The following is a 142,510-nucleotide window of genomic DNA, read 5'->3' as shown; positions in this document are numbered from 1 at the left end:
GAATATCAGTTTAACAAAAACTCCCACTGTGCCGAATCTAAGAGAAAATAATAATACATGGAAAATTACATTTCCTAAAGAAAATGTGTGTACTTGCTAGCTTGTCTTAAAGTAATCATGGTTGTAAAATAAGTTACAGGATTGGTAGTCACTGTAGTAGTAATGGTAGTGACTGGTTATAATTGGAAAAAGAAAGTCGATGGAAAGATTAATTGATGAATATGATAGGAAAGGATAGCCTGAACATATGAAAGTTGGTTCGGTCTCTCTAGCTTGAACGGTTCAAGAGTTAATATTATTTTTGGTGGGTTATTATATGCTCATTTATACTAATTTAAATTGTTTTAGTTTAGAACGTTTAGAAAAATTTAAAATAATTAGAAAAAGTATGTAAGAAATCTAGTGGTCTTGCCTTCAGCAAGCACATTAATTATAATGGATTGGATTTATATTAAGCCTTTTGACCGATTGCTGCACTCAAAGAGCTTTTCTAAAGAAAGGTTGACATTTTGGATGCTTTTAATGAAAACATCAGTAGTTAACGACACAAGCATGGATATACATGGTTCATTGTTGCAAAGGTTCCTTGTTTGACAAAGTGTTAATTGAATTGTATGAAAACATTATAACAATTGATCTTGCTTACCTAGTTGTTGATGTCACTGAAGTCAAAAGGGTAGGAAGTGGTGTGGTGTTGGTAGTTGTTGTTGGGGCAACAGTGGTGGTCAGGAGACCTAGAATAGAAATGGAAATACATTTTAGAGGGATTATAAACTTGTAATATGTCATATAACATTGATATATAAGTGTTTTCGAGATTGAGTATTATACACGTTACATGGTGTTTGATAACACACTGTCATAAATAAACATAGAAATGACAACCGTATGGTAACAAAAGCAGCATACCTGAGACTTTTAAGACTTCCTGTAGAAAACCACTAGGGTGGTTGACATCTTCCTCTTTGTATACATACGTCACGTTTGCCGTGATTTCAGTGCCATCAACACTGTGGACGTAAAAATGGGTTTTGTGCGAGAGTTAAACATGTTCCCTTCATCCTGTTTAGCTGTACAAGCAGCAGCTAAATGAAATCTGCAGAAATTCTAAAGAGTGCAGTTGAGAAAGATGGTTTGGTTCAAGGTTATGACGTTGTACTTACATGAGGTTGGCATTGGGAAATTTAAACTGTTTGCCATCTGGTTCACTGAGAACCTTTGGAGCTAAAAGGGGACAAAACATCAAGTTGTTAATTACTATCATGACCTGAACATGACCATGGATGTATCTTATGTGTAGAAGTACAGTATCTTACTAGTCTGTTAATTGAATCCTGTATCTGGGTTTTGGTCTCATTGGTGAGTGTGAGTCTATTACTTAGAGACTCCTGCGTTACATTGGTTATTTTGAAACCAAGGTCGATGGCAAATGAAGTATCTGTAAGTTCTGTGAGCACACAAAAAAATGGTCACTATAGCAACAGATCAAATGAAGTGCTACAATTTAGGAGTATCAACAACATTAAAAAACATTCAAGAAGTATTTAGATAGCAAGAGCAGTTGAATGTTTACTTATTAAGAGATTATTTTATAGAGTGGAAAAAATGTCTTCATGAAGCCTAATTTGTTGAACTCACTGATATAAGTTGCATTCTGGAAGGTGGTTTGAGTGGTCGTGAATTGAGGAGACAATTGCTTCTTGACGGCACCAAGGACATCATCCTCAGTGGGGACTGGTGTTTTGACCTTGAATATCAGTTTAACAAAAACTCCCACTGTGCCGAATCTAAGAGAAAATAATAATACATGGAAAATTACATTTCCTAAAGAAAATGTGTGTACTTGCTAGCTTGTCTTAAAGTAATCATGGTTGTAAAATAAGTTACAGGATTGGTAGTCACTGTAGTAGTAATGGTAGTGACTGGTTATAATTGGAAAAAGAAAGTTGATGGAAAGATTAATTGATGGATATGATAGGAAAGGATAGCCTGAACATATGAAAGTTGGTTCGGTCTCTCTAGCTTGAACCCTTCAAGAGTTAATATTATTTTTGGTGGGTTATTATATGCTAATTTATACTAATTTAAATTGTTTTAGTTTAGAACGTTTAGAAAATGTTAAAATAATTAGAAAAAGTATGTAAGAAATCTAGTGGTCTCGCCTTCAGCAAGCACATTAATTATAATGGATTGGATTTATATTAAGCCTTTTGACCGATTGCTGCACTCAAAGAGCTTTTCTAAAGAAAGGTTGACATTTTGGATGCTTTTAATGAAAACATCAGTAGTTAACGACACAAGCATGGATATACATGGTTCATTGTTGCAAAGGTTCCTTGTTTGACAAAGTGTTAATTGAATTGTATGAAAACATTATAACAATTGATCTTGCTTACCTAGTTGTTGATGTCACTGAAGTCAAAAGGGTAGGAAGTGGTGTGGTGTTGGTAGTTGTTGTTGGGGCAACAGTGGTGGTCAGGAGACCTAGAATAGAAATGGAAATACATTTTAGAGGGATTATAAACTTGTAATATGTCATATAACATTGATATATAAGTGTTTTCGAGATTGAGTATTATACACGTTACATGGTGTTTGATAACACACTGTCATAAATAAACATAGAAATGACAACCGTATGGTAACAAAAGCAGCATACCTGAGACTTTTAAGACTTCCTGTAGAAAACCACTAGGGTGGTTGACATCTTCCTCTTTGTATACATACGTCACGTTTGCCGTGATTTCAGTGCCATCAACACTGTGGACGTAAAAATGGGTTTTGTGCGAGAGTTAAACATGTTCCCTTCATCCTGTTTAACTGTACAAGCAGCAGCTAAATGAAATCTGCAGAAATTCTAAAGAGTGCAGTTGAGAAAGATGGTTTGGTTCAAGGTTATGACGTTGTACTTACATGAGGTTGGCATTGGGAAATTTAAACTGTTTGCCATCTGGTTCACTGAGAACCTTTTGGAGCTAAAAGGGGACAAAACATCAAGTTGTTAATTACTATCATGACCTGAACATGACCATGGATGTATCTTATGTGTAGAAGTACAGTATCTTACTAGTCTGTTAATTGAATCCTGTATCTGGGTTTTGGTCTCATTGGTGAGTGTGAGTCTATTACTTAGAGACTCCTGCGTTACATTGGTTATTTTGAAACCAAGGTCGATGGCAAATGAAGTATCTGTAAGTTCTGTGAGCACACAAAAAAATGGTCACTATAGCAACAGATCAAATGAAGTGCTACAATTTAGGAGTATCAACAACATTAAAAAACATTCAAGAAGTATTTAGATAGCAAGAGCAGTTGAATGTTTACTTATTAAGAGATTATTTTATAGAGTGGAAAAAATGTCTTCATGAAGCCTAATTTGTTGAACTCACTGATATAAGTTGCATTCTGGAAGGTGGTTTGAGTGGTCGTGAATTGAGGAGACAATTGATTCTTGACGGCACCAAGGACATCATCCTCAGTGGGGACTGGTGTTTTGACCTTGAATATCAGTTTAACAAAAACTCCCACTGTGCCGAATCTAAGAGAAAATAATAATACATGGAAAATTACATTTCCTAAAGAAAATGTGTGTACTTGCTAGCTTGTCTTAAAGTAATCATGGTTGTAAAATAAGTTACAGGATTGGTAGTCACTGTAGTAGTAATGGTAGTGACTGGTTATAATTGGAAAAAGAAAGTCGATGGAAAGATTAATTGATGAATATGATAGGAAAGGATAGCCTGAACATATGAAAGTTGGTTCGGTCTCTCTAGCTTGAACGGTTCAAGAGTTAATATTATTTTTGGTGGGTTATTATATGCTCATTTATACTAATTTAAATTGTTTTAGTTTAGAACGTTTAGAAAAATTTAAAATAATTAGAAAAAGTATGTAAGAAATCTAGTGGTCTTGCCTTCAGCAAGCACATTAATTATAATGGATTGGATTTATATTAAGCCTTTTGACCGATTGCTGCACTCAAAGAGCTTTTCTAAAGAAAGGTTGACATTTTGGATGCTTTTAATGAAAACATCAGTAGTTAACGACACAAGCATGGATATACATGGTTCATTGTTGCAAAGGTTCCTTGTTTGACAAAGTGTTAATTGAATTGTATGAAAACATTATAACAATTGATCTTGCTTACCTAGTTGTTGATGTCACTGAAGTCAAAAGGGTAGGAAGTGGTGTGGTGTTGGTAGTTGTTGTTGGGGCAACAGTGGTGGTCAGGAGACCTAGAATAGAAATGGAAATACATTTTAGAGGGATTATAAACTTGTAATATGTCATATAACATTGATATATAAGTGTTTTCGAGATTGAGTATTATACACGTTACATGGTGTTTGATAACACACTGTCATAAATAAACATAGAAATGACAACCGTATGGTAACAAAAGCAGCATACCTGAGACTTTTAAGACTTCCTGTAGAAAACCACTAGGGTGGTTGACATCTTCCTCTTTGTATACATACGTCACGTTTGCCGTGATTTCAGTGCCATCAACACTGTGGACGTAAAAATGGGTTTTGTGTGAGAGTTAAACATGTTCCCTTCATCCTGTTTAGCTGTACAAGCAGCAGCTAAATGAAATCTGCAGAAATTCTAAAGAGTGCAGTTGAGAAAGATGGTTTGGTTCAAGGTTATGACGTTGTACTTACATGAGGTTGGCATTGGGAAATTTAAACTGTTTGCCATCTGGTTCACTGAGAACCTTTTGGAGCTAAAAGGGGACAAAACATCAAGTTGTTAATTACTATCATGACCTGAACATGACCATGGATGTATCTTATGTGTAGAAGTACAGTATCTTACTAGTCTGTTAATTGAATCCTGTATCTGGGTTTTGGTCTCATTGGTGAGTGTGAGTCTATTACTTAGAGACTCCTGCGTTACATTGGTTATTTTGAAACCAAGGTCGATGGCAAATGAAGTATCTGTAAGTTCTGTGAGCACACAAAAAAATGGTCACTATAGCAACAGATCAAATGAAGTGCTACAATTTAGGAGTATCAACAACATTAAAAAACATTCAAGAAGTATTTAGATAGCAAGAGCAGTTGAATGTTTACTTATTAAGAGATTATTTTATAGAGTGGAAAAAATGTCTTCATGAAGCCTAATTTGTTGAACTCACTGATATAAGTTGCATTCTGGAAGGTGGTTTGAGTGGTCGTGAATTGAGGAGACAATTGCTTCTTGACGGCACCAAGGACATCATCCTCAGTGGGGACTGGTGTTTTGACCTTGAATATCAGTTTAACAAAAACTCCCACTGTGCCGAATCTAAGAGAAAATAATAATACATGGAAAATTACATTTCCTAAAGAAAATGTGTGTACTTGCTAGCTTGTCTTAAAGTAATCATGGTTGTAAAATAAGTTACAGGATTGGTAGTCACTGTAGTAGTAATGGTAGTGACTGGTTATAATTGGAAAAAGAAAGTTGATGGAAAGATTAATTGATGGATATGATAGGAAAGGATAGCCTGAACATATGAAAGTTGGTTCGGTCTCTCTAGCTTGAACCCTTCAAGAGTTAATATTATTTTTGGTGGGTTATTATATGCTAATTTATACTAATTTAAATTGTTTTAGTTTAGAACGTTTAGAAAATGTTAAAATAATTAGAAAAAGTATGTAAGAAATCTAGTGGTCTGCCTTCAGCAAGCACATTAATTATAATGGATTGGATTTATATTAAGCCTTTTGACCGATTGCTGCACTCAAAGAGCTTTTCTAAAGAAAGGTTGACATTTTGGATGCTTTTAATGAAAACATCAGTAGTTAACGACACAAGCATGGATATACATGGTTCATTGTTGCAAAGGTTCCTTGTTTGACAAAGTGTTAATTGAATTGTTGAAAACATTATAATAAATTGATCTTGCTTACCTAGTTGTTGATGTCACTGAAGTCAAAAGGGTAGGAAGTGGTGTGGTGTTGGTAGTTGTTGTTGGGGCAACAGTGGTGGTCAGGAGACCTAGAATAGAAATGGAAATACATTTTAGAGGGATTATAAACTTGTAATATGTCATATAACATTGATATATAAGTGTTTTCGAGATTGAGTATTATACACGTTACATGGTGTTTGATAACACACTGTCATAAATAAACATAGAAATGACAACCGTATGGTAACAAAAGCAGCATACCTGAGACTTTTAAGACTTCCTGTAGAAAACCACTAGGGTGGTTGACATCTTCCTCTTTGTATACATACGTCACGTTTGCCGTGATTTCAGTGCCATCAACACTGTGGACGTAAAAATGGGTTTTGTGTGAGAGTTAAACATGTTCCCTTCATCCTGTTTAACTGTACAAGCAGCAGCTAAATGAAATCTGCAGAAATTCTAAAGAGTGCAGTTGAGAAAGATGGTTTGGTTCAAGGTTATGACGTTGTACTTACATGAGGTTGGCATTGGGAAATTTAAACTGTTTGCCATCTGGTTCACTGAGAACCTTTTGGAGCTAAAAGGGGACAAAACATCAAGTTGTTAATTACTATCATGACCTGAACATGACCATGGATGTATCTTATGTGTAGAAGTACAGTATCTTACTAGTCTGTTAATTGAATCCTGTATCTGGGTTTTGGTCTCATTGGTGAGTGTGAGTCTATTACTTAGAGACTCCTGCGTTACATTGGTTATTTTGAAACCAAGGTCGATGGCAAATGAAGTATCTGTAAGTTCTGTGAGCACACAAAAAAATGGTCACTATAGCAACAGATCAAATGAAGTGCTACAATTTAGGAGTATCAACAACATTAAAAAACATTCAAGAAGTATTTAGATAGCAAGAGCAGTTGAATGTTTACTTATTAAGAGATTATTTTATAGAGTGGAAAAAAATGTCTTCATGAAGCCTAATTTGTTGAACTCACTGATATAAGTTGCATTCTGGAAGGTGGTTTGAGTGGTCGTGAATTGAGGAGACAATTGATTCTTGACGGCACCAAGGACATCATCCTCAGTGGGGACTGGTGTTTTGACCTTGAATATCAGTTTAACAAAAACTCCCACTGTGCCGAATCTAAGAGAAAATAATAATACATGGAAAATTACATTTCCTAAAGAAAATGTGTGTACTTGCTAGCTTGTCTTAAAGTAATCATGGTTGTAAAATAAGTTACAGGATTGGTAGTCACTGTAGTAGTAATGGTAGTGACTGGTTATAATTGGAAAAAGAAAGTCGATGGAAAGATTAATTGATGAATATGATAGGAAAGGATAGCCTGAACATATGAAAGTTGGTTCGGTCTCTCTAGCTTGAACGGTTCAAGAGTTAATATTATTTTTGGTGGGTTATTATATGCTCATTTATACTAATTTAAATTGTTTTAGTTTAGAACGTTTAGAAAAATTTAAAATAATTAGAAAAAGTATGTAAGAAATCTAGTGGTCTTGCCTTCAGCAAGCACATTAATTATAATGGATTGGATTTATATTAAGCCTTTTGACCGATTGCTGCACTCAAAGAGCTTTTCTAAAGAAAGGTTGACATTTTGGATGCTTTTAATGAAAACATCAGTAGTTAACGACACAAGCATGGATATACATGGTTCATTGTTGCAAAGGTTCCTTGTTTGACAAAGTGTTAATTGAATTGTATGAAAACATTATAACAATTGATCTTGCTTACCTAGTTGTTGATGTCACTGAAGTCAAAAGGGTAGGAAGTGGTGTGGTGTTGGTAGTTGTTGTTGGGGCAACAGTGGTGGTCAGGAGACCTAGAATAGAAATGGAAATACATTTTAGAGGGATTATAAACTTGTAATATGTCATATAACATTGATATATAAGTGTTTTCGAGATTGAGTATTATACACGTTACATGGTGTTTGATAACACACTGTCATAAATAAACATAGAAATGACAACCGTATGGTAACAAAAGCAGCATACCTGAGACTTTTAAGACTTCCTGTAGAAAACCACTAGGGTGGTTGACATCTTCCTCTTTGTATACATACGTCACGTTTGCCGTGATTTCAGTGCCATCAACACTGTGGACGTAAAAATGGGTTTTGTGCGAGAGTTAAACATGTTCCCTTCATCCTGTTTAGCTGTACAAGCAGCAGCTAAATGAAATCTGCAGAAATTCTAAAGAGTGCAGTTGAGAAAGATGGTTTGGTTCAAGGTTATGACGTTGTACTTACATGAGGTTGGCATTGGGAAATTTAAACTGTTTGCCATCTGGTTCACTGAGAACCTTTTGGAGCTAAAAGGGGACAAAACATCAAGTTGTTAATTACTATCATGACCTGAACATGACCATGGATGTATCTTATGTGTAGAAGTACAGTATCTTACTAGTCTGTTAATTGAATCCTGTATCTGGGTTTTGGTCTCATTGGTGAGTGTGAGTCTATTACTTAGAGACTCCTGCGTTACATTGGTTATTTTGAAACCAAGGTCGATGGCAAATGAAGTATCTGTAAGTTCTGTGAGCACACAAAAAAATGGTCACTATAGCAACAGATCAAATGAAGTGCTACAATTTAGGAGTATCAACAACATTAAAAAACATTCAAGAAGTATTTAGATAGCAAGAGCAGTTGAATGTTTACTTATTAAGAGATTATTTTATAGAGTGGAAAAAATGTCTTCATGAAGCCTAATTTGTTGAACTCACTGATATAAGTTGCATTCTGGAAGGTGGTTTGAGTGGTCGTGAATTGAGGAGACAATTGCTTCTTGACGGCACCAAGGACATCATCCTCAGTGGGGACTGGTGTTTTGACCTTGAATATCAGTTTAACAAAAACTCCCACTGTGCCGAATCTAAGAGAAAATAATAATACATGGAAAATTACATTTCCTAAAGAAAATGTGTGTACTTGCTAGCTTGTCTTAAAGTAATCATGGTTGTAAAATAAGTTACAGGATTGGTAGTCACTGTAGTAGTAATGGTAGTGACTGGTTATAATTGGAAAAAGAAAGTTGATGGAAAGATTAATTGATGGATATGATAGGAAAGGATAGCCTGAACATATGAAAGTTGGTTCGGTCTCTCTAGCTTGAACCCTTCAAGAGTTAATATTATTTTTGGTGGGTTATTATATGCTAATTTATACTAATTTAAATTGTTTTAGTTTAGAACGTTTAGAAAATGTTAAAATAATTAGAAAAAGTATGTAAGAAATCTAGTGGTCTCGCCTTCAGCAAGCACATTAATTATAATGGATTGGATTTATATTAAGCCTTTTGACCGATTGCTGCACTCAAAGAGCTTTTCTAAAGAAAGGTTGACATTTTGGATGCTTTTAATGAAAACATCAGTAGTTAACGACACAAGCATGGATATACATGGTTCATTGTTGCAAAGGTTCCTTGTTTGACAAAGCGTTACTTGAATTGTATGAAAATATTATAATAAATTATCTTGCTTACCTAGTTGTTGATGTTACTGAAGTCAAAAGGGTAGGAAGTGGTGTGGTGTTGGTAGTTGTTGTTGGGGCAACAGTGGTGGTCAGGAGACCTGGAATAGAAATGGAAATACATTTTAGAGGGATTATGAACTTGTAATATGTCATATAACATTGATATATAAGTGTTTTCGAGATTGAGTATTATACACGTTACATGGTGTTTGATAACTCACTGTCATAAATAAACATAGAAATGACAACCGTATGGTAACAAAAGCAGCATACCTGAGACTTTTAAGACTTCCTGTAGAAAACCACTAGGGTGGTTGACATCTTCCTCTTTGTATACATACGTCACGTTTGCCATGATTTCAGTGCCATCAACACTGTGGACGTAAAAATGGGTTTCGTGCGAGAGTTAAACATGTTCCCTTCATCCTGTTTAGCTGTACAAGCAGCAGCTAAATGAAATCTGCAGAAATTCTAAAGAGTGCAGTTGAGAAAGATGGGTTGGTTCAAGGTTATGACGTTGTACTTACATGAGGTTGGCATTGGGAAATTTAAACTGTTTGCCATCTGGTTCACTGAGAACCTTTTGGAGCTAAAAGGGGACAAAATATCAAGTTGTTAATTACTATCATGACCTGAACATGACCATGGATGTATCTTATGTGTAGAAGTACAGTATCTTACTAGTCTGTTAATTGAATCCTGTATCTGGGTTTTGGTCTCATTGGTGAGTGTGAGTCTATTACTTAGAGACTCCTGCGTTACATTGGTTATTTTGAAACCAAGGTCGATGGCAAATGAAGTATCTGTAAGTTCTGTGAGCACACAAAAAAATGGTCACTATAGCAACAGATCAAATGAAGTGCTACAATTTAGGAGTATCAACAACATTAAAAAACATTCAAGAAGTATTTAGATAGCAAGAGCAGTTGAATGTTTACTTATTAAGAGATTATTTTATAGAGTGGAAAAAATGTCTTCATGAAGCCTAATTTGTTGAACTCACTGATATAAGTTGCATTCTGGAAGGTGGTTTGAGTGGTCGTGAATTGAGGAGACAATTGATTCTTGACGGCACCAAGGACATCATCCTCAGTGGGGACTGGTGTTTTGACCTTGAATATCAGTTTAACAAAAACTCCCACTGTGCCGAATCTAAGAGAAAATAATAATACATGGAAAATTACATTTCCTAAAGAAAATGTGTGTACTTGCTAGCTTGTCTTAAAGTAATCATGGTTGTAAAATAAGTTACAGGATTGGTAGTCACTGTAGTAGTAATGGTAGTGACTGGTTATAATTGGAAAAAGAAAGTCGATGGAAAGATTAATTGATGAATATGATAGGAAAGGATAGCCTGAACATATGAAAGTTGGTTCGGTCTCTCTAGCTTGAACGGTTCAAGAGTTAATATTATTTTTGGTGGGTTATTATATGCTCATTTATACTAATTTAAATTGTTTTAGTTTAGAACGTTTAGAAAAATTTAAAATAATTAGAAAAAGTATGTAAGAAATCTAGTGGTCTTGCCTTCAGCAAGCACATTAATTATAATGGATTGGATTTATATTAAGCCTTTTGACCGATTGCTGCACTCAAAGAGCTTTTCTAAAGAAAGGTTGACATTTTGGATGCTTTTAATGAAAACATCAGTAGTTAACGACACAAGCATGGATATACATGGTTCATTGTTGCAAAGGTTCCTTGTTTGACAAAGTGTTAATTGAATTGTATGAAAACATTATAACAATTGATCTTGCTTACCTAGTTGTTGATGTCACTGAAGTCAAAAGGGTAGGAAGTGGTGTGGTGTTGGTAGTTGTTGTTGGGGCAACAGTGGTGGTCAGGAGACCTAGAATAGAAATGGAAATACATTTTAGAGGGATTATAAACTTGTAATATGTCATATAACATTGATATATAAGTGTTTTCGAGATTGAGTATTATACACGTTACATGGTGTTTGATAACACACTGTCATAAATAAACATAGAAATGACAACCGTATGGTAACAAAAGCAGCATACCTGAGACTTTTAAGACTTCCTGTAGAAAACCACTAGGGTGGTTGACATCTTCCTCTTTGTATACATACGTCACGTTTGCCGTGATTTCAGTGCCATCAACACTGTGGACGTAAAAATGGGTTTTGTGCGAGAGTTAAACATGTTCCCTTCATCCTGTTTAGCTGTACAAGCAGCAGCTAAATGAAATCTGCAGAAATTCTAAAGAGTGCAGTTGAGAAAGATGGTTTGGTTCAAGGTTATGACGTTGTACTTACATGAGGTTGGCATTGGGAAATTTAAACTGTTTGCCATCTGGTTCACTGAGAACCTTTGGAGCTAAAAGGGGACAAAACATCAAGTTGTTAATTACTATCATGACCTGAACATGACCATGGATGTATCTTATGTGTAGAAGTACAGTATCTTACTAGTCTGTTAATTGAATCCTGTATCTGGGTTTTGGTCTCATTGGTGAGTGTGAGTCTATTACTTAGAGACTCCTGCGTTACATTGGTTATTTTGAAACCAAGGTCGATGGCAAATGAAGTATCTGTAAGTTCTGTGAGCACACAAAAAAATGGTCACTATAGCAACAGATCAAATGAAGTGCTACAATTTAGGAGTATCAACAACATTAAAAAACATTCAAGAAGTATTTAGATAGCAAGAGCAGTTGAATGTTTACTTATTAAGAGATTATTTTATAGAGTGGAAAAAATGTCTTCATGAAGCCTAATTTGTTGAACTCACTGATATAAGTTGCATTCTGGAAGGTGGTTTGAGTGGTCGTGAATTGAGGAGACAATTGCTTCTTGACGGCACCAAGGACATCATCCTCAGTGGGGACTGGTGTTTTGACCTTGAATATCAGTTTAACAAAAACTCCCACTGTGCCGAATCTAAGAGAAAATAATAATACATGGAAAATTACATTTCCTAAAGAAAATGTGTGTACTTGCTAGCTTGTCTTAAAGTAATCATGGTTGTAAAATAAGTTACAGGATTGGTAGTCACTGTAGTAGTAATGGTAGTGACTGGTTATAATTGGAAAAAGAAAGTTGATGGAAAGATTAATTGATGGATATGATAGGAAAGGATAGCCTGAACATATGAAAGTTGGTTCGGTCTCTCTAGCTTGAACCCTTCAAGAGTTAATATTATTTTTGGTGGGTTATTATATGCTAATTTATACTAATTTAAATTGTTTTAGTTTAGAACGTTTAGAAAATGTTAAAATAATTAGAAAAAGTATGTAAGAAATCTAGTGGTCTCGCCTTCAGCAAGCACATTAATTATAATGGATTGGATTTATATTAAGCCTTTTGACCGATTGCTGCACTCAAAGAGCTTTTCTAAAGAAAGGTTGACATTTTGGATGCTTTTAATGAAAACATCAGTAGTTAACGACACAAGCATGGATATACATGGTTCATTGTTGCAAAGGTTCCTTTTTGACAAAGCGTTACTTGAATTGTATGAAAATATTATAATAAATTATCTTGCTTACCTAGTTGTTGATGTTACTGAAGTCAAAAGGGTAGGAAGTGGTGTGGTGTTGGTAGTTGTTGTTGGGGCAACAGTGGTGGTCAGGAGACCTGGAATAGAAATGGAAATACATTTTAGAGGGATTATGAACTTGTAATATGTCATATAACATTGATATATAAGTGTTTTCGAGATTGAGTATTATACACGTTACATGGTGTTTGATAACTCACTGTCATAAATAAACATAGAAATGACAACCGTATGGTAACAAAAGCAGCATACCTGAGACTTTTAAGACTTCCTGTAGAAAACCACTAGGGTGGTTGACATCTTCCTCTTTGTATACATACGTCACGTTTGCCATGATTTCAGTGCCATCAACACTGTGGACGTAAAAATGGGTTTCGTGCGAGAGTTAAACATGTTCCCTTCATCCTGTTTAGCTGTACAAGCAGCAGCTAAATGAAATCTGCAGAAATTCTAAAGAGTGCAGTTGAGAAAGATGGGTTGGTTCAAGGTTATGACGTTGTACTTACATGAGGTTGGCATTGGGAAATTTAAACTGTTTGCCATCTGGTTCACTGAGAACCTTTTGGAGCTAAAAGGGGACAAAATATCAAGTTGTTAATTACTATCATGACCTGAACATGACCATGGATGTATCTTATGTGTAGAAGTACAGTATCTTACTAGTCTGTTAATTGAATCCTGTATCTGGGTTTTGGTCTCATTGGTGAGTGTGAGTCTATTACTTAGAGACTCCTGCGTTACATTGGTTATTTTGAAACCAAGGTCGATGGCAAATGAAGTATCTGTAAGTTCTGTGAGCACACAAAAAAATGGTCACTATAGCAACAGATCAAATGAAGTGCTACAATTTAGGAGTATCAACAACATTAAAAAACATTCAAGAAGTATTTAGATAGCAAGAGCAGTTGAATGTTTACTTATTAAGAGATTATTTTATAGAGTGGAAAAAAATGTCTTCATGAAGCCTAATTTGTTGAACTCACTGATATAAGTTGCATTCTGGAAGGTGGTTTGAGTGGTCGTGAATTGAGGAGACAATTGATTCTTGACGGCACCAAGGACATCATCCTCAGTGGGGACTGGTGTTTTGACCTTGAATATCAGTTTAACAAAAACTCCCACTGTGCCGAATCTAAGAGAAAATAATAATACATGGAAAATTATATTTCCTAAAGAAAATGTGTGTACTTGCTAGCTTGTCTTAAAGTAATCATGGTTGTAAAATAAGTTACAGGATTGGTAGTCACTGTAGTAGTAATGGTAGTGACTGGTTATAATTGGAAAAAGAAAGTCGATGGAAAGATTAATTGATGAATATGATAGGAAAGGATAGCCTGAACATATGAAAGTTGGTTCGGTCTCTCTAGCTTGAACGGTTCAAGAGTTAATATTATTTTTGGTGGGTTATTATATGCTCATTTATACTAATTTAAATTGTTTTAGTTTAGAACGTTTAGAAAAATTTAAAATAATTAGAAAAAGTATGTAAGAAATCTAGTGGTCTTGCCTTCAGCAAGCACATTAATTATAATGGATTGGATTTATATTAAGCCTTTTGACCGATTGCTGCACTCAAAGAGCTTTTCTAAAGAAAGGTTGACATTTTGGATGCTTTTAATGAAAACATCAGTAGTTAACGACACAAGCATGGATATACATGGTTCATTGTTGCAAAGGTTCCTTGTTTGACAAAGTGTTAATTGAATTGTATGAAAACATTATAACAATTGATCTTGCTTACCTAGTTGTTGATGTCACTGAAGTCAAAAGGGTAGGAAGTGGTGTGGTGTTGGTAGTTGTTGTTGGGGCAACAGTGGTGGTCAGGAGACCTAGAATAGAGATGGAAATACATTTTAGAGGGATTATAAACTTGTAATATGTCATATAACATTGATATATAAGTGTTTTCGAGATTGAGTATTATACACGTTACATGGTGTTTGATAACACACTGTCATAAATAAACATAGAAATGACAACCGTATGGTAACAAAAGCAGCATACCTGAGACTTTTAAGACTTCCTGTAGAAAACCACTAGGGTGGTTGACATCTTCCTCTTTGTATACATACGTCACGTTTGCCGTGATTTCAGTGCCATCAACACTGTGGACGTAAAAATGGGTTTTGTGCGAGAGTTAAACATGTTCCCTTCATCCTGTTTAGCTGTACAAGCAGCAGCTAAATGAAATCTGCAGAAATTCTAAAGAGTGCAGTTGAGAAAGATGGTTTGGTTCAAGGTTATGACGTTGTACTTACATGAGGTTGGCATTGGGAAATTTAAACTGTTTGCCATCTGGTTCACTGAGAACCTTTTGGAGCTAAAAGGGGACAAAACATCAAGTTGTTAATTACTATCATGACCTGAACATGACCATGGATGTATCTTATGTGTAGAAGTACAGTATCTTACTAGTCTGTTAATTGAATCCTGTATCTGGGTTTTGGTCTCATTGGTGAGTGTGAGTCTATTACTTAGAGACTCCTGCGTTACATTGGTTATTTTGAAACCAAGGTCGATGGCAAATGAAGTATCTGTAAGTTCTGTGAGCACACAAAAAAATGGTCACTATAGCAACAGATCAAATGAAGTGCTACAATTTAGGAGTATCAACAACATTAAAAAACATTCAAGAAGTATTTAGATAGCAAGAGCAGTTGAATGTTTACTTATTAAGAGATTATTTTATAGAGTGGAAAAAATGTCTTCATGAAGCCTAATTTGTTGAACTCACTGATATAAGTTGCATTCTGGAAGGTGGTTTGAGTGGTCGTGAATTGAGGAGACAATTGCTTCTTGACGGCACCAAGGACATCATCCTCAGTGGGGACTGGTGTTTTGACCTTGAATATCAGTTTAACAAAAACTCCCACTGTGCCGAATCTAAGAGAAAATAATAATACATGGAAAATTACATTTCCTAAAGAAAATGTGTGTACTTGCTAGCTTGTCTTAAAGTAATCATGGTTGTAAAATAAGTTACAGGATTGGTAGTCACTGTAGTAGTAATGGTAGTGACTGGTTATAATTGGAAAAAGAAAGTTGATGGAAAGATTAATTGATGGATATGATAGGAAAGGATAGCCTGAACATATGAAAGTTGGTTCGGTCTCTCTAGCTTGAACCCTTCAAGAGTTAATATTATTTTTGGTGGGTTATTATATGCTAATTTATACTAATTTAAATTGTTTTAGTTTAGAACGTTTAGAAAATGTTAAAATAATTAGAAAAAGTATGTAAGAAATCTAGTGGTCTCGCCTTCAGCAAGCACATTAATTATAATGGATTGGATTTATATTAAGCCTTTTGACCGATTGCTGCACTCAAAGAGCTTTTCTAAAGAAAGGTTGACATTTTGGATGCTTTTAATGAAAACATCAGTAGTTAACGACACAAGCATGGATATACATGGTTCATTGTTGCAAAGGTTCCTTTTTGACAAAGCGTTACTTGAATTGTATGAAAATATTATAATAAATTATCTTGCTTACCTAGTTGTTGATGTTACTGAAGTCAAAAGGGTAGGAAGTGGTGTGGTGTTGGTAGTTGTTGTTGGGGCAACAGTGGTGGTCAGGAGACCTGGAATAGAAATGGAAATACATTTTAGAGGGATTATGAACTTGTAATATGTCATATAACATTGATATATAAGTGTTTTCGAGATTGAGTATTATACACGTTACATGGTGTTTGATAACTCACTGTCATAAATAAACATAGAAATGACAACCGTATGGTAACAAAAGCAGCATACCTGAGACTTTTAAGACTTCCTGTAGAAAACCACTAGGGTGGTTGACATCTTCCTCTTTGTATACATACGTCACGTTTGCCATGATTTCAGTGCCATCAACACTGTGGACGTAAAAATGGGTTTCGTGCGAGAGTTAAACATGTTCCCTTCATCCTGTTTAGCTGTACAAGCAGCAGCTAAATGAAATCTGCAGAAATTCTAAAGAGTGCAGTTGAGAAAGATGGGTTGGTTCAAGGTTATGACGTTGTACTTACATGAGGTTGGCATTGGGAAATTTAAACTGTTTGCCATCTGGTTCACTGAGAACCTTTTGGAGCTAAAAGGGGACAAAATATCAAGTTGTTAATTACTATCATGACCTGAACATGACCATGGATGTATCTTATGTGTAGAAGTACAGTATCTTACTAGTCTGTTAATTGAATCCTGTATCTGGGTTTTGGTCTCATTGGTGAGTGTGAGTCTATTACTTAGAGACTCCTGCGTTACATTGGTTATTTTGAAACCAAGGTCGATGGCAAATGAAGTATCTGTAAGTTCTGTGAGCACACAAAAAAATGGTCACTATAGCAACAGATCAAATGAAGTGCTACAATTTAGGAGTATCAACAACATTAAAAAACATTCAAGAAGTATTTAGATAGCAAGAGCAGTTGAATGTTTACTTATTAAGAGATTATTTTATAGAGTGGAAAAAATGTCTTCATGAAGCCTAATTTGTTGAACTCACTGATATAAGTTGCATTCTGGAAGGTGGTTTGAGTGGTCGTGAATTGAGGAGACAATTGATTCTTGACGGCACCAAGGACATCATCCTCAGTGGGGACTGGTGTTTTGACCTTGAATATCAGTTTAACAAAAACTCCCACTGTGCCGAATCTAAGAGAAAATAATAATACATGGAAAATTATATTTCCTAAAGAAAATGTGTGTACTTGCTAGCTTGTCTTAAAGTAATCATGGTTGTAAAATAAGTTACAGGATTGGTAGTCACTGTAGTAGTAATGGTAGTGACTGGTTATAATTGGAAAAAGAAAGTCGATGGAAAGATTAATTGATGAATATGATAGGAAAGGATAGCCTGAACATATGAAAGTTGGTTCGGTCTCTCTAGCTTGAACGGTTCAAGAGTTAATATTATTTTTGGTGGGTTATTATATGCTCATTTATACTAATTTAAATTGTTTTAGTTTAGAACGTTTAGAAAAATTTAAAATAATTAGAAAAAGTATGTAAGAAATCTAGTGGTCTTGCCTTCAGCAAGCACATTAATTATAATGGATTGGATTTATATTAAGCCTTTTGACCGATTGCTGCACTCAAAGAGCTTTTCTAAAGAAAGGTTGACATTTTGGATGCTTTTAATGAAAACATCAGTAGTTAACGACACAAGCATGGATATACATGGTTCATTGTTGCAAAGGTTCCTTGTTTGACAAAGTGTTAATTGAATTGTATGAAAACATTATAACAATTGATCTTGCTTACCTAGTTGTTGATGTCACTGAAGTCAAAAGGGTAGGAAGTGGTGTGGTGTTGGTAGTTGTTGTTGGGGCAACAGTGGTGGTCAGGAGACCTAGAATAGAGATGGAAATACATTTTAGAGGGATTATAAACTTGTAATATGTCATATAACATTGATATATAAGTGTTTTCGAGATTGAGTATTATACACGTTACATGGTGTTTGATAACACACTGTCATAAATAAACATAGAAATGACAACCGTATGGTAACAAAAGCAGCATACCTGAGACTTTTAAGACTTCCTGTAGAAAACCACTAGGGTGGTTGACATCTTCCTCTTTGTATACATACGTCACGTTTGCCGTGATTTCAGTGCCATCAACACTGTGGACGTAAAAATGGGTTTTGTGCGAGAGTTAAACATGTTCCCTTCATCCTGTTTAGCTGTACAAGCAGCAGCTAAATGAAATCTGCAGAAATTCTAAAGAGTGCAGTTGAGAAAGATGGTTTGGTTCAAGGTTATGACGTTGTACTTACATGAGGTTGGCATTGGGAAATTTAAACTGTTTGCCATCTGGTTCACTGAGAACCTTTTGGAGCTAAAAGGGGACAAAACATCAAGTTGTTAATTACTATCATGACCTGAACATGACCATGGATGTATCTTATGTGTAGAAGTACAGTATCTTACTAGTCTGTTAATTGAATCCTGTATCTGGGTTTTGGTCTCATTGGTGAGTGTGAGTCTATTACTTAGAGACTCCTGCGTTACATTGGTTATTTTGAAACCAAGGTCGATGGCAAATGAAGTATCTGTAAGTTCTGTGAGCACACAAAAAATGGTCACTATAGCAACAGATCAAATGAAGTGCTACAATTTAGGAGTATCAACAACATTAAAAAACATTCAAGAAGTATTTAGATAGCAAGAGCAGTTGAATGTTTACTTATTAAGAGATTATTTTATAGAGTGGAAAAAATGTCTTCATGAAGCCTAATTTGTTGAACTCACTGATATAAGTTGCATTCTGGAAGGTGGTTTGAGTGGTCGTGAATTGAGGAGACAATTGCTTCTTGACGGCACCAAGGACATCATCCTCAGTGGGGACTGGTGTTTTGACCTTGAATATCAGTTTAACAAAAACTCCCACTGTGCCGAATCTAAGAGAAAATAATAATACATGGAAAATTACATTTCCTAAAGAAAATGTGTGTACTTGCTAGCTTGTCTTAAAGTAATCATGGTTGTAAAATAAGTTACAGGATTGGTAGTCACTGTAGTAGTAATGGTAGTGACTGGTTATAATTGGAAAAAGAAAGTTGATGGAAAGATTAATTGATGGATATGATAGGAAAGGATAGCCTGAACATATGAAAGTTGGTTCGGTCTCTCTAGCTTGAACCCTTCAAGAGTTAATATTATTTTTGGTGGGTTATTATATGCTAATTTATACTAATTTAAATTGTTTTAGTTTAGAACGTTTAGAAAATGTTAAAATAATTAGAAAAAGTATGTAAGAAATCTAGTGGTCTCGCCTTCAGCAAGCACATTAATTATAATGGATTGGATTTATATTAAGCCTTTTGACCGATTGCTGCACTCAAAGAGCTTTTCTAAAGAAAGGTTGACATTTTGGATGCTTTTAATGAAAACATCAGTAGTTAACGACACAAGCATGGATATACATGGTTCATTGTTGCAAAGGTTCCTTTTTTGACAAAGCGTTACTTGAATTGTATGAAAATATTATAATAAATTATCTTGCTTACCTAGTTGTTGATGTTACTGAAGTCAAAAGGGTAGGAAGTGGTGTGGTGTTGGTAGTTGTTGTTGGGGCAACAGTGGTGGTCAGGAGACCTGGAATAGAAATGGAAATACATTTTAGAGGGATTATGAACTTGTAATATGTCATATAACATTGATATATAAGTGTTTTCGAGATTGAGTATTATACACGTTACATGGTGTTTGATAACTCACTGTCATAAATAAACATAGAAATGACAACCGTATGGTAACAAAAGCAGCATACCTGAGACTTTTAAGACTTCCTGTAGAAAACCACTAGGGTGGTTGACATCTTCCTCTTTGTATACATACGTCACGTTTGCCATGATTTCAGTGCCATCAACACTGTGGACGTAAAAATGGGTTTCGTGCGAGAGTTAAACATGTTCCCTTCATCCTGTTTAGCTGTACAAGCAGCAGCTAAATGAAATCTGCAGAAATTCTAAAGAGTGCAGTTGAGAAAGATGGGTTGGTTCAAGGTTATGACGTTGTACTTACATGAGGTTGGCATTGGGAAATTTAAACTGTTTGCCATCTGGTTCACTGAGAACCTTTTGGAGCTAAAAGGGGACAAAATATCAAGTTGTTAATTACTATCATGACCTGAACATGACCATGGATGTATCTTATGTGTAGAAGTACAGTATCTTACTAGTCTGTTAATTGAATCCTGTATCTGGGTTTTGGTCTCATTGGTGAGTGTGAGTCTATTACTTAGAGACTCCTGCGTTACATTGGTTATTTTGAAACCAAGGTCGATGGCAAATGAAGTATCTGTAAGTTCTGTGAGCACACAAAAAAATGGTCACTATAGCAACAGATCAAATGAAGTGCTACAATTTAGGAGTATCAACAACATTAAAAAACATTCAAGAAGTATTTAGATAGCAAGAGCAGTTGAATGTTTACTTATTAAGAGATTATTTTATAGAGTGGAAAAAATGTCTTCATGAAGCCTAATTTGTTGAACTCACTGATATAAGTTGCATTCTGGAAGGTGGTTTGAGTGGTCGTGAATTGAGGAGACAATTGATTCTTGACGGCACCAAGGACATCATCCTCAGTGGGGACTGGTGTTTTGACCTTGAATATCAGTTTAACAAAAACTCCCACTGTGCCGAATCTAAGAGAAAATAATAATACATGGAAAATTATATTTCCTAAAGAAAATGTGTGTACTTGCTAGCTTGTCTTAAAGTAATCATGGTTGTAAAATAAGTTACAGGATTGGTAGTCACTGTAGTAGTAATGGTAGTGACTGGTTATAATTGGAAAAAGAAAGTCGATGGAAAGATTAATTGATGAATATGATAGGAAAGGATAGCCTGAACATATGAAAGTTGGTTCGGTCTCTCTAGCTTGAACGGTTCAAGAGTTAATATTATTTTTGGTGGGTTATTATATGCTCATTTATACTAATTTAAATTGTTTTAGTTTAGAACGTTTAGAAAAATTTAAAATAATTAGAAAAAGTATGTAAGAAATCTAGTGGTCTTGCCTTCAGCAAGCACATTAATTATAATGGATTGGATTTATATTAAGCCTTTTGACCGATTGCTGCACTCAGAGCTTTTCTAAAGAAAGGTTGACATTTTGGATGCTTTTAATGAAAACATCAGTAGTTAACGACACAAGCATGGATATACATGGTTCATTGTTGCAAAGGTTCCTTGTTTGACAAAGTGTTAATTGAATTGTATGAAAACATTATAACAATTGATCTTGCTTACCTAGTTGTTGATGTCACTGAAGTCAAAAGGGTAGGAAGTGGTGTGGTGTTGGTAGTTGTTGTTGGGGCAACAGTGGTGGTCAGGAGACCTAGAATAGAGATGGAAATACATTTTAGAGGGATTATAAACTTGTAATATGTCATATAACATTGATATATAAGTGTTTTCGAGATTGAGTATTATACACGTTACATGGTGTTTGATAACACACTGTCATAAATAAACATAGAAATGACAACCGTATGGTAACAAAAGCAGCATACCTGAGACTTTTAAGACTTCCTGTAGAAAACCACTAGGGTGGTTGACATCTTCCTCTTTGTATACATACGTCACGTTTGCCGTGATTTCAGTGCCATCAACACTGTGGACGTAAAAATGGGTTTTGTGCGAGAGTTAAACATGTTCCCTTCATCCTGTTTAGCTGTACAAGCAGCAGCTAAATGAAATCTGCAGAAATTCTAAAGAGTGCAGTTGAGAAAGATGGTTTGGTTCAAGGTTATGACGTTGTACTTACATGAGGTTGGCATTGGGAAATTTAAACTGTTTGCCATCTGGTTCACTGAGAACCTTTTGGAGCTAAAAGGGGACAAAACATCAAGTTGTTAATTACTATCATGACCTGAACATGACCATGGATGTATCTTATGTGTAGAAGTACAGTATCTTACTAGTCTGTTAATTGAATCCTGTATCTGGGTTTTGGTCTCATTGGTGAGTGTGAGTCTATTACTTAGAGACTCCTGCGTTACATTGGTTATTTTGAAACCAAGGTCGATGGCAAATGAAGTATCTGTAAATTCTGTGAGCACACAAAAAAATGGTCACTATAGCAACAGATTAAATGAAGTGCTACAATTTAGGAGTATCAACAACATTAAAAAACATTCAAGAAGTATTTAGATAGCAAGAGCAGTTGAATGTTTACTTATTAAGAGATTATTTTATAGAGTGGAAAAAAATGTCTTCATGAAGCCTAATTTGTTGAACTCACTGATATAAGTTGCATTCTGGAAGGTGGTTTGAGTGGTCGTGAATTGAGGAGACAATTGCTTCTTGACGGCACCAAGGACATCATCCTCAGTGGGGACTGGTGTTTTGACCTTGAATATCAGTTTAACAAAAACTCCCACTGTGCCGAATCTAAGAGAAAATAATAATACATGGAAAATTACATTTCCTAAAGAAAATGTGTGTACTTGCTAGCTTGTCTTAAAGTAATCATGGTTGTAAAATAAGTTACAGGATTGGTAGTCACTGTAGTAGTAATGGTAGTGACTGGTTATAATTGGAAAAAGAAAGTTGATGGAAAGATTAATTGATGGATATGATAGGAAAGGATAGCCTGAACATATGAAAGTTGGTTCGGTCTCTCTAGCTTGAACCCTTCAAGAGTTAATATTATTTTTGGTGGGTTATTATATGCTAATTTATACTAATTTAAATTGTTTTAGTTTAGAACGTTTAGAAAATGTTAAAATAATTAGAAAAAGTATGTAAGAAATCTAGTGGTCTGCCTTCAGCAAGCACATTAATTATAATGGATTGGATTTATATTAAGCCTTTTGACCGATTGCTGCACTCAAAGAGCTTTTCTAAAGAAAGGTTGACATTTTGGATGCTTTTAATGAAAACATCAGTAGTTAACGACACAAGCATGGATATACATGGTTCATTGTTGCAAAGGTTCCTTTTTGACAAAGCGTTACTTGAATTGTATGAAAATATTATAATAAATTATCTTGCTTACCTAGTTGTTGATGTTACTGAAGTCAAAAGGGTAGGAAGTGGTGTGGTGTTGGTAGTTGTTGTTGGGGCAACAGTGGTGGTCAGGAGACCTGGAATAGAAATGGAAATACATTTTAGAGGGATTATGAACTTGTAATATGTCATATAACATTGATATATAAGTGTTTTCGAGATTGAGTATTATACACGTTACATGGTGTTTGATAACTCACTGTCATAAATAAACATAGAAATGACAACCGTATGGTAACAAAAGCAGCATACCTGAGACTTTTAAGACTTCCTGTAGAAAACCACTAGGGTGGTTGACATCTTCCTCTTTGTATACATACGTCACGTTTGCCATGATTTCAGTGCCATCAACACTGTGGACGTAAAAATGGGTTTTGTGCGAGAGTTAAACATGTTCCCTTCATCCTGTTTAGCTGTACAAGCAGCAGCTAAATGAAATCTGCAGAAATTCTAAAGAGTGCAGTTGAGAAAGATGGGTTGGTTCAAGGTTATGACGTTGTACTTACATGAGGTTGGCATTGGGAAATTTAAACTGTTTGCCATCTGGTTCACTGAGAACCTTTTGGAGCTAAAAGGGGACAAAATATCAAGTTGTTAATTACTATCATGACCTGAACATGACCATGGATGTATCTTATGTGTAGAAGTACAGTATCTTACTAGTCTGTTAATTGAATCCTGTATCTGGGTTTTGGTCTCATTGGTGAGTGTGAGTCTATTACTTAGAGACTCCTGCGTTACATTGGTTATTTTGAAACCAAGGTCGATGGCAAATGAAGTATCTGTAAGTTCTGTGAGCACACAAAAAAATGGTCACTATAGCAACAGATCAAATGAAGTGCTACAATTTAGGAGTATCAACAACATTAAAAAACATTCAAGAAGTATTTAGATAGCAAGAGCAGTTGAATGTTTACTTATTAAGAGATTATTTTATAGAGTGGAAAAAATGTCTTCATGAAGCCTAATTTGTTGAACTCACTGATATAAGTTGCATTCTGGAAGGTGGTTTGAGTGGTCGTGAATTGAGGAGACAATTGATTCTTGACGGCACCAAGGACATCATCCTCAGTGGGGACTGGTGTTTTGACCTTGAATATCAGTTTAACAAAAACTCCCACTGTGCCGAATCTAAGAGAAAATAATAATACATGGAAAATTATATTTCCTAAAGAAAATGTGTGTACTTGCTAGCTTGTCTTAAAGTAATCATGGTTGTAAAATAAGTTACAGGATTGGTAGTCACTGTAGTAGTAATGGTAGTGACTGGTTATAATTGGAAAAAGAAAGTCGATGGAAAGATTAATTGATGAATATGATAGGAAAGGATAGCCTGAACATATGAAAGTTGGTTCGGTCTCTCTAGCTTGAACGGTTCAAGAGTTAATATTATTTTTGGTGGGTTATTATATGCTCATTTATACTAATTTAAATTGTTTTAGTTTAGAACGTTTAGAAAATTTAAAATAATTAGAAAAAGTATGTAAGAAATCTAGTGGTCTTGCCTTCAGCAAGCACATTAATTATAATGGATTGGATTTATATTAAGCCTTTTGACCGATTGCTGCACTCAGAGCTTTTCTAAAGAAAGGTTGACATTTTGGATGCTTTTAATGAAAACATCAGTAGTTAACGACACAAGCATGGATATACATGGTTCATTGTTGCAAAGGTTTCTTGTTTGACAAAGTGTTAATTGAATTGTATGAAAACATTATAACAATTGATCTTGCTTACCTAGTTGTTGATGTCACTGAAGTCAAAAGGGTAGGAAGTGGTGTGGTGTTGGTAGTTGTTGTTGGGGCAACAGTGGTGGTCAGGAGACCTAGAATAGAGATGGAAATACATTTTAGAGGGATTATAAACTTGTAATATGTCATATAACATTGATATATAAGTGTTTTCGAGATTGAGTATTATACACGTTACATGGTGTTTGATAACACACTGTCATAAATAAACATAGAAATGACAACCGTATGGTAACAAAAGCAGCATACCTGAGACTTTTAAGACTTCCTGTAGAAAACCACTAGGGTGGTTGACATCTTCCTCTTTGTATACATACGTCACGTTTGCCGTGATTTCAGTGCCATCAACACTGTGGACGTAAAAATGGGTTTTGTGCGAGAGTTAAACATGTTCCCTTCATCCTGTTTAGCTGTACAAGCAGCAGCTAAATGAAATCTGCAGAAATTCTAAAGAGTGCAGTTGAGAAAGATGGTTTGGTTCAAGGTTATGACGTTGTACTTACATGAGGTTGGCATTGGGAAATTTAAACTGTTTGCCATCTGGTTCACTGAGAACCTTTTGGAGCTAAAAGGGGACAAAAATCAAGTTGTTAATTACTATCATGACCTGAACATGACCATGGATGTATCTTATGTGTAGAAGTACAGTATCTTACTAGTCTGTTAATTGAATCCTGTATCTGGGTTTTGGTCTCATTGGTGAGTGTGAGTCTATTACTTAGAGACTCCTGCGTTACATTGGTTATTTTGAAACCAAGGTCGATGGCAAATGAAGTATCTGTAAGTTCTGTGAGCACACAAAAAAATGGTCACTATAGCAACAGATCAAATGAAGTGCTACAATTTAGGAGTATCAACAACATTAAAAAACATTCAAGAAGTATTTAGATAGCAAGAGCAGTTGAATGTTTACTTATTAAGAGATTATTTTATAGAGTGGAAAAAATGTCTTCATGAAGCCTAATTTGTTGAACTCACTGATATAAGTTGCATTCTGGAAGGTGGTTTGAGTGGTCGTGAATTGAGGAGACAATTGCTTCTTGACGGCACCAAGGACATCATCCTCAGTGGGGACTGGTGTTTTGACCTTGAATATCAGTTTAACAAAAACTCCCACTGTGCCGAATCTAAGAGAAAATAATAATACATGGAAAATTACATTTCCTAAAGAAAATGTGTGTACTTGCTAGCATGTCTTAAAGTAATCATGGTTGTAAAATAAGTTACAGGATTGGTAGTCACTGTAGTAGTAATGGTAGTGACTGGTTATAATTGGAAAAAGAAAGTTGATGGAAAGATTAATTGATGGATATGATAGGAAAGGATAGCCTGAACATATGAAAGTTGGTTCGGTCTCTCTAGCTTGAACGGTTCAAGAGTTAATATTATTTTTGGTGGGTTATTATATGCTAATTTATACTCATTTAAATTGTTTTAGTTTAGAACGTTTAGAAAATGTTAAAATAATTAGAAAAAGTATGTAAGAAATCTAGTGGTCTCTCCTTCAGCAAGCACATTAATTATAATGGATTGGATTTATATTAAGCCTTTTGACCGATTGCTGCACTCAAAGAGCTTTTCTAAAGAAAGGTTGACATTTTGGATGCTTTTAATGAAAACATCAGTAGTTAACGACACAAGCATGGATATACATGGTTCATTGTTGCAAAGGTTCCTTGTTTGACAAAGCGTTACTTGAATTGTATGAAAATATTATAATAAATTATCTTGCTTACCTAGTTGTTGATGTTACTGAAGTCAAAAGGGTAGGAAGTGGTGTGGTGTTGGTAGTTGTTGTTGGGGCAACAGTGGTGGTCAGGAGACCTGGAATATAAATGGAAATACATTTTAGAGGGATTATGAACTTGTAATATGTCATATAACATTGATATATAAGTGTTTTCGAGATTGAGTATTATACACGTTACATGGTGTTTGATAACTCACTGTCATAAATAAACATAGAAATGACAACCGTATGGTAACAAAAGCAGCATACCTGAGACTTTTAAGACTTCCTGTAGAAAACCACTAGGGTGGTTGACATCTTCCTCTTTGTATACATACGTCACGTTTGCCATGATTTCAGTGCCATCAACACTGTGGACGTAAAAATGGGTTTGTGCGAGAGTTAAACATGTTCCCTTCATCCTGTTTAGCTGTACAAGCAGCAGCTAAATGAAATCTGCAGAAATTCTAAAGAGTGCAGTTGAGAAAGATGGGTTGGTTCAAGGTTATGACGTTGTACTTACATGAGGTTGGCATTGGGAAATTTAAACTGTTTGCCATCTGGTTCACTGAGAACCTTTTGGAGCTAAAAGGGGACAAAATATCAAGTTGTTAATTACTATCATGACCTGAACATGACCATGGATGTATCTTATGTGTAGAAGTACAGTATCTTACTAGTCTGTTAATTGAATCCTGTATCTGGGTTTTGGTCTCATTGGTGAGTGTGAGTCTATTACTTAGAGACTCCTGCGTTACATTGGTTATTTTGAAACCAAGGTCGATGGCAAATGAAGTATCTGTAAGTTCTGTGAGCACACAAAAAAATGGTCACTATAGCAACAGATCAAATGAAGTGCTACAATTTAGGAGTATCAACAACATTAAAAAACATTCAAGAAGTATTTAGATAGCAAGAGCAGTTGAATGTTTACTTATTAAGAGATTATTTTATAGAGTGGAAAAAAATGTCTTCATGAAGCCTAATTTGTTGAACTCACTGATATAAGTTGCATTCTGGAAGGTGGTTTGAGTGGTCGTGAATTGAGGAGACAATTGATTCTTGACGGCACCAAGGACATCATCCTCAGTGGGGACTGGTGTTTTGACCTTGAATATCAGTTTAACAAAAACTCCCACTGTGCCGAATCTAAGAGAAAATAATAATACATGGAAAATTACATTTCCTAAAGAAAATGTGTGTACTTGCTAGCTTGTCTTAAAGTAATCATGGTTGTAAAATAAGTTACAGGATTGGTAGTCACTGTAGTAGTAATGGTAGTGACTGGTTATAATTGGAAAAAGAAAGTCGATGGAAAGATTAATTGATGAATATGATAGGAAAGGATAGCCTGAACATATGAAAGTTGGTTCGGTCTCTCTAGCTTGAACGGTTCAAGAGTTAATATTATTTTTGGTGGGTTATTATATGCTCATTTATACTAATTTAAATTGTTTTAGTTTAGAACGTTTAGAAAAATTTAAAATAATTAGAAAAAGTATGTAAGAAATCTAGTGGTCTTGCCTTCAGCAAGCACATTAATTATAATGGATTGGATTTATATTAAGCCTTTTGACCGATTGCTGCACTCAAAGAGCTTTTCTAAAGAAAGGTTGACATTTTGGATGCTTTTAATGAAAACATCAGTAGTTAACGACACAAGCATGGATATACATGGTTCATTGTTGCAAAGGTTCCTTGTTTGACAAAGTGTTAATTGAATTGTATGAAAACATTATAACAATTGATCTTGCTTACCTAGTTGTTGATGTCACTGAAGTCAAAAGGGTAGGAAGTGGTGTGGTGTTGGTAGTTGTTGTTGGGGCAACAGTGGTGGTCAGGAGACCTAGAATAGAAATGGAAATACATTTTAGAGGGATTATAAACTTGTAATATGTCATATAACATTGATATATAAGTGTTTTCGAGATTGAGTATTATACACGTTACATGGTGTTTGATAACACACTGTCATAAATAAACATAGAAATGACAACCGTATGGTAACAAAAGCAGCATACCTGAGACTTTTAAGACTTCCTGTAGAAAACCACTAGGGTGGTTGACATCTTCCTCTTTGTATACATACGTCACGTTTGCCGTGATTTCAGTGCCATCAACACTGTGGACGTAAAAATGGGTTTTGTGCGAGAGTTAAACATGTTCCCTTCATCCTGTTTAGCTGTACAAGCAGCAGCTAAATGAAATCTGCAGAAATTCTAAAGAGTGCAGTTGAGAAAGATGGTTTGGTTCAAGGTTATGACGTTGTACTTACATGAGGTTGGCATTGGGAAATTTAAACTGTTTGCCATCTGGTTCACTGAGAACCTTTTGGAGCTAAAAGGGGACAAAACATCAAGTTGTTAATTACTATCATGACCTGAACATGACCATGGATGTATCTTATGTGTAGAAGTACAGTATCTTACTAGTCTGTTAATTGAATCCTGTATCTGGGTTTTGGTCTCATTGGTGAGTGTGAGTCTATTACTTAGAGACTCCTGCGTTACATTGGTTATTTTGAAACCAAGGTCGATGGCAAATGAAGTATCTGTAAGTTCTGTGAGCACACAAAAAAATGGTCACTATAGCAACAGATCAAATGAAGTGCTACAATTTAGGAGTATCAACAACATTAAAAAACATTCAAGAAGTATTTAGATAGCAAGAGCAGTTGAATGTTTACTTATTAAGAGATTATTTTATAGAGTGGAAAAAAATGTCTTCATGAAGCCTAATTTGTTGAACTCACTGATATAAGTTGCATTCTGGAAGGTGGTTTGAGTGGTCGTGAATTGAGGAGACAATTGATTCTTGACGGCACCAAGGACATCATCCTCAGTGGGGACTGGTGTTTTGACCTTGAATATCAGTTTAACAAAAACTCCCACTGTGCCGAATCTAAGAGAAAATAATAATACATGGAAAATTACATTTCCTAAAGAAAATGTGTGTACTTGCTAGCATGTCTTAAAGTAATCATGGTTGTAAAATAAGTTACAGGATTGGTAGTCACTGTAGTAGTAATGGTAGTGACTGGTTATAATTGGAAAAAGAAAGTTGATGGAAAGATTAATTGATGGATATGATAGGAAAGGATAGCCTGAACATATGAAAGTTGGTTCGGTCTCTCTAGCTTGAACAGTTCAAGAGTTAATATTATTTTTGGTGGGTTATTATATGATAATTTAATACTCATACAACGACACAAGCATGGATATACATGGATATACACGGTTCATTGTTGCAACGATTCCATGATTGACAGTGTTATTTGAATTGTATGAAATAATTACACTAAATGATCTTGTATACCTAGTTGTTGATATCATAGAAGTTGAGTTATAAGTTGTAGTTCTGGATGTTGATGTTGGAAGTACAATTGAGATTGTACTTGAAGGTGATGCAGTTTTAGTCGTTGTTGTAGGATGAGAACTGCCAGTTGTGGTGATGGTTGTAAGACCTACAGAATTCATTGATATAATAGTGGTTGTAGGACCAACTATTGTTGTCATAGGATTTACAGTCATTGAAAGAGCTGTTGTAGTTGTTGTAGAAGGGGCTGCACTGGTTGTCGTTGTAGGGTCTGCAGTCCTAGTAGTTGTAGGAGTAGGTTCTGTTGTAGTAGGTTCTGGAGTTATAGTGGTCGTAGGAGCAGCAGTTAGTGTAATTAGGGCTGCATTGGCTGTCGTAGGGGCAGCTTCTGTGGTTGAAGTAGATGCTAATGTTGTTGTAGGATCTGCAGTTGTCGTGGGTGCTACAGTTGTTGTAGATGTTGTGGTTGTCGTAGGGGCTGAAGTTGTAGTTGTTGTAGAAGGTGTTGCAGTCGCAATTGTTGTAAGAATAGCAGTTGTTATTGCAGGAGCTGCAGTGGTTGTTGCAATAGGTTCTGGAGTTGTAGTGGTCATTGGAGCAACAGTTGTTGTAGTTAGAGCTGCTGTGGTTGTCGTAGAGGCAGCTGCTGAGGTTGACGTGGAAGCTACAATTGTTGTAGCAGGAGCTGTAGTTGTGGTTGTTGTAGTAAGTACAGCAGGTGTAGTGGTCGTGGGAGCTACAGTTGTTGGAACTGCAGGTGTTGTAGTAGGTGTTGATGTTGTGGTTGTCGTAAGAGCAGAAGTTGAAGTTGTTGTAGAAGGTGCTGCAGTCACTGTGGTCGTAAGAACAGCAGTTGTTGTAGTAGGAGCTGCACTGGTTGTCGTAGTAGGTTGTGGAGTTGCAGTGGTCGTAGGAGCAGCAGTTGTTGTAGTTAGGGCTGCAATGGTTGTCGTAGATGCTAAAGTTGTTGTAGGAGCTGCAGTTATCGTGGGAGCTACAGTTGTTGGAGGTGCTGTTGTTGTGGTTGTCGTAGGAGCTGAATTTGTAGTTGTTGTAGCAGGAGCTGCAGTGGTTGTCGTAATAGGTTCTGGAGTTGTAGTGGTCGTTGGAGCAGCAGTTGTAGTTGTTGTGGAAGTTGCTGCAGTCACTGTGGTCGTAAGAACAGCAGTTGTTGTAGTAGGAGCTGCATTGGTTGTCGTAGTAGGTTGTGGAGTTGCAGTGGTAGTAGGAGCAGCAGTTATTGTAGTTAGGGCTGCAGTGGTTGTCGAAGATGCTAAAGCTGTTGTAGGAGCAGCAGTTGTTGTAGTTAGGGCTGCAGCGGCTGTCATGGGGGTAGCTTCTGTGGTTGAAATAGATGCTAAAGTTGTTGTAGGAGCTGCAGTTGTCATGGGAGCTACAGTTGTTGTTGGTGTTGCTGTTGTGGTTGTCGTAGGAGCTGAACTAGTAGTTGTAGCAGGAGCTGCAGTGGTTGTCGTAGAGGGAGCTGCTGAGGTTGACGTAGAAGCTACAATTGTTGTAGCAGGAGCTGTAGTTGTGGTTGTTGTAGTAAGTACAGCAGGTGGAGGGGTCGTGGTAGCTACAGTTGTAGGAACTGCAGGAGTTGTAGTAGGTGCTGTTGTTGTGGTTGTCGTAAGAGCAGAAGTTGTAGTTGTTGTAGAAGGTGCTGCAGTCGTTGTGGTAGTTAGAACAGGAGTTGTTGTAATAGGAGCTGCACTGGTTGTCGTAGTAGGTTCTGGAGTTGTAGTGGTCGTAGGAGCAGAAGCTGTTGTCGTTAGGGCTGCAGCGGCTGTCGTAGGGGCAGCTTCTGTGGTTGTCGTAGATGCTAAAGTTGTTGTAGGAGCTGCTGTTGTCGTGGGAGCTACAGTTGTTGTAGGTGTTGCTGTTGTGGTTGTCGTAGGAGCTGAAGTAGTAGTTGTTGTAGTAGGAGCTGCGGTGGTTGTCGTAATAGGTTCTGGAGTTGCACTGGTAGTAGGAGCAGCAGTTGTTGTAGTTAGGGCTGCAGTGGTTGTCGTAGATGCTAAAGTTGTTGTAGGAGCTGCAGTTGTCGTGGGAGCTACAGTTGTTGTAGGTGCTGTTGTTGTGGTTGTCGTAGGAGCTGAAGTTGTAGTTGTTGTAGCAGGAGCTGCAGTGGTTGTCGTAATAGGTTCTGGAGTTGTAGTGGTCATAGGAGCAGCAGTTGTTGTCGTTAGCGCTGCAGTGGCTGTCGTAGGGGCAGCTTCTGTGGTTGAAGTAGAAGCTGCAGTTGTCGTGGGAGCTACAGTTGTTGTAGGTGCTGTTGTTGTGGTTGTTGTAGTAAGTATAGCAGGTGGAGTGGTCGTGGAAGCTACAGTTGTAGGAACTGCAGGAGTTGTAGTAGGTGCCGTTGTTATGGTTGTCGTAGGAGCTGAAGTTGTAGTTGTTGTAGTAGGAGCTGCACTGGTTGTCGTAGATGCTAAAGTTGTTGTAGGAGCTGCAGTTGTCATGGGAGCTACAGTTGTTGTTGGTGTTGCTGTTGTGGTTGTCGTAGGAGCTGAACTAGTAGTTGTAGCAGGAGCTGCAGTGGTTGTCGTAGAGGGAGCTGCTGAGGTTGACGTAGAAGCTACAATTGTTGTAGCAGGAGCTGTAGTTGTGGTTGTCGTAGGAGCTGAAGTTGTAGTTGTTGTAGCAGGAGCTGCAGTGGTTGTCGTAATAGGTTCTGGAGTTGTACTGGTCGTTGGAACAGCAGTGGTTGTAGTTAGAGCTTCTATGGTTGTCGTAGAGGCAGCTGCTGTGGTTGACGTAGGAGCTACAGATGTTGTATCAGGAGCTGTAGTTGTGATTGTTGTAGTAAGTACAGCAGGTGGAGTGGTCGTGGTAGCTACAGTTGTAGGAACTGCAGGAGTTGTAGTAGGTGCCGTTGTTATGGTTGTCGTAGGAGCTGAAGTTGTAGTTGAAGTAGAAGGTGCTGCAGTCACTGTGGTCGTAAGAACAGCAGTTGTTGTAGTAGGAGCTGCACTGGTTGTCGTAGTAGGTTGTGGAGTTGCAGTGGTCGTAGGAGCAGCAGTTGTTGTAGTTAGGGCTGCAATGGTTGTCGTAGATGCTAAAGTTGTTGTAGGAGCTGCAGTTGTGGTGGGAGCTACAGTTGTTGTAGGTGCTGTTGTTGTGGTTGTCGTAGGATCTGAAGTTGTAGTTGTTGTAGCAGGAGCTGCAGTGGTTGTCGTAATAGGTTCTGGAGTTGTAGTGGTCGTTGGAGCAGCAGTGGTTGTAGTTAGGGCTGCAATGGTTGTCGTAGATGCTAAAGTTGTTGTAGGAGCTGCAGTTGTCGTGGGAGCTACAGTTGTTGTAGGTGCTGTTGTTGTGGTTGTCGTAGGAGCTGAAGTTGTAGTTGTTGTAACAGGAGCTGCAGTGGTTGTCGTAATAGGTTCTGGAGTTGTAGTGGTCGTTGGAGCAGCAGTGGTTGTAGTTAGAGCTTCTATGGTTGTCGTAGAGGCAGCAGCTGTGGTTGACGTAGGAGCTACAGTTGTTGTATCAGGAGCTGTAGTTGTGATTGTTGTAGTAAGTACAGCAGGTGGAGTGGTCGTGGTAGCTGCAGTTGTAGGAACTGCAGGAGTTGTAGTAGGTGCCGTTGTTATGGTTGTCGTAGGAGCTGAAGTTGTAGTTGATGTAGAAGTTGCTGCAGTCACTGTGGTCGTAATAACAGCAGTTGTTGTAGTAGGAGCTGCACTGGTTGTCGTAGTAGGTTGTGGAGTTGCAGTGGTCGTAGGAGCAGCAGTTGTTGTAGTTAGGGCTGCAATGGTTGTCGTAGATGCTAAAGTTGTTGTAGGAGCTGCAGTTGTCGTGGGAGCTACAGTTGTTGTAGGTGCTGTTGTGGTTGTCGTAGGAGCTGAAGTTGTAGTTGTTGTAGCAGGAGCTGCAGTGGTTGTCGTAATAGATTCTGGAGTTGTAGTGGTCGTTGGAGCAGCAGTGGTTGTAGTTAGAGCTTCTATGGTTGTCGTAGAGGCAGCAGCTGTGGTTGACGTAGGAGCTACAGTTGTTGTATCAGGAGCTGTAGTTGTGATTGTTGTAGTAAGTACAGCAGGTGGAGTGTTCGTGGTAGCTACAGTTGTAGGAACTGCAGGAGTTGTAGTAGGTGCCGTTGTTATGGTTGTCGTAGGAGCTGAAGTTGTAGTTGTTGTAGAAGGTTCTGCAGTCACTGTGGTTGTAAGAACAGCAGTTGTTGTAGTAGGAGCTGCACTGGTTGTCGTAGTAGGTTGTGGAGTTGCAGTGGTCGTAGGAGCAGCAGTTGTTGTAGTTAGGGCTGCAATGGTTGTCGTAGATGCTAAAGTTGTTGTAGGAGCTGCAGTTGTCGTGGGAGCTACAGTTGTTGTAGGTGCTGTTGTTGTGGTTGTCGTAGGATCTGAAGTTGTAGTTGTTGTAGCAGGAGCTGCAGTGGTTGTCGTAATAGGTTCTGGAGTTGTAGTGGTCGTTGGAGCAGCAGTGGTTGTAGTTAGAGCTTCTATGGTTGTCGTAGAGGCAGCAGCTGTGGTTGACGTAGGAGCTACAGTTGTTGTATCAGGACCTGTAGTTGTGATTGTTGTAGTAAGTACAGCAGGTGGAGTGGTCGTGGTAGCTGCAGTTGTAGGAACTGCAGGAGTTGTAGTAGGTGCCGTTGTTATGGTTGTCGTAGGACCTGAAGTTGTAGTTGATGTAGAAGGTGCTGCAGTCACTGTGGTCGTAAGAACAGCAGTTGTTGTTGTAGTAGGAGCTGCACTGGTTGTCGTAGTAGGTTGTGGAGTTGCAGTGGTCGTAGGAGCAGCAGTTGTTGTAGTTAGGGCTGCAATAGTTGTCGTAGATGCTAAAGTTGTTGTAGGAGCTGCAGTTGTTGTAGGTGCTGTTGTTGTGGTTGTCGTAGGAGCTGAAGTTGTAGTTGTTGTAGCAGGAGCTGCAGTGGTTGTCGTAATAGGTACTGGAGTTGTAGTGGTCGTTGGACCAGCAGTGGTTGTAGTAGAGGCAGCTGCTGTGGTTGACGTAGGAGATACAGATGTTGTATCAGGAGCTGTAGTTGTGATTGTTGTAGTAAGTACAGCAGGCGGAGTGGTCGTGGTAGCTACAGTTGTAGGAACTGCAGGAGTTGTAGTAGGTGCCGTTGTTATGGTTGTCGTAGGAGCTGAAGTTGTAGTTGATGTAGAAGGTGCTGCAGTCACTGTGGTCGTAAGAACAGCAGTTGTTGTAGTAGGAGCTGCACTGGTTGTCGTAGTAGGTTGTGGAGTTGCAGTGGTCGTAGGAGCAGCAGTTGTTGTAGTTAGGGCTGCAATGGTTGTCGTAGATGCTAAAGTTGTTGTAGGAGCTGCAGTTGTTGTAGGTGCTGTTGTTGTGGTTGTCGTAGGAGCTGCAGTCACTGTGGTTGTAAGAACAGCAGTTGTTGTAGTAGGAGCTGCACTGGTTGTCGTAGTAGGTTGTGGAGTTGCAGTGGTCGTAGGAGCAGCAGTTGTTGTAGTTAGGGCTGCAATGGTTGTCGTAGATGCTAAAGTTGTTGTAGGAGCTGCAGTTGTCGTGGGAGCTACAGTTGTTGTAGGTGCTGTTGTGGTTGTCGTAGGATCTGAAGTTGTAGTTGTTGTAGCAGGAGCTGCAGTGGTTGTCGTAATAGGTTCTGGAGTTGTAGTGGTCGTTGGAGCAGCAGTGGTTGTAGTTAGAGCTTCTATGGTTGTCGTAGAGGCAGCAGCTGTGGTTGACGTAGGAGCTACAGTTGTTGTATCAGGAGCTGTAGTTGTGATTGTTGTAGTAAGTACAGCAGGTGGAGTGTTCGTGGTAGCTACAGTTGTAGGAACTGCAGGAGTTGTAGTAGGTGCCGTTGTTATGGTTGTCGTAGGAGCTGAAGTTGTAGTTGTTGTAGAAGGTTCTGCAGTCACTGTGGTTGTAAGAACAGCAGTTGTTGTAGTAGGAGCTGCACTGGTTGTCGTAGTAGGTTGTGGAGTTGCAGTGGTCGTAGGAGCAGCAGTTGTTGTAGTTAGGGCTGCAATGGTTGTCGTAGATGCTAAAGTTGTTGTAGGAGCTGCAGTTGTCGTGGGAGCTACAGTTGTTGTAGGTGCTGTTGTTGTGGTTGTCGTAGGATCTGAAGTTGTAGTTGTTGTAGCAGGAGCTGCAGTGGTTGTCGTAATAGGTTCTGGAGTTGTAGTGGTCGTTGGAGCAGCAGTGGTTGTAGTTAGAGCTTCTATGGTTGTCGTAGAGGCAGCAGCTGTGGTTGACGTAGGAGCTACAGTTGTTGTATCAGGAGCTGTAGTTGTGATTGTTGTAGTAAGTACAGCAGGTGGAGTGGTCGTGGTAGCTGCAGTTGTAGGAACTGCAGGAGTTGTAGTAGGTGCCGTTGTTATGGTTGTCGTAGGACCTGAAGTTGTAGTTGATGTAGAAGGTGCTGCAGTCACTGTGGTCGTAAGAACAGCAGTTGTTGTAGTAGGAGCTGCACTGGTTGTCGTAGTAGGTTGTGGAGTTGCAGTGGTCGTAGGAGCAGCAGTTGTTGTAGTTAGGGCTGCAATGGTTGTCGTAGATGCTAAAGTTGTTGTAGGAGCTGCAGTTGTTGTAGGTGCTGTTGTTGTGGTTGTCGTAGGAGCTGAAGTTGTAGTTGTTGTAGCAGGAGCTGCAGTGGTTGTCGTAATAGGTACTGGAGTTGTAGTGGTCGTTGGACCAGCAGTGGTTGTAGTTAGAGCTTCTATGGTTGTCGTAGAGGCAGCTGCTGTGGTTGACGTAGGAGCTACAGATGTTGTATCAGGAGCTGTAGTTGTGATTGTTGTAGTAAGTACAGCAGGTGGAGTGGTCGTGGTAGCTACAGTTGTAGGAACTGCAGGAGTTGTAGTAGGTGCCGTTGTTATGGTTGTCGTAGGAGCTGAAGTTGTAGTTGATGTAGAAGGTGCTGCAGTCACTGTGGTCGTAAGAACAGCAGTTGTTGTAGTAGGAGCTGCACTGGTTGTCGTAGTAGGTTGTGGAGTTGCAGTGGTCGTAGGAGCAGCAGTTGTTGTAGTTAGGGCTGCAATGGTTGTCGTAGATGCTAAAGTTGTTGTAGGAGCTGCAGTTGTTGTAGGTGCTGTTGTTGTGGTTGTCGTAGGAGCTGAAGTTGTAGTTGTTGTAGCAGGAGCTGCAGTGGTTGTCGTAATAGGTACTGGAGTTGTAGTGGTCGTTGGAGCAGCAGTGGTTGTAGTTAGAGCTTCTATGGTTGTCGTAGAGGCAGCTGCTGTGGTTGACGTAGGAGCTACAGTTGTTGTATCAGGAGCTGTAGTTGTGATTGTTGTAGTAAGTACAGCAGGCGGAGTGGTCGTGGTAGCTACAGTTGTAGGAACTGCAGGAATTGTAGTAGGTGCCGTTGTTATGGTTGTCGTAGAAGCTGAAGTTGTAGTTGTTGTAGAAGGTTCTGCAGTCACTGTGGTCGTAAGAACAGCAGTTGTTGTAGTAGGAGCTGCACTGGTTGTCGTAGTAGGTTGTGGAGTTGCAGTGGTCGTAGGAGCAGCAGTTGTTGTAGTTAGGGCTGCAATGGTTGTCGTAGATGCTAAAGTTGTTGTAGGAGCTGCAGTTGTCGTGGGAGCTACAGTAGTTGTAGGTGCTGTTGTTGTGGTTGTCGTAGGATCTGAAGTTGTAGTTGTTGTAGCAGGAGCTGCAGTGGTTGTCGTAATAGGTTCTGGAGTTGTAGTGGTCGTTGGAGCAGCAGTGGTTGTAGTTAGAGCTTCTATGGTTGTCGTAGAGGCAGCTGCTGTGGTTGACGTAGGAGCTACAGTTGTTGTATCAGGAGCTGTAGTTGTGATTGTTGTAGTAAGTACAGCAGGTGGAGTGGTCGTGGTAGCTACAGTTGTAGGAACTGCAGGAGTTGTAGTAGGTGTCGTTGTTATGGTTGTCGTAGGAGCTGAAGTTGTAGTTGTTGTAGAAGGTTCTGCAGTCACTGTGGTTGTAAGAACAGCAGTTGTTGTAGTAGGAGCTGCACTGGTTGTCGTAGTAGGTTGTGGAGTTGCAGTGGTCGTAGGAGCAGCAGTTGTTGTAGTTAGGGCTGCAATGGTTGTCGTAGATGCTAAAGTTGTTGTAGGAGCTGCAGTTGTCGTGGGAGCTACAGTTGTTGTAGGTGCTGTTGTTGTGGTTGTCGTAGGATCTGAAGTTGTAGTTGTTGTAGCAGGAGCTGCAGTGGTTGTCGTAATAGGTTCTGGAGTTGTAGTGGTCGTTGGAGCAGCAGTGGTTGTAGTTAGAGCTTCTATGGTTGTCGTAGAGGCAGCAGCTGTGGTTGACGTAGGAGCTACAGTTGTTGTATCAGGAGCTGTAGTTGTGATTGTTGTAGTAAGTACAGCAGGTGGAGTGTTCGTGGTAGCTACAGTTGTAGGAACTGCAGGAGTTGTAGTAGGTGCCGTTGTTATGGTTGTCGTAGGAGCTGAAGTTGTAGTTGTTGTAGAAGGTTCTGCAGTCACTGTGGTTGTAAGAACAGCAGTTGTTGTAGTAGGAGCTGCACTGGTTGTCGTAGTAGGTTGTGGAGTTGCAGTGGTCATAGGAGCAGCAGTTGTTGTAGTTAGGGCTGCAATGGTTGTCGTAGATGCTAAAGTTGTTGTAGGAGCTGCAGTTGTCGTGGGAGCTACAGTTGTTGTAGGTGCTGTTGTTGTGGTTGTCGTAGGATCTGAAGTTGTAGTTGTTGTAGCAGGAGCTGCAGTGGTTGTCGTAATAGGTTCTGGAGTTGTAGTGGTCGTTGGAGCAGCAGTGGTTGTAGTTAGAGCTTCTATGGTTGTCGTAGAGGCAGCAGCTGTGGTTGACGTAGGAGCTACAGTTGTTGTATCAGGAGCTGTAGTTGTGATTGTTGTAGTAAGTACAGCAGGCGGAGTGGTCGTGGTAGCTGCAGTTGTAGGAACTGCAGGAGTTGTAGTAGGTGCCGTTGTTATGGTTGTCGTAGGACCTGAAGTTGTAGTTGATGTAGAAGGTACTGCAGTCACTGTGGTCGTAAGAACAGCAGTTGTTGTAGTAGGAGCTGCACTGGTTGTCGTAGTAGGTTGTGGAGTTGCAGTGGTCGTAGGAGCAGCAGTTGTTGTAGTTAGGGCTGCAATAGTTGTCGTAGATGCTAAAGTTGTTGTAGGAGCTGCAGTTGTTGTAGGTGCTGTTGTTGTGGTTGTCGTAGGAGCTGAAGTTGTAGTTGTTGTAGTAGGAGCTGCACTGGTTGTCGTAGTAGGTTGTGGAGTTGCAGTGGTCGTAGGAGCAGCAGTTGTTGTAGTTAGGGCTGCAATGGTTGTCGTAGATGCTAAAGTTGTTGTAGGAGCTGCAGTTGTCGTGGGAGCTACAGTTGTTGTAGGGTGCTGTTGTGGTTGTCGTAGGATCTGAAGTTGTAGTTGTTGTAGCAGGAGCTGCAGTGGTTGTCGTAATAGGTTCTGGAGTTGTAGTGGTCGTTGGAGCAGCAGTGGTTGTAGTTAGAGCTTCTATGGTTGTCGTAGAGGCAGCAGCTGTGGTTGACGTAGGAGCTACAGTTGTTGTATCAGGAGCTGTAGTTGTGATTGTTGTAGTAAGTACAGCAGGTGGAGTGTTCGTGGTAGCTACAGTTGTAGGAACTGCAGGAGTTGTAGTAGGTGCCGTTGTTATGGTTGTCGTAGGAGCTGAAGTTGTAGTTGTTGTAGAAGGTTCTGCAGTCACTGTGGTTGTAAGAACAGCAGTTGTTGTAGTAGGAGCTGCACTGGTTGTCGTAGTAGGTTGTGGAGTTGCAGTGGTCGTAGGAGCAGCAGTTGTTGTAGTTAGGGCTGCAATGGTTGTCGTAGATGCTAAAGTTGTTGTAGGAGCTGCAGTTGTCGTGGGAGCTACAGTTGTTGTAGGTGCTGTTGTTGTGGTTGTCGTAGGATCTGAAGTTGTAGTTGTTGTAGCAGGAGCTGCAGTGGTTGTCGTAATAGGTTCTGGAGTTGTAGTGGTCGTTGGAGCAGCAGTGGTTGTAGTTAGAGCTTCTATGGTTGTCGTAGAGGCAGCAGCTGTGGTTGACGTAGGAGCTACAGTTGTTGTATCAGGAGCTGTAGTTGTGATTGTTGTAGTAAGTACAGCAGGTGGAGTGGTCGTGGTAGCTGCAGTTGTAGGAACTGCAGGAGTTGTAGTAGGTGCCGTTGTTATGGTTGTCGTAGGACCTGAAGTTGTAGTTGATGTAGAAGGTGCTGCAGTCACTGTGGTCGTAAGAACAGCAGTTGTTGTAGTAGGAGCTGCACTGGTTGTCGTAGTAGGTTGTGGAGTTGCAGTGGTCGTAGGAGCAGCAGTTGTTGTAGTTAGGGCTGCAATGGTTGTCGTAGATGCTAAAGTTGTTGTAGGAGCTGCAGTTGTTGTAGGTGCTGTTGTTGTGGTTGTCGTAGGAGCTGAAGTTGTAGTTGTTGTAGCAGGAGCTGCAGTGGTTGTCGTAATAGGTACTGGAGTTGTAGTGGTCGTTGGACCAGCAGTGGTTGTAGTTAGAGCTTCTATGGTTGTCGTAGAGGCAGCTGCTGTGGTTGACGTAGGAGCTACAGATGTTGTATCAGGAGCTGTAGTTGTGATTGTTGTAGTAAGTACAGCAGGTGGAGTGGTCGTGGTAGCTACAGTTGTAGGAACTGCAGGAGTTGTAGTAGGTGCCGTTGTTATGGTTGTCGTAGGAGCTGAAGTTGTAGTTGATGTAGAAGGTGCTGCAGTCACTGTGGTCGTAAGAACAGCAGTTGTTGTAGTAGGAGCTGCACTGGTTGTCGTAGTAGGTTGTGGAGTTGCAGTGGTCGTAGGAGCAGCAGTTGTTGTAGTTAGGGCTGCAATGGTTGTCGTAGATGCTAAAGTTGTTGTAGGAGCTGCAGTTGTTGTAGGTGCTGTTGTTGTGGTTGTCGTAGGAGCTGAAGTTGTAGTTGTTGTAGCAGGAGCTGCAGTGGTTGTCGTAATAGGTTCTGGAGTTGTAGTGGTCGTTGGAGCAGCAGTGGTTGTAGTTAGAGCTTCTATGGTTGTCGTAGAGGCAGCTGCTGTGGTTGACGTAGGAGCTACAGTTGTTGTATCAGGAGCTGTAGTTGTGATTGTTGTAGTAAGTACAGCAGGTGGAGTGGTCGTGGTAGCTACAGTTGTAGGAACTGCAGGAGTTGTAGTAGGTGCCGTTGTTATGGTTGTCGTAGGAGCTGAAGTTGTAGTTGTTGTAGAAGGTTCTGCAGTCACTGTGGTCGTAAGAACAGCAGTTGTTGTAGTAGGAGCTGCACTGGTTGTCGTAGTAGGTTGTGGAGTTGCAGTGGTCGTAGGAGCAGCAGTTGTTGTAGTTAGGGCTGCAATGGTTGTCGTAGATGCTAAAGTTGTTGTAGGAGCTGCAGTTGTCATGGGAGCTACAGTAGTTGTAGGTGCTGTTGTTGTGGTTGTCGTAGGATCTGAAGTTGTAGTTGTTGTAGCAGGAGCTGCAGTGGTTGTCGTAATAGGTTCTGGAGTTGTAGTGGTCGTTGGAGCAGCAGTGGTTGTAGTTAGAGCTTCTATGGTTGTCGTAGAGGCAGCTGCTGTGGTTGACGTAGGAGCTACAGTTGTTGTATCAGGAGCTGTAGTTGTGATTGTTGTAGTAAGTACAGCAGGTGGAGTGGTCGTGGTAGCTACAGTTGTAGGAACTGCAGGAGTTGTAGTAGGTGCCGTTGTTATGGTTGTCGTAGGAGCTGAAGTTGTAGTTGTTGTAGAAGGTTCTGCAGTCACTGTGGTTGTAAGAACAGCAGTTGTTGTAGTAGGAGCTGCACTGGTTGTCGTAGTAGGTTGTGGAGTTGCAGTGGTCGTAGGAGCAGCAGTTGTTGTAGTTAGGGCTGCAATGGTTGTCGTAGATGCTAAAGTTGTTGTAGGAGCTGCAGTTGTCGTGGGAGCTACAGTTGTTGTAGGTGCTGTTGTTGTGGTTGTCGTAGGAGCTGAAGTTGTAGTTGTTGTAGCAGGAGCTGCAGTGGTTGTCGTAATAGGTTCTGGAGTTGTAGTGGTCGTTGGAGCAGCAGTGGTTGTAGTTAGAGCTTCTATGGTTGTCGTAGAGGCAGCTGCTGTGGTTGACGTAGGAGCTACAGTTGTTGTATCAGGAGCTGTAGTTGTGATTGTTGTAGTAAGTACAGCAGGTGGAGTGTTCGTGGTAGCTACAGTTGTAGGAACTGCAGGAGTTGTAGTAGGTGCCGTTGTTATGGTTGTCGTAGGAGCTGAAGTTGTAGTTGTTGTAGAAGGTTCTGCAGTCACTGTGGTTGTAAGAACAGCAGTTGTTGTAGTAGGAGCTGCACTGGTTGTCGTAGTAGGTTGTGGAGTTGCAGTGGTCGTAGGAGCAGCAGTTGTTGTAGTTAGGGCTGCAATGGTTGTCGTAGATGCTAAAGTTGTTGTAGGAGCTGCAGTTGTCGTGGGAGCTACAGTTGTTGTAGGTGCTGTTGTTGTGGTTGTCGTAGGATCTGAAGTTGTAGTTGTTGTAGCAGGAGCTGCAGTGGTTGTCGTAATAGGTTCTGGAGTTGTAGTGGTCGTTGGAGCAGCAGTGGTTGTAGTTAGAGCTTCTATGGTTGTCGTAGAGGCAGCAGCTGTGGTTGACGTAGGAGCTACAGTTGTTGTATCAGGAGCTGTAGTTGTGATTGTTGTAGTAAGTACAGCAGGCGGAGTGGTCGTGGTAGCTGCAGTTGTAGGAACTGCAGGAGTTGTAGTAGGTGCCGTTGTTATGGTTGTCGTAGGACCTGAAGTTGTAGTTGATGTAGAAGGTGCTGCAGTCACTGTGGTCGTAAGAACAGCAGTTGTTGTAGTAGGAGCTGCACTGGTTGTCGTAGTAGGTTGTGGAGTTGCAGTGGTCGTAGGAGCAGCAGTTGTTGTAGTTAGGGCTGCAATGGTTGTCGTAGATGCTAAAGTTGTTGTAGGAGCTGCAGTTGTTGTAGGTGCTGTTGTTGTGGTTGTCGTAGGAGCTGAAGTTGTAGTTGTTGTAGTAGGAGCTGCACTGGTTGTCGTAGTAGGTTGTGGAGTTGCAGTGGTCGTAGGAGCAGCAGTTGTTGTAGTTAGGGCTGCAATGGTTGTCGTAGATGCTAAAGTTGTTGTAGGAGCTGCAGTTGTCGTGGGAGCTACAGTTGTTGTAGGTGCTGTTGTGGTTGTCGTAGGATCTGAAGTTGTAGTTGTTGTAGCAGGAGCTGCAGTGGTTGTCGTAATAGGTTCTGGAGTTGTAGTGGTCGTTGGAGCAGCAGTGGTTGTAGTTAGAGCTTCTATGGTTGTCGTAGAGGCAGCAGCTGTGGTTGACGTAGGAGCTACAGTTGTTGTATCAGGAGCTGTAGTTGTGATTGTTGTAGTAAGTACAGCAGGTGGAGTGTTCGTGGTAGCTACAGTTGTAGGAACTGCAGGAGTTGTAGTAGGTGCCGTTGTTATGGTTGTCGTAGGAGCTGAAGTTGTAGTTGTTGTAGAAGGTTCTGCAGTCACTGTGGTTGTAAGAACAGCAGTTGTTGTAGTAGGAGCTGCACTGGTTGTCGTAGTAGGTTGTGGAGTTGCAGTGGTCGTAGGAGCAGCAGTTGTTGTAGTTAGGGCTGCAATGGTTGTCGTAGATGCTAAAGTTGTTGTAGGAGCTGCAGTTGTCGTGGGAGCTACAGTTGTTGTAGGTGCTGTTGTTGTGGTTGTCGTAGGATCTGAAGTTGTAGTTGTTGTAGCAGGAGCTGCAGTGGTTGTCGTAATAGGTTCTGGAGTTGTAGTGGTCGTTGGAGCAGCAGTGGTTGTAGTTAGAGCTTCTATGGTTGTCGTAGAGGCAGCAGCTGTGGTTGACGTAGGAGCTACAGTTGTTGTATCAGGACCTGTAGTTGTGATTGTTGTAGTAAGTACAGCAGGTGGAGTGGTCGTGGTAGCTGCAGTTGTAGGAACTGCAGGAGTTGTAGTAGGTGCCGTTGTTATGGTTGTCGTAGGACCTGAAGTTGTAGTTGATGTAGAAGGTGCTGCAGTCACTGTGGTCGTAAGAACAGCAGTTGTTGTAGTAGGAGCTGCACTGGTTGTCGTAGTAGGTTGTGGAGTTGCAGTGGTCGTAGGAGCAGCAGTTGTTGTAGTTAGGGCTGCAATAGTTGTCGTAGATGCTAAAGTTGTTGTAGGAGCTGCAGTTGTTGTAGGTGCTGTTGTTGTGGTTGTCGTAGGAGCTGAAGTTGTAGTTGTTGTAGCAGGAGCTGCAGTGGTTGTCGTAATAGGTACTGGAGTTGTAGTGGTCGTTGGACCAGCAGTGGTTGTAGTTAGAGCTTCTATGGTTGTCGTAGAGGCAGCTGCTGTGGTTGACGTAGGAGCTACAGATGTTGTATCAGGAGCTGTAGTTGTGATTGTTGTAGTAAGTACAGCAGGCGGAGTGGTCGTGGTAGCTACAGTTGTAGGAACTGCAGGAGTTGTAGTAGGTGCCGTTGTTATGGTTGTCGTAGGAGCTGAAGTTGTAGTTGATGTAGAAGGTGCTGCAGTCACTGTGGTCGTAAGAACAGCAGTTGTTGTAGTAGGAGCTGCACTGGTTGTCGTAGTAGGTTGTGGAGTTGCAGTGGTCGTAGGAGCAGCAGTTGTTGTAGTTAGGGCTGCAATGGTTGTCGTAGATGCTAAAGTTGTTGTAGGAGGAGCTGCAGTTGTTGTAGGTGCTGTTGTTGTGGTTGTCGTAGGAGCTGAAGTTGTAGTTGTTGTAGCAGGAGCTGCAGTGGTTGTCGTAATAGGTACTGGAGTTGTAGTGGTCGTTGGAGCAGCAGTGGTTGTAGTTAGAGCTTCTATGGTTGTCGTAGAGGCAGCTGCTGTGGTTGACGTAGGAGCTACAGTTGTTGTATCAGGAGCTGTAGTTGTGATTGTTGTAGTAAGTACAGCAGGTGGAGTGGTCGTGGTAGCTACAGTTGTAGGAACTGCAGGAGTTGTAGTAGGTGCCGTTGTTATGGTTGTCGTAGGAGCTGAAGTTGTAGTTGTTGTAGAAGGTTCTGCAGTCACTGTGGTCGTAAGAACAGCAGTTGTTGTAGTAGGAGCTGCACTGGTTGTCGTAGTAGGTTGTGGAGTTGCAGTGGTCGTAGGAGCAGCAGTTGTTGTAGTTAGGGCTGCAATGGTTGTCGTAGATGCTAAAGTTGTTGTAGGAGCTGCAGTTGTCGTGGGAGCTACAGTTGTTGTAGGTGCTGTTGTTGTGGTTGTCGTAGGATCTGAAGTTGTAGTTGTTGTAGCAGGAGCTGCAGTGGTTGTCGTAATAGGTTCTGGAGTTGTAGTGGTCGTTGGAGCAGCAGTGGTTGTAGTTAGAGCTTCTATGGTTGTCGTAGAGGCAGCTGCTGTGGTTGACGTAGGAGCTACAGTTGTTGTATCAGGAGCTGTAGTTGTGATTGTTGTAGTAAGTACAGCAGGTGGAGTGGTCGTGGTAGCTGCAGTTGTAGGAACTGCAGGAGTTGTAGTAGGTGCCGTTGTTATGGTTGTCGTAGGAGCTGAAGTTGTAGTTGATGTAGAAGGTGCTGCAGTCACTGTGGTCGTAAGAACAGCAGTTGTTGTAGTAGGAGCTGCACTGGTTGTCGTAGTAGGTTGTGGAGTTGCAGTGGTCGTAGGAGCAGCAGTTGTTGTAGTTAGGGCTGCAATGGTTGTCGTAGATGCTAAAGTTGTTGTAGGAGCTGCAGTTGTTGTAGGTGCTGTTGTTGTGGTTGTCGTAGGAGCTGAAGTTGTAGTTGTTGTAGCAGGAGCTGCAGTGGTTGTCGTAATAGGTACTGGAGTTGTAGTGGTCGTTGGAGCAGCAGTGGTTGTAGTTAGAGCTTCTATGGTTGTCGTAGAGGCAGCTGTGGTTGACGTAGGAGCTACAGTTGTTGTATCAGGAGCTGTAGTTGTGATTGTTGTAGTAAGTACAGCAGGTGGAGTGGTCGTGGTAGCTACAGTTGTAGGAACTGCAGGAGTTGTAGTAGGTGCCGTTGTTATGGTTGTCGTAGGAGCTGAAGTTGTAGTTGTTGTAGAAGGTTCTGCAGTCACTGTGGTCGTAAGAACAGCAGTTGTTATAGTAGGAGCTGCACTGGTTGTCGTAGTAGGTTGTGGAGTTGCAGTGGTCGTAGGAGCAGCAGTTGTTGTAGTTAGGGCTGCAATGGTTGTCGTAGATGCTAAAGTTGTTGTAGGAGCTGCAGTTGTCGTGGGAGCTACAGTTGTTGTAGGTGCTGTTGTTGTGGTTGTCGTAGGATCTGAAGTTGTAGTTGTTGTAGCAGGAGCTGCAGTGGTTGTCGTAATAGGTTCTGGAGTTGTAGTGGTCGTTGGAGCAGCAGTGGTTGTAGTTAGAGCTTCTATGGTTGTCGTAGAGGCAGCTGCTGTGGTTGACGTAGGAGCTACAGTTGTTGTATCAGGAGCTGTAGTTGTGATTGTTGTAGTAAGTACAGCAGGTGGAGTGGTCGTGGTAGCTACAGTTGTAGGAACTGCAGGAGTTGTAGTAGGTGCCGTTGTTATGGTTGTCGTAGGAGCTGAAGTTGTAGTTGTTGTAGAAGGTTCTGCAGTCACTGTGGTTGTAAGAACAGCAGTTGTTGTAGTAGGAGCTGCACTGGTTGTCGTAGTAGGTTGTGGAGTTGCAGTGGTCGTAGGAGCAGCAGTTGTTGTAGTTAGGGCTGCAATGGTTGTCGTAGATGCTAAAGTTGTTGTAGGAGCTGCAGTTGTCGTGGGAGCTACAGTTGTTGTAGGTGCTGTTGTTGTGGTTGTCGTAGGATCTGAAGTTGTAGTTGTTGTAGCAGGAGCTGCAGTGGTTGTCGTAATAGGTTCTGGAGTTGTAGTGGTCGTTGGAGCAGCAGTGGTTGTAGTTAGAGCTTCTATGGTTGTCGTAGAGGCAGCAGCTGTGGTTGACGTAGGAGCTACAGTTGTTGTATCAGGAGCTGTAGTTGTGATTGTTGTAGTAAGTACAGCAGGTGGAGTGGTCGTGGTAGCTGCAGTTGTAGGAACTGCAGGAGTTGTAGTAGGTGCCGTTGTTATGGTTGTCGTAGGACCTGAAGTTGTAGTTGATGTAGAAGGTGCTGCAGTCACTGTGGTCGTAAGAACAGCAGTTGTTGTAGTAGGAGCTGCACTGGTTGTCGTAGTAGGTTGTGGAGTTGCAGTGGTCGTAGGAGCAGCAGTTGTTGTAGTTAGGGCTGCAATGGTTGTCGTAGATGCTAAAGTTGTTGTAGGAGCTGCAGTTGTTGTAGGTGCTGTTGTTGTGGTTGTCGTAGGAGCTGAAGTTGTAGTTGTTGTAGCAGGAGCTGCAGTGGTTGTCGTAATAGGTTCTGGAGTTGTAGTGGTCGTTGGAGCAGCAGTGGTTGTAGTTAGAGCTTCTATGGTTGTCGTAGAGGCAGCTGCTGTGGTTGACGTAGGAGCTACAGTTGTTGTATCAGGAGCTGTAGTTGTGATTGTTGTAGTAAGTACAGCAGGTGGAGTGGTCGTGGTAGCTACAGTTGTAGGAACTGCAGGAGTTGTAGTAGGTGCCGTTGTTATGGTTGTCGTAGGAGCTGAAGTTGTAGTTGTTGTAGAAGGTTCTGCAGTCACTGTGGTCGTAAGAACAGCAGTTGTTGTAGTAGGAGCTGCACTGGTTGTCGTAGTAGGTTGTGGAGTTGCAGTGGTCATAGGAGCAGCAGTTGTTGTAGTTAGGGCTGCAATGGTTGTCGTAGATGCTAAAGTTGTTGTAGGAGCTGCAGTTGTCGTGGGAGCTACAGTTGTTGTAGGTGCTGTTGTTGTGGTTGTCGTAGGATCTGAAGTTGTAGTTGTTGTAGCAGGAGCTGCAGTGGTTGTCGTAATAGGTTCTGGAGTTGTAGTGGTCGTTGGAGCAGCAGTGGTTGTAGTTAGAGCTTCTATGGTTGTCGTAGAGGCAGCTGCTGTGGTTGACGTAGGAGCTACAGTTGTTGTATCAGGAGCTGTAGTTGTGATTGTTGTAGTAAGTACAGCAGGTGGAGTGGTCGTGGTAGCTGCAGTTGTAGGAACTGCAGGAGTTGTAGTAGGTGCCGTTGTTATGGTTGTCGTAGGACCTGAAGTTGTAGTTGATGTAGAAGGTGCTGCAGTCACTGTGGTCGTAAGAACAGCAGTTGTTGTAGTAGGAGCTGCACTGGTTGTCGTAGTAGGTTGTGGAGTTGCAGTGGTCGTAGGAGCAGCAGTTGTTGTAGTTAGGGCTGCAATGGTTGTCGTAGATGCTAAAGTTGTTGTAGGAGCTGCAGTTGTTGTAGGTGCTGTTGTTGTGGTTGTCGTAGGAGCTGAAGTTGTAGTTGTTGTAGCAGGAGCTGCAGTGGTTGTCGTAATAGGTACTGGAGTTGTAGTGGTCGTTGGAGCAGCAGTGGTTGTAGTTAGAGCTTCTATGGTTGTCGTAGAGGCAGCTGCTGTGGTTGACGTAGGAGCTACAGTTGTTGTATCAGGAGCTGTAGTTGTGATTGTTGTAGTAAGTACAGCAGGTGGAGTGGTCGTGGTAGCTACAGTTGTAGGAACTGCAGGAGTTGTAGTAGGTGCCGTTGTTATGGTTGTCGTAGGAGCTGAAGTTGTAGTTGTTGTAGAAGGTTCTGCAGTCACTGTGGTCGTAAGAACAGCAGTTGTTATAGTAGGAGCTGCACTGGTTGTCGTAGTAGGTTGTGGAGTTGCAGTGGTCGTAGGAGCAGCAGTTGTTGTAGTTAGGGCTGCAATGGTTGTCGTAGATGCTAAAGTTGTTGTAGGAGCTGCAGTTGTCGTGGGAGCTACAGTTGTTGTAGGTGCTGTTGTTGTGGTTGTCGTAGGATCTGAAGTTGTAGTTGTTGTAGCAGGAGCTGCAGTGGTTGTCGTAATAGGTTCTGGAGTTGTAGTGGTCGTTGGAGCAGCAGTGGTTGTAGTTAGAGCTTCTATGGTTGTCGTAGAGGCAGCTGCTGTGGTTGACGTAGGAGCTACAGTTGTTGTATCAGGAGCTGTAGTTGTGATTGTTGTAGTAAGTACAGCAGGTGGAGTGGTCGTGGTAGCTACAGTTGTAGGAACTGCAGGAGTTGTAGTAGGTGCCGTTGTTATGGTTGTCGTAGGAGCTGAAGTTGTAGTTGTTGTAGAAGGTTCTGCAGTCACTGTGGTTGTAAGAACAGCAGTTGTTGTAGTAGGAGCTGCACTGGTTGTCGTAGTAGGTTGTGGAGTTGCAGTGGTCGTAGGAGCAGCAGTTGTTGTAGTTAGGGCTGCAATGGTTGTCGTAGATGCTAAAGTTGTTGTAGGAGCTGCAGTTGTCGTGGGAGCTACAGTTGTTGTAGGTGCTGTTGTTGTGGTTGTCGTAGGATCTGAAGTTGTAGTTGTTGTAGCAGGAGCTGCAGTGGTTGTCGTAATAGGTTCTGGAGTTGTAGTGGTCGTTGGAGCAGCAGTGGTTGTAGTTAGAGCTTCTATGGTTGTCGTAGAGGCAGCAGCTGTGGTTGACGTAGGAGCTACAGTTGTTGTATCAGGAGCTGTAGTTGTGATTGTTGTAGTAAGTACAGCAGGCGGAGTGGTCGTGGTAGCTGCAGTTGTAGGAACTGCAGGAGTTGTAGTAGGTGCCGTTGTTATGGTTGTCGTAGGACCTGAAGTTGTAGTTGATGTAGAAGGTGCTGCAGTCACTGTGGTCGTAAGAACAGCAGTTGTTGTAGTAGGAGCTGCACTGGTTGTCGTAGTAGGTTGTGGAGTTGCAGTGGTCGTAGGAGCAGCAGTTGTTGTAGTTAGGGCTGCAATGGTTGTCGTAGATGCTAAAGTTGTTGTAGGAGCTGCAGTTGTTGTAGGTGCTGTTGTTGTGGTTGTCGTAGGAGCTGAAGTTGTAGTTGTTGTAGCAGGAGCTGCAGTGGTTGTCGTAATAGGTACTGGAGTTGTAGTGGTCGTTGGAGCAGCAGTGGTTGTAGTTAGAGCTTCTATGGTTGTCGTAGAGGCAGCTGCCGTGGTTGACGTAGGAGCTACAGTTGTTGTATCAGGAGCTGTAGTTGCGATTGTTGTAGTAAGTACAGCAGGTGGAGTGGTCGTGGTAGCTACAGTTGTAGGAACTGCAGGAGTTGTAGTAGGTGCCGTTGTTATGGTTGTCGTAGGAGCTGAAGTTGTAGTTGTTGTAGAAGGTTCTGCAGTCACTGTGGTTGTAAGAACAGCAGTTGTTATAGTAGGAGCTGCACTGGTTGTCGTAGTAGGTTGTGGAGTTGCAGTGGTCATAGGAGCAGCAGTTGTTGTAGTTAGGGCTGCAATGGTTGTCGTAGATGCTAAAGTTGTTGTAGGAGCTGCAGTTGTCGTGGGAGCTACAGTTGTTGTAGGTGCTGTTGTTGTGGTTGTCGTAGGATCTGAAGTTGTAGTTGTTGTAGCAGGAGCTGCAGTGGTTGTCGTAATAGGTTCTGGAGTTGTAGTGGTCGTTGGAGCAGCAGTGGTTGTAGTTAGAGCTTCTATGGTTGTCGTAGAGGCAGCTGCTGTGGTTGACGTAGGAGCTACAGTTGTTGTATCAGGAGCTGTAGTTGTGATTGTTGTAGTAAGTACAGCAGGTGGAGTGGTCGTGGTAGCTGCAGTTGTAGGAACTGCAGGAGTTGTAGTAGGTGCCGTTGTTATGGTTGTCGTAGGACCTGAAGTTGTAGTTGATGTAGAAGGTGCTGCAGTCACTGTGGTCGTAAGAACAGCAGTTGTTGTAGTAGGAGCTGCACTGGTTGTCGTAGTAGGTTGTGGAGTTGCAGTGGTCGTAGGAGCAGCAGTTGTTGTAGTTAGGGCTGCAATGGTTGTCGTAGATGCTAAAGTTGTTGTAGGAGCTGCAGTTGTCGTGGGAGCTACAGTTGTTGTAGGTGCTGTTGTTGTGGTTGTCGTAGGAGCTGAAGTTGTAGTTGTTGTAGCAGGAGCTGCAGTGGTTGTCGTAATAGGTTCTGGAGTTGTAGTGGTCGTTGGAGCAGCAGTGGTTGTAGTTAGAGCTTCTATGGTTGTCGTAGAGGCAGCTGCTGTGGTTGACGTAGGAGCTACAGTTGTTGTATCAGGAGCTGTAGTTGTGATTGTTGTAGTAAGTACAGCAGGTGGAGTGGTCGTGGTAGCTGCAGTTGTAGGAACTGCAGGAGTTGTAGTAGGTGCCGTTGTTATGGTTGTCGTAGGACCTGAAGTTGTAGTTGATGTAGAAGGTGCTGCAGTCACTGTGGTCGTAAGAACAGCAGTTGTTGTAGTAGAAGCTGCACTGGTTGTCATAGTAGGTTGTGGAGTTGCAGTGGTCGTAGGAGCAGCAGTTGTTGTAGTTAGGGCTGCAATGGTTGTCGTAGATGCTAAAGTTGTTGTAGGAGCTGCAGTTGTTGTAGGTGCTGTTGTTGTGGTTGTCGTAGGAGCTGAAGTTGTAGTTGTTGTAGCAGGAGCTGCAGTGGTTGTCGTAATAGGTTCTGGAGTTGTAGTGGTCGTTGGAGCAGCAGTGGTTGTAGTTAGAGGTTCTATGGTTGTCGTAGAGGCAGCTGCTGTGGTTGACGTAGGAGCTACAGTTGTTGTATCAGGAGCTGTAGTTGTGATTGTTGTAGTAAGTACAGCAGGTGGAGTGGTCGTGGTAGCTGCAGTTGTAGGAACTGCAGGAGTTGTAGTAGGTGCCGTTGTTATGGTTGTCGTAGGACCTGAAGTTGTAGTTGATGTAGAAGGTTCTGCAGTCACTGTGGTCGTAAGAACAGCAGTTGTTGTAGTAGGAGCTGCACTGGTTGTCGTAGTAGGTTGTGGAGTTGCAGTGGTCGTAGGAGCAGCAGTTGTTGTAGTTAGGGCTGCAATGGTTGTCGTAGATGCTAAAGTTGTTGTAGGAGCTGCAGTTGTCGTGGGAGCTACAGTTGTTGTAGGTGCTGTTGTTGTGGTTGTCGTAGGATCTGAAGTTGTAGTTGTTGTAGCAGGAGCTGCAGTGGTTGTCGTAATAGGTTCTGGAGTTGTAGTGGTCGTTGGAGCAGCAGTGGTTGTAGTTAGAGCTTCTATGGTTGTCGTAGAGGCAGCTGTGGTTGACGTAGGAGCTACAGTTGTTGTATCAGGAGCTGTAGTTGTGATTGTTGTAGTAAGTACAGCAGGTGGAGTGGTCGTGGTAGCTACAGTTGTAGGAACTGCAGGAGTTGTAGTAGGTGCCGTTGTTATGGTTGTCGTAGGAGCTGAAGTTGTAGTTGTTGTAGAAGGTTCTGCAGTCACTGTGGTCGTAAGAACAGCAGTTGTTGTAGTAGGAGCTGCACTGGTTGTCGTAGTAGGTTGTGGAGTTGCAGTGGTCGTAGGAGCAGCAGTTGTTGTAGTTAGGGCTGCAATGGTTGTCGTAGATGCTAAAGTTGTTGTAGGAGCTGCAGTTGTCGTGGGAGCTACAGTTGTTGTAGGTGCTGTTGTTGTGGTTGTCGTAGGAGCTGAAGTTGTAGTTGTTGTAGCAGGAGCTGCAGTGGTTGTCGTAATAGGTTCTGGAGTTGTAGTGGTCGTTGGAGCAGCAGTGGTTGTAGTTAGAGCTTCTATGGTTGTCGTAGAGGCAGCTGCTGTGGTTGACGTAGGAGCTACAGTTGTTGTATCAGGAGCTGTAGTTGTGATTGTTGTAGTAAGTACAGCAGGTGGAGTGGTCGTGGTAGCTACAGTTGTAGGAACTGCAGGAGTTGTAGTAGGTGCCGTTGTTATGGTTGTCGTAGGAGCTGAAGTTGTAGTTGTTGTAGAAGGTTCTGCAGTCACTGTGGTCGTAAGAACAGCAGTTGTTGTAGTAGGAGCTGCACTGGTTGTCGTAGTAGGTTGTGGAGTTGCAGTGGTCGTAGGAGCAGCAGTTGTTGTAGTTAGGGCTGCAATGGTTGTCGTAGATGCTAAAGTTGTTGTAGGAGCTGCAGTTGTCGTGGGAGCTACAGTTGTTGTAGGTGCTGTTGTTGTGGTTGTCGTAGGATCTGAAGTTGTAGTTGTTGTAGCAGGAGCTGCAGTGGTTGTCGTAATAGGTTCTGGAGTTGTAGTGGTCGTTGGAGCAGCAGTGGTTGTAGTTAGAGCTTCTATGGTTGTCGTAGAGGCAGCTGCTGTGGTTGACGTAGGAGCTACAGTTGTTGTATCAGGAGCTGTAGTTGTGATTGTTGTAGTAAGTACAGCAGGTGGAGTGGTCGTGGTAGCTGCAGTTGTAGGAACTGCAGGAGTTGTAGTAGGTGCCGTTGTTATGGTTGTCGTAGGAGCTGAAGTTGTAGTTGATGTAGAAGGTGCTGCAGTCACTGTGGTCGTAAGAACAGCAGTTGTTGTAGTAGGAGCTGCACTGGTTGTCGTAGTAGGTTGTGGAGTTGCAGTGGTCGTAGGAGCAGCAGTTGTTGTAGTTAGGGCTGCAATGGTTGTCGTAGATGCTAAAGTTGTTGTAGGAGCTGCAGTTGTTGTAGGTGCTGTTGTTGTGGTTGTCGTAGGAGCTGAAGTTGTAGTTGTTGTAGCAGGAGCTGCAGTGGTTGTCGTAATAGGTACTGGAGTTGTAGTGGTCGTTGGAGCAGCAGTGGTTGTAGTTAGAGCTTCTATGGTTGTCGTAGAGGCAGCTGCTGTGGTTGACGTAGGAGCTACAGTTGTTGTATCAGGAGCTGTAGTTGTGATTGTTGTAGTAAGTACAGCAGGTGGAGTGGTCGTGGTAGCTACAGTTGTAGGAACTGCAGGAGTTGTAGTAGGTGCCGTTGTTATGGTTGTCGTAGGAGCTGAAGTTGTAGTTGTTGTAGAAGGTTCTGCAGTCACTGTGGTCGTAAGAACAGCAGTTGTTGTAGTAGGAGCTGCACTGGTTGTCGTAGTAGGTTGTGGAGTTGCAGTGGTCGTAGGAGCAGCAGTTGTTGTAGTTAGGGCTGCAATGGTTGTCGTAGATGCTAAAGTTGTTGTAGGAGGAGCTGCAGTTGTTGTAGGTGCTGTTGTTGTGGTTGTCGTAGGAGCTGAAGTTGTAGTTGTTGTAGCAGGAGCTGCAGTGGTTGTCGTAATAGGTTCTGGAGTTGTAGTGGTCGTTGGAGCAGCAGTGGTTGTAGTTAGAGCTTCTATGGTTGTCGTAGAGGCAGCTGCTGTGGTTGACGTAGGAGCTACAGTTGTTGTATCAGGAGCTGTAGTTGTGATTGTTGTAGTAAGTACAGCAGGTGGAGTGGTCGTGGTAGCTACAGTTGTAGGAACTGCAGGAGTTGTAGTAGGTGCCGTTGTTATGGTTGTCGTAGGAGCTGAAGTTGTAGTTGTTGTAGAAGGTTCTGCAGTCACTGTGGTCGTAAGAACAGCAGTTGTTGTAGTAGGAGCTGCACTGGTTGTCGTAGTAGGTTGTGGAGTTGCAGTGGTCGTAGGAGCAGCAGTTGTTGTAGTTAGGGCTGCAATGGTTGTCGTAGATGCTAAAGTTGTTGTAGGAGCTGCAGTTGTTGTAGGTGCTGTTGTTGTGGTTGTCGTAGGAGCTGAAGTTGTAGTTGTTGTAGCAGGAGCTGCAGTGGTTGTCGTAATAGGTTCTGGAGTTGTAGTGGTCGTTGGAGCAGCAGTGGTTGTAGTTAGAGCTTCTATGGTTGTCGTAGAGGCAGCTGCTGTGGTTGATGTAGGAGCTACAGTTGTTGTATCAGGAGCTGTAGTTGTGATTGTTGTAGTAAGTACAGCAGGTGGAGTGGTCGTGGTAGCTGCAGTTGTAGGAACTGCAGGAGTTGTAGTAGGTGCCGTTGTTATGGTTGTCGTAGGAGCTGAAGTTGTAGTTGATGTAGAAGGTGCTGCAGTCACTGTGGTCGTAAGAACAGCAGTTGTTGTAGTAGGAGCTGCACTGGTTGTCGTAGTAGGTTGTGGAGTTGCAGTGGTCGTAGGAGCAGCAGTTGTTGTAGTTAGGGCTGCAATGGTTGTCGTAGATGCTAAAGTTGTTGTAGGAGCTGCAGTTGTCGTGGGAGCTACAGTTGTTGTAGGTGCTGTTGTTGTGGTTGTCGTAGGAGCTGAAGTTGTAGTTGTTGTAGCAGGAGCTGCAGTGGTTGTCGTAATAGATTCTGGAGTTGTAGTGGTCGTTGGAGCAGCAGTGGTTGTAGTTAGAGCTTCTATGGTTGTCGTAGAGGCAGCTGCTGTGGTTGACGTAGGAGCTACAGTTGTTGTATCAGGAGCTGTAGTTGTGCTTGTTGTAGTAAGTACAGCAGGTGGAGTGGTCGTGGTAGCTACAGTTGTAGGAACTGCAGGAGTTGTAGTAGGTGCCGTTGTTATGGTTGTCGTAGGAGCTGAAGTTGTAGTTGTTGTAGAAGGTTCTGCAGTCACTGTGGTCGTAAGAACAGCAGTTGTTGTAGTAGGAGCTGCACTGGTTGTCGTAGTAGGTTGTGGAGTTGCAGTGGTCGTAGGAGCAGCAGTTGTTGTAGTTAGGGCTGCAATGGTTGTCGTAGATGCTAAAGTTGTTGTAGGAGCTGCAGTTGTTGTAGGTGCTGTTGTTGTGGTTGTCGTAGGAGCTGAAGTTGTAGTTGTTGTAGCAGGAGCTGCAGTGGTTGTCGTAATAGGTTCTGGAGTTGTAGTGGTCGTTGGAGCAGCAGTGGTTGTAGTTAGAGCTTCTATGGTTGTCGTAGAGGCAGCTGCTGTGGTTGATGTAGGAGCTACAGTTGTTGTATCAGGAGCTGTAGTTGTGATTGTTGTAGTAAGTACAGCAGGTGGAGTGGTCGTGGTAGCTGCAGTTGTAGGAACTGCAGGAGTTGTAGTAGGTGCCGTTGTTATGGTTGTCGTAGGAGCTGAAGTTGTAGTTGATGTAGAAGGTTCTGCAGTCACTGTGGTCGTAAGAACAGCAGTTGTTGTAGTAGGAGCTGCACTGGTTGTCGTAGTAGGTTGTGGAGTTGCAGTGGTCGTAGGAGCAGCAGTTGTTGTAGTTAGGGCTGCAATGGTTGTCGTAGATGCTAAAGTTGTTGTAGGAGCTGCAGTTGTCGTGGGAGCTACAGTTGTTGTAGGTGCTGTTGTTGTGGTTGTCGTAGGAGCTGAAGTTGTAGTTGTTGTAGCAGGAGCTGCAGTGGTTGTCGTAATAGGTTCTGGAGTTGTAGTGGTCGTTGGAGCAGCAGTGGTTGTAGTTAGAGCTTCTATGGTTGTCGTAGAGGCAGCTGCTGTGGTTGACGTAGGAGCTACAGTTGTTGTATCAGGAGCTGTAGTTGTGCTTGTTGTAGTAAGTACAGCAGGTGGAGTGGTCGTGGTAGCTACAGTTGTAGGAACTGCAGGAGTTGTAGTAGGTGCCGTTGTTATGGTTGTCGTAGGAGCTGAAGTTGTAGTTGTTGTAGAAGGTTCTGCAGTCACTGTGGTCGTAAGAACAGCAGTTGTTGTAGTAGGAGCTGCACTGGTTGTCGTAGTAGGTTGTGGAGTTGCAGTGGTCGTAGGAGCAGCAGTTGTTGTAGTTAGGGCTGCAATGGTTGTCGTAGATGCTAAAGTTGTTGTAGGAGCTGCAGTTGTTGTAGGTGCTGTTGTTGTGGTTGTCGTAGGAGCTGAAGTTGTAGTTGTTGTAGCAGGAGCTGCAGTGGTTGTCGTAATAGGTTCTGGAGTTGTAGTGGTCGTTGGAGCAGCAGTGGTTGTAGTTAGAGCTTCTATGGTTGTCGTAGAGGCAGCTGCTGTGGTTGATGTAGGAGCTACAGTTGTTGTATCAGGAGCTGTAGTTGTGATTGTTGTAGTAAGTACAGCAGGTGGAGTGGTCGTGGTAGCTGCAGTTGTAGGAACTGCAGGAGTTGTAGTAGGTGCCGTTGTTATGGTTGTCGTAGGACCTGAAGTTGTAGTTGATGTAGAAGGTGCTGCAGTCACTGTGGTCGTAAGAACAGCAGTTGTTGTAGTAGAAGCTGCACTGGTTGTCGTAGTAGGTTGTGGAGTTGCAGTGGTCGTAGGAGCAGCAGTTGTTGTAGTTAGGGCTGCAATGGTTGTCGTAGATGCTAAAGTTGTTGTAGGAGCTGCAGTTGTCGTGGGAGCTACAGTTGTTGTAGGTGCTGTTGTTGTGGTTGTCGTAGGAGCTGAAGTTGTAGTTGTTGTAGCAGGAGCTGCAGTGGTTGTCGTAATAGATTCTGGAGTTGTAGTGGTCGTTGGAGCAGCAGTGGTTGTAGTTAGAGCTTCTATGGTTGTCGTAGAGGCAGCTGCTGTGGTTGACGTAGGAGCTACAGTTGTTGTATCAGGAGCTGTAGTTGTGCTTGTTGTAGTAAGTACAGCAGGTGGAGTGGTCGTGGTAGCTACAGTTGTAGGAACTGCAGGAGTTGTAGTAGGTGCCGTTGTTATGGTTGTCGTAGGAGCTGAAGTTGTAGTTGTTGTAGAAGGTTCTGCAGTCACTGTGGTCGTAAGAACAGCAGTTGTTGTAGTAGGAGCTGCACTGGTTGTCGTAGTAGGTTGTGGAGTTGCAGTGGTCGTAGGAGCAGCAGTTGTTGTAGTTAGGGCTGCAATGGTTGTCGTAGATGCTAAAGTTGTTGTAGGAGCTGCAGTTGTTGTAGGTGCTGTTGTTGTGGTTGTCGTAGGAGCTGAAGTTGTAGTTGTTGTAGCAGGAGCTGCAGTGGTTGTCGTAATAGGTTCTGGAGTTGTAGTGGTCGTTGGAGCAGCAGTGGTTGTAGTTAGAGCTTCTATGGTTGTCGTAGAGGCAGCTGCTGTGGTTGATGTAGGAGCTACAGTTGTTGTATCAGGAGCTGTAGTTGTGATTGTTGTAGTAAGTACAGCAGGTGGAGTGGTCGTGGTAGCTGCAGTTGTAGGAACTGCAGGAGTTGTAGTAGGTGCCGTTGTTATGGTTGTCGTAGGACCTGAAGTTGTAGTTGATGTAGAAGGTGCTGCAGTCACTGTGGTCGTAAGAACAGCAGTTGTTGTAGTAGAAGCTGCACTGGTTGTCGTAGTAGGTTGTGGAGTTGCAGTGGTCGTAGGAGCAGCAGTTGTTGTAGTTAGGGCTGCAATGGTTGTCGTAGATGCTAAAGTTGTTGTAGGAGCTGCAGTTGTCGTGGGAGCTACAGTTGTTGTAGGTGCTGTTGTTGTGGTTGTCGTAGGAGCTGAAGTTGTAGTTGTTGTAGCAGGAGCTGCAGTGGTTGTCGTAATAGATTCTGGAGTTGTAGTGGTCGTTGGAGCAGCAGTGGTTGTAGTTAGAGCTTCTATGGTTGTCGTAGAGGCAGCTGCTGTGGTTGACGTAGGAGCTACAGTTGTTGTATCAGGAGCTGTAGTTGTGCTTGTTGTAGTAAGTACAGCAGGTGGAGTGGTCGTGGTAGCTACAGTTGTAGGAACTGCAGGAGTTGTAGTAGGTGCCGTTGTTATGGTTGTCGTAGGAGCTGAAGTTGTAGTTGTTGTAGAAGGTTCTGCAGTCACTGTGGTCGTAAGAACAGCAGTTGTTGTAGTAGGAGCTGCACTGGTTGTCGTAGTAGGTTGTGGAGTTGCAGTGGTCGTAGGAGCAGCAGTTGTTGTAGTTAGGGCTGCAATGGTTGTCGTAGATGCTAAAGTTGTTGTAGGAGCTGCAGTTGTTGTAGGTGCTGTTGTTGTGGTTGTCGTAGGAGCTGAAGTTGTAGTTGTTGTAGCAGGAGCTGCAGTGGTTGTCGTAATAGGTTCTGGAGTTGTAGTGGTCGTTGGAGCAGCAGTGGTTGTAGTTAGAGCTTCTATGGTTGTCGTAGAGGCAGCTGCTGTGGTTGATGTAGGAGCTACAGTTGTTGTATCAGGAGCTGTAGTTGTGATTGTTGTAGTAAGTACAGCAGGTGGAGTGGTCGTGGTAGCTGCAGTTGTAGGAACTGCAGGAGTTGTAGTAGGTGCCGTTGTTATGGTTGTCGTAGGACCTGAAGTTGTAGTTGATGTAGAAGGTGCTGCAGTCACTGTGGTCGTAAGAACAGCAGTTGTTGTAGTAGAAGCTGCACTGGTTGTCGTAGTAGGTTGTGGAGTTGCAGTGGTCGTAGGAGCAGCAGTTGTTGTAGTTAGGGCTGCAATGGTTGTCGTAGATGCTAAAGTTGTTGTAGGAGCTGCAGTTGTCGTGGGAGCTACAGTTGTTGTAGGTGCTGTTGTTGTGGTTGTCGTAGGAGCTGAAGTTGTAGTTGTTGTAGCAGGAGCTGCAGTGGTTGTCGTAATAGGTTCTGGAGTTGTAGTGGTCGTTGGAGCAGCAGTGGTTGTAGTTAGAGCTTCTATGGTTGTCGTAGAGGCAGCTGCTGTGGTTGACGTAGGAGCTACAGTTGTTGTATCAGGAGCTGTAGTTGTGCTTGTTGTAGTAAGTACAGCAGGTGGAGTGGTCGTGGTAGCTACAGTTGTAGGAACTGCAGGAGTTGTAGTAGGTGCCGTTGTTATGGTTGTCGTAGGAGCTGAAGTTGTAGTTGTTGTAGAAGGTTCTGCAGTCACTGTGGTCGTAAGAACAGCAGTTGTTGTAGTAGGAGCTGCACTGGTTGTCGTAGTAGGTTGTGGAGTTGCAGTGGTCGTAGGAGCAGCAGTTGTTGTAGTTAGGGCTGCAATGGTTGTCGTAGATGCTAAAGTTGTTGTAGGAGCTGCAGTTGTTGTAGGTGCTGTTGTTGTGGTTGTCGTAGGAGCTGAAGTTGTAGTTGTTGTAGCAGGAGCTGCAGTGGTTGTCGTAATAGGTTCTGGAGTTGTAGTGGTCGTTGGAGCAGCAGTGGTTGTAGTTAGAGCTTCTATGGTTGTCGTAGAGGCAGCTGCTGTGGTTGATGTAGGAGCTACAGTTGTTGTATCAGGAGCTGTAGTTGTGATTGTTGTAGTAAGTACAGCAGGTGGAGTGGTCGTGGTAGCTGCAGTTGTAGGAACTGCAGGAGTTGTAGTAGGTGCCGTTGTTATGGTTGTCGTAGGAGCTGAAGTTGTAGTTGATGTAGAAGGTGCTGCAGTCACTGTGGTCGTAAGAACAGCAGTTGTTGTAGTAGGAGCTGCACTGGTTGTCGTAGTAGGTTGTGGAGTTGCAGTGGTCGTAGGAGCAGCAGTTGTTGTAGTTAGGGCTGCAATGGTTGTCGTAGATGCTAAAGTTGTTGTAGGAGCTGCAGTTGTCGTGGGAGCTACAGTTGTTGTAGGTGCTGTTGTTGTGGTTGTCGTAGGATCTGAAGTTGTAGTTGTTGTAGCAGGAGCTGCAGTGGTTGTCGTAATAGGTTCTGGAGTTGTAGTGGTTGTTGGAGCAGCAGTGGTTGTAGTTAGAGCTTCTATGGTTGTCGTAGAGGCAGCAGCTGTGGTTGACGTAGGAGCTACAGTTGTTGTATCAGGAGCTGTAGTTGTGATTGTTGTAGTAAGTACAGCAGGTGGAGTGGTCGTGGTAGCTGCAGTTGTAGGAACTGCAGGAGTTGTAGTAGGTGCCGTTGTTATGGTTGTCGTAGGAGCTGAAGTTGTAGTTGATGTAGAAGGTGCTGCAGTCACTGTGGTCGTAAGAACAGCAGTTGTTGTAGTAGGAGCTGCACTGGTTGTCGTAGTAGGTTGTGGAGTTGCAGTGGTCGTAGGAGCAGCAGTTGTTGTAGTTAGGGCTGCAATGGTTGTCGTAGATGCTAAAGTTGTTGTAGGAGCTGCAGTTGTCGTGGGAGCTACAGTTGTTGTAGGTGCTGTTGTTGTGGTTGTCGTAGGAGCTGAAGTTGTAGTTGTTGTAGCAGGAGCTGCAGTGGTTGTCGTAATAGGTTCTGGAGTTGTAGTGGTCGTTGGAGCAGCAGTGGTTGTAGTTAGAGCTTCTATGGTTGTCGTAGAGGCAGCTGCTGTGGTTGACGTAGGAGCTACAGTTGTTGTATCAGGAGCTGTAGTTGTGATTGTTGTAGTAAGTACAGCAGGTGGAGTGGTCGTGGTAGCTGCAGTTGTAGGAACTGCAGGAGTTGTAGTAGGTGCCGTTGTTATGGTTGTCGTAGGAGCTGAAGTTGTAGTTGATGTAGAAGGTGCTGCAGTCACTGTGGTCGTAAGAACAGCAGTTGTTGTAGTAGGAGCTGCACTGGTTGTCGTAGTAGGTTGTGGAGTTGCAGTGGTCGTAGGAGCAGCAGTTGTTGTAGTTAGGGCTGCAATGGTTGTCGTAGATGCTAAAGTTGTTGTAGGAGCTGCAGTTGTCGTGGGAGCTACAGTTGTTGTAGGTGCTGTTGTTGTGGTTGTCGTAGGAGCTGAAGTTGTAGTTGTTGTAGCAGGAGCTGCAGTGGTTGTCGTAATAGGTTCTGGAGTTGTAGTGGTCGTTGGAGCAGCAGTGGTTGTAGTTAGAGCTTCTATGGTTGTCGTAGAGGCAGCTGCTGTGGTTGACGTAGGAGCTACAGTTGTTGTATCAGGAGCTGTAGTTGTGCTTGTTGTAGTAAGTACAGCAGGTGGAGTGGTCGTGGTAGCTACAGTTGTAGGAACTGCAGGAGTTGTAGTAGGTGCCGTTGTTATGGTTGTCGTAGGAGCTGAAGTTGTAGTTGTTGTAGAAGGTTCTGCAGTCACTGTGGTCGTAAGAACAGCAGTTGTTGTAGTAGGAGCTGCACTGGTTGTCGTAGTAGGTTGTGGAGTTGCAGTGGTCGTAGGAGCAGCAGTTGTTGTAGTTAGGGCTGCAATGGTTGTCGTAGATGCTAAAGTTGTTGTAGGAGCTGCAGTTGTTGTAGGTGCTGTTGTTGTGGTTGTCGTAGGAGCTGAAGTTGTAGTTGTTGTAGCAGGAGCTGCAGTGGTTGTCGTAATAGGTTCTGGAGTTGTAGTGGTCGTTGGAGCAGCAGTGGTTGTAGTTAGAGCTTCTATGGTTGTCGTAGAGGCAGCTGCTGTGGTTGACGTAGGAGCTACAGTTGTTGTATCAGGAGCTGTAGTTGTGATTGTTGTAGTAAGTACAGCAGGTGGAGTGGTCGTGGTAGCTGCAGTTGTAGGAACTGCAGGAGTTGTAGTAGGTGCCGTTGTTATGGTTGTCGTAGGAGCTGAAGTTGTAGTTGATGTAGAAGGTGCTGCAGTCACTGTGGTCGTAAGAACAGCAGTTGTTGTAGTAGGAGCTGCACTGGTTGTCGTAGTAGGTTGTGGAGTTGCAGTGGTCGTAGGAGCAGCAGTTGTTGTAGTTAGGGCTGCAATGGTTGTCGTAGATGCTAAAGTTGTTGTAGGAGCTGCAGTTGTGGGAGCTACAGTTGTTGTAGGTGCTGTTGTTGTGGTTGTCGTAGGAGCTGAAGTTGTAGTTGTTGTAGCAGGAGCTGCAGTGGTTGTCGTAATAGATTCTGGAGTTGTAGTGGTCGTTGGAGCAGCAGTGGTTGTAGTTAGAGCTTCTATGGTTGTCGTAGAGGCAGCTGCTGTGGTTGACGTAGGAGCTACAGTTGTTGTATCAGGAGCTGTAGTTGTGATTGTTGTAGTAAGTACAGCAGGTGGAGTGGTCGTGGTAGCTACAGTTGTAGGAACTGCAGGAGTTGTAGTAGGTGCCGTTGTTATGGTTGTCGTAGGAGCTGAAGTTGTAGTTGTTGTAGAAGGTTCTGCAGTCACTGTGGTCGTAAGAACAGCAGTTGTTGTAGTAGGAGCTGCACTGGTTGTCGTAGTAGGTTGTGGAGTTGCAGTGGTCGTAGGAGCAGCAGTTGTTGTAGTTAGGGCTGCAATGGTTGTCGTAGATGCTAAAGTTGTTGTAGGAGCTGCAGTTGTTGTAGGTGCTGTTGTTGTGGTTGTCGTAGGAGCTGAAGTTGTAGTTGTTGTAGCAGGAGCTGCAGTGGTTGTCGTAATAGGTTCTGGAGTTGTAGTGGTCGTTGGAGCAGCAGTGGTTGTAGTTAGAGCTTCTATGGTTGTCGTAGAGGCAGCTGCTGTGGTTGATGTAGGAGCTACAGTTGTTGTATCAGGAGCTGTAGTTGTGATTGTTGTAGTAAGTACAGCAGGTGGAGTGGTCGTGGTAGCTGCAGTTGTAGGAACTGCAGGAGTTGTAGTAGGTGCCGTTGTTATGGTTGTCGTAGGAGCTGAAGTTGTAGTTGATGTAGAAGGTGCTGCAGTCACTGTGGTCGTAAGAACAGCAGTTGTTGTAGTAGGAGCTGCACTGGTTGTCGTAGTAGGTTGTGGAGTTGCAGTGGTCGTAGGAGCAGCAGTTGTTGTAGTTAGGGCTGCAATGGTTGTCGTAGATGCTAAAGTTGTTGTAGGAGCTGCAGTTGTCGTGGGAGCTACAGTTGTTGTAGGTGCTGTTGTTGTGGTTGTCGTAGGAGCTGAAGTTGTAGTTGTTGTAGCAGGAGCTGCAGTGGTTGTCGTAATAGGTTCTGGAGTTGTAGTGGTTGTTGGAGCAGCAGTGGTTGTAGTTAGAGCTTCTATGGTTGTCGTAGCGGCAGCAGCTGTGGTTGACGTAGGAGCTACAGTTGTTGTATCAGGAGCTGTAGTTGTGATTGTTGTAGTAAGTACAGCAGGTGGAGTGGTCGTGGTAGCTGCAGTTGTAGGAACTGCAGGAGTTGTAGTAGGTGCCGTTGTTATGGTTGTCGTAGGAGCTGAAGTTGTAGTTGATGTAGAAGGTGCTGCAGTCACTGTGGTCGTAAGAACAGCAGTTGTTGTAGTAGGAGCTGCACTGGTTGTCGGAGTAGGTTGTGGAGTTGCAGTGGTCGTAGGAGCAGCAGTTGTTGTAGTTAGGGCTGCAATGGTTGTCGTAGATGCTAAAGTTGTTGTAGGAGCTGTTGTTGTGGTTGTCGTAGGAGCTGAAGTTGTAGTTGTTGTAGCAGGAGCTGCAGTGGTTGTCGTAATAGGTTCTGGAGTTGTAGTGGTCGTTGGAGCAGCAGTGGTTGTAGTTAGAGCTTCTATGGTTGTCGTAGAGGCAGCTGCTGTGGTTGATGTAGGAGCTACAGTTGTTGTATCAGGAGCTGTAGTTGTGATTGTTGTAGTAAGTACAGCAGGTGGAGTGGTCGTGGTAGCTGCAGTTGTAGGAACTGCAGGAGTTGTAGTAGGTGCCGTTGTTATGGTTGTCGTAGGAGCTGAAGTTGTAGTTGATGTAGAAGGTGCTGCAGTCACTGTGGTCGTAAGAACAGCAGTTGTTGTAGTAGGAGCTGCACTGGTTGTCGTAGTAGGTTGTGGAGTTGCAGTGGTCGTAGGAGCAGCAGTTGTTGTAGTTAGGGCTGCAATGGTTGTCGTAGATGCTAAAGTTGTTGTAGGAGCTGCAGTTGTCGTGGGAGCTACAGTTGTTGTAGGTGCTGTTGTTGTGGTTGTCGTAGGATCTGAAGTTGTAGTTGTTGTAGCAGGAGCTGCAGTGGTTGTCGTAATAGGTTCTGGAGTTGTAGTGGTTGTTGGAGCAGCAGTGGTTGTAGTTAGAGCTTCTATGGTTGTCGTAGAGGCAGCTGCTGTGGTTGACGTAGGAGCTACAGTTGTTGTATCAGGAGCTGTAGTTGTGATTGTTGTAGTAAGTACAGCAGGTGGAGTGGTCGTGGTAGCTGCAGTTGTAGGAACTGCAGGAGTTGTAGTAGGTGCCGTTGTTATGGTTGTCGTAGGAGCTGAAGTTGTAGTTGATGTAGAAGGTGCTGCAGTCACTGTGGTCGTAAGAACAGCAGTTGTTGTAGTAGGAGCTGCACTGGTTGTCGTAGTAGGTTGTGGAGTTGCAGTGGTCGTAGGAGCAGCAGTTGTTGTAGTTAGGGCTGCAATGGTTGTCGTAGATGCTAAAGTTGTTTGTGCAGTTGTTGAGGTGCTGTTGTTGTGGTTGTCGTAGGAGCTGAAGTTGTAGTTGTTGTAGCAGGAGCTGCAGTGGTTGTCGTAATAGGTTCTGGAGTTGTAGTGGTCGTTGGAGCAGCAGTGGTTGTAGTTAGAGCTTCTATGGTTGTCGTAGAGGCAGCTGCTGTGGTTGATGTAGGAGCTACAGTTGTTGTATCAGGAGCTGTAGTTGTGATTGTTGTAGTAAGTACAGCAGGTGGAGTGGTCGTGGTAGCTGCAGTTGTAGGAACTGCAGGAGTTGTAGTAGGTGCCGTTGTTATGGTTGTCGTAGGAGCTGAAGTTGTAGTTGATGTAGAAGGTGCTGCAGTCACTGTGGTCGTAAGAACAGCAGTTGTTGTAGTAGGAGCTGCACTGGTTGTCGTAGTAGGTTGTGGAGTTGCAGTGGTCGTAGGAGCAGCAGTTGTTGTAGTTAGGGCTGCAATGGTTGTCGTAGATGCTAAAGTTGTTGTAGGAGCTGCAGTTGTCGTGGGAGCTACAGTTGTTGTAGGTGCTGTTGTTGTGGTTGTCGTAGGATCTGAAGTTGTAGTTGTTGTAGCAGGAGCTGCAGTGGTTGTCGTAATAGGTTCTGGAGTTGTAGTGGTTGTTGGAGCAGCAGTGGTTGTAGTTAGAGCTTCTATGGTTGTCGTAGAGGCAGCTGCTGTGGTTGACGTAGGAGCTACAGTTGTTGTATCAGGAGCTGTAGTTGTGATTGTTGTAGTAAGTACAGCAGGTGGAGTGGTCGTGGTAGCTGCAGTTGTAGGAACTGCAGGAGTTGTAGTAGGTGCCGTTGTTATGGTTGTCGTAGGAGCTGAAGTTGTAGTTGATGTAGAAGGTGCTGCAGTCACTGTGGTCGTAAGAACAGCAGTTGTTGTAGTAGGAGCTGCACTGGTTGTCGTAGTAGGTTGTGGAGTTGCAGTGGTCGTAGGAGCAGCAGTTGTTGTAGTTAGGGCTGCAATGGTTGTCGTAGATGCTAAAGTTGTTGTAGGAGCTGCAGTTGTTGTAGGTGCTGTTGTTGTGGTTGTCGTAGGAGCTGAAGTTGTAGTTGTTGTAGCAGGAGCTGCAGTGGTTGTCGTAATAGGTTCTGGAGTTGTAGTGGTCGTTGGAGCAGCAGTGGTTGTAGTTAGAGCTTCTATGGTTGTCGTAGAGGCAGCTGCTGTGGTTGACGTAGGAGCTACAGTTGTTGTATCAGGAGCTGTAGTTGTGATTGTTGTAGTAAGTACAGCAGGTGGAGTGGTCGTGGTAGCTGCAGTTGTAGGAACTGCAGGAGTTGTAGTAGGTGCCGTTGTTATGGTTGTCGTAGGAGCTGAAGTTGTAGTTGTTGTAGAAGGTTCTGCAGTCACTGTGGTCGTAAGAACAGCAGTTGTTGTAGTAGGAGCTGCACTGGTTGTCGTAGTAGGTTGTGGAGTTGCAAAGGTCGTAGGAGCAGCAGTTGTTGTAGTTATGGTTGTCGTAGATGCTAAAGTTGTTGTAGGAGCTGCAGTTGTCGTGGGAGCTACAGTTGTTGTAGGTGCTGTTGTTGTGGTTGTCGTAGGAGCTGAAGTTGTAGTTGTTGTAGCAGGAGCTGCAGTGGTTGTCGTAATAGGTTCTGGAGTTGTAGTGGTCGTTGGAACAGCAGTGGTTGTAGTTAGACCTTCTATGGTTGTCGTAGAGGCAGCTGCTGTGGTTGACGTAGGAGCTACAGATGTTGTATCAGGAGCTGTAGTTGTGATTGTTGTAGTAAGTACAGCAGGTGGAGTGGTCGTGGTAGCTGCAGTTGTAGGAACTGCAGGAGTTGTAGTAGGTGCCGTTGTTATGGTTGTCGTAGGAGCTGAAGTTGTAGTTGATGTAGAAGGTGCTGCAGTCACTGTGGTCGTAAGAACAGCAGTTGTTGTAGTAGGAGCTGCACTGGTTGTCGTAGTAGGTTGTGGAGTTGCAGTGGTCGTAGGAGCAGCAGTTGTTGTAGTTAGGGCTGCAATGGTTGTCGTAGATGCTAAAGTTGTTGTAGGAGCTGCAGTTGTCGTGGGAGCTACAGTTGTTGTAGGTGCTGTTGTTGTGGTTGTCGTAGGAGCTGAAGTTGTAGTTGTTGTAGCAGGAGCTGCAGTGGTTGTCGTAATAGATTCTGGAGTTGTAGTGGTCGTTGGAGCAGCAGTGGTTGTAGTTAGAGCTTCTATGGTTGTCGTAGAGGCAGCTGCTGTGGTTGACGTAGGAGCTACAGTTGTTGTATCAGGAGCTGTAGTTGTGCTTGTTGTAGTAAGTACAGCAGGTGGAGTGGTCGTGGTAGCTACAGTTGTAGGAACTGCAGGAGTTGTAGTAGGTGCCGTTGTTATGGTTGTCGTAGGAGCTGAAGTTGTAGTTGTTGTAGAAGGTTCTGCAGTCACTGTGGTCGTAAGAACAGCAGTTGTTGTAGTAGGAGCTGCACTGGTTGTCGTAGTAGGTTGTGGAGTTGCAGTGGTCGTAGGAGCAGCAGTTGTTGTAGTTAGGGCTGCAATGGTTGTCGTAGATGCTAAAGTTGTTGTAGGAGCTGCAGTTGTTGTAGGTGCTGTTGTTGTGGTTGTCGTAGGAGCTGAAGTTGTAGTTGTTGTAGCAGGAGCTGCAGTGGTTGTCGTAATAGGTTCTGGAGTTGTAGTGGTCGTTGGAGCAGCAGTGGTTGTAGTTAGAGCTTCTATGGTTGTCGTAGAGGCAGCTGCTGTGGTTGACGTAGGAGCTACAGTTGTTGTATCAGGAGCTGTAGTTGTGATTGTTGTAGTAAGTACAGCAGGTGGAGTGGTTGTAGTAGGTGCTGTTGTTATGGTTGTCGTAGGAGCTGCACTGTTTGTAGTGGTAGGTTCTGCAGTCGTAGCAGTCGTAGAAGTTGCTTCTGTCGTAGTAGGTTTTGGAGTTGGAGTTGTCGTAGGAGCAGCAGGTAGCGTGGGAGTTACAGTGGTCATTGTAGGTGTTACTTTTGTAGTGTCCGTAGGAGCTACAGTTGTAGTAGGGTCTGTAGTTGTAGTAGTAGTAGGAGGTTTATCTGTTGCTGTAGGAGCTACAGTTGTCGTTGTATATTCTCCTGTTGTAGTGGTCATAGGAGCTACAGTTGTATTAGGAACTGCAGTTGTGGTTGTTGTATTAGGTACTGCAGTTGTAGTTGTCATTGGAGCTGCAGTTGTCGTTGGAGCTGCAATTGTCGTTGGAGCTGCAATTGTCATTGGAGCTACAGTTGTTGTTGTCGTAATAAGATCTGCAGTTGTGGAAGATGCGGTTGTGGAAGAAACTTCATGGATAATCCAACATAAGAACACTGTGGTTTGTGAGATGAAGGGTTAAATTGTTTATTGCGCACAATATCAATATTTCCAAGATTACTCTTCATCTGGATGATGCAGTTTTTAAATATTCTGCTTATTTTCACATAAAATAAATAATTATAATTTTTTGTCACACTCATTATTTTTTTCAGAAAATAAATAATGATGTAAAAATGTAAAAAAAATAAAGAGTAAATGATTGTTAAGAATATTACCTACAATGCCTTAAGAAAGTGTTCATACCCCTTGATTTATTCCACATTTTGTTTTTACAGCCTGAATTCAAAATCTATTTAAAAAATAATAATTCTTACCCATCTACACACAATAAGCCACAATGACAAAGTGAAAACATGTTAAGAACATTTTTGCAAATGTATTGAAAATCAAATACAGAAATACCTAATTTACATAAGCGTTCACACCCGGGTCAGTACTTTGTAGAAACACTTTTGTCAGTCTAAGAGCTTTCCACACCTGGATTGTGCAACATTTGCTCATTATTCTTTTCAAAATTCTTCAAGCTCTGTCAAATTGGTTGTTGATCATTGCTAGACAACCATTTACATAGATTTTCAAGTAGATTCAAGTCAAAACTGGAACCTTCACACTGTCTTCTTGATTATCAACTCCGATGTAGATGTGGCCTTCCTTTTTAGGTTATTGTCCTGCTGAAAGGTGAGAATTCATCTCCCAGTGTCTGGTGGAAAGCAGACCTCTCTAGGATCCTCCTCTAGGATTTCGCCTGCGCTTAGCTCCATTCCATTTCTTTTTTATCCTTAAAATCTCCCCAGTCCTTAATGATTATAAGCATACCCATAACATGATGCATCTACCACTATGCTTGAAAATATGGAGTGGTACTCAGTAATGTGTTGTATTGGATTTGCTCCAAACATATTCAGGACAAAAAGTGAATTGCATATTCTGTATACGTTTCTGTCTTTTCACTCTGTCAATTCGGTTAGTATTGTGGATTAAATACAATGTTGTTGATCCATCCTCAGTTTTCTCCTATCACAGCCATTAAACTGTTTCAATTGGCCTGATGGTGAAATCCCTGAGAGTTTTCCTTCCTCTCCGGTAACTTAATTAGGAAGGATGCCTGTGTCTTTGTAGTGACTGGGTGTATTAATACACCTTCTAAAGTTGAATTAATAACTTCACCATGCTCAAATGGATATTCAATGTCTGCTTTTTTTGCGAGGCATTGGAAGACCTTCCTGGTCTTTGTGGTTGAATCTGTGTTTGAAATTCACTGCTCGAGAACTTAAAGATAATTGTATGTGTGGGGTACAGAGATGGCTTAGTCACACAAAAATCATGTTAAACACTATTATTGCACACAGAGTGAGTCCTTGCAACTTATTATGTGACTTGTAAATTAAATTTTTACTTCTGAACGTATTTAGGCTTGCCATAGCGAAAGGGGTTGAATACTTATGAACTCAAGACATTTCAGCTTTTCATTTTTATTAACTTGTTTTAAAAATTGAAAAACATGACTTCACTTTGACATTATCGGGAATTGAGTGTAGGCCAGTGACATAAAAATCTGCTGGAATTCAACAATGTGTAAAAACTGAAAGGGTGTGAATACTTTCTGAAGGCACTGTATAATACCTTACTGAGATTAACACACTTGAGTTGTATTTTTTTGTGTGTTAAAAAATTGAAGAAATATATAGCCGTGTAATTATGTTTACCTCTTACACTTTAGTAATTTTCCCTTTAAATATGTATGTATTTAATCGAGGAGTGACATCTGACAGTAGATTAAGCAACATTTAAAATTTCCCAAACTAAATTTCAAAATATAAACATATTTTAAAAAGATTATATTCATTGTAACATCATATGCAAAAAAAAATACATCATTGCTCATTAGTATAATTACATTTTATGTCACCATCCTGCCTTTTTGATCATTTATATTTTGGATTAATACACTAGTTGACATGAAGTTAGCATTCAGTAAAACAGTTGGAAACATGACTACAGAATTAAATTCAGTTTACTACATACCCATGGTGAAAGTAGCTGTCACTTTCTGTGCCTTCATTTTGAACCCAGTTGATGCAGTTGTTTTCTGAACAGAAAGAAAAATATAAATTTTATTGACTGTTCATATGAACCACTATTAATGTGCAATGGTGGACTCCATTCAAGTTAAACTTAATGTGTAACTTGGTAAGGAAACGTGTGCACTTTAACTCATTTAGGTTTGCCAGATCAAGAGGTGTAAAGATCTCAAAAAGTTTTCTATACTTTTTTGTATAGTAGGCTGCTGTAAAAATGAATTTATACACCCTAGTGAAATTTTATCGTAAAATCTAAATTTGTGTTGTATTTTTTCTATGAGAAATCTACCTTTTACTGTAGCACGTCAATCATGTTACTTCATAAAAGAAGAAAAGTAATTTCTAGTTTTCAAACAGTCTACCAGCACCCAGCAATACACTCTGAAACCTATACATATTCTGTGACAGTAATAGATGCAGTTCATCAAAAGTGGAGTGTTTTTCCAAATATAACACATAATACATCAAATAATACAGTAACATCTACATTAGGGTTGCATTTTGTCAAGAGAAATCAGCCTTTTACTGCTTAAGAAACATTTGTATTTAAACTTGGCTATCATAAAGCTCATAAATCCAATGTCTATATTCTTCAAAATGAAAGGTGGTAGATTTAGATGGGATACATGTTTGTGTCATTCATTATGGCAACACAGGACTTGGCTACATGTTATTGTATTCATATAAAGAAGACAGGAGGATAAATAATTATGCTTAATATCCTCTCACACGTAACTATAGTGTAAGCTTTTGAAAGGAATCCACATCCATCCATTATACTGATGAATGCATATCACTTAAATCATGTAACCGTTACTTCATAAAAGAGGAAAAGTCATTTCAAGTTTCCAAGCGGTCTGCCAGAAATTCTGAATCCTATATATATTCTGTGACAGTAGTAGTTGTAGTTCATCAAAGTGGATGGGTTTTCATATAGAACACATACATAATAACCATAGTTGTTTTTAACCAATAACCAATGTTTTTTATTTACATTATCTATGTAGGACTTGTATCCTTTCTTATAAGCCCATTTTGGGTTTCTCTTCCTCATGTGACATGTGTACCTACCTTGTGTTTTATTTTCTATTACATTTTTTACTGTGTGCAACTAAAATATGTTAAAAATTCCTAGCTTTTCCATGTATAGATTACATTATACAGTAAAAGTCATTACTTACCTACAGAAAACACTTTACTGCCAGTCTCCTTATTTCTGTAATTTCTCCAAATATCAATTGAGGAAGGAATTGGTCACTGACAATAAATATTCACAATATCTAGCTTCTATCCACTCTAAAAGGTTATTATCCTTGTAGTTGTGTTTGCCATTTCAATCTTACAATTGAACTGTTCATTTGTATACTGTCATGCCAATGTATTTCTAGTTTCTATTTATATTACTCTAGGGCTGTGTTGTGCCACAAATTCTTCACCTTTCAAGTGACGTAAATATTTTGGGAGGCACAAAATATAAAATAAAGATTATGAGAAAAGGGAGGGACAATGGATGGGCGGCTGAATGCATGTGAAAGGTCTTGTGGATAATACTGTTTTTGTTTTTTCCCAAGATACTGACGTGGTATTGAAAACAGGTCAGGTGAAAGAAAACTGGTTAGGTGTTGACAAAAAAAATTGGGAGGGACAAAAGATAATATGAAAAAGGGAGGAACGAAATATGGGCAGGTGAATCGGTGTGCGAGTATAATAACAATTTCGTTTTCCCCACTTACTGACCTTATTGTATTGAAAACTGGTCAGGCAACAATAAAAAAAAAATCTACAATTTCTATAGTCAAAAACATAATTTTATTTAGTCAGTGGCCTAAGTTTATAATTACGCCTTTTTATATTTAACAGTCCTACACTCACACACCTGCTATTTCGTATATATATTATTAACATAACCTAGCTGTTTCTCTAATCAGTAAATTAAGTTTATGAACCTCTAACAAAAGACATATCAAGGGTCTTCGTAATCAGCTGCCAACTATGACTGAGGGTCATAATGACCCCACATGGTGAGTTCAACAATGGATGAAATTTCTAGTTTAATGCAGAGTTGGATATCATTAATTGTATTAATAGGAATAGCCTGACAGGCTGCATTTTTATTTCAATCAAATTAAATGTATTCAGAAATCCCTTCTTACAATCAGCTGATGTCACAAAGTGCTGTACAGAAACACAGCCTAAAACCCCAAACAGCAAGTGATGCATGTGTAGCAGCACGGTGGCAAGAAAAAACTCCCTAGAAAGGCCAGAACCTAGGTGCCGGGTGGAGATTATAACAGAACATGGCTAAGATGTTCAAATGTTCATAGATGACAGCAGGGTCAAATAATAATAATCACAGTGGTTACTTGTATCTCATCCTGACGACTGCTATAATGATGAAAGGTGTTAAAATATGTTTTTTAATTTGTTCTATTGAACATGAAACTACACTAAAATAAAGGCATTTCAATATTTTGAAGACTGCCTTGGTCCTCATCATTTTTACCTCATTGATGGTCATTCCTTGCATCCATGAATTTGAGAGTGGTTACATTTCTCCAGCCTCATTTTCCAGCTGTTAACTAAAGTGGTGGGGTCACTGCTATGTCATATAATAATATACAGTATATGGATAATATAGTTTTTGTTTTTTCCCAAGATTCCGGCGTGGTATTGAAATCCGGTCAGGTGAAAGAAAACTGGTTAGGTGTTCTGAAGAAAACTTGTGGGAGGGTCAAACGATAATGTGAAAAAGGGAGGGACAAAATATGGGTAGGTGAATCTCTTGGAGAGTATAATTAAAATTGTTTTTTCCCAGTTAATGACCTTCTTGTACTGAAAACTGGTCAGGTAAGAAACATTTTCAAGATTTTCTATAGCCCAAAACTTGCTTAATTACACTTAATTTACTTAACTTTTGAGCCATTCATTTGATTTAGTCAGTGGCCTCAAGTGATCACTCAGACTTTTTTATTTAACAGTCCCACACTCACATACCTGCTAGTTCCAATATATTTTAATTAACATAACATAGCTGTTTCTTTTAAAGTTAGATTCTGTTTATGAATCTCTAACAAATGAGATGTCAAGGTACTTTGTAATCAGCTGCTAACTATGATTGAGGGTCACAATGACCCCACATGGTGAACCCAACAACGGAGGAAATCATCTTGGATTTCCAGGTTTCTAGTTTTATAGTGAGTTGAAATCAATTGTGTTAATAAGAATAATATACACTGTACAAAAATATAAACGCAACATGCAACAATTTCAAATAGTTTACTGAGTTACACAGTTCATATAAGGAAATTAAGTTAATTGATATAAAATCATTAGGCCCTATTCTATGGATTTCACATCACTGTGAATACAGATATGAATCTGTTGGCCACAGATACCTTTAAAAAAAAGGTAGCGGTGTGGATCAGAAAACCAGTCAGTATCTGGTGTGACCACCATTTGCCTCATACAGCGCAATACATCTCCTTTAGAGTTGATCAGGCTGTTGCTTGTGGCCTGTGGAATGTTGTCACACTCATATTCAATAGCAGTGTGAAGTAGCTGGATATTGACGGGACTGGAAGACGCTGTCGTACACGACGATCCAGAGCATCCCAAACCTGCTCAATGGGTGACGTGTCTGGTGAGAATGCAAACTCTAAAACGATGTTGGAGGTGGCTTAGGGCAAAGCAATTAACATTACATTCTCTGGCAACAGTTCTGGTGGATATTCCTGCAGTCAGCATGCCAATTGCACGCTCCCTCAAAACTTGAGACATCTGTGGCATTGTGTTGTGTGACAACACTGCATATTTTAGAGTGGCCTTTAATTTTCCACAGCACAAGGTGCACCTGTGATAATGATCATGCTGTTTAATCAGCTTCTTGATATGCCACACCTGTCAGGTGGATGGATTATCTTGGCAAAGGAGAAATACTCACTAAAAGGGAAGTAAAAACATTTGTGCACAACAGCTTTTGTGTGTATGGAACATTTCTGGGACCTTTTATTTCAGCTCATGAAACCTCTTAAGGACCGAACCCTTTTTTAAAATGTTCACCTAAAATGACATACCCAAATCTAACTGCCTGTAGCTCAGGCATTGAAGCAAGGATATGCATATTATTGATACCATTTGAAAGGAAACACTTTGACGTTTTTGGAAATGTGAAATTAATGTAGGAGAATATAACACATTAGATATGGTAAAAGAGAACTCAAAGGATTTTTATTTATTTTATAAAATTGTATTTTTTTGTACCATCATCTTTGAAATGCAAGAGAAAGGCCATACTGTATTATTCCAGCCCAGGCGCAATTTAGATTTTGGTCATTAGATGGCAGTAGTGTATGTGAAAAGTTTTAGACTGATCCAATGAACCATTGTATTTCTGTTCAAAATGTTGTATCAAGACTGCCCAAATGTGCCTAATTGGTTTATTAATACATTTTCAAGTTCATAATTGTGCACTCTCATCAAACAATAGCATTGTATTATTTCACTGTAATAGCTAATGTAAATTGGACAATGCAGTTAGCTTAACAATATCAGATATGTCTATGTCCTGCAGAATTTTCTTGTTTCTTACATCCTCACGCTAATCACATTAGCCTACGTCAGCTCAACAGTCCAGTGGGGGACCCACTAATCCTAAAGAAGTTTTAAAATTGGTACCAACACTTTACATGTTGCACATACAGTGCATTGGGAAAGTAGTCAGTCCCCTTGACTTTTTCCACATTTTGTTACGTTTCAGCCAAATTCTAAAATGGATTTAATAAAAAATTCTTCATCAATCAACACACAATACCCCATAATGACAAAGCGAAAAATGTTTTTTAAGTATTCAGACCCGTTGCTATGAGACTCGAAATTGATCATCCTGGAGATGTTTCTACAACTTGATTGGAGAAGGGCCTTGATCAGGGAGGTGACCAAGAACCCGATGGTCACTCTGACAGAGCTCCAGAATTCCTCTGTGGAGATGGGAGAACCTTCCAGAAGGACAACCATCTCTGCAGTGCTCCACCAATCAGGCCTTTATGGTAGAGTGGCCAGACGGAAGCCACTCCTCAGTAAAAGGCACATGACAGCCCACTTGGAGTTTGCCAAAAGACACCTAAAGGACTCTCAGACCATGGGATACATGATTATCTGGTCTGACGTAACCAAGATTTAACTATTTGGCCTGAATGCCAAGCATCACGTCTGCAGGAAACCTGGCACCATCCCTATGGTGAAGCATGGTGGTGGCAGCATCATGCTGTGGGGATGTTTTCAGCGGCAGGGACTGAGAGACTAGTCAGGATCGAGGGAAAGATGAACAGGTATTTCATTAGGATCCACTTTAGCTGTTGCAAAAGCAGCAGCTACTCTTCCTGGGGTCCACACAAACATGAAACATGACATAATATTAATAGACAAGAACAGCTCAAGGACAGAACTACATTATTAAAAATTAAATGTAAAAAGGCACATGTAGCCTACAAGAGCGACCTCATTGATGTATACAGAGAAGAGAGTCAGTCCAAGAATTGCCAGACTGCCAGAATCCGGACAGCAGACCCTCCGATTTGACACACTGAACTCTATCAGAGAAGTAGTTGGTGAACCAGGCGAGGCAATCATTTGAGAAACCAAGGCTGTCGAGTCTGCCGATGAGGATGTGGTGATTGACAAGAGTTGAAAGCCTTGGCCAGATCAATGAATACGGCTGCACAGTAATGTTTCTTATCGATGGTGGTTAAGATATCGTTTAGGACCTTGAGCGTGGCTGCGGTGCACCCATGACCAGCTCTGAAACCAGATTGCATAGCAGAGAAGGTATGGTGAGATTCGAAATGGTCGGTAATCTGTTTGTTGACTTGGCTTTCGAAGACCTTAGAAAGGCATGGTAGGATAGATATAGGTCTGTAGCAGTTTGGGTCAAGAGTGTCCCCCCCTTTGAAGAGGGGGATGACCGCAGCTGCTTTCAAATCTTTGGGAATCTCAGACGACACGAAAGAGAGGTTGAACAAGCTAGTAATAGGGGTGGCAACAATTTCGGCAGATCATTTTAGAAAAAAGTGTCCAGATTGTCTAGCCCGGCAGATTTGTAGGGGTCCAGATTTTGCAGCTCTTTCAGAACATCAGCTGAACGGATTTGGGAGAAGGAGAAATGGGGAAGGCTTGGGCGAGTTGCTGTTGGGGGTGCAGTGCTGTTGACCGGGGTAGGAGTAGCCAGGTGGAAAGCATGGCCAGCCGTAGAAAAATGCTTATTGAAATTCTCAATTATGGTGGATTTATCAGTGGTGACAGTGTTTCCTATCTTCAGTGCAGTGGGCAGCTGGGAGGAGGTGTTCTTATTCTCCATGGACTTTACAGTGTCCCAGAACTTTTTTGAGTTAGTGTAGCAGGAAGCAAATTTCTGCTTGAAAAAGCTAGCCTTGGCTTTTCTAACTGCCTGTGTATAATGGTTTCTAGCTTCCCTGAACAGCTGCATATCACGGGGGCTGTTTGATGCTAATGCAGAACGCCATAGGATGTTTTTGTGTTGGTTAAGGGCAGTCAGGTCTGGGGAGAACCAAGGGCTATATCTTTTCCTGGTTCTAAATTTCTTGAATGGGGCATGTTTATTTAAGATGGTTAGGAAGGCATTTAAAAAAAATATCCAGCATCCTCTACTGACGGGAAGAGATCAATATCCTTAAAGGATACCCCGGCCAGGTCGATTAGAAAGGCCTGCTCGCTGAAGTGTTTCAGGGAGCGTTTTACAGTGATGAGTGGAGGTCGTTTGACCGCTGACCCATTATGGATGCAGGCAATGAGGCAGTGATCGCTGAGATCTTGGTTGAAGACAGCAGAGGTGTATTTAGAGGGGAAGTTGGTTAGGATGATATCTATGAGGGTGCCCGTGTTTAAGGCTTTGGGGAGGTACCTGGTAGGTTCATTGATCATTTGTGTGAGTTTGAGGGCATCAAGTTTAGATTGTAGGATGGCTGGGGTGTTAAGCATGTTCCAGTTTAGGTCGCCTAGCAGCACGAGCTCTGAAGATAGATGGGGGGCAATCAGTTCACATATGGTGTCCAGAGCACAGCTGGGGACAGAGGGTGGTCTATAGCAGGTGGCAACGGTGAGAGACTTGTTTTTAGAGAGGTAGAAGTTCAAATTGTTTGGGTACAGACCTGGATAGTAGGACAGAACTCTGCAGGCTATCTTTGCAGTAGATTGCAACACCGCCCCCTTTGGCAGTTCTATCTTGTCTGAAAATGTTGTAGTTTGGAATTAAAATGTCAGAATTTTTGGTGGTCTTCCTAAGCCAGGATTCAGACACAGCTAGAACATCCGGGTTGGCAGAGTGTGCTAAAGCAGTGAATAGAACAAACTTAGGGAGGAGGCTTCTAATGTTAACATGCATGAAACCAAGGCTATTACGGTTACAGAAGTCATCAAAAGAGAGTGCCTGGGGAATAGGAGTGGAGCTAGGCACTGCAGGGCCTGGATTCACCTCTACATCACCAGAGGAACATAGGAGGAGTAGAATAAGGGTGCGGCTAAAAGCAATAAGAATTGGTCGTCTAGAACGTCTGGAACAGAGAGTAAAAGGAGGTTTCTGGGGGCGATAAAATAGCATCAAGGTATAATGTACAGACAAAGGTATGGTAGGATGTGAATACAGTGGAGGTAAACCTAGGTATTGAGTGATGAAGAGAGAGATATTGTCTCTAGAAACATCATTGAAACCAGGAGATGTCATTGCATGTGTGGGTGGTGGAACTAATAGGTTGGATAAGGTATAGTGAGCAGGACTAGAGGCTCTACAGTGAAATAAGCCAATAAACACTAACCAGAACAGCAATGGACAAGACATATTGACATTAAGGAGAGGCATGCTTAGTCGAGTGATCAAAAGGGTCCAGTGAGTGGAGAGGTTGGTTGGGGGTCACGGCGATTTAGACAGCTAGCCAGGCCATCGGTAGCAAGCTAGCATAGGATGGAGGTCTGTTATTAGCCACCTCTTGCGTTCCGTCTGTAGATTAGTGGGGTTCCGTGTGGTAGAGGGGATTAATCCAAATCACACAACAACAACAAAAATAAAAACAATAAATATAGTTATAGAGGCCCAAGAAGAAAACATAATAATAATAAAAATAAATAAAATTGTCCGATTGTCTATTCAGATAGCAGCCGGTAAGACAGCTAACGGTTAGCAGGCCGCAGATGGGCATTCAGGTAACGTCGCGACGGAGGAGCCAGCCGGATAACTCCTTCGGGTAGATAACGTCGGCAGTCCAGTTGTGAAGGCCCAGTGGGGCTCCGCGTAGGCAGTAAAACGGGTCCGGATAGGTGACTGCAGCCCCGGAGTGATTGATGGAACTCAGGAGTGATTGACGGAGCTGGCTAGCTCCGAAATAATTGATGTTTGCTCTGGAATCGACGAAAGCCGATAATCACACGGATAGCAGCTAGCTAGCTGTGAGATCCAGGTATGAATGTCCAGAGAGCAGTTGAAATCCAGGGACATGGAGAGAAAAATTGGTGCGGTATGTTCCGAGCCGCGCCGCGCTGCGCTGCGCCGTACAAAACTGGCGATAGATTTTCGAGCTAAAGGATAGCTGATGACCACAAACCGTGGTTAGCTGAATACTAACGATTTGCCAGTAAAGAAGCTAACTAGCTTCTGAACTAGCTTCTGATTAGCTTCTGGATTAGCTTCTGGGCTAGCTTCTGGCTAGCTCCTGGCTAGCTTCTGGCTAGTTTCTGGCTAGCTTCTTGGAGTTTCTGGCTAGCTTCTTGGAGGATTACAGATTTGAGGTAAATAATACTTTTTTATAAATATAAATTGGTGAGGCGGGTTGCAGGAGAGTGTTTTGAAGATGAGTTGGTGGAAAATAAAGATAAAATGTATGTGAAAAAAGTTGTAAATATATATATATATATATATATATACATACACGACAAGACGAGGACAAAATACGTCTGAACTGCTATGCCATCTTGGAAAGGTGTTGCGTTATCTGTTTTTCTAAACCAGGTTTGCTGTTCACTTGAGCATGGGTGAACAGGGAATACAGGAGGGGGCCCGAGCACACACTCTTGATGGGCCCCAGTTTTGAGGATCAATGAAGTGGAGTTGAGACCCAGGGCCTCAAGATTAATGATGAGCTTGGAGGGTACTGTGGTGTTGAATGCTGAGCTGTAGTCAATGAACAGCATTCTTACATAGGTATTCCTCTTTTCAAGATGGGATAGGGCAGTGTGCAGTGTGATGGCGCTTGCATCGTCTGTGGACCTATTGCAAATTGAAGTGGGTCTAGGGTGACAGGTAAGCTCCCACAATCTTATTATTATCAAGTTCTCTCAACCAATATAAGTCATTTGTGCCAGTGCAGTACATGTTGAGTTCCCTTCTCTATAAGCATGCCTAAAGTCTGTTGTTAATTAGTTTACAGAGAAATAGCATTGTATTTGGTCAAACACAATTCTTTATGCAGTTTTCTAAGAGCTGGCAGCAAGCTTATAACCAGTAAATAACCAGTAGAGACCGTTTTTCCACTGTTGGGTAGCGAAATTACTTTGGCTTCCATCCAGGTTTGAGGACAAGTATTTTCCTCTAGGCTCAGATTAAATATATGACAGATAGGAGTGGCTATAGGAGTCAGCTACAATCCTCAGTAGCTTTCCATCTAAGTTGTCAATGCCAGGAGGTTTGTCATTATTGATCGTTAACAATCATTTTTCCACCTCTCCCACACAGACTTTACAAAATTCAAACTTGCAATGTTCATCTTTTTTTATTTGTCTTTTTATGCATGAATACGATGGCTCACTGTTTGTTGTTGGCATTTTCTGCCTAAGTTTGCCCACTTGTCAAATTAATAAATCATTAAAATAATTGGCAACATCAAATGGTTTTGTGATGAATAAGTCCTCTGATTTGATGAAATGGAGCTGAGTGTCTTTCTGCCCATAATTCCATTTAAAGTTCACCAAAGTTTGTTCCCACCATTCTTCATACCATTGATCTTGGCTCCATCATACGGTTTCCTCTTTATTTTGTTGAGTTACATAATTAGTTACATAATTTCTCAATTTGCAGTAAGTCAGCCATATTTATTAGCCACTCCTTTTGCTCCATCTCTTTCAACCATACAGTTTTTACATTAATCATCAATCCATGGAGCCTTAACAGTTCTAACAGTCAGTTTCCTAACAGGTGCATGTTTATCAATAATTGGATGAAGCAATTTCATAAATTCATCAAGTGCAGTGTCTGGATGCTCCTTATTAATCACATCAGACCAATAAATATTTTTAACATCATCCACATAAGAGTCATAGCAAAATCTTTTCTATGATCTCTTGTACAGTATTTTAGGCCAGATTTTGGAACTTGGGTCTTCCTGGTCTTCCTGGATATGGCCACAATATTGAGAACACTGCATCCATTGGGTACAGATTAGTATTAGTAAAAGTGTGATCCATACATGTGGATAATCTTGTCCCTATATTGTTTGTAAACACCCTGATAGGTTGATTAATAACCTGAACTGGAACTGGTTACAGTGAGAAGCTTCCTCTTGAGCAGACAGCTTGTCACGTTCGTTATACGAAGGAAACCAAGATGCAGCATGGTAAGCATACATTCTTCTTTATTATAAGAACGAACACTGAACAAACGAACAAAATAACAAAACGAATCGTGAAGCTAATATGAGTAGGACAGACAGGCAACTAAATATAGAACAAGAACCCACGAACACAAAAGGGAAAATGGCTACCTAAATATGATCCCCAATCAGAGACAATGATAAACAGCTGCCTCTGATGGGAACCATATTAGGCCACCATAGACATACATATTACCTAGACCTACAAAACCCCTAGACATACAAAAACCCTAGACAATGCAAAAACGAGCATACCCACCCTAGTCACACCCTGACCTAACCAAAATATAAAGACAACAAAGATAACTAAGGTCAGGGTGTGACAGTATCCCCCCCAAAGGTGCGGCCTCCTACCCTCGGTGGCGGCTCCGGTTCTGGATGCAGTCCACCCTCTTTACACTGATCCCTCCGCCTTTGTAGAACCAGACCGTGGATCATCGACGGAGAACCCGGACCGGGGACCGTCGCCGGAGGCTCCGGACCGGGTACCGTCGCCGGAGGCTCCGGACCGGGTACCGTCGCCGGAGGCTCCGGACCGGGTACCGTCGCCGGAAGCTCCGGACCGGGTACCGTCGCCGGAAGCTCCGGACCGGGTACCGTCGCCGGAAGCTCAGGACTCCGGAGGCGCACTGGATACCTGGTGCCAGCACTGGTGATACCGGGCTGGAGACACGCACCTCAGGGCGAGTGTGAGGAGAAGGCACAGGACGTACTGAACTCTGGACGTGCACTTGAGGCCTGGTGCGAGGTGCCGGCACTGGTGGTACCGGGCTGGTGACACGCATCTCAGGGTGAGTGCGGGGAGGAGGCACAGGACGTAATGGACTCTGGAGGCGCACTGGAGATCTGGAGCGTAGAGCTGGCACAATGCGTCCTGGCTGGATGCTCACTTGAGCCCGGCAAGTGCGGGGCACTAGCACAGGACACACTGGGCTGTGCAGACGCACTGGAGACACAGTACACAGGACCACTGAGCCGGCACCATCCGTCCTGGCTGGATGCCCATTCTAGTCCGGCAAATGCGAGGAGCTGGAATAGAGCGCACCGGGCTATGAATACGAACTGGAGACACCGTGCGCATCTCTAAATAACACGGTGCCTGACCAGTCACACGCTAACCACTGTAAGCACGAGGAGTTGGCTCAGGTCTCCAACCTGACTCAGCCAATCTCCTCGTGTGCCCCCCAAAAAATTATTGGGGCTGCCTCTCGTGCTTGCCTCGTTTGTATTCCTCCTCGTAATATCGCCGTTCCGCTTTCGCTGCCTCTATTTCTTCCTTCGGACGGCGATACTCCCCCTCCTGCGTCCAGGGTCCTCATACATAATCTCTTCCCATGTCCATTCCTCCTGAACACGCTGCTTGGTCCATTTATGGTGGGTTCTTCTGTCACGTTCGTTAAGAAAACCAAGGCGCAGCGTGGTAAGCATACATTGTTCTTTATTATAAGAAGGAACACTGAACAAACGAACAAAATAACAAAACGAACTGTGAAGCTAATATGAGTAGTGCAGACAGGCAACTAAACACAGAACAAGAACCCATGAACACAAAAGAGAAAATAGCTACCTAAATATGATCCCTAATCAGAGACAACGATAAACAGCTGCCTCTGATTGGGAACCATATCAGGCCACCATAGACATACATATTACCTAGACCTATAAACCCCTAGACATACAAAAACCCTAGACAATACAAAAACAAGCATACCCACCCTAGTCACACCCTGACATAACCAAAATATAAAGAAAACAAAGATAACTAAGGTCAGGGCGTGACACAGCTTGATGAAAACCAGTCAATATTCAGGTCCCCAAGAAAGTAGACCTCTCTGTGTACATCACATACACTATCAAGCATTTCACACATATTATTTAGATACTGACTGTTAGCACTTGGTGGCCTATAGCAACATTCCCAAAAAACGCTTTAGATGTGCCAAGTAAACCTGCAACCATAACACTTCAATAAAACTTGACATAAGTTCTTCTCTAAGCATTACAGGGATATGGCTCTGAATATATACAGCATCACCTCCCCCATATGCTTTTCTGTATCTTCTATAGATGTTATATCCTTGTATTGCTACTGCTGTATCATCAAATTAATAATCTAAGTGAGTCTCAGAAATGGCTAATATATTAATGTTATCTGATGTGAGCAAGTTATTGATTTCATTAACCTTATGTATAAGGTTACATATATTAATATGGGCAATTTTCGGCCCTTTCCTGGGTAGCTTATCAAAGATAGACATTATATGGAAAAGAGCAAACAAAGTAAGAGAGAAAAAAAACATTCAGCAGTCCATGAATCAATTGGTGTGTGTGTGCTGCGGGGATGAAGCTACAAACCCACAGACTTGGCTCTCTCATCCCTTCCAGACTTCTGGGAGGGAGGGTGGACAATGAGCCTGTCATAGCGGATGTAAGCAATGTCCTCACACGCTCTGACAGCTTTCATGGGATAAGGTCTTTCCTCTTCTGGCGCACAGCTTCAGGATAGTCCTTGTTGAGGAAGATATACATTCCTCAGACTTCGTCCAGGTCTCATGTGGGGATTGGGCAAATCCGTCCACAACCATGTTGTTCCGCCTTGATTGTCCCTCGAGATTTACCCATCATTGTTATTATGGATTCACACACAGGGAGAACTGCAAACTGTTCTTCAGGTACTGGACTCTTTTTTTTGTTTAAAAGATCCTTCACTTGTGATAGAGAGACACCAATGTCCTCAACAATACTCCCGCCGGCTTTGGTCTTTGTCACCGTACCTAGCAACGTAGGTTACGCTGTTACTCCTTGAAGTTCCAGACAGGACAGGTCACAGGGAAGATTGAACACAACAAACAGCAGGGATCTAGACAGCCACAAACCCGGGACAATCCGCGGTCCCAGCCACAATGGCTAACCACGTCGCGGGCTACATTCAAGTCCTCAATGAACCCTGCTAGCTTGATAGGCAGCTATTAAGCAGCTAGGCTAGTTGCTACGCCAAATAGCTCCTCAGACACGGCCTTGGTCGACAGGATCACTGGACAGAGAGTAGCAGTTTCAGTAACTGATGTCAAATGCGTCGCAGAATTCAAACTAAAAACTTAGCTAGCTACGAAGAAACTTTCCAATATAATTTCAAAACAACAAACCAAGCTCTCCCTTGTTCCACGTTCAACAGGATGTGTTCAACAGGAACTTATAGAGAGACTTATAGAGAGATCCTTGATGAAAACCTGCTCCAGAGCAAACGGGACCTCAGACTGGGGCGAAAGTTCACATAAGCACACAGCTAAGACAACGCAGGAGTGACTTCGGGACAAGTCTCTGTCTTTGAGTCGCCCAGCCAGAGCCCGGAATTGAACCTGATCGAACATCTCTGGAGAGACCTGAAAAAACCTGTGCAGCAACGCACCCCATCCAACCTAACATAGCTTGAGAGGATATGCAGAGAAGAATGGGAGAAACTCCCCAAATACAGGTGTGCTAAGTTTGTAGTATCATACCCAAGACGACTCGAGGCTGGAGTCACTGCCAAAGGTGCTTCAACAAAGTACTGAGTGAAGGGTTTGAATACTTATGTAATGTGATATTTTTTTTGCTGAAATGTCTACAACCGTGTTTTTGCTTTGTCATTATGGGGTATTGTGTGTAGATTGATCAGGGAAAAAAACAATTTCAGCAATTTAAGGCTGTAACGTAACAAAATGTAGAAAAAGTCAAGGGTTCTCAATACATTACAAATGCACTGTATATAGACATATACTGTACAGACATACACATTCAGTACCAGTCAAAAGTTTGGGAGACCCCTACTCATTCAAGGGTTTTTCTGTATTTTTACACATTTTTACATTGTAGAATAATAGTGAAGACATCAAAACTATGAAATAACACATATGGAATCACATAGTAACCAAAAAACGTGTTAAACAAATCAAAATATACTTAATACTTTGAGATTATTCAAAGTTTCCACCCTTTGCTTTGCACACTTGGTATTATCTCAACCAGCTTCATGAGGTAGGTGTGCCTACCTTGTTAAAAGTTAATTTGTGGAATTTCTTGAAAGACAAACACACTTTTATGAGTAGACTAAAACAACTGGACACACACACACACACAACACACAAAAAGGAGAGGAAGGTAAATGTTTTCCAGGATGTTCTTCCTCAGAGGGAGCAGAGGGAGAGTAGCAGGTTAGCGCCCTTGCACACTAACCTCTTCAGGACAGAGGGTACGACATGTTCTGCCTCCTCACCACCTACACACATCTCCTCCCTCATCCCTTCTTTCTCCCCGTCTTACCAGTAATGGCTGTACCACAGGGAGTGTTCTTGATAGATCCATGGGTAGATGCATGCAGTATAAGGGTTGCTCCCCGCTCTGGCCCTCTCCACAGTCACCTTAAAAACTCTCTCAGCCAACCCCTCGGACACTGACACCGGAGAGTCTTCATACACACTGCTGCATCTCGGCATCTCGTTTTTTTGTTCATCTGCAAAAAACGAGATAACAACAACCAATGTCTTTTATGTAAAAAACAAAATAAAAGATTGAAAAAGAAAGAAAAACGTGCCTTTTTCACGTTCTGACGTTTCCGTTTTACATCAGAAAACCATTGTCTAAGATGTACACAGACCGGGTCACAACCTTGAGTATCTGGCATGACAATAAAGAAAGTAACCACGGGAAGCATGTTGGCCATTTTAATGAATAAACATTAGGCCTATACTCTCTGTAAAATTCACACAATTATCCTGTATTTATAAATCACTGTAAAAATCACCATTTTATTATGCAAATGAAACATGAAATCACTCACAATTGAAATGACCTGAATGTCAAGCCCTGGACTGGTACCCAGGCTAACTGCCTTCTATTTTGAACACATTTATTTTCATTATTAGAGCGGCCACTTGAGTATCTGGTCAATATATTGGATAAAATGTGGTCACACACAATAACTTACATTTATTAGTTGGAGGACATGTTTAATGTTGCCTTGTTTATCAATACAATGAAAATGTGTATTCCACTTGTCACAATACCCAACCCTCTGACATACTATTCACGCAACAGTCTGGGAGCATCAGGTAAGCCTCAGAGCAGTACTCAGGTAGCAGTTCATGGGTTTATGTGCCTTGCTCAAGGACACAATGGCAGAATGGGTTGGAACCAGACCAGGATAAATAGTATATTTCAAATACTCTAATGAGCTGTGGTTGATGATTGAGCTTGCCTGGCACAAACTCCATTTTAATACTCCCAAAAGAGCAAACCACATATTTCTGGCACTCTACTCCAGACAGGCTCAATACTATTTGAACTCAGGTCAGAGCAATTGATGGCATTGTAATGTGTTCAGTAACCTTGCCTGATACCTGAAAACATGTATTAGCTCCAATCAAATCAATCACATGTATTTTATAAAGCCCTTTTTTACATCAGCGGTGGTCAGGAAGTACTTTACAGATACCCGACCTAACACCCACTGAGCCAGAAGCTTATGCCTTGGCTTTAGCTCAGCAGTCTAATACAGTCTTGTGGTGCACAGGACTAATCCAGTCAGCAACAGCAGAAACAATACTGCTACTAAATACTGTAATGAAAAAATAAATTATTCTGGTATCTTTTGAATTATTTTTAAATATTAGGTTGTTATGGCACCTTTAACATTCACAAAGTGTTACCCAAATTATTCAGATATGCAATTTGGGCGAGTTTCTTTCAACATGTGAGAATCACTTGTGAACCTGTACATCCCTGAGAGTGATGCCTGACTCAACATGTCTAATGTTACTATCAGAGCCTTCTTGACTAATAAGGACTGCTTATATGGATGTAATGTGTGTGCATTTCCATTGTACTTGCTAGGTGCAAACACAACACAAGTTTTAGAGAGTAGGTTTATCTTCGAGGGTGTGACTTTTTAGGGTGTGACCAGATTTAAGACTAATATTTTATTCCAACCTACTTAGAGACAGTACTGGGAAAGAAGATATTTATATTCATATAACATTTCACATTCATCAAATCCCGAGGCTTGGTCCGTGTGCAATAGATGTCTGCCTACTACTTACTAAAAGTACATACTTCTGTGTACTAAACGTACTACATATTATTTAGAACATACTGTTTAGTAAAAACATATGTAGTAAGCAATGAATATCAACATATTAGGCTTATTCATACTGTGAAGGCATGTAATGCGTGATTTCCCGCCATTTGTTCATTTTGATATCATCAGCTGTTGAATGTATGCATTTAAAGTATACACATGTTTTACCAGTGTCTGCAATGTGTTTAAAGAGACACTTGTTCTACAACACCTTGCTACGAAAGTAGCTTGCAACTTGAAGTTTTGTAATTTCATGTAAAGAAAACTTTTTCTGCTGTAATATTGATGTGCTTATAAAGACAGTATGCTTACATTTTACCTAGCAAAAATACAAATAAGTTCTGTGTAGAGGAAACGAAAAGATAGAACAAGGAGCATACAAATCTTCGGTACAACTTCAGCTGTCCCAGAAATAGCATGGCATTCAATTCTATTTCTATGGTATATTCTAAGGATTTGGCTGTCTAACCACATACCGACATTCCCAGGTCTCTGGGTGAGGTTCTGTCTTCATGTACGTACAGGTGCAGTCGGGTGTCAGGAGGGGTGGAGTGCATGACACTTCATCCTGGATATGACAGAGTTTGCCTCAAACCAAGGGTCCAGCAGTAGCCTACAAAGTAATAAGAGAAAAGTGCAAATTGCTGAACTTATGTAGATATTCCAAACAAAGTGTTTTGATAACTTTCAAGTGTAACGGTTCCATGTAGAGTAAACCATCCTTAGTGTTCTGCTAATACAACTAATGTGCAAATATTATAACTGTCTTTCATAACCAATACAGATACAGTACCTATCAGCATTTATTTCTGGTGGTAACGTTAGTCGTCATCCCTTCAGTCGGTGTCCCATATAAGACAGTTTCCTGACATGTTTGAAGAACATGTACTGAGTAAAGGGTCTGAATACTTGTGTAAATGTGATATTTCAGGTTTATATTTTTTATAAATTAGCAAAAAATTCTTAAAAACCTGTTTTTGCTTTGTCCTTATGGGGTATTGTGTGTAGATTGATGAGGGGAAAAAAAATTAAATACATTTTAGAAGAAGGCTGTAACGTAACAAAATGTGGAAAAAGTCAAGGGGTCTGAATACTTTCCGAATGCACTGTATATAGACATATTCTGTACATACATACACATTCAGTACCGGTCAAAAGTTTGGAGACACCTTCTCATTCAAGGGTTTTTCTGTATTTTTACAATGTTTACATTGTAGAATAATAGTGAAGATATCAAAACTATGAAATAACACATATGGAATCACGTACTAACCAAAAAAAGGGTTAAACAAATCAAAATATACTTAATACTTGAGATTATTCAAAGTTCCACCCTTTGCCTTGATGACAGCTTTGCACACTCTTGGGATTCTCTCAACCAGCTTCATGAGGTAGGTGTGCCTTGTTAAAAGTTAATTTGTGGAATTTCTTGAAAGACAAACACACTTTTATGAGTAGACTAAAACAACTGGACACACACACACAACACACAAAAAGGAGAGGAAGGTCATGTTTTCCAGGATGTTCTTCCTCAGAGGGAGTAGAGGGAGAGTAGCAGGTTAGCGTCCTCGCACACTAACCTCTTCAGGACAGAGGGTACGACATGTTCTGCCTCCTCACCACCGACACACATCTCCTCCCTCAACCCTTCTTTCTCCCCGTCTTACCAGTAATGGCTGTACCACAGGGAGTGTTCTCGATAGCTCCATGGCTGTATGCATGCAGTATAAGGGTTATTCCCTGCTCTGGCCCTCTCCATAGTCACCTTAAAAACGCTCTCAGCCAACCCCTCGGACACTGACACCGGAGAGTCTTCATAGACACTGCTGCATCTCGGGCAGCCCCCCCCACACACACACACGGTAAGCACAGAGACACACAGACCCTTACTAACATTAATAGCATGTATCAAGCCTAACATTAATGTTACAGTATATTAGTAAATAATATGTTAATTATTAGATAGCAGGTTAATAGTAATAAGTTAAAGGGTGAACTCTTATTTTGAAGGGAGATGATGTGCATATGCCCTCTCCCCCTCCCCCCCCTGAAAGTGCCCACTCTGGTATTGGCACGTGTGCTCTTGCTAACAGCTAGCAGATACATTGTGGGTATAGCCAACATCAGGGGTATTCAACTTTTACTCTACGAGGTCCAGAGCCTGCTGGTTCTGTTCTACCTGATAATTATGTGCACACACCTGGTGTCCCTAAATCAGTCCCTGATTAGAGGGGGACAATGAAAAAAATGCAGTGGAGCTGGCTTCGAGGTCCAACGGCAGCTTCGGTCATCATGTCACCAGAATAAGACCTCCGATATTTATTGAAAGGAGAATCATGCTCATCACTGTTTACTTTCACCACACTGAAGTTCATCATTACTTATTTAATTTGTAGCCTAATAAACTGCATGCTTTCACAAGTTGTATTGGGAGAACCACACAACATATCATCACATGAATCCAAGTTTACCTATTTTTTTACGTAATTTACTCGCATAAAAAGGGAAGCACTGCTCACACAGCCGCGAGCTGCCAAGTGGAATTAGCCTAATAGACTAGCTAAATTACGTCTATGCTCGCTTCGAGGCAAGCAACACTGAAGCATGCATGTTAGCATCAGCTGTTCCGGACAACTGTGTGATCACACTCTCCGTAGTCGGTGTGAGTAAGACCTTTAAACAGGTCAACAATCACAAGGCTGCCGGGCCAGACGGATTACCAGGACGTGTACTCCGAGCATGAGCTGACCAACTGGCAAGTGTCGTCACTGATATTTTCAAACTGTCCCTGACTGAGTTTAATAGCAACATGTTTCAAGCAGACCACTATAGTCCCTGTGCCCAAGAACACTAACGTAACCTTCCTAAATGACTACCAACCCATAGCACTCATGTCTGTAGCCATGACGTGCTTTGAAAGGCTGATCATGGCTCACATCAACACCATTATCCCAGAAACCCTAGACCCACTCCAATTTGCATACCACCCCAACAGAACAGATGATGCAATCTCTATTGCACTCCACACTTCCCTTTCCCACCTGGACAATTGGAACACCTATGTGAGAATACTATTCATTGACTACAACTCAGTGTTAAATACCATAGGACCTTGTAACTAAACACCTCCCTCTGCAACTGGATCCCGGACTTGCTGATGGGCGGGCCCCAGGTGGTAAGAGTATGTAACATCTGCCATAATGATCCTCAACACGTGAGCCCCTCAGGGGTGTGTGCTCAGTCCCCTCCTGTACTCCCTGTTCACTCATGACTGCATAGCCAGGCACGACTCCAACACCATCATTAAGTTTGCTGACGACAACGATGAGACGGCCTATATGGGAAAAGGTCAGAGACCTGGTCATGTGGTGCCAGGATAACAACCTCTCCCTCAATGTGATCAAGACAAAGGAGAGGACTGTGGACGACAGGAAAAGGAGAACCGAGCACGCCCCCATTCTCATAGACGGGGCTGTAGTGGAACAGGTTGAGCACTTCAATTTCCTTGGTGTCCACATCACCAACAAACTATCATTGTCCAAACACACCAAGACAGTCATGAAGAGGGCACGGCAAAAAATATTCCCCCATGGGTCTACAGATCCTCAAAAAGTTCTACAGCTGCACCATCGAGAGCATCCTGACTCAATCATCAAGTTTGCGGACGACACAACAGTGGTAGGCTTGATTACCAACAACGACGAGACGGCCTACAGGGAGGAGGTGAGGGCCCTCGGAGTGTGGTGTCAGGAAAATAACCTCACACTCAACGTCAACAAAACTAAGGAGATGATTGTGGACTTCAGGAAACAGCAGAGGGAACACCCCCCTATCCACATCGATGGAACAGTAGTGGAGAGGGTAGCAAGTTTTAAGTTCCTCGGCATACACATCACAGACAAACTGAATTGGTCCACTCACACTGACAGCGTCGTGAAGAAGGCGCAGCAGCGCCTCTTCAACCTCAGGAGGCTGAAGAAATTCGGCTTGTCACCAAAAGCACTCACAAACTTCTACAGATGCACAATCGAGAGCATCCTGGCGGGCTGTATCACCGCCTGGTACGGCAACTGCTCCGCCCTCAACCGTAAGGCTCTCCAGAGGGTAGTGAGGTCTGCACAACGCATCACCGGGGCAAACTACCTGCCCTCCAGGACACCTACACCACCCGATGTTACAGGAAGGCCATAAAGATCATCAAGGACATCAACCACCCGAACCACTGCCTGTTCACCCCGCTATCATCCAGAAGGCGAGGTCAGTACAGGTGCATCAAAGCTGGGACTGAGAGACTGAAAAACAGCTTCTATCTCAAGGCTATCAGACTGTTAAACAGCCACCATTGAGTGGCTGCTGCCAACACACTGTCATTGACACTGACCCAACTCCAGCCACTTTAATAATGGGAATTGATGGGAAATGATGTAAATATATCACTAGCCACTTTAAACAATGCTACCTTATATAATGTTACTTACCCTACATTATTCATCTCATATGCATACGTATATACTGTACTCTACATCATCGACTGCATCCTTATGTAATACATGTATCACTAGCCACTTTAACTATGCCACTTTGTTTACTTTGTCTACATACTCATCTCATATGTATATACTGTACTCGATACCATCTACTGTATGCTGCTCTGTACCATCACTCACTCATATATCCTTATGTACATATTCTTTATCCCCTTACACTGTGTATAAGACAGTAGTTTTAGAATTGTTAGTTAGATTACTTGTTGGTTATCACTGCATTGTCGGAACTAGAAGCACAAGCATTTCGCTACACTCGCATTAACATCTGCTAACCATGTGTATGTGACAAATAAAATTTGATTTTGATTTGATTTGACTGGTTGCATCACTACAGAGGGTAGTGCATACGGCCCAGTACATCACTAGGGCCAAGCTTCCTGCCACCCAGGACCTCCATCCAGGACCCGTTAAACTTCTGTGAAGTGGATTATTTCTATAGAACTCCTTCCTGCTTGTAGGATGGCTACTTGCCACAGTAAACAAAACACATGTACAGGTAGAAATGTATTCAGTTAGAGAAAACGTGTCATCTTGCAAAGAGCAACATCCCCAGTCAGTGTGTCAGTGTTTTGACCAATGATTTTTTTTTTAATTGCACACATCCCAACTTACGATTTGCAGTGGCCCGATCGTAACAAATCCTAACTTATATTTATCAGATGTGAATTGTACAACTTACCCCCTTACACAACACTATTTGAATATGTGAAATGTCATTTCATGTTTCTGATTATTTATTGTTGTCTTAGGCATTGCCATCCTCCAATAACTAGACACACCCTAAACAGTCATGGTTGATTTAAAACTGGTTTGGTTTGTCATTAGATCTCATATAATAAGACGGCATGTTCATTTAAGAGTTGACTCACTCCCTAACATTTCCATGACCTCTACTATGACGCTGAAAGGTGTTCTAGTTTCATTGAATCTGTTCTATTGAACATGCCATTACATCCACAATAAGGAACATCCTCCTTGTTTTATGTGTGAATGCCATGGTATGACATGAAAGATGAACAGTACATGCTTAGTTTAGATTATAATTTTGTAGATGCTTTTATTGAAAGCGAACAACAGTAGACCATGCATACATTTGTGTGTGGAGGAGTCCAGTGGGAACCGACCCTGGCATTGCAAGCTCCACACTCCACATAATGGTATATAATGGCTCTTGGAAAAGTTGTAATGTTAGCTTTCACCTATTCAGACATATAATACTGCATTTTCAATGTATTTGGACCAGGCCTGTATGTTGAACAATAACTAACCAGAACCTGATCATTTGACGCCCTCTTGCTGTAGAGACAAAATATGACTACAATAGTGAAGTATTCTGACTGATGTAGATGGTCTTTGCAAGCCCCCGTTGTCCGGTCTGGAGCGTGAAGTCACAAGCTCTGCTGATCGGCTACTGCTAGCAACCCAGCGGTGCCAAAAGCCCTGTTCTGCAATAGGCTTTCTATGTAAATTACCATCGTCAGAACGGCCAAAGTTGTTGTGATTCTACCAACAACGACAAGAAACTGCCATGTTGTGAATCGTAAGTGATTTGTTTCTGATTGTTCTCGATACCATGTCTTGTTTTGAGGTTTTTGACTGATTTCATGTCAATATAACGTTAAATATGTCTACAATTGGCCAGCTAGCTAAACAACTAACAATGTTTTGAGAGACAAGTGCTCATTGTGCAAACATATTTTTGGGTGCACGTTGATAACAGGGGTTCTTAAACTTTTTCAGCCTGGGACCCAAATGAGAATCTGTTTTCCTGAGACCCAAGCTTATGAAAATATGTAACTATACGTAAATACTGGTACATTTCATTGCCCTTAAGCCAAAAACAAATAACAATGAAATACCCTTATAAATAGCTATGTATTTATTTTTTCCCATTGAAAACACTCTTTACATCAGTCTTGGTTGTAACTGTTGTTAAAATACAATAAATAATTTTACATTTTAACTGGATTAAACTCATTGATCACATCACACAGGTTGAGGTGTTGATAGTGCAACCATAAGTAACAATACAGATGAAAAAAAATTAGGCCTACTGTACATCTTACTGTAGGAAATATTGTTGAAAAAAGTCTAGGTTAGAACTGTTGCTGTTAAAATACCATATATTTTGTTTATTCTGAACTGTAATGAACTGATTGATCAAATCACACAGGTTGTCTATTTGACAGCGCAACACGGAGGTCATGTTCAGCATTGAGTCTGTTTCTGTACTTGTTTTTTAAGTATGCCAGAGTTGAGAACCCTGACTCGCGTAGATACAGTACCAGTCGAAAGTTTGGACACACCTACTCAATCCAGGTGTTCTCTTTATTTGCACTATTTTCTACATTGTATTATTATAGTAAAGACGTCAAAACTATGAAATGACACATATGGAATCATGTAGTAACCAAGAAAAGTGTTAAATCAAAATACACTGCTCAAAAAAATAAAGGGAACACTAAAATAACACATCCTAGATCTGAATGAATGAAATATTCTTATTAAATACTTTTTTCTTTACATAGTTGAATGTGCAACAAAATCACACAAAAATTAGCAATGGAAATCAAATTTATCAACCCATGGAGGTCTGGATTTGGAGTCACACTCAAAATTAAAGTGGAAAACCACACTACAGGCTGATCCAACTTTGATGTAATGTCCTTAAAACAAGTCAAAATGAGGCTCAGTAGTGTGTGTGGCCTCCACGTGCTTGTATGACCTCCCTACAACGCCTGGGCATGCTCCTGATGAGGTGGCGGATAGTCTCCTGAGGGATCTCCTCCCCCAGACCTGGACTAAAGCATCCGCCAACTCCTGGACAGTCTGTGGTGCAACGTGGCGTTGGTGGATGGAGCGAGACATGATGTCCCAGATGTGCTCAATTGGATTCAGGTCTGGGGAACGGGTAGTCCATAGCATCAATGCCTTCCTCTTGCAGGAACTGCTGACACACTCCAGCCACATGATGTCTAGCATTGTCTTGCATAAGGAGGAACCCAGGGCCAACCGCACCAGCATATGGTCTCACAAGGGGTCTGAGGATCTCATCTCGCCTGCTTTCATCTGTGAAGAGCACAGGGCACCAGTGGCGTATTTGCCAATCTTGGTGTTCTCTGGCAAATGCCAAACGTCCTGCACGGTGTTGGGCTGTAAGCACAACCCCCACCTGTGGACGTCGGGCCCTCATACCACCCTCGTGGAGTCTGTTTCTGACCGTTTGAGCAGACACATGCACATTTGTGGCCTGCTGGAGGTCATTTTGCTGTGCCCTGGCAGTGCTCCTCCTTGCACAAATGCGGAGGTAGCGGTCCTGCTGCTGGGTTGTTGCCCTCCTACGGCCTCCTCCACGTCTCCTGATGTACTGGCCTGTCTCCTGGTAGCGCCTCCATGCTCTGTACACTAGGCTGACAGACACAGCAAACCTTCTTGCCACAGCTCGCATTGATGTTCCATCCTGGATGAGCTGCACTACCTGAGCCACTTGTGTGGGTTGTAGACTCCGTCTCATGCTACCACTAGAATGAAAGCACCGCCAGCATTCAAAAGTGACCAAAACATCAGCCAGGAAGCATAGGAACTGAGAAGTGGTCTGTGGTCACCACCTGCAGAACCACTCCTTTATTGGGGGTGTCTTGCTAATTGCCTATAATTTCCACCTGTTGTCTATTCCATTTGCACAACAGCATGTGAAATGTATTGTCAATCAGTGTTGCTTCCTAAGTGGACAGTTTGATTTCACAGAAGTGTGATTGACTTGGAGTTACATTGTGTTGTTTAAGTGTTCCCTTTATTTTTTTGAGCAGTGTATATTGTATTTTTGAGATTCTTCAAATTACCAACCTTTGCCTTGATGACAGATTTGCACACTCTTGGCATTCTCTCAACCAGCTTCACCTGGAATGCTTTTCCAACAGTCTTGAAGGAGTTCCCACATATACTGAGCACTTGTTGGCTGCTTTTCTTTCACTCTATGGTCCGACTCATCCAAAACCATCTCAATTTGTTTGAGGTCGGGTGATTGTGGAGGCCAGGTCATCTGATGCAGCACTTCATCACTCTCCTTCTTGGTAAAATATATCTTACACAGCCTTGAGATGTGTTGGGTCATTGTCCTGTTGAAAAACAAATGATAGTCCCACTAAGCTCAAACCAGATGTGATGGCGTAACGCTGCAGAATACTGTGGTAGCCATGCTGGTTAAGTGTGCCTTGAATTCTAAATAAATCACAGACAGTGTCACCAGCAAAGCACCATATCACCACCTCCTCCATGCTTTACGGTGGGAAATACACATGCAGTGATAATCCGTTCACCCACACCGCGTCTCACAAAGACATGGCGGTTGGAACCAAAAATCTACAATTTGGACTCCAGACCAAAGGACAAATTTACACCGGTCTAATGTCCACTGCTCGTGTTTCTTGGCCCAAGCAAGTCTCTTCTACTTATTGGTGTCCTTTAGTAGTGGTTTCTTTGCAGCAATTCAACCATGATGGCCTGATTCACAGTCTCATCTGTTGATGTTGAGATGTGTCTGTTACTTGAACTCTGTGAAGCATTTATTTTGGGCTGCAATTTCTGAGGCTGGTAGCTCTAATGAGCATATCCTCTGCAGCAGAGGTAACTCTTGGTCTTCCATTCCTGTGGCAGTCCTCATGAGAGCCAGTTTTTATTTTAACTTTATTTAACTAGAACAAATTCTTATTTTCAATGACGGCCTAGGAACAGTGGGTTATCTGCCTTATTCAGGGGCAGAACAACCGATTTTTACCTTGTCATCTTGAGGATTCGAACTTGCAACCTTTCGGTTACTAGTCCAACACTCTAACCACTAGGGTTAGTGATCGGTTGAAGAGCATGCATTTAGTTTTACTTGCATTTAAGAGCAGTTGAAGGCCACGGAAGGAGAGTTGTTTGGCATCGAAACTCGTCTGGAGGTTAGTTAACACAGTGTCCAAAGAAGGGCCAGAAGTATACAGAATGGTGTCGTCTTCGTAGAGGTGGATCAGAGAATCACCAGCAGCAAGAGCGACATCATTGATGTATACAGAGAAGAGAGTCAGCACGGAATTGAACCCTGTGGCACCCCCATAGCGACTGCTGGAGGTACGGACAACATGCCCTCCGATTTGACACACTGAACTCTATCTGAGAAGTAGTTGGTGAACCAGGCGAGGCAATCATTTGAGAAACCAAGGCTGTTGAGTCTGTCAATAAGAATGTGGTGATTGACAGAGTCGAAAACCTTTGCCAGGTCGATGAATACGGATGAGTAGGTGTTATAAAACTATACTAAAACTTTTGACTGCTAGTGTATTTGCATAAACTCTTCACAGTTTTGTTCTGTGGGTGTAACCGAGTAGACTGATACCCCATTTCATTGCTTCACAATCCAACCTTGTTTAACATTATCTAGTCTAAATATGGCATGATTCCACCAATTCTAAACTTCTGCATCACTTTCAAAGAGGTACTTTTATTTTGAAGGTAAACCTCAAATTACACTATTGTGCCTAATCCTTATTGTGGCTAGCTTCACAACATATAACCCGGTCTGGTCGAGCAGCACTAGCCAGATGAAGCTAGCTGGCTGCTTTTAACGCTAGCTTTAGGCAACAGAGTTATGTAGCTGCCTTGCTATTTATTTTAATGAATTGAAGTTTAATTTCATTAGGCAAACAACAAGTGGCTACCTAGCTAATACTTAAGGATTGCTAAGAATAATGAAAATGACTTCAGTTTAAACTGGTCATTGCTTTCAGGCTGGTTGTATTGGTGCTAGCTAGCTACCCCAGAAGTTGCGGTCGAATAAATAATGCTTTATTGCCAACGAAGTATTGTAAACACATCGTTAGTGGCCAGTCTTTGCTTGTTTGCCAGCTTTGCCAGTGCTACTGATAGCAGTGGTGGCGCTTGGCTTGCACGTGCAAATGCAGAACATTCTATAATAAAACTGTGTTATTTGACGTGTCAAATTTAAAGCTTATTTAACGCAGCAAATTGTGTTATTGCCAAATAATAGTATTTTTTTATGTGTATCTTCTTTGACACCCAAATGGCATTTATGTCGTGAAGCTAATAGCAGTGACGCTGTTACTGTGTAACTCCGGTAGGGCAACATCTGAAAAATAGCGCACTGGTAGTGTGTACCGGCGCTCGACCAGTCGCGAAAGCCAACATCACCCACGACAAAACGGTTGATTGTCAAGGGAAATTAATTCCATTATCTTGGTGTTAATGGATTTTGCATTTCAGTTGTCTCCCTGAAATGTGCTTACTCTTTCAAATGACTGCTCGACTTGTGGACTGCTCGATCCACACAGCAGACATTGAGGGCTAAGTTAGGAATGCTGTGTTGCAAGTGTAGCACCAAATTTTCCGTGGCATCATTACGTCATGTACTTACGTTATATAGGTATGCACGTCAGCTTTGACATCGGTTTTGCACATATGCATTAAACTAGACATCGGGCTGATACCGATGTTGGCATTTTTAGCTAATAACATCCGATTCCGCTATGTTCACCGATATATCGTGCATCCCTACTGTACAGCATTACCTATGGATTGTGGATCAATGACATGGGGTATCAATTTACTCAGTGACACCCACAGAACACAACTTTGAAGAGTTTAAACAAATATTAGCATTGTAGCTCTTATTGCGTGACTTTGACTGTGTTAAATCACTTCCCAGTCAGCTTATTGTGCGTATTGACATTAATATTGCATTGTACATTGTGGATCGATAAAATGGGATATCAGTCTACTAATGGAAACCCACAGAAAACAACTGCGAAGAGATTACACAAATATTTGCGTTGTAGCTCATATTGCGGGACTCTGTAAAATTAGCCACATTTATTATACCAGTCAACCTATTATGTGTTTGTTGAACACTATTCCAGAGGAAAAACAATACAACATGGATGTTCTGGAGTCTGATAACTCTGAGGAGGACTTCGGTACAGAGTAGACTGATACCCCATTTCATTGCTCCACATTCCAACACTCCAACCGTGTTTCGCATTATCTAGTCTAACTAAATATGGCATGATTCCACTATTTGTATCCATTTGCATCACTTTCAGAGGGACTTTTATTTAAAAGGCGAACTGCAAATTCAACAACACATAACCCGGTCCGGTCAAGCGGCACTAGCCAGATGAAGCCAGCTAGCTGCTTATAACGTTAACAGGGTTAAATAGCTGGGTTAAATAGCTGCGGCAACAGGGTTAAATATCTAGCTAGCTAGTTATTTTAATGAACTGAAGTTAATAAACAAGCTAGCCAGCTATTTAACCACTTTAATAATGGGAATTGATGGGAAATGATGTCAAATATATCACTAGCCACTTTAGACAATGCTACCTAATATAATGTTTACATACCCTACATTATTCATCTCATATGTATACGTATATACTGTACTCTATATCATCTACTGCATCCTTATGTAATACATGTATCACTAGCCACTTTAACTATGCCACTTTGTTTACATACTCATCTCATATGTATATACTGCACTCAATACCATCTACTGTATCTTGCCTATGCCGCTCTGTACCATCACTCATTCATAGATCTTTATGTACATATTCTTTACCCCTTACACTTGTGTCTCTATAAGGTAGTAGTTTTGGAATTGTTAGCTAGATTACTTGTTGGTTATTACTGCATTGTCGGATCTAGAAGCACAAGCATTTCGCTACACTCGCACTAACATCTGCTAACCATGTGTATGTGACAAATAAAATTTGATTTGATTTGATTTCAATAGGACAACAACAAGTGGTTGCCTAGCTAATATTTAGTCACATGGATTCCTAAATCATTGCTAAGAATATTGAAAATGACTGCAGTTTTGTCTTGTCATTGTTTTCAGGCTGGTTGCATTGTTGCCACTAGGTACCAAGCTAAAGCTAACTACCCCAAAAGTTGCTAATAATATCTGCATCAAAAGGTATTTGCTCACATTTTTGATCCTGATCTTATTTCAAATGTTAACACAGATGTCCCATTCGGTCAAACAAATAATGCCTTATTACCAACGTGGTATTGCAACTATATCGTGGCCGAGAAGTGTGCTTGTTTGCAATCTTTTATTTATTTTTTACAGCAGCTTTGACAGTGCTACTGATCGTAATGTTGGCACTTGGCTTGCACATGCAAATTTAGCACCCACAACATTTCTAAAATATAACTTTTTTATTTGACATGTTGGGTTTTTGAGATTATGCCCAATTGACTCCATATTACTCCTTGATGGGGAGCTCTACTTGTCCTAGAATCGCCCTAAATGTACCGCTCAGCCCATTGACGACGCACAGGCAACAAATGGTCGTTAATGAGTTTGCCATCTCCTCAAAAGTATCTCTGGTTTCCCTTATCCTCAAAAGTAACTCTGATGATGCGTAGCCATCGGGAGCTTTCCATAGGAATACGTGGATGACGTCAGCGCTATCACCATCTACTGGTTTTAATGTCTATGGATCTTTTGTCCATTCATCATTTCTTCTCATGAGAGACTGAGTAAAGTGGGAAAAATGTATCAATAACTTGGGTTAGAAAAAATAAATGTGTGTAGAAAACAGGTAACATCTTGTGTTGAGTACTTCAAGACATTGACTTTAATGTTCCAAAATTACTTTTATGATAGGTAGTCAAAAATAATGTAGATATTCTGGGTTCACAGTTATATCACTTTTTTCGGACTAAAATGTGTTTAACACAAGAAAGGGATAATATCTCTGACATTTCTAAAGTAATTCCTCCCTCCATCCTTAACGTTTTTTACTTTTTCTAAGAATAGCCTCTGTTCTATGCTCCACATTTGAGCATGCCAGCAACAGACAGCCTGTAGTAACATAAACTAATGAAAATGTATTTGTGTTCTTGGAAATAATATTTTTGGGTATAATAATGTAACCCAAGAGCTTCATAAACACAACCAAAGTATTATTTTGAAAATGTTTTTTTTTGTTCAACGACCCTGAGTTTATAAGCGGGGATATCAACTCTGCCGCATGAGCATGCTTTTGCGGCACTGTCGATAGGGGCTGGACTTCGGGCTAGAAGGTCGAGGGTTCGAGACCTGCTCCCTGCTGTTTAATTACATTGGTGTCAGAAGTGAGATCGGACCTTGCATCCACGACAGTGCATGTGCTTGGCCAGTGAGCGCGTTCCTATAAGACGTAGAGTCACAAGCACAGTTGATAGCGCGCTGAACTTTGGGCTTTCGAGACCTGCTCCCTGCTATTTCACTGAATTTTGAGTCAAAATTATCCCTCATTGGCCTGAATGGGGATCCAGAGGCCAGGCTTTTCTAGTATTAAAAGGAAACATTTTCATTATTTAATAAATGGCCTTAATATTAGTTTCAAGGTAGTACAGGTCAATAGTACAATATCATAATATGGGGACCCCACCAATTGTTTTGGTATAGAGCTAGGAACGGTTCTAGGGAATTGTAACCACTGTCAAATTAATAGACTGCACTCAGAATATTTTTACTTTGAAACTATACATCGTTCGGTTCGTAAACATTCGATTTGTAAACACTCACAGGACTCAATATATAATCCTCATGTATGGTTGTCAATCTCTAAACAGGTATGGAAATTGAAGGTGAAGAAATAAAGTTGAGTGAAGGGATGACAGATTAATGTGATTACATTTCAAATGAATGTCTCTTACCGTTTGCAGTGTTTGTCCATTTTGTGGTTGGCAGTGGTGTTGAATGAGTGGCCACAGAGCAGTTCAGTAGCTGCATCCCTCTCTTCAGCTGCTCCTACTTACTGGTACCGAGCAACTGAAAACCCAGAGAAAAGTCGTGTTTTACATGGATCTTTCGAAACAATTGTTTTTTTTTTTTTACGTAGGAAGAAGGTTTGAGGATTTAGCGAGGTAACTTTGGCTAACTTGAGTTCAATTTGGGATAACCGGTCATACGAAAGTGGCTCACCTTTTAGCCAGGTACATAACATATCTGACCTGCTCCGGGGAATGCTAACGAGTTTAAATCATGACGTCAGTGATCTTCAGGTCGGGAAGTCAGTTCTAGAAGGATGCCTGAGTTTCGACTTGGAATTCCGAGTTCCTTTTTTTCCCAGTGCCAGTTGTTATGAACGCGGCATAACTCACGGTGAACTCCATTTATCGCAAATGAAATGTCCGAGCCATGAGATGACGACCAATAAAATCAGATTACCTCCCTCTTGCAAAGATTGCGTCATCATCCCCTTCATTTGAGGAAGAAGACTGATTACATATTTTAATAAAATGTTTTTTTTTGTGTTAAAATGTAGTCATGTTAAAATATCACGTTACACATTTAGTAATGACAGAATGCATTTTATACCTCACGTACATTAAGACTCTTGTATGACTTAGATTAATACATTATTGTATCTATTTTATGATAGGAGTGGGGGGAATGGTGCTTGTGCATTGATAAGCACACCAAACTCGGCATCACTTATCAGTAATAAAATAAAGACAGCACTTCTAATAGCCTATTTCACACCATAGCATGCTGAATTTGCACATTAACATTTCTTTCATTTTTTATTTCAGCACAAATGAAAACGTGGCACTGATACACCCAATGGTTTAATGTTTCAGCATTGCCTCAATGAAGAGTTCAACGTTCGACTACCTATGTGCGACATGTGTTACCCCTTCTATGAGCTTATAATATAAACAACAACGCGAAACAACACCCCCCTGCAAAAAATACAGTTGAAGTCGAAAGTTTACATACACCTTAGCCAAATACATTAAATCTCAGTTTTTCACAATTCCTGACATTTAATCCTAGAAAAAAATCCCTGTTTTAGGGCAGTTAGGATCACAACTTTATTTTAAGAATGTGAAATATCAGAATACAGAAAATGATTTATTTCAGCTTTTATTTCTTTCATCACATTCCCAGTTGGTTCAGAAGTTTACATACATTCAAATAGTATTTGGTAGCTTTGCCTTTAAATTGTTTAATTTGGGTCAAATGTTTTGGGTAGCCTTCCACAAGCTTCCCACAATAAGTTGGGTGAATTTTGGCCCATTCCTCTTGACAGAGTTGGTGTAACTGAGTCAGGTTTGTAGGCCTCCTTGCTCGCACACTCTTTTTCAGATCTGCCCACAAATTTTCTATAGGACTGAAGTCAGGCTTTGTGATGGCTACTCCAATACCTTGACTTTGTTGTCCTTAAGCCATTTTACCACAATTTTGGAAGTATGCTTGGGGTCATTGTCCATTTGGAAGACCCATTTGCAACCAAGCTTTAACTTCCCGACTGATGTCTTGAGATGTTGCTTCAAAATATCCACATAATTTTCCTCCCTCATGATGCCATCTATTTTGTGAAGTGCACCAGTCCCTCCTGCAGCAAAGCACCCCCACAACATTATGCTGCCACCCCCGTGCTTCACGGTTGGGATGGTTTTCTTCGGCTTGCAACCCTCCCCATTTTTCCTCCAAACATAACGATGGTCATTATGACCAAGCAGTTCTATTTTTGTTTCACCCATGTGCAGTTGCAAACCGTCATTTGGCTTTTTTATGGCGGTTTATAGCAGTGGCTTCTTCCTTGCTGAGCAGCCTTTCAGGTTATGCACAGCGCATCACTGGGGGCAAACTACCTGCCCTCCAAGACACCTACAGCACCCGATGTCACAGGAAGGCTAAAAAGATCATCAAGGACAACAACCACCCGAGCCACTGCCTGTTCACCCCGCTTCCACCCAGAAGGCGAGGTCAGTACAGGTGCATCAAAGCTGGGACAGAGAGATTGAAAAACAGCTTCTATCTCATGGCCATCAGGTTGTTAAACAGCCACCACTAGCACAGAGAGGCGGCTGCCTTCCTACAGACTTATTATCATTGGCCACTTTAATAAATGAAACACTAGTCACTTTAATAATGCCACTTTACGAATGTTTACATATCTTGCATTACTCATCTCATATGTATATACTGTATCATTCACTATCTATTGCATCTTAGCCGCGCTGTCACTGCTCATCCATATATTTTATACTTATATATCCCATTCCTTTACTAGATTGTGTGTATTAGGTTTTGTTGTGGAATTCTTAGATATTACCTGTTAGATACTGCTGCACTGTCGGATCTAGAAGTATTTCGCTACACTCGCAATAACATCTGCCAACCATGTGTATGTGACCGATTTGATTGGAGTAATTATTAAATAAAGAGTGAGGGAGATGGTGTGTGTGTGTTTTGGTCACTAATACAGTGAACATCCCACATGCTTCTGAGATCACACATTTTGTTTTTGCCAATTAACAGCCGATCTGAAAACAACAGTTTATTTTGCTCTTCAGCTTTCCTTGTCTCAAGCGGGTCCTATTGTAACGGCAGATTTCCTCTTCGTCTGAAGAGGAGTAAGGATCGGACCAATATGCAGAGTGGTAAGTGTTCATGACGATTTATTAAAAACAAACTGAACACTGAAATACAAAACAATAAACGATGTGATGAAAACGAAAAACGAAACAGTACCGTGTGGCGACAAACACTCACACGGAAACAAACACCCACAAACCAACAGTGAAACCCAGGCTACCTAAGTATGATTCTCAATCAGAGACAACTAACGACACCTGCCTCTGATTGAGAACCATACTAGGCTGAACACAAAAACCAACATAGAAAAACAAACAGACTGCCCACCCCAACTCACGCCCTGACCATACTAAATAAAGACAAAACAAAGGAAATAAAGGTCAGAACGTGACACCTATTACTATCTGCGTTCCCAGCGAATGACCTGCCACTTTCGCAACACATTGAAACAGACTTTTTTCATTGATGTTACATTTACTTGAAACTTTAGGCTATTCTTCATCGCATTAGAACCCTTTGAGTGAACTTAAGTTGCTATTTAGGACTGCAGTGCTTTAAACTACAGGCCTTTTATAGAAAAAGCCAATCCCAGGAGCTATGGAGCTTTAGTTTTTATCCCAGGCTCTGATTTATATGATTTCATAGGAAGTTTTGTTATAGCACATCACTGCTAAATGATTTTGTAGGAAGAGGGAGCCTAGTCGGTGAGAGAAAGTCAAAAGACAAATTCTTGTCTCATCCCTTAAAGTCAGACTCCAAATGATTTAATATCACAATAAATAAATATTTGTCGCTAATGAGACTTTAGTGTAATCGTTTGTCGCGATATGTGCCACGTACAGTATCACTCTCTTAATTGGTCAACAAGATGTGTGTTGCTGGACTCCACCCTCTCCTTTGACCAACACATAACACAGACTGTCAAATCCTAATTCTTCCACCTCTGCAACATTGCTAAAGTCAGGTCCTCCCTCTCCTGTCCTGCCGCTGAAACCCGCATACATGCATTAATCTCCTCCTGTCTTGACCTCTGCAATGCCCTACTCTCCAGCATCAACTCAAGCTCCCTCCATAAGCTCCAAATGGTTAAAAAAATCTGCAGCCCAATTCCTCAACCACACTAAGTCCTGGCGGCACATCACCCCTGTCCTCTGTGAACTCCACTGGTTCCTTGTCTCCCAACGCATTGATTACAAGATCCTCCTTCTGACTTACAAAGCCCTTCACCACCTTGCCCCCCTTACCTCTAGGACATTCTTCTCCCCACCAACCCACACGCGCATTCTGTTCCACCACAGCAGGCCACCTTGCCATCCCCAGGTCGAAGCTCCAGAGCTTCATCGACAGGGCCTTTTCCACAGTTGCTCCTAGGCTCTGGAACTCCCTATCTCCAGCCATCTGTGACAGCGAGTCCATCACTGTCTTTCAGTCCCTCCTAAAGCCCCACCTCTTTGACAAGGTCGACCCTTAAGCGAGTCCATATACTACAAAGACACTCCTCTCTTCACCATACTGAGCTGCACCTAACACAAACCCTTACCCTACCACTTACCCTAAACTGGGTTTGTATCCAAATCCCAACCCTCCCCTACCCATACACTGATACATCACATTTCTCTTCTTTCAGCCCACCACTATCTTTATTCATGTTTTTGTTTAGTCTGATTATTTCTTGTTGACTAAATTTGGTTGTTTTACAATTGTGAAGTGACTTTGGGTCCTTGAAAAACTCTATATAAGTCCACTATTGTATCATTATTATTATTATTATTATTAATTTGCCATGTGAGGGTTATTTTATCTAATAGAAGTTTTGCAATGGTTAGGTGGTTACAAATGCAATGACACAGTATAAGTGGACACAAGTGGCATTTTGGCAACTTTGTTGTGCCTGTTGTCATAGAGACTCATCATGGATATAACCCCTTTTAGCATGGGCATTGTCGTTGAGGGCTTCCAGCATTTTAAAGTAGATAACTGGGTGGGGAATCCTGAGTTTGGACCAATCAGCCAATGAAGATAACCTCAATGGCACTGCCCATGCTGTCACAGATGCTATAATGGCACAGATACAAAGATGAGTCCTATATTTATCTCTATGACCTGTTGTTCACATGCGTATCTGCCCTCTCATTGGCTAGAACTCATTCTCTTAGGTGGTAGTTCCCAACTCAGGTCCTAAACTACCCCCAACCGGACACATTTCTGTTGTGGCCCCGGACAAGCTCACCTGATTGTACTTGGCAACTAATCTTCAACCCCTTGAAAAGTTGAATGAGATGTGTTTGACTGGGGCTTCAACAAAAATGTTTTGTGCTGTTGGGGGTATTCGAGGACCAGAGTTGGGAATCAATGCCTAAGTTGAAGCAAATCAAAGTCCCACCTATAGTCAATCGTTTTGGAAGCCAAATACCCCGGGATCCCAGAGTTCTAATAGTAATACTCCAGGGGATTTATTGTTTGTGATCCTGCTCTCCAAGATATGGTAGAAACAGTAAACATGCTAAATAAATCATATTTTTTCCCCCCTTTTTTTTCTCCCCTTGTCCCCGAGGCCCCATGCGGTTTAGTCTTTTTGAAAGCAAACCTGAGTGAATGGGCCAACAACGCCTATTTCATCTAGTCATCCAGGGCCTGACAAGGTCTGACTGGCCCGGTCCCCAGTGAGATCTCAGAGTCAAGGCTCGCCACGGCAATCCATAAACAAACGGAGCCAAACGTCATCAGATGTTGGCTTGCATATAACCGGTGGACGTTCTGGGCAGTGGAAGGTGTGGTGGTAGATTTAGCTTTGATTTTGGATGTTGGATGTAAATATGTGAAGTGGAGACTAATAGAATTTGAAGTTAAGTCAGTCTTTTGGATGCTCAACGTCAGTGTGGCCATATATTCTGTAAATTTCCATAAAACACCAGTGTTGTATTATGTGGATGAGCCACACAATTGCTCTATTTGAATTCTTGAAAGACTGGCTATTGGAAGTGTCTGTGTCTGAAATCTAATGTGGCACCTACTTTTTGGAGAGAACCCTTGAGGCGGATGGGTGTAGTAATAATCAAACCACTTTTTCTCCCAGAAGGGTATGGGTCTGATGTTCCAAGAGGTCCGTGTGCCCCGACACCTCGGAGAACACGGCAGTATTCCGCTGGACCAACTCTCTGAGCTTTTGTCGTTGGGTTGGGCTGAGATCTTCCCCCATTGCCACTTCGACCAAGGGAGGGCCCTGCTGTGGCCGGGTCCACGTTACGCACAGTGCCTCGTGTGTGTGTGACATTTCTTCAGTAAATTCACATGGTAAAGCTGGAGGGGTTTTCTCCGCCCCGGTTGGCGGACCTTATAGTTGACGTCGCCTACCGACTCAACGATGTCGTAGGGCCCATGCCACGTAGCCAGGAATTTACTCTCTGTGGTAGGGATCAGCACCAAGACCTTCTCACCGGGTTGGAACTCTCGTGGTTGGGCCCCCCGGTGGTAAACACGCTCCTGGGCACGTTGCGCATGGGCCATGTGCTCTCTCTCACCACTAGCCAAATCACCGTCATCCTCATCTCCTCCACATGTTCTACTATGCTGAAAAGAGGGGTTGGCTGCTCTTCCCAGATCTCCTTGGCTAGGTCCAGCAGCCCGCGGGGCCGACGGCCATACAGGTTCTCAAAGGGGGAGAACCCTGTGGATGCTTGAGGTACCTCACACACTGAAAACATCAGGTGGGGCAACACCTGGTCCCAGTTCCTCCCGTCTCTCTCGATGACCTTCTTCAGCATCTGTTTCAGGGTCTTAACGAAGCGTTCCACCAGCCCGTCGGTTTGTGGATGGTACACACGGGTCCTTACCTGTTTGATTCGTAACAGATTGCAGACATACATCATCACACGAGACATGAACGCGGTGCCCTGGTCCGTCAGGATACCCACCCAGCTAAATAAATGGAAAAGCTCCCGTGCGATACCTTTTGCTGCCGCCGTGCGTAGTGGGATTGCCTCAAGATACCGGGTGGCATAGTCCACAATTACCAGGATGTATTGGTGTCCTCTCACGGTCTTCACCAATGGACCTACCAGATCCTTTGCCACCCGCTTGAATGGCACTCGTATAATGGGCTAGGGAACCAAAGGGTTTCGATAATGCACCCTTGGAGCTGTGATCTGGCACTCCGGGCAACTACGGCAGTAGTCCTCCACGGCGCGCTTGACTCCGGGCCAGTGGAACCGGTTCCCGATCCGCTCCCTGGTTTTCTCAATCCCCAGGTGTGCCCCAAGCAGGTGGGTGTGGGCAAGCTGCATCACAGTCCTAACATACTGGCTGGGTATGAGTAAAAAGTCTTTGGTATACCCATTATGATTTGCTACCTGATACAATAAATTATGCTTGATTGCGAAGTGGGGGTAGCGCCGATCACTTACCCCAGGTAACAGTACGCCATCCACCGCAATCACCTGGACCCTAGCGTTCTGGAGATTGGGGTCTTCTAATTGGGCCGTCCCAAACTGACCCGTGAGAATTCCCATGCCGCGGGGTCCGTCTAGGGCCTCCACCTCCATAAAGGGGAGCCTGAGGTCTTCCTCGCATGGTGGATCGCTTGCCGGAGCGGGGTCGTCTCCCTCCTCCGGGTCTGACTCGGGCCCAGTGGACCCCTCTCGTGGCGGGGGTTGGGTTGCACAGGACACCGTCTTTTTTCCTTTTCTTCCTACCTCCCGTACTTGCCTCCCCAGGTCCCTCCCCCACAGTGCCTGGAAGAGAGGGCAGTCTCGACCGAGGAGAAGGGACACGGACAGGTTAGGAACAGCTCCCACGCGCATCTGGCACTCCCCCTTTGGGGTGGTTATCCTCACGGACACAGTTGGGTACCTCTTCATGTCCCCGTGTACACAGGACACTGTCACCTCCTCGTCCCCTGGTTCCTCCTTCCCCTCTCATGTGAGCCACTGCGGGTGGGCCAGGGTCACCATGCTGCCGGACTCTGCCAGGGGCCGACCCGGTGTGCGCCCAAAAGGAGGTGACGTAATTCGCCATCCGGGTTATCCCAGAGCTGGGGGTTGCGGGTGTTCTGGTGAATCTCCACCACTGTCAGCAACTCCTCCAGGCTCTTGGGGTTCTGCATGCTCACCGTCTTTTTCATCTCGTAGGGCAGGGCCCGAAGGTATTTATCCAGAACAAGCTGGTCGAGCATCGGGAGGGACGGTACTTCCATCAGTAGCCTACCCTTGGTCAGCCGCAAAACGTTGATCATCTGAGCACGGGGGACAGAGTGGGGTCAAAGGCCCAGTCGTGGCTTAGTATCACCCGTTTGAGTCCCTCATAATTCGCTGCCTGGTCAGTGTTCAAATCCAAGTAGGCCTTCTGGGCCTTCCCAGAGAGGTAGGGTGCCAACAGGCTGGCCCACTTGGGCTTGGGCCATCCTTCCCGCTGTGCCGTCCTCTCGAAAGTGCACAAATACGACTCCACGTCATCTTCCTCCCTTAACTGAACCAGGAACTGATTTGGGCCAGACTCCTGAGCCCTCCCAACCTTCAACTGGGCTGCCTCCGCTACCAGTCTGCGGTTTTGTTGGTGCTGCTCCTCCAGGACTTGCTCCTGGAGAGCCTGTTGCTCTGCTGGCTGAGGATGAACTGAGCCACCAGCTCCTCCGCACACTCGACCCCACGGCACCCAAAGCCGAGCGTGCAGAGATTGACACAGAGACAGGGAGGCTTTAGTCCAAAAACAACTTTACTAAGACGGAAATAAACCTATCAAAGAAATCACTTCGGTTTTGCTCTGTCTTTCTTAACTGGTGTCCGTCTCTCCCCCTTCTCTCTCGCGGTGTGCCATCGTTCTCCTTTAATTTAGCCTCCACGGCTGGTTGGCACTTTCCTCTGCATACCTCCTCCACTTATAGCAGTCCGTGTCAGGGTGCCCAGCTCCCGTATCCCCAGCTGAGGGAGACAACGTCGTCTTACGTACCTCCCATCTATTACCATCCCCCGGGGTAGACCTCCTGGGATACCACTATACATTAATAAAACAAATGCTGTGAGTCACCAATCAATAATAAAAAAAATAAAAAGCAGAAATTAATTCTTATTTATACTATATATTTCAGTCTAAAACTACATGCATTAGCTCCCTAACTAAGTATGATACTGTACTTATGAAGCACTGTCTTTCAACTGTCTTTATACTACCCGAGGTAGAGGGGGGAAAAACTATATGATAAATAAATATAAAATCAAACCAGGCTCAGCGTAAGAAGAAGGGGAAGTAATTGACAGAGAGCCAAACAGCCGAGATACACATACCCTTACAATGACTTTGAAGCTCTGCGGCTTGTAAAAGTGAGACATAAATATTGAAATATTGAAATGATAGATGATGCCTGCCACACAGTGGTGCATGGAGGGAGATGGGCATGAGGGCTGAGCCAGGTGCCAAGGCCTCAATCATGGATATCACGTACATGTAGACAAAAACAAACGCACACAAGCGCACACTCACTCGCTCTCACTGCCTTACGTAAATACATGTGCCCCCTCCACTCACACATTTTTACCCACTGTGAACTAACACACTTCCTCACAGATATACACTCACCACAATACCCCACACACACAAACCAACACTGTCTCTCCCTTTCCCTTGCTTAAATCACTCCACCCCCCCCACACACACACACACACCCAAATGTGTTAGGATGTGGACCAGCAAAAGATTTGGTTGGCACCCCCCTTTGGTTGTGGGTAGTATGGGTGATTCATATCAATTATATAAAGGATGATTCATATTCATATTTGCATGCTGTTGAGACTGAAATAAAGTATATTATAAATACACATTAGAAATCGTTCACAATTTTGAGGAGAGAGAAATTCATTGTCCCGAGAGGTGAGGCGACAAGAACATTTAAACGTGAGAAATTAATTTCACAGATTTGATTTGGCTGAATGCTAATATTATAGATTGAGAGAGAGAGAGGAGAGCGAGATGTCCAAACTTGTGAAAACAAAAAAAACAACAAACAAAAACATGTGAAAATAGCATTTTCATAATAGCTGTTTTTCACATGTTGAGTTTAAAGTTTTTGTAGAGTTTAAAGTTTTTTTTTAAGGGTTCCGACATCTCTCTCTCAATCCATAATATTTGCTTTCAGCCGAATCAAATCTGTGATATGCAGTTTCACGTGAAAACTTTCATGTGAAAATCTCACGTTCACATGTGGAATTGCAAGTTAACATGTGAAAATCAATGTGAAAATCTCACGTTCACATGTGGAATTGAAAGTTAGCATGTGAAAATCAAACTCCACATGGGAAAATCTCACTTTGTCACACCCTGACCTTAGTATTTTTTGTTTTCTTTGTTATTTCGGTTAGGTCAGGGTGTGACATGGGTGATGTATATGTTTTCGTCTTGTCTAGGGGTTTTGTATGTTTATGGGGGTGTTTCCTATCTAGGAGTTGATGTCTATGATTGCAATCTATGATTGCCTAGAATGGTTCTCAATTAGAGGCAGCTGTCTATCGTTGTCTCTGATTGGGAACCATATTTAGGCAGATTTATTCTTTGGGTATTTTGTGGGTGATTGTTCATGTTCCAGTGTTCCAGTGTTTAGTGTTCACATTACGGGACTGTTTCGTCTTCGTTTATTTTGTCGGTTTGTTGTTTTTGTTCGGTGTTTAGGTATTCCCATTAAATATGGATTATCATCACGCTGCATCTTGGTCCTCCTCTCTTTCACCCGAAGACAATCGTGACAGATTCACCCACCATCAAAGGACCAAGCAGCGTGGTAACGGGCAGCAGCAGGAGAGGCAGCGATATCAGGACTTCTGGACATGGGAGCGAGATCTGGACTATGTCACTACTTGGGAGGAGATAGATAGGTGGGCGGTCGACCCAGGGAGAGTGCCGGAGCCCTCCTGGGATTCTCTGGAGCAGTGTGAGGAGGGATACCGGCGAATGGAGTCAGCACGGCGGCGTGGTAGGAAGCCAGAGATGCAGCCCCAAAAATGTATTGTGGGGGGGGGGGAGGGGCACAGGGAGTGTGGCGGAGACCTGCGCCAACCCCCCGTGCTTACTGTGGAGAGAGAGGGCGTCCTGGTCAGGCACCGTGTTATGTGGTGGAATGTCTCCAGTACGCGTGCTTACCCCGGTGCGCTACATCCCAGCTCCCCGCATCTGCCGGGCTAGAGTGGGGATCCAGCCAGGGCAGATGGTGCCAGCCCTGCTCTCCAGACAGCCAGTGTGTCTCCTCGGGCCAGGATATTCTGCGCCGGTGTTACGCACTGTGTCTCCTGTATGTCTGCACAGCCCAGTGCGTCCTGTGCCTGCACCCCGCATGTGCCGGGCTAGAGTCACTATCCAGCCAGGACGGGTTGGGCAGGTGCGACTTCGGTCCAGTCTATCCAGTACCACCAGTGCCAACACCAAGCACCAGACCTCCAGTACGCCTCCACAGCCCAGTACATCCTGTTCCTCCTCCCCGCACTCGCACTGAGGTGCGTGTCTCCAGCCCGGTACCACCAGTGCCGACACCACACACCAGGCCACCAATGCGCCTCCAGGGTCCAGTACTCCTTGTTCCTGCTCCTCGTACTCACCCTGAGGTGCGTGTCCCCAGCCCGGTACCACCAGTGCCGGCACCACGCACCAGGCCTATAGTGCCCCTCGGCAGTCCAGTACGCCCTGTTCCTCCTCCCGCACTCGCCCTGAGGTGCGTGTCTGTCCTGAGCCGCCAGAGCCGCCCGTCTGTCCTGAGCCGCCAGAGCCGCCCGTCTGTCCTGAGCCGCCAGAGCCGCCCGTCTGTCCTGAGCCGCCAGAGCCGCCCGTCTGTCCTGAGCCGCCAGAGCCGCCCATCTGTCCTGAGCCGCCAGAGCCGCCCGTCTGTCACGAGCCGCCAGAGCCGCCAGTCTGTCAGAGCCGCCAGTCTGTCAGGAGCCGCCAGTCTGTCAGGAGCCGCCAGTCTGTCAGGAGCCGCCAGTCTGTCAGGAGCCGCGAGAGCCGCCAGTCAGCCAGGAGCTGCCAGATCCGTCAGTCAGCCAGGATCCGCCAGAGTCTCCCTCCAGACCGGAACCGCCAGAGTCTCCCTCCAGACCGGATCCACCAGAGTCTCCCTCCAGTCCGGATCCGCTAGAGTCTCCCTCCAGTCCGGATCCGCCAGAGTCTCCCTCCAATCCAGAGGCGCCACTCACTCCAGACTCGACCATCAGTCCAGTGGCGTCCTCTAGTCCGTGGTCGGTGGTGAAGGTTCCTGCTCCAGAGACATTAAGTAAGGGTGAAGTGGAGCGAGGTCCACGTCCCGAGCCAGAACCGCCACCTCGGGGGTTCTCAATTAGAGGCAGCTGTCTATCGTTGTCTCTGATTGGGAACCATATTTAGGCAGCCATATTCTTTGGGTATTTTGTGGGTAATTGTTCCTGTTCCAGTGTTTAGTGTTCACGTTACGGGACTGTTTCGTCTTCGTTGCTTTTGTCGGTTTGTTGTTTTTGTTCGGTTTTTAAGTATTACCATTAAATATGGATTATCATCATGCTGCATCTTGGTCCTCCTCTCTTTCACCCAAAGACAATCGTGACACACTTACACATAATGGTTTTCATGTAATTACATTTTCACATGTAAAAACAATCACGTCACTCTGTCCACACATTTCAGGGTTGCGTTGAAACAATAACAGGTAAATTATCCAAGACCAGCTCAGTTAATCCCTACCATTGTGACAATGAGTTGTCATAATGCTGCATCAAATATACATGATCTTAGGGGCATTGGCAAACGCAATGTAAGTCATTTAATTTTTGTACCCCTAATTGCACCGAATACATCTGTTTATCCTACAGCTATTGTAAGCAATAATCATGAGCTTATAAACCAGAGTTCCACTGTTAGCACTGAGGTGGTGTGCAATAGTAGGGAGACCACTTTATGCAGCTCACCCTGCACTATCAGCTCCAATGTAAATAACATGAGTAAGTCTACTGATAGGCTTCCCAGTAAAGCATTAAAAACAATCAAGCAACCCAGAAAAGTGCTAAAAATAGTTCATATGAACATATGTAGCCTAAGAAACAAGGTCCAAGAAGTCAATAATTTGCTTGTAACAGGACATGTATATTCTGGCTATCTCTGAAACACACTTAGAAAGTACCTTTGATAATACAGTGGTAGCTGTATGGTTATAACATCTACCAAAAAGACAGAAATGTCAACGGAGGTCGGTGTTGCGGTCTATATTCAGAACCACATTCCTGTAAAGCTTAAAGACGATGTAATGTTAAATACTATTGAAGTAATATGGCTACAGGTTAATCTGCCTCACCTAAAGCCCATTCTAGTGGGAAGCTGCTATAGACCACCAAGTGCTAACAGTCAGTATCTGGATAATATGTGTGAAATGCTTGATAAGGTATTTGATATCAACAGAGAAGTCTATTTTCTGTGTGATTTAAAATTGACTGGCTATCATCAAGCTGCCCACTCAGGAAATGACTTCAAACTCTAAACAGTGCCTTCAAGCTGGATCAGGTTGTCAGTCAACCTACCAGGGTAGTTACAAACAGCACAGGAATTAAATCATCAACATGTATTGATCACATCTTTACTAACGCTGCAGATATTTGCTTTAAAGCAGTATCCAAATCCATAGGATGTAGTGATTACAATATAATAGCCATATCTAGGAAAACCAATGTTCCAAAGGCTGGGCCTAATATAGTGTATAAGAGGTCATACAAATAAGATTTCTTGTGATACATATGTTGATGATGTAAAGAAAATGTGCTGGTCTGTGGAGCAACCAGATGCTACACTTGACGCATTTATGAAACTGATTTTTCCAGTTACTAATAAGCACGCACCCATTAAGAAAATGACTGTAAAAACTGTTAAATCCCCTTGGATTGATGTGGAATTGTATGGTTGAGAGGGATGAAGCATAAGGTATGGCAATTAAGTCTGGCAGTCCAACTGATTGGCAAACATACTGCAAATTAAGAAATCATGTGACTGAACTAAATAAAAATGAACTATACTATGAACCAAAGATAAATTATATAAAATACAATAGTAAAAAGCTTTGTGGCACCTTAAATAACATTTTGGGAAAAAAATCCAACTCGGCTCCTTCATTCATTGAATCAGATGGCTCATTCATCACAAAGCCCACTGATTTTGCAAACTACTTTAATGCCTTTTTCATTGGCAAGATAAGCAAACTTAGGGATGACATGCCAGCAACAAACACAGACACTACACATCCAAGTATTTCGGACCAAATTATGAAAGACAGGAATTTCATAAAATGTAATTCCGTAAAGTCAGTGTGGAAGAGGCGAAAAAATTATTGTTATCTATCAACAATGACAAGCCACCGGGATCTGACAATCTGGATGAAAAATTACCGAGGATAATAGCAGACGATATAGCCACTCCTATTTGCCACATCTTGAATTTAAGTCGACTAGAGAGCGTGTGCCCTCAGGCCTGGAGGGAACCTAAAGTCATTCCACTTCCCAAGAATAATAAAGCCCCCTTTACTGGCTCAAATAGCCGACGAATCAGCCTGTTACCAACAAAATATTGTGTTTGACCAGATACAATGCTATTTCACAGTAAACAAATTGACAACTGAATTTCAGCTTGCTTATAGGGAAGTGTTTCAAATACTTGTTCTCCCCACTGTAAATAATATCCCCGCCAATTTGCATGGTTGAGTGTCTATGTGTGTAACATGTAGTGCGTATAGCCTTAATATTGAGGATGATAATTGTAATCCATATCGTATCAACGTTATAGTTGCATCATAATTACCTTCAACATCATTGAAAAACACATCCCAGCATGTCCATAGCAATTGACATTTCACATGATCATGAAATAGGCCTTGCATTAATATAGAGATGGCTTCACTACAGTACAAATGTATCCCATAAAATATGCTATTATTCCCCAACGTCAATATATTATGTGTCTATGTGTATGTATAAGTTTGTATGTGTAAGCGAGCATGTAATTGAGTACGTATGTGTTCATATCCCTTTCATAATCTTCAGATATTTTTACAGTTCCCATACTTTCTTTTTTTCGTAACCTGAAGTCCCTGTAGAATTTAGTACATCCATGGTGTTATGGAGCTGTCACGGAATAGCTGTCCATCTATAAAGATTTGGTCCACAATGAGAAAGGCACGCTTACCCCTCTACCTCAGTTGCCTCTGTTCAGGATACAGCCTCTTGCGATGTTAGTTTATCGCCCGTGGAAATTGGTAATGGAGACCGAATTTGGTCCCTTTAAGCTCCCTTCCCCTGCTTTTGATCATCTCCTTTTGTTGGTAGTGTTCAAATTTTGCGATTTTAGGTCGGGGACCCTAGGTCTTGTCGCTCCAAGTCTGTGTGCTCGGTGGAAAGCCACCTTCTTTACGGTCTCTAGAGGAAGTTTCAAGGCAGATTGCATGAATTCTCTGATCACACCCTCTGATTATTGGAAGCGTCTCAGGAATCACAGAAAATATTAGATTTTCACGCATGCTACAGCTTTCTATGTCTAGTAGAGACGTCCTCATCACCCTGTTTTACCTGAGTAGACAATCCATGTTGGAATCGTTGACTTTTACCATGGCAGTGAGTGCCTTGTTCTCTCCAAGGAGCGTGAAACTCGAAACACCCCCTCAGCCCTGCAACCTCCTCACACATCTTTTCCAGTGTTGCATGGATTCCAGCCAGAGCACTAGCCTCTACTTCAACGGTAATTATATCATCCGTATCTGTAGATGAATATGTCTTTCTTTGTTTTGTCGGGTTAGAGTTCTTTTGTGAGGTAGCCAGATGTTTCCATGATGGAGTATGTTGTACCTTCAAAGGATAAAGCTGTTGTTACTCGTCGACTTCCTTCAGGATTTCCTTAGTATCCAGGTTGGCTCTTTACTGCAACCAGTTGTTTACAAAAGTTTTTAACAATGCGTCTTTCCCACGACGATGACTAGTGTTTCTGTAGTACAGCCACCTAGCGCTGTTGTTTGGTTAGCGGTGTTTCAGTAGTACAGCCACCTAGCACTGTTGATGTTACCAGACTTAATCTTGTGTGTTTGTCTGAAGCACAGCACTGTTTCCTTGTTGAAGTACCGTTGTACATGAATGCCAGACTTTGATGACAGAGTTTGAAGTCAACATTTGCCAACAAGAAGGACCTCCACGCCACCTTCTTTATGATCGGAATCCCCGTCAAATGGTCATTACCACAGTCACAAAGTCATAAACCCTGTCTATTTCTAAAATGTCTCTTCTTGATTAAAAACCATTAACACCAATTATGTTATCATGAATTGTTACGATATAGCCAATTTTGACTTTGTGACTGTACTATCTTGTGGAAACCTTGTCAATCTTTTTTAGCTAGCTAACTAGTCTCCTCCCTAGCTGATAATTTGTCCTCTCGTTCCTTCCTTGATTCTATAATGCGTTTGTTTACAGTGCCAGATAGCAAGTGAATGAAATCCTCTTTCCTTCTTAATGTGTTTGAGCCAATCAGTTGTGTTGTGAAGAGGTAGTCGTGGTATACAGAAGATAGCCATATCTGGTAAAATACCAAGTTCTTATTATGGTAAGAACAGGTCAAATAAGCAAAGAGAAACAACAGTCCATCGGTCATTTAAGACATGAAGGTCAGTCAATTTGGAAAATGTCAAGAACCAACAAGTGCTATGATGAAACTGTCTCTCATGAGGACTGCCACAGGAGATGAAGACCCAGAGTTTCCTCTGCTGCAGGGGATAAGTTCGTTAGAGTTAACTGCATCTCAGATTGCAGCCCAAGTAAATACTTTACAGAGTTCAAGTAACAGACACATCTCAACATCAACTGTTCAGAGATGACTGCATGAATTAGACCATGGTCGAATTGCTGTAAAGAAACCACTACTAAAGGACACCAATAAGAAGAAGAAGCTTGGAGGAGGTGTGATGGTGTGGGGGTGCTTTGCTGGTGGCACTGTCTGTGATTTATTTAGAATTTAAGGCACACTTAACCAGCATGGCTACCACAGCATTCTGCAGCAATACGCCATCCCATCTAGTTTGCGCTTAGTGTGACTATTATTTATTTTTCAACTGGACAATGACCCAGCATTCCTCCAGGCTGTGTAAGGGCTATTTGGAGTGCTAAATCAGATGATCTAGCCTCCACAATCACCTGACCTCAACCCAATAGAGATGGGTAGGATGAGTTGGACCGCAGAGTGAAGGAAAAGCAGCCAACAAGTGCTTAGCATATGTGGGAACTACTTTAAGACTGTTGGAAAAGCATTCGAGGTGAAGCTGGTTGAGAGAATGCCAAGAGTGTGCTAAGTTGCCATCAAGGCAAAGGGTGGCTACTTTGATATATTTTTATTTGTTGAACACTTTTTTGGTTACTACATGATTCCATATGTGTTATTTCATAGTTTTGATATCTTCACTATTATTCTACAATGTAGAAAACAGTCAAAAGAAAGAAAAACTACAAACTGTCCAAACTTTTGACTGGTACTGTACATATTAAATTGTGTTAGATATTTCTGAGCGTAAGGTGCCAGGTGGGACAATCTTGACTTCCTTTGATGTTTAGATGTGCTGTCTGTAATAACCCTCATGAGTCAAACCAATTCATACAATGTTTTCTTAATACTGATTTGCAAAGTCTTTATTACATTTGTCAAACTGTGTGATGAAGAAACAAGTACTGTATTGCAGTTGAAAATAAATTAGTTAATAGTTAGTCAAGAGAGGAAATAACAAAACTCAAATAAATATTTTAATCTACCTTATTATACGTTAAATAAATAACTGATAACCATTTTAGTCAGTGGACAGCACAGCTTGAAACCACATAAATTACATAGCTAATAAATACATAAACATACATGCTGTTCAGCTCAGCTGTAACTTTGATAAACAATCAGATGTATAATATAAAAAATTGTACAATGCACAAAACAGCTGTGGATTATTAAGCCCATTATGAATTTTATTTTCATGCTAAAAAATAAAAAATAAATAGATGCAAGTACCCAATGAAACCTCCTGATTAGCAGATATAGGTAGATAATTGGCTGTTCTTGTGATGACAATTGCCTACTGATGTTAGTGTTGTCACTTCAGAAGAGTCCGTTTCTGGTGGTGTACTGTACATTGTAAGATCTGCGTCTGTGCCAGCGTCTCCTTACAGCTGCACAGCAGCCACATAGCATACACTGCAAAAGAAAGATGGGGAAGCATGATTCACATGCAACATATTATTGCAGAATTTAAACACCTTATTTGATTAAATACTTTGTAAACTATTTTCACAGTACACATGTGAACACAAGCCTATACGTACACATAGCAGGATCCACAGGGGTACCAGAATGATAGCGATGCCACAAGGAATGATAATGGCCAAAGCCCAGCCAGGAAAACCTCCAACACTTGTGGTATTGAAAGGAGTGGTCGGTAAAAGTGTAGGAAGTGGTGTGGTGCTGGTAGTTGTTGTTGGGGCAACAGTGGTGGTCAGGAGACCTAGAATGGAAATGAAAATACATTTTAGAGGGATGATAAACTTGTAATATGTCATATTATTTTTCTATTTAAAAAAAATGTAAAATGTTTTTTTACACCTTTATTTAAATAGGCAACTCAGTTAAAAACAAATTCTTGTTTTCAATGATGGCCTAGGAACAGTGGGTTAACTGCCTGTTCAGGGGCAGAACGACAAATTTGAACCATGTCAGCTCAAGTTTGAACTTGCAACCTTCCGGTTCCTAGTCCAACGCTCTAACCACCAGGCTACCCTGCCACCCCATGTAGTAACCGTATAACATTGATATATAAGTGTTTTCGAGATTGAGTATTATACACAAAAACGTAGAAATGACAACCGTATGGTAACAAAAGCAGCATACCTGAGACTTTTAAGACTTCCTGTAGAAAACCACTAGGGTGGTTGACATCATCCTCTTTGTATACATACGTCACGTTTGCCCTGATTTCAGTGCCATCATCACTGTGGACATAAAAATGGGTTTTGTGTGAGAGTTGAGCATGGTCCCTTCTTCCTGTTTAGCTGTAAAAGCAGCAGCTAAATTAAATCTGCAGAAATTCTAAAGAGTGCAGTTGAGAAAGATGGGTTGGTTGAAGGTTACGACGTTGTACTTACATGAAGTTGGCGTTGGGAAATTGAAACTGGTTGCCGTTTGGTTCACTGAGAAGTTGACGGAGCTAAAAGGGGACAAAACATCAAGTTATCAATTACGATCATGACCTGAACATGACCATGGATGTATCTTATGTGTAGAAGTACAGTATCTTACTAGTGCGTTAATTGAAAGCTGTATCTGGACGTAGGTCTCATTGGTGAATGTGAGTCTATTACTTAGAGACTCCAGGGTTACATTGGTTATTTTGAAACCAAGGTTGATGGCAAATGAAGTATCTGTAAGTTCTGTAAGCAGACAAAAACATGGTCAATATAGCAACAGATCAAATGAACTGCTACAATTTAGGAGTTTCAACAACATAAAAAAACATTCAAGAAGTATTTAGATAGCAGGAGCAGTTGAATGTGTACTTATTAAGAAATGGTTTTATTGAGAGGACATAAATGTCTTCATGAAACCTAATTGCTTGAACTCACTGATATAAGTTGCATTCTGGAAGGTGGTTTGAGTGGTCTTGGATTGAAGAGACAGTTGCTTATTGACGGCACCAAGGACATCAGCCTCAGTGGGGACTGGTTTTTTGAGGTTGAATATCAGTTTAACAAAAACCACGGCTGTGCCGAATCTAAAAGAAAATAATAATACATGGAAAGTTACATTTCCTAAAGAAAATGTGTGTACTTGCTAGCTTGTCTTAAAGTAATCATGGTTGTAAAATAAGTTATAGTATTGGCAGTCACTGCAGTAGTAATGGTTGTGACTGGTTATAATTGGAAAAACTAGGTAGATGGAAAGATTGATTGATGGATAGGATAGGATAGGATATGACAGGATAGGATAGGATAGGAAAGGATAGCCTGAACATATGAAAGTTGGTTCGGTCTCTCTAGCTTGAACGGTTCAAGAGTTAATATTATTTTTGGTGGGTTATTATATGCTAATTTATACTCATTTAAATTGTTTTAGTTTAGAACGTTTAGAAAAATTAAAAATAATTAGAAAAAGTATGTCAGAAATCTAGTGGTCTTGCCTTCAGCAAGCACATTAATTATAATGGATTGGATTTATATTAAGCCTTTTGACCGATTGATGCACTCAAAGAGCTTTTCTAAAGAAAGGTTGACATTTTGGATGCTTTTAATGAAAACATCAGTAGTTAACGACACAAGCATGGATATACATGGTTCATTGTTGCAAAGGTTCCTTGTTTGACAAAGTGTTAATTGAATTGATTGAAAACATTATAATAAATGATCTTGCTTACCTAGTTGTTGATGTCACTGAAGTCAAAAGGGTAGGAAGTGGTGTGGTGTTGGTAGTTGTTGTTGGGGCAACAGTGGTGGTCAGGAGACCTAGAATAGAAATGGAAATACATTTTAGAGGGATTATAAACTTGTAATATGTCATATAACATTGATATATAAGTGTTTTCGAGATTGAGTATTATACACGTTACATGGTGTTTGATAATTCACTGTCATAAATAAACATAGAAATGACAACCGTATGGTAACAAAAGCAGCATACCTGAGACTTTTAAGACTTCCTGTAGAAAACCACTAGGGTGGTTGACATCTTCCTCTTTGTATACATACGTCACGTTTGCCGTGATTTCAGTGCCATCATCACTGTGGACGTAAAAATGGGTTTTGTGTGAGAGTTAAACATGTTCCTTTCATCCTGTTTAGCTGCACAAGCAGCAGCTAAGTGAAATCTGCAGAAATTCTAAAGAGTGCAGTTGAGAAAGACGGGTTGGTTCAAGGTTATGACGTTGTACTTACATGAAGTTGGCGTTGGGAAATTGAAACTGTTTGCCGTCTGGTTCACTGAGAACCTTATGGAGCTAAAAGGGGACAAAACATCAAGTTATCAATTACTATCATGACCTGAACATGACCATGGATGTATCTTATGTGTAGAAGTACAGTATCTTACTAGTCTGTTAATTGAATCCTGTATCTGGGTTTCGGTCTCATTGGTGAGTGTGAGTCTATTACTTAGAGACTCCTGCGTTACATTGGTTATTTTGAAACCAAGGTCGATGGCAAATGAAGTATCTGTAAGTTCTGTGAGCACACAAAAAATGGTCACTATAGCAACAGATCAAATGAAGTGCTACAATTTAGGAGTTTCAACAACATTAAAAAACATTCAAGAAGTATTTAGATAGCAGGAGCAGTTGAATGTTTACTTATTAAGAGATTATTTTATAGAGTGGAAAAAATGTCTTCATGAAGCCTAATTTGTTGAACTCACTGATATAAGTTGCATTCTGGAAGGTGGTTTGAGTGGTCTTGGATTGAAGAGACAGTTGCTTATTGACGGCACCAAGGACATCAGCCTCAGTGGGGACTGGTTTTTTGAGGTTGAATATCAGTTTAACAAAAACCACGGCTGTGCCGAATCTAAAAGAAAATAATAATACATGGAAAGTTACATTTCCTAAAGAAAATGTGTGTACTTGCTAGCTTGTCTTAAAGTAATCATGGTTGTAAAATAAGTTACAGGATTGGTAGTCACTGCAGTAGTAATGGTAGTGACTGGTTATAATTGGAAAAATAAAGTTGATGGAAAGATTGATTGATGGATAGGAAAGGATAGCCTGAACATATGAAAGTTGGTTCGGTCTCTCTAGCTTGAACCCTTCAAGAGTTAATATTATTTTTGGTGGGTTATTATATGCTCATTTATACTCATTTAAATTGTTTTAGTTTAGAACGTTTAGAAAAATTTAAAATAATTAGAAAAAGTATGTAAGAAATCTAGTGGTCTTGCCTTCAGCAAGCACATTAATTATAATGGATTGGATTTATATTAAGCCTTTTGACCGATTGATGCACTCAAAGAGCTTTTCTAAAGAAAGGTTGACATTTTGGATGCTTTTAATGAAAACATCAGTAGTTAACGACACAAGCATGGATATACATGGTTCATTGTTGCAAAGGTTCCTTGTTTGACAAAGTGTTAATTGAATTGATTGAAAACATTATAATAAATGATCTTGCTTACCTAGTTGTTGATGTCACTGAAGTCAAAAGGGTAGGAAGTGGTGTGGTGTTGGTAGTTGTTGTTGGGGCAACAGTGGTGGTCAGGAGACCTAGAATAGAAATGGAAATACATTTTAGAGGGATTATAAACTTGTAATATGTCATATAACATTGATATATAAGTGTTTTCGAGATTGAGTATTATACACGTTACATGGTGTTTGATAATTCACTGTCATAAATAAACATAGAAATGACAACCGTATGGTAACAAAAGCAGCATACCTGAGACTTTTAAGACTTCCTGTAGAAAACCACTAGGGTGGTTGACATCTTCCTCTTTGTATACATACGTCACGTTTGCCGTGATTTCAGTGCCATCATCACTGTGGACGTAAAAATGGGTTTTGTGTGAGAGTTAAACATGTTCCTTTCATCCTGTTTAGCTGCACAAGCAGCAGCTAAGTGAAATCTGCAGAAATTCTAAAGAGTGCAGTTGAGAAAGACGGGTTGGTTCAAGGTTATGACGTTGTACTTACATGAAGTTGGCGTTGGGAAATTGAAACTGTTTGCCGTCTGGTTCACTGAGAACCTTATGGAGCTAAAAGGGGACAAAACATCAAGTTATCAATTACTATCATGACCTGAACATGACCATGGATGTATCTTATGTGTAGAAGTACAGTATCTTACTAGTCTGTTAATTGAATCCTGTATCTGGGTTTCGGTCTCATTGGTGAGTGTGAGTCTATTACTTAGAGACTCCTGCGTTACATTGGTTATTTTGAAACCAAGGTCGATGGCAAATGAAGTATCTGTAAGTTCTGTGAGCACACAAAAAAATGGTCACTATAGCAACAGATCAAATGAAGTGCTACAATTTAGGAGTTTCAACAACATTAAAAAACATTCAAGAAGTATTTAGATAGCAGGAGCAGTTGAATGTTTACTTATTAAGAGATTATTTTATAGAGTGGAAAAAATGTCTTCATGAAGCCTAATTTGTTGAACTCACTGATATAAGTTGCATTCTGGAAGGTGGTTTGAGTGGTCGTGAATTGAGGAGACAATTGCTTCTTGACGGCACCAAGGACATCATCCTCAGTGGGGACTGGTGTTTTGACCTTGAATATCAGTTTAACAAAAACTCCCACTGTGCCGAATCTAAGAGAAAATAATAATACATGGAAAATTACATTTCCTAAAGAAAATGTGTGTACTTGCTAGCTTGTCTTAAAGTAATCATGGTTGTAAAATAAGTTACAGGATTGGTAGTCACTGCAGTAGTAATGGTAGTGACTGGTTATAATTGGAAAAATAAAGTTGATGGAAAGATTGATTGATGGATAGGAAAGGATAGCCTGAACATATGAAAGTTGGTTCGGTCTCTCTAGCTTGAACGGTTCAAGAGTTAATATTATTTTTGGTGGGTTATTATATGCTCATTTATACTCATTTAAATTGTTTTAGTTTAGAACGTTTAGAAAAATTTAAAATAATTAGAAAAAGTATGTAAGAAATCTAGTGGTCTTGCCTTCAGCAAGCACATTAATTATAATGGATTGGATTTATATTAAGCCTTTTGACCGATTGATGCACTCAAAGAGCTTTTCTAAAGAAAGGTTGACATTTTGGATGCTTTTAATTAAAACATCAGTAGTTAACGACACAAGCATGGATATACATGGTTCATTGTTGCAAAGGTTCCTTGTTTGACAAAGTGTTAATTGAATTGATTGAAAACATTATAATAAATGATCTTGCTTACCTAGTTGTTGATGTCACTGAAGTCAAAAGGGTAGGAAGTGGTGTGGTGTTGGTAGTTGTTGTTGGGGCAACAGTGGTGGTCAGGAGACCTAGAATAGAAATGGAAATACATTTTAGAGGGATTATAAACTTGTAATATGTCATATAACATTGATATATAAGTGTTTTCGAGATTTAGTATTATACACGCTACATGGTGTTTGATAATTCACTGTCATAAATAAACATAGAAATGACAACCGTATGGTAACAAAAGCAGCATACCTGAGACTTTTAAGACTTCCTGTAGAAAACCACTAGGGTGGTTGACATCTTCCTCTTTGTATACATACGTCACGTTTGCCGTGATTTCAGTGCCATCATCACTGTGGACGTAAAAATGGGTTTTGTGTGAGAGTTAAACATGTTCCTTTCATCCTGTTTAGCTGCACAAGCAGCAGCTAAATGAAATCTGCAGAAATTCTAAAGAGTGCAGTTGAGAAAGACGGGTTGGTTCAAGGTTATGACGTTGTACTTACATGAAGTTGGCGTTGGGAAATTGAAACTGTTTGCCGTCTGGTTCACTGAGAACCTTATGGAGCTAAAAGGGGACAAAACATCAAGTTGTCAATTACTATCATGACTTGAACATGACCATGGATGTATCTTATGTGTAGAAGTACAGTATCTTACTAGTCTGTTAATTGAATCCTGTATCTGGGTTTCGGTCTCATTGGTGAGTGTGAGTCTATTACTTAGAGACTCCTGCGTTACATTGGTTATTTTGAAACCAAGGTCGATTGCAAATGAAGTATCTGTAAGTTCTGTGAGCACACAAAAAAATGGTCACTATAGCAACAGATCAAATGAAGTGCTACAATTTAGGAGTTTCAACAACATTAAAAAACATTCAAGAAGTATTTAGATAGCAGGAGCAGTTGAATGTTTACTTATTAAGAGATTATTTTATAGAGTGGAAAAAATGTCTTCATGAAGCCTAATTTGTTGAACTCACTGATATAAGTTGCATTCTGGAAGGTGGTTTGAGTGGTCGTGAATTGAGGAGACAATTGCTTCTTGACGGCACCAAGGACATCATCCTCAGTGGGGACTGGTGTTTTGACCTTGAATATCAGTTTAACAAAAACTCCCACTGTGCCGAATCTAAGAGAAAATAATAATACATGGAAAATTACATTTCCTAAAGAAAATGTGTGTACTTGCTAGCTTGTCTTAAAGTAATCATGGTTGTAAAATAAGTTACAGGATTGGTAGTCACTGCAGTAGTAATGGTAGTGACTGGTTATAATTGGAAAAATAAAGTTGATGGAAAGATTGATTGATGGATAGGAAAGGATAGCCTGAACATATGAAAGTTGGTTCGGTCTCTCTAGCTTGAACCCTTCAAGAGTTAATATTATTTTTGGTGGGTTATTATATGCTCATTTATACTCATTTAAATTGTTTTAGTTTAGAACGTTTAGAAAAATTTAAAATAATTAGAAAAAGTATGTAAGAAATCTAGTGGTCTTGCCTTCAGCAAGCACATTAATTATAATGGATTGGATTTATATTAAGCCTTTTGACCGATTGATGCACTCAAAGAGCTTTTCTAAAGAAAGGTTGACATTTTGGATGCTTTTAATTAAAACATCAGTAGTTAACGACACAAGCATGGATATACATGGTTCATTGTTGCAAAGGTTCCTTGTTTGACAAAGTGTTAATTGAATTGATTGAAAACATTATAATAAATGATCTTGCTTACCTAGTTGTTGATGTCACTGAAGTCAAAAGGGTAGGAAGTGGTGTGGTGTTGGTAGTTGTTGTTGGGGCAACAGTGGTGGTCAGGAGACCTAGAATAGAAATGGAAATACATTTTAGAGGGATTATAAACTTGTAATATGTCATATAACATTGATATATAAGTGTTTTCGAGATTAAGTATTATACACGTTACATGATGTTTGATAATTCACTGTCATAAATAAACATAGAAATGACAACCGTATGGTAACAAAAGCAGCATACCTGAGACTTTTAAGACTTCCTGTAGAAAACCACTAGGGTGGTTGACATCTTCCTCTTTGTATACATACGTCACGTTTGCCGTGATTTCAGTGCCATCATCACTGTGGACGTAAAAATGGGTTTTGTGTGAGAGTTAAACATGTTCCTTTCATCCTGTTTAGCTGCACAAGCAGCAGCTAAGTGAAATCTGCAGAAATTCTAAAGAGTGCAGTTGAGAAAGACGGGTTGGTTCAAGGTTATGACGTTGTACTTACATGAAGTTGGCGTTGGGAAATTGAAACTGTTTGCCGTCTGGTTCACTGAGAACCTTATGGAGCTAAAAGGGGACAAAACATCAAGTTATCAATTACTATCATGACCTGAACATGACCATGGATGTATCTTATGTGTAGAAGTACAGTATCTTACCAGTCTGTTAATTGAATCCTGTATCTGGGTTTCGGTCTCATTGGTGAGTGTGAGTCTATTACTTAGAGACTCCTGCGTTACATTGGTTATTTTGAAACCAAGGTCGATGGCAAATGAAGTATCTGTAAGTTCTGTGAGCACACAAAAAAAATGGTCACTATAGCAACAGATCAAATGAAGTGCTACAATTTAGGAGTTTCAACAACATTAAAAAACATTCAAGAAGTATTTAGATAGCAGGAGCAGTTGAATGTTTACTTATTAAGAGATTATTTTATAGAGTGGAAAAAATGTCTTCATGAAGTCTAATTTGTTGAACTCACTGATATAAGTTGCATTCTGGAAGGTGGTTTGAGTGGTCGTGAATTGAGGAGACAATTGCTTCTTGACGGCACCAAGGACATCATCCTCAGTGGGGACTGGTGTTTTGACCTTGAATATCAGTTTAACAAAAACTCCCACTGTGCCGAATCTAAGAGAAAATAATAATACATGGAAAATTACATTTCCTAAAGAAAATGTGTGTACTTGCTAGCTTGTCTTAAAGTAATCATGGTTGTAAAATAAGTTACAGGATTGGTAGTCACTGCAGTAGTAATGGTAGTGACTGGTTATAATTGGAAAAATAAAGTTGATGGAAAGATTGATTGATGGATAGGAAAGGATAGCCTGAACATATGAAAGTTGGTTCGGTCTCTCTAGCTTGAACAGTTCAAGAGTTAATATTATTTTTGGTGGGTTATTATATGATAATTTAATACTCATACAACGACACAAGCATGGATATACATGGATATACACGGTTCATTGTTGCAACGATTCCATGATTGACAGTGTTATTTGAATTGTATGAAATAATTACACTAAATGATCTTGTATACCTAGTTGTTGATATCATAGAAGTTGAGTTATAAGTTGTAGTTCTGGATGTTGATGTTGGAAGTACAATTGAGATTGTACTTGAAGGTGATGCAGTTTTAGTCGTTGTTGTAGGATGAGAACTGCCAGTTGTGGTGATGGTTGTAAGACCTACAGAATTAATTGATATAATAGTGGTCGTAGGACCAACTATTGTTGTCAAAGGATTTACAGTTGTTGTAGAAAGAGCTGTTGTAGTTGTTGTAGAAGGTGCTGCACTGGTTGTCGTGGTAGGTTCTGCAGTCTTAGGAGCTGCAGTTGATGTTGTTTTAGAAGATGCTGCAGTCGGCGTGGTCGTAAGAACAGCAGTTGTTGTAGTAGGAGCTGCAGTGGTTGTCGTAGACGCAGCTACTGTGGTTGACGTAGAAACTGCAGTTATTGTAGCAGGAGCTGTAGTTGTGATTGTTGTAGAAAGTACAGCAGGTGGAGTGGTCGTGGGAGCTACAGGAACTGCAGGTGTTGTAGATGGTGCTGCAGTCGTTGTGCTCGTAGGAACAGCAGTCGTTGTAGTAGGAGCTGCACTGGTTGTCGTAACCTGTTCTGGAGTTGTAGTGGTCGAAGGAGCAGCAGTTGTTGTAGTAAGGGCTGCAGTGGCTGTCGTAGGGACAGTTGCTGTGGTTGAAGTAGATGCCAAAGTTTTTGTAGGAACTGCAGTTGTCGTGGGAGCTACAGTTGTAGGTGTTGCTGTTGTGGTTGTCGTAGGCACTGAAGTTGTAGTTGTTGTAGAAGCTGCTGCAGTCGCAGTGGTTGTAAGAATAGCAGTTGTTGTTGCAGGAGCTGCAGTGGTTGTCGTAATATGTTCTGGAGTTGAAGTGGTCGTTGGAGCAGCAGTTGTTGTAGTTAGAGCTGCTGCTGTGGTTGTCGTAGAGGCAGCTGCTGTGGTTGGCGTAGAAGCTACAGTTGTTGTAGCAGGAGCTGTAGTTGTGATTGTTGTAGTAAGTACAGCAGGTGGAGTGGTCGTGGGAGCAACAGTTGTAGGAACTGCAGGTGTTGTAGTAGGTGCTGTTGTTGTGGCTGTCGTAGGAGCTGAAGTTGTAGTTGCTGAAGAAAGTGCTGCAGTCACTGTGGTCGTTAGAACAGCAGTTGTTGTAGTAGGAGCTACACTGGTTGTTGTAGTAGGTTGTGGAGTTGCAGTGGTCGTAGGAGCAGCAGTTATTGTATTTAGGGCTGCAGTGGCTGTCGTAGATGCTAAAGCTGTTGAAGGAGCTGCAGTTGTCGTGGGAGCTACAGTTGTTGTTGCTGTTTTGGTTGTCGTAGGCACTGAAGTTGTAGATGTTGTAGAAGGTTCTGCAGTTGCAGTGGTTGTAAGAATAGCAGTTGTTGTAGCAGGAGCTGCAGTGGTTGTCGTATAGGAAACTGCTGTGGTTGACGTAGAAGCTAAAGTTGTTGTAGCAGGAGCTGTAGTTGTGATTGTTGTAGTAAGTACAGCAGGTGGAGTGGTCGTGGGAACTGAAGTTGTAGTTGTTGTAGAAGGTGCTGCAGTTACTGTGGTCATTAGAACAGCAGTTGTTGTAGTAGGAGCTGCACTGGTTGTTGTAGTAGGTTGTGGAGTTGCAGTGATCGTAAGAGCAGCAGTTTTTGTAGTTAGGGCTGCAGCGGTTGTCGTAGATGCTAAAGCTGTTCTAGGAGCTGCAGTTGTCGTGGGAGCTACAGTTGTTGTAGGTGCTGTTGTTGTGATTGTCATAGGAGCTGAAGTGGTCGTTGTTGTAGAAGGGGCTGCAGTCGTTGTGGTAATTAGAACAGCAGTTGTTGTAGTAGGAGCTGCACTGGTTGTTGTAGTAGGTTGTGGAGTTGCAGTGATCGTAGGAGCAGCAGTTGTTGTAGTTAGGGCTGTAGTGGTCGCAGATGCTAAAGCTGTTGTAGGAGCTGCAGTTGTCGTGGAAGCTACAGTTGTTGTAGGTGCTGTTGTTGTGGTTGTCGTCAGAGCTGAAGTTGTAGTTGATGTAGCAGTGGTTGTCGTAATAGATTCTCGAGTTGTAGTGGTCGTTGGAGCAGAAGTGGTTGTACTCAGAGCTGCAGTGGTTGTCGAAGAGAGAGCTGCTGCGGTTGTCGTAATAGGTTCTGGAGTTGTAGTGGTCGTTGGAGCAGCAGTTGTTGTAGTTAGAGCTGCAGTGGTTGTCGTAGAGGCAGCTGCTGTGGTGGAAGTAGATGCTAAAGCTGTTGAAGGAGCTGCAGTTGTCGTGGGTGCTACAGTTGTTGTAGGTGCTGTTGTTGTCGTAGGAGATGAAGTTGAGGTTGTTGTAGATGGTGCTGCAGTCGTTGTTGTCGTAAGAACAGCAGTTGTTGTAGAAGGAGATGGACTGGTTGTCGTAGTAGGTTGTGGAGTTGCAGTGGTCGTAGGTGCAGCAGTTGTTGTAGTTAGAGCTGCAGTGGTTGTCGTAGAGGCAGTTGCTGTGGTTGAAATAGATGCTAAAGTTGTTGTAGGAGCTACAGCTGTTGTGGGAGCTACAGTTGTAGTAGGTGTTCCTGTTGTGGTTGTCGTAGGAGCTGAAGTTGTAGTTGTTGTAGAAGGTGCTGCAGTCACTGTGGTCGTTAGAACAGCAGTTGTTGTAGTAGGAGCTGCACTGTTTGTCGTAATAGGTTCTGGAGTTGCAGTGGTCGTAGGAGCAGCAGTTGTTGTAGTTAGAGCTGCAGTGGCTGTCGAAGAGGCAGCTGCTGTGGTTGAAGTGGACGCTAAAGTTGTTGTAGGAGCTGCAGTTGTCGTAGGAGCTACAGTTGTTGTAGTTGCTGTTGTTGTTGTTGTCGTAGGAGCTGAAGTTGTAGTTGTTGTAGCAGGAGCTGCAGTGGTTGTCGTAATAGGTTCTGGAGTTGTAGTGGTCGTTAGAACAGCAGTTGTTGTAGTAGGAGCTGCACTGGTTGTCGTAATAGGTTCTGGAGTTGCAGTGGTCGTAGGAACAGGCAGCTTGTTGGTTAGAGCTGCAGTGGTTGTCGTAGAGGCAGCTGCTGTTGTTTGCTAAAGTTGTTGTAGGAGCTACAGTTGTTGTAGTTGCTGTTGTTGTGGTTGTCGTAGGAGCTGAAGTTGTAGTTGTAGCAGGAGCTGCAGTGGTTTGTAATAGGTTCTGGAGTTGTAGTGGTCGTTTGAGCAGCAGTTGTTGTAGTTAGAGCTGCAGTGGTTGTCGTAGAGGCAGCTGCTGTGGTTGAAGTAGATGATAAAGTTGTTGTAGGAGCTGCAGTTGTCGTGGGAACTACAGTTGTTGTAGGTGTTGCTGTTGTGGTTGTCGTAGGCGCTGAAGTTGTAGTTGTTGTAGAAGGTGCTGCAGTCACTGTGGTCGTTAGAACAGCAGTTGTTGTAGTAGGAGCTGCACTGGTTGTCGTAATAGGTTCTGGAGTTGCAGTGGTCGTAGGAACAGCAGTTGTTGTAGTTAGAGCTGCAGTGGTTGTCGTAGAGGCAGCTGCTGTGGTTGAAGTGGACGCTAAAGTTGTTGTAGGAGCTACAGTTGTTGTAGTTGCTGTTGTTGTGGTTGTCGTAGGAGCTGAAGTTGTAGTTGTAGCAGGAGCTGCAGTGGTTGTCGTAATAGGCTCTGGAGTTGTAGTGGTCGTTTGAGCAGCAGTTGTTGTAGTTAGAGCTGCAGTGGTTGTCGTAGAGGCAGCTGCTGTGGTTGAAGTAGATGATAAAGTTGTTGTAGGAGCTGCAGTTGTCGTGGGAACTACAGTTGTTGTAGGTGTTGCTGTTGTGGTTGTCGTAGGCGCTGAAGTTGTAGTTGTAGAAGGTGCTGCAGTCACTGTGGTCGTTAGAACAGCAGTTGTTGTAGTAGGAGCTGCACTGGTTGTCGTAATAGGTTCTGGAGTTGCAGTGGTCGTAGGAACAGCAGTTGTTGTAGTTAGAGCTGCAGTGGTTGTCGTAGAGGCAGCTGCTGTGGTTGAAGTGGATGCTAAAGTTGTTGTAGGAGCTACAGTTGTTGTAGTTGCTGTTGTTGTGGTTGTCGTAGGAGCTGAAGTTGTAGTTGTAGCAGGAGCTGCAGTGGTTGTCGTAATAGGCTCTGGAGTTGTAGTGGTCGTTTGAGCAGCAGTTGTTGTAGTTAGAGCTGCAGTGGTTGTCGTAGAGGCAGCTGCTGTGGTTGAAGTAGATGGTAAAGTTGTTGTAGGAGCTGCAGTTGTCGTAGGAGCTACAGTTGTTGTAGGTTGCTGTTGTTGTTGTTGTCGTAGGAGCTGAAGTTGTAGTTGTTGTAGCAGGAGCTGCAGTGGTTGTCGTAATAGGTTCTGGAGTTGTAGTGGTCGTTTGAGCAGCAGTTGTTGTAGTTAGAGCTGCAGTGGTTGTCGTAGAGGCAGCTGCTGTGGTTGAAGTAGATGGTAAAGTTGTTGTAGGAGCTGCAGTTGTCGTGGGAACTACAGTTGTTGTAGGTGTTGCTGTTGTGGTTGTCGTGAAGGCGCTGAAGTTGTAGTTGTTGTAGAAGGTGCTGCAGTCGAAGGCGCTGAAGTTGTAGTTGTAGAAGGTGCTGCAGTTGCAGTGGTCAGAACTGTGGTAGTTGGTCGTTAGAACAGCAGTTGTTGTAGTAGGAGCTGCACTGGTTGTCGTAATAGGTTCTGGAGTTGCAGTGGTCGTAGGAACAGCAGTTGTTGTAGTTAGAGCTGCAGTGGTTGTCGTAGAGGCAGCTGCTGTGGTTGAAGTGGACGCTAAAGTTGTTGTAGGAGCTACAGTTGTTGTAGTTGCTGTTGTTGTGGTTGTCGTAGGAGCTGAAGTTGTAGTTGTAGCAGGAGCTGCAGTGGTTGTCGTAATAGGCTCTGGAGTTGTAGTGGTCGTTTGAGCAGCAGTTGTTGTAGTTAGAGCTGCAGTGGTTGTCGTAGAGGCAGCTGCTGTGGTTGAAGTAGATGATAAAGTTGTTGTAGGAGCTGCAGTTGTCGTGGGAACTACAGTTGTTGTAGGTGTTGCTGTTGTGGTTGTCGTAGGCGCTGAAGTTGTAGTTGTTGTAGAAGGTGCTGCAGTCACTGTGGTCGTTAGAACAGCAGTTGTTGTAGTAGGAGCTGCACTGGTTGTCGTAATAGGTTCTGGAGTTGCAGTGGTCGTAGGAACAGCAGTTGTTGTAGTTAGAGCTGCAGTGGTTGTCGTAGAGGCAGCTGCTGTGGTTGAAGTGGATGCTAAAGTTGTTGTAGGAGCTACAGTTGTTGTAGTTGCTGTTGTTGTGGTTGTCGTAGGAGCTGAAGTTGTAGTTGTAGCAGGAGCTGCAGTGGTTGTCGTAATAGGCTCTGGAGTTGTAGTGGTCATTTGAGCAGCAGTTGTTGTAGTTAGAGCTGCAGTGGTTGTCGTAGAGGCAGCTGCTGTGGTTGAAGTAGATGCTAAAGTTGTTGTAGGAGCTGCAGTTGTCGTAGGAGCTACAGTTGTTGTAGGTGTTGCTGTTGTTGTTGTTGTCGTAGGAGCTGAAGTTGTAGTTGTTGTAGAAGGTGCTGCAGTGGTTGTCGTAATAGGTTCTGTTGTAGTGGTCGTTTGAGCTGCAGCAGTTGTTGTAGTTAGAGCTGCAGTGGTTGTCGTAGAGGCAGCTGCTGTGGTTGAAGTAGATGGTAAAGTTGTTGTAGGAGCTGCAGTTGTTGTGGGAACTACAGTTGTTGTAGGTGTTGCTGTTGTGGTTGTCGTAGGCGCTGAAGTTGTAGTTGTTGTAGAAGGTGCTGCAGTCACTGTGGTCGTTAGAACAGCAGTTGTTGTAGTAGGAGCTGCACTGGTTGTCGTAATAGGTTCTGGAGTTGTAGTGGTCGTTTGAACAGCAGTTGTTGTAGTTAGAGCTGCAGTGGTTGTCGTAGAGGCAGCTGCTGTGGTTGAAGTGGATGCTAAAGTTGTTGTAGGAGCTGCAGTTGTTGTTGTTTGCTGTTGTTGTGGTTGTCGTAGGAGCTGAAGTTGTAGTTGTAGCAGGAGCTGCAGTGGTTGTCGTAATAGGTTCTGGAGTTGTAGTGGTCGTTTGAGCAGCAGTTGTTGTAGTTAGAGCTGCAGTGGTTGTCGTAGAGGCAGCTGCTGTGGTTGAAGTAGATGATAAAGTTGTTGTAGGAGCTGCAGTTGTCGTGGGAACTACAGTTGTTGTAGGTGTTGCTGTTGTGGTTGTCGTAGGCGCTGAAGTTGTAGTTGTAGAAGGTGCTGCAGTCACTGTGGTCGTTAGAACAGCAGTTGTTGTAGTAGGAGCTGCACTGGTTGTCGTAATAGGTTCTGGAGTTGCAGTGGTCGTAGGAACAGCAGTTGTTGTAGTTAGAGCTGCAGTGGTTGTCGTAGAGGCAGCTGCTGTGGTTGAAGTGGACGCTAAAGTTGTTGTAGGAGCTACAGTTGTTGTAGTTGCTGTTGTTGTGGTTGTCGTAGGAGCTGAAGTTGTAGTTGTAGCAGGAGCTGCAGTGGTTGTCGTAATAGGCTCTGGAGTTGTAGTGGTCGTTTGAGCAGCAGTTGTTGTAGTTAGAGCTGCAGTGGTTGTCGTAGAGGCAGCTGCTGTGGTTGAAGTAGATGATAAAGTTGTTGTAGGAGCTGCAGTTGTCGTGGGAACTACAGTTGTTGTAGGTGTTGCTGTTGTGGTTGTCGTAGGCGCTGAAGTTGTAGTTGTTGTAGAAGGTGCTGCAGTCACTGTGGTCGTTAGAACAGCAGTTGTTGTAGTAGGAGCTGCACTGGTTGTCGTAATAGGTTCTGGAGTTGCAGTGGTCGTAGGAACAGCAGTTGTTGTAGTTAGAGCTGCAGTGGTTGTCGTAGAGGCAGCTGCTGTGGTTGAAGTGGATGCTAAAGTTGTTGTAGGAGCTACAGTTGTTGTAGTTGCTGTTGTTGTGGTTGTCGTAGGAGCTGAAGTTGTAGTTGTAGCAGGAGCTGCAGTGGTTGTCGTAATAGGCTCTGGAGTTGTAGTGGTCATTTGAGCAGCAGTTGCTGTAGTTAGAGCTGCAGTGGTTGTCGTAGAGGCAGCTGCTGTGGTTGAAGTGGACGCTAAAGTTGTTGTAGGAGCTGCAGTTGTCGTAGGAGCTACAGTTGTTGTAGTTGCTGTTGTTGTTGTTGTCGTAGGAGCTGAAGTTGTAGTTGTTGTAGCAGGAGCTGCAGTGGTTGTCGTAATAGGTTCTGGAGTTGTAGTGGTCGTTTGAGCAGCAGTTGTTGTAGTTAGAGCTGCAGTGGTTGTCGTAGAGGCAGCTGCTGTGGTTGAAGTAGATGGTAAAGTTGTTGTAGGAGCTGCAGTTGTTGTAGGAGCTACAGTTGTTGTAGGTTGCTGTTGTGGTTGTCGTAGGAGCTGAAGATGTAATTGTTGTAGCAGGAGCTGCAGTGGTTGTTGTAATAGGTTCTGGAGTTGTAGTGGTCGTTTGAGCAGCAGTTGTTGTAGTTAGAGCTGCAGTGGTTGTCGTAGAGGCAGCTGCTGTGGTTGAAGTAGATGGTAAAGTTGTTGTAGGAGCTGCAGTTGTCGTGGGAACTACAGTTGTTGTAGGTGTTGCTGTTGTGGTTGTCGTAGGCGCTGAAGTTGTAGTTGTTGTAGAAGGTGCTGCAGTCACTGTGGTCGTTAGAACAGCAGTTGTTGTAGTAGGAGCTGCACTGGTTGTCGTAATAGGTTCTGGAGTTGCAGTGGTCGTAGGAACAGCAGTTGTTGTAGTTAGAGCTGCAGTGGTTGTCGTAGAGGCAGCTGCTGTGGTTGAAGTGGACGCTAAAGTTGTTGTAGGAGCTACAGTTGTTGTAGTTGCTGTTGTTGTGGTTGTCGTAGGAGCTGAAGTTGTAGTTGTAGCAGGAGCTGCAGTGGTTGTCGTAATAGGCTCTGGAGTTGTAGTGGTCGTTTGAGCAGCAGTTGTTGTAGTTAGAGCTGCAGTGGTTGTCGTAGAGGCAGCTGCTGTGGTTGAAGTAGATGATAAAGTTGTTGTAGGAGCTGCAGTTGTCGTGGGAACTACAGTTGTTGTAGGTGTTGTTGTTGTGGTTGTCGTAGGCGCTGAAGTTGTAGTTGTTGTAGAAGGTGCTGCAGTCACTGTGGTCGTTAGAACAGCAGTTGTTGTAGTAGGAGCTGCACTGGTTGTCGTAATAGGTTCTGGAGTTGCAGTGGTCGTAGGAACAGCAGTTGTTGTAGTTAGAGCTGCAGTGGTTGTCGTAGAGGCAGCTGCTGTGGTTGAAGTGGACGCTAAAGTTGTTGTAGGAGCTACAGTTGTTGTAGTTGCTGTTGTTGTGGTTGTCGTAGGAGCTGAAGTTGTAGTTGTAGCAGGAGCTGCAGTGGTTGTCGTAATAGGCTCTGGAGTTGTAGTGGTTGTTTGAGCAGCAGTTGTTGTAGTTAGAGCTGCAGTGGTTGTCGTAGAGGCAGCTGCTGTGGTTGAAGTGGACGCTAAAGTTGTTGTAGGAGCTGCAGTTGTTGTAGGAGCTACAGTTGTTGTAGTTGCTGTTGTTGTTGTTGTCGTAGGAGCTGAAGTTGTAGTTGTTGTAGCAGGAGCTGCAGTGGTTGTCGTAATAGGTTCTGGAGTTGTAGTGGTCGTTTGAGCAGCAGTTGTTGTAGTTAGAGCTGCAGTGGTTGTCGTAGAGGCAGCTGCTGTGGTTGAAGTAGATGGTAAAGTTGTTGTAGGAGCTGCAGTTGTCGTGGGAACTACAGTTGTTGTAGGTGTTGCTGTTGTGGTTGTCGTAGGCGCTGAAGTTGTAGTTGTAGAAGGTGCTGCAGTCACTGTGGTCGTTAGAACAGCAGTTGTTGTAGTAGGAGCTGCACTGGTTGTCGTAATAGGTTCTGGAGTTGCAGTGGTCGTAGGAACAGCAGTTGTTGTAGTTAGAGCTGCAGTGGTTGTCGTAGAGGCAGCTGCTGTGGTTGAAGTGGACGCTAAAGTTGTTGTAGGAGCTACAGTTGTTGTAGTTGCTGTTGTTGTGGTTGTCGTAGGAGCTGAAGTTGTAGTTGTAGCAGGAGCTGCAGTGGTTGTCGTAATAGGCTCTGGAGTTGTAGTGGTCGTTTGAGCAGCAGTTGTTGTAGTTAGAGCTGCAGTGGTTGTCGTAGAGGCAGCTGCTGTGGTTGAAGTAGATGATAAAGTTGTTGTAGGAGCTGCAGTTGTCGTGGGAACTACAGTTGTTGTAGGTGTTGCTGTTGTGGTTGTCGTAGGTGCTGAAGTTGTAGTTGTTGTAGAAGGTGCTGCAGTCACTGTGGTCGTTAGAACAGCAGTTGTTGTAGTCGGAGCTGCACTGGTTGTCGTAATAGGTTCTGGAGTTGCAGTGGTCGTAGGAACAGCAGTTGTTGTAGTTAGAGCTGCAGTGGTTGTCGTAGAGGCAGCTGCTGTGGTTGAAGTGGATGCTAAAGTTGTTGTAGGAGCTACAGTTGTTGTAGTTGCTGTTGTTGTGGTTGTCGTAGGAGCTGAAGTTGTAGTTGTAGCAGGAGCTGCAGTGGTTGTCGTAATAGGCTCTGGAGTTGTAGTGGTCATTAGAGCTGCAGTGGTTGTCGTAGAGGCAGCTGCTGTGGTTGAAGTGGACGCTAAAGTTGTTGTAGGAGCTGCAGTTGTCGTAGGAGCTACAGTTGTTGTAGTTGCTGTTGTTGTTGTTGTCGTAGGAGCTGAAGTTGTAGTTGTTGTAGCAGGAGCTGCAGTGGTTGTCGTAATAGGTTCTGGAGTTGTAGTGGTCGTTTGAGCAGCAGTTGTTGTAGTTAGAGCTGCAGTGGTTGTCGTAGAGGCAGCTGCTGTGGTTGAAGTAGATGGTAAAGTTGTTGTAGGAGCTGCAGTTGGCGTGGGAGCTACAGTTGTTGTAGGTGTAGCTGTTGTGGTTGTCGTAGGAGCTGAAGATGTAATTGTTGTAGCAGGAGCTGCAGTGGTTGTCGTAATAGGTTCTGGAGTTGTAGTGGTCGTTTGAGCAGCAGTTGTTGTAGTTAGAGCTGCAGTGGTTGTCATAGAGGCAGCTGCTGTGGTTGAAGTGGACGCTAAAGTTGTTGTAGGAGCTGCAGTTGTCGTAGGAGCTACAGTTGTTGTAGTTGCTGTTGTTGTTGTTGTCGTAGGAGCTGAAGTTGTAGTTGTTGTAGCAGGAGCTGCAGTGGTTGTCGTAATAGGTTCTGGAGTTGTAGTGGTCATTTGAGCAGCAGTTGTTGTAGTTGTTTGAGCAGCAGTTGTTGTAGTTAGAGCTGCAGTGGTTGTCGTAGAGGCAGCTGCTGTGGTTGAAGTAGATGGTAAAGTTGTTGTAGGAGCTGCAGTTGGCGTGGGAGCTACAGTTGTTGTAGGTGTAGCTGTTGTGGTTGTCGTAGGAGCTGAAGATGTAATTGTTGTAGCAGGAGCTGCAGTGGTTGTCGTAATAGGTTCTGGAGTTGTAGTGGTCGTTTGAGCAGCAGTTGTTGTAGTTAGAGCTGCAGTGGTTGTCGTAGAGGCAGCTGCTGTGGTTGAAGTAGATGATAAAGTTGTTGTAGGAGCTACGGTTGTTGTAGTTGCTGTTGTTGTGGTTGTCGTAGGAGCTGAAGTTGTAGTTGTAGCAGGAGCTGCACTGGTTGTCGTAATAGGTTCTGGAGTTGCAGTGGTCGTAGGAGCAGGAGTTGTTGTAGTTAGAGCTGCAGTGGTTGTCGTAGAGGCAGCTGCTGTGGTTGAAGTAGATGGTAAAGTTGTTGTAGGAGCTGCAGTTGGCGTGGGAGCTACAGTTGTTGTAGGTGTAGCTGTTGTGGTTGTCGTAGGAGCTGAAGTTGTAGTTGTAGCAGGAGCTGCAGTGGTTGTCGTAATAGGTTCTGGAGTTGTAGTGGTCGTTTGAGCAGCAGTTGTTGTAGTTAGAGCTGCAGTGGTTGTCGTAGAGGCAGCTGCTGTGGTTGAAGTAGATGATAAAGTTGTTGTAGGAGCTGCAGTTGGCGTGGGAGCTACAGTTGTTGCAGGTGTAGCTGTTGTGGTTGCCGTAGGAGCTGAAGATGTAGTTGTTGTTGCAGGAACTGCAGTGGTTGTCGTAATAGGTTCTGGAATTGTAGTGGTCGTTGCAGCAGCAGTTGTTGTAGTTAGAGCTGCAGTGGTTGTCGTAGAGGCAGCTGCTGTGGTTGAAGTAGATGATAAAGTTGTTGTAGGAGCTGCAGCTGCCGTGGGAGCTACAGTTGTTGTAGGTGTAGCTGTTGTGGTTGTCGTAGGAGCTGAAGTTGTAGTTGTAGCAGGAGCTGCAGTGGTTGTCGTAATAGGTTCTGGAGTTGTAGTGGTCGTTTGAGCAGCAGTTGTTGTAGTTAGAGCTGCAGTGGTTGTCGTAGAGGCAGCTGCTGTGGTTGAAGTAGATGATAAAGTTGTTGTAGGAGCTGCTGCTGTCGTGGGAGCTACAGTTGTTGTAGGTGTAGCTGATGTGGTTGTCGTAGGAGCTGAAGTTGTAGTTGTTGTAGCAGGAGCTGCAGTGGTTGTCGTAATAGTTTCTGGAGTTGTAGTGGTCGTTTGAGCAGCAGTTGTTGTAGTTAGAGCTGCAGTGGTTGTCGTAGAGGCAGCTGCTGTGGTTGAAGTAGATGATAAAGTTGTTGTAGGATCTGCAGTTGGCGTGGGAGCTACAGTTGTTGCAGGTGTAGCTGTTGTGGTTGCCGTAGGAGCTGAAGATGTAGTTGTTGTTGCAGGAACTGCAGTGGTTGTCGTAATAGGTTCTGGGATTGTAGTGGTCGTTGGAGCAGCAGATGTTGTAGTTAGAGCTGCAGTGGTTGTCGTAGAGGCAGCTGCTGTGGTTGACGTAGAAGCTACAGTTGTTGTATCAGGACCTGTAGTTGTGATTGTTGTAGTAAGTACAGCAGGTGGAGTGGTCGTCGGAGCTACAGTTGTAGGATCTGCAGGTGTTGTAGTAGGTGCTGTTGTTGTGGTTGTCGTAGGAGCTGAAGTTGTAGTTGTTGTAGAAGGTGCTGCAGTCACTGTGGTCGTAACAACAGCAGTTGTTGTAGTAGGAGTTGCACTGGTTGTCGTAGTAGCTTGTGGAGTTGCAGTGGTCGTAGGAGCAGCAGTTGTTGTAGTTAGGGCTGCAGTGGTTGTCGTAGATGCTAAAGCTGTTGAAGGAGCTGCAGTTGTCGTGGGAGATACAGTTGTTGTAGGTGCTATTGTTGTGGTTGTCGTAGGAGCTGAAGTTGTAGTTGTTGTAGATGGTGCCGCAGTCGTTGTTGTCGTAAGAACAGCTGTTGTAGTAGGAGCTGCACTAGTTGTCGTAGTAAGTTCTGGAATTGTAGTGGTCGTAGGAACAGCAGTTGTTGTAGTTAGGGCTGCAGTGGCTGTCGTAGGGGCATCTGCTGTGGTTGAAGTAGATGCTAAAGTTGTTGTAGGAGCTGCAGTTGTCGTGGGAGCTACAGTTGTTGTAGGAGTTGTTGTAGGTTTTGTTGTTGTGGTTGTCGTAGGCCCTGAAGTTGTAGTTATTGTAGATGGTGCCGCAGTCGTTGTTGTCGTAAGAACAGCAGTTGTTGCCATAGGAGCTGCAGTTGTTGTTGTTGTAATAAGATCTGCAGTTGTCGGATATGCGGTTGTGGAAGAAACTTCATGGATAATCCAACATAAGAACACTGTGGATTGTGAGATGAAGGGTTAAATTGTTTGTTGCGCACAATATCAATATTTCCAAGATTACTCTTCATCTGGATGGTGCAGTTTTTAAATATTCTACTTATTTTCATATGAAATAAATAAATGTAATTTGTAGCCACACTCCTTATTTCTTTCAGAAAATAAATAATGATGTAAAAATGTTTTAAAAAATAAAGAGTAAATGTTTACCTACAATGCCTTAAGAAAGTGTTCATACCCCTTGACTTATTCCATATTTTGTTGTTTTACAGCCTGAATTCAAAATGTATTAAAAAATATATATATTACTAAATGTATTTAAAAAATTATTATTATTACCCATCTACACACAATAAGCCATAATGACAAAGTGAAAACATGTTAAGAACATTTTTGCAAATGTATTGAAAATAAAATACAGAATCACTACTTTGTAGAAACACCTTTTGTCAGTATAAGTGCTTTCCACACCTGGATTGTGCAACATTTGCTCATTATTCTTTTCAAAATTCTTCAGGCTCTGTCAAATTGGTTGTTGATCATTGCTAGACAACCATTTACATAGATTTTCAAGTAGATTCTAGTCAAAACTGGAACATTCACACTGTCTTCTTGATTATGAACTGCAGTGTAGATATGGCCTTCCTTTTTAGGTTATTGTCCTGCTGAAAGTTGAGAATTCATCTCGCAGTGTCTCGTGGAAAGCAGACCTCTCTAGGATCCTCCTCTAGGATTTCGCCTGTGCTTAGCTCCATTCCATTTCTTTTTTATCCTTAAAATCTCCCCAGTCCTTAATGATTATAAGCATACCCATAACATGATGCATCTACCACTATGCTTGAAAATATGGAGTGGTACTCAGTAATGTGTTGTATTGGATTTGCTCCAAACATATTCAGGACAAAAAGTGAATAGCATATTCTGGATAGGTTTCTGTCTTTTACACTCTGTCAATTAGGTTAGTATTGTGGATTAACTACAATGTTGTTGATCCATCCTCAGTTTTCTCCTATCACAGCCATTAAACTGTTTCAAAGTTACCATTGGCTTGATGGTGAAATCCCTGAGAGTTTTCCTTCCTCTCCGGTAACTTAATTAGGAAGGATGCCTGTGTCTTTGTAGTGACTGGGTGTATTGATACACCTTCTAAAGTTGAATTAATAACTTCACCATGCTCAAAGGGATATTCAATGTCTGCTTTTTTTGTGAGGCATTGGAAGACCTTCCTGGTCTTTGTGGTTGAATCTGTGTTTGAAATTCACTGCTCGATAACTTACAGATAATTGTATGTGTGGGGTACAGAGATGAGTTAGTCACTCAAAAATCATGTTAAACACTATTATTGCACACAGAGTGAGTCCTTGCAACTTATTATGTGACTTGTAAATTACATTTTTACTCCTGGACTTATGTAGGCTTGCCATAGCGAAAGGGGTTGAATACTTATGAACTCAAGACATTTCAGCTTTTCCTTTTTTATTAATTTGTTTAAAAGAATTGAAAAACATGACTCCACTTTGACATTATCGGGTACTGACTGTCGGCCAGTGACATAAATCAAAATTTAATCCATTCTAAATTCAGGCTGGAATTCAACAACGTATAAAAAGTGAAAGGGTGTGAATACTCTCTGAAGGCACTGTATACTACCTTACTGAGATTAACACACTTGAGTTGTATTTTTTGTTTGTTTACAAGATATCACATTTTTCATTACAGTAAGTAGTGTGTTAATATAATTGAAGAAATATATAGCCGTGTAATTATGTATACCTCTTACACTTTAGTAATTTTCCCTTTAAATATGTATGTATTTAATCGAGGTGTGACATTTGACAGTAGATTAGGCAACATTTAAAATTTCCCAAACTAAATGTCAAAATATAAACATATTTCGAAAAAAAATTATATGCATTGTAACATCATATGCAAAAAAAATGACATCATTGCTCATTAGTATAATTACATTTTATGTCACCATCCTGCCTTTTTGATCATTTCTATTTTGATTTCGGATTAATACACTAGTTGACATGAAGTTAGCATTTAGTAAAACAGTTGGAAACATGACTACAGAATGAAATTCAGTTTACTACATACCCATGGTGAAAGTAGCTGTCACTTTCTGTGCCTTCATTTTGAACCCAGTTGATGCAGTTGTTTTCTGAACAGAAAGAAAAATATCAAATTTAATTGACTGTTCATATGAACCACTATTAATGTGCAATGGTGGACTCCATTCAAGTTAAACTTAATGTGTAACTTGGTTAGGAAACGTGTGCACTATAACTCATTTAGGTTTGCCAGATCAAGAGGAATAAAGATCTCAAAAAGTTTTCTATACTTTTTTGTATAGTAGGCTGTTGTAAAAATGAATTCATACACTCTAGTGAAATTTTATCGTAAAAACTAAATTTGTGTTGTATTTTTTCTATGAGGAATCTACCTTTTACTGTAGCACGTCAATCATGTTACTTCATAAAAGAAGAAAAGTAATTTCTAGTTTTCAAACAGTCTTCCAGCACCCAGCAATACACT

General features: G+C 42.2%; 3 protein-coding genes and 1 long non-coding RNA gene across 4 annotated transcripts; all 4 read right to left on the bottom strand.

Annotated features, from left to right (window-relative positions):
* Positions 1-30,487: 30,487 nt before the first annotated feature.
* Positions 30,488-37,272, bottom strand: LOC135572627 (probable serine/threonine-protein kinase clkA; the record flags this gene model as incomplete). Its single annotated transcript, XM_065021052.1, has 5 exons — positions 30,488-31,040; positions 31,650-32,087; positions 32,724-32,972; positions 34,725-34,915; positions 36,568-37,272. Coding segments are annotated over 5 exons (2,136 nt in total), but the record flags the coding sequence as incomplete, so codon positions are not given.
* A 5,399-nt stretch (positions 37,273-42,671) lies between these two features.
* LOC135572626 (mucin-5AC-like) lies at positions 42,672-59,413 on the bottom strand (the record flags this gene model as incomplete). The annotated part of the gene is made up of 12 exons (XM_065021051.1): positions 42,672-42,825; positions 43,879-44,066; positions 53,249-53,412; positions 53,668-53,910; positions 55,669-55,830; positions 56,677-56,927; positions 57,056-57,066; positions 57,173-57,429; positions 57,685-57,935; positions 58,064-58,074; positions 58,532-59,067; positions 59,206-59,413. Coding segments are annotated over 12 exons (2,436 nt in total), but the record flags the coding sequence as incomplete, so codon positions are not given.
* A 21,282-nt stretch (positions 59,414-80,695) lies between these two features.
* LOC115131526 (uncharacterized) lies at positions 80,696-100,839 on the bottom strand. The gene is made up of 3 exons (XR_003863970.2): positions 100,718-100,839; positions 86,942-87,078; positions 80,696-84,842 (listed from the first exon to the last, which is right to left on the bottom strand). It is a non-coding gene; the product is annotated as an uncharacterized LOC115131526 (long non-coding RNA).
* A 17,179-nt stretch (positions 100,840-118,018) lies between these two features.
* LOC115132567 (uncharacterized) lies at positions 118,019-121,012 on the bottom strand. The gene is made up of 8 exons (XM_065021050.1): positions 120,988-121,012; positions 120,796-120,883; positions 120,008-120,156; positions 119,685-119,815; positions 119,531-119,592; positions 119,277-119,377; positions 118,715-118,893; positions 118,019-118,586 (listed from the first exon to the last, which is right to left on the bottom strand). Exons 1-8 carry the CDS (start codon positions 121,010-121,012, stop codon positions 118,491-118,493), a joined length of 831 nt encoding a protein of 276 aa, XP_064877122.1. The 3' UTR covers positions 118,019-118,490.
* Positions 121,013-142,510: the final 21,498 nt, after the last annotated feature.

This window comes from Oncorhynchus nerka, linkage group LG7 (assembly GCF_034236695.1).
Source record: "Oncorhynchus nerka isolate Pitt River linkage group LG7, Oner_Uvic_2.0, whole genome shotgun sequence".
Lineage (NCBI taxonomy): Eukaryota > Metazoa > Chordata > Actinopteri > Salmoniformes > Salmonidae > Oncorhynchus > Oncorhynchus nerka.
This window is presented reverse-complemented; position numbering and strand designations above follow the sequence as displayed.

Bases quoted from the DNA above. Each gene is read 5' to 3' on its own strand.
- LOC115132567 (XM_065021050.1), bottom strand. From the start codon at position 121,012: ATGACAGTGAATTATCAAACACCAT. The intron at 120,157-120,795 runs GTAAGCAAGATC...ATTTTCTTTTAG, and splicing joins TCAGTGACATCAACAACTAG to ATTCGGCACAGCCGTGGTTT. The intron at 119,816-120,007 runs GTGAGTTCAAGC...GTCTGCTTACAG, and splicing joins CCAGAATGCAACTTATATCA to AACTTACAGATACTTCATTT.